The 144,179-nt window shown below is 39.6% G+C and overlaps 9 protein-coding genes and 1 non-coding gene across 12 annotated transcripts; 3 read left to right on the plus strand and 7 right to left on the minus strand.

Moving 5' to 3' along the window:
* Positions 1-7,470: 7,470 nt before the first annotated feature.
* On the plus strand, positions 7,471-10,140 carry LOC122650854 (probable leucine-rich repeat receptor-like protein kinase At1g68400). Its single transcript, XM_043844227.1, has 3 exons — positions 7,471-8,366; positions 8,817-9,194; positions 9,417-10,140. Exons 1-3 carry the CDS (start codon positions 7,526-7,528, stop codon positions 10,007-10,009), a joined length of 1,812 nt encoding a protein of 603 aa, XP_043700162.1. The 5' UTR covers positions 7,471-7,525; the 3' UTR covers positions 10,010-10,140.
* Positions 10,141-12,086: 1,946 nt separating this feature from the next.
* On the plus strand, positions 12,087-13,101 carry LOC122649672 (aquaporin TIP3-1-like). The gene is made up of 3 exons (XM_043842911.1): positions 12,087-12,279; positions 12,378-12,628; positions 12,718-13,101. The coding sequence occupies exons 1-3, from the start codon at positions 12,147-12,149 to the stop codon at positions 13,099-13,101; spliced, it is 768 nt and encodes a 255-aa protein (XP_043698846.1). The 5' UTR covers positions 12,087-12,146.
* A 5,574-nt stretch (positions 13,102-18,675) lies between these two features.
* On the minus strand, positions 18,676-42,243 carry LOC122649671 (acyl-carrier-protein phosphodiesterase PptH-like). Of its 2 annotated transcripts, XM_043842910.1 has the most exons (7): positions 42,105-42,243; positions 41,015-41,416; positions 40,355-40,474; positions 40,187-40,240; positions 38,496-38,659; positions 19,610-19,786; positions 18,676-18,909 (listed from the first exon to the last, which is right to left on the minus strand). In XM_043842910.1, exons 2-7 carry the CDS (start codon positions 41,405-41,407, stop codon positions 18,702-18,704), a joined length of 1,116 nt encoding a protein of 371 aa, XP_043698845.1. In that variant the 5' UTR covers positions 41,408-41,416; positions 42,105-42,243; the 3' UTR covers positions 18,676-18,701. The 2 variants fall into 2 exon arrangements, with proteins under 2 accessions (XP_043698845.1, XP_043698844.1); XM_043842909.1 differs by lacking the exon at positions 42,105-42,243 and having other exon boundaries at positions 41,015-41,448.
* Positions 42,244-45,087: 2,844 nt separating this feature from the next.
* Positions 45,088-47,919, minus strand: LOC122650856 (disease resistance protein RPM1-like). Its single transcript, XM_043844228.1, has one exon. The coding sequence runs from the start codon at positions 47,917-47,919 to the stop codon at positions 45,088-45,090; it is 2,832 nt and encodes a 943-aa protein (XP_043700163.1).
* A 12,596-nt stretch (positions 47,920-60,515) lies between these two features.
* LOC122650857 (disease resistance protein PIK6-NP-like) lies at positions 60,516-61,040 on the minus strand. Its single transcript, XM_043844229.1, has one exon. The coding sequence runs from the start codon at positions 61,038-61,040 to the stop codon at positions 60,516-60,518; it is 525 nt and encodes a 174-aa protein (XP_043700164.1).
* Positions 61,041-62,848: 1,808 nt separating this feature from the next.
* On the minus strand, positions 62,849-64,178 carry LOC122650858 (acyl-carrier-protein phosphodiesterase PptH-like). The gene is made up of 4 exons (XM_043844230.1): positions 63,766-64,178; positions 63,126-63,245; positions 62,958-63,011; positions 62,849-62,860 (listed from the first exon to the last, which is right to left on the minus strand). The coding sequence occupies exons 1-4, from the start codon at positions 64,009-64,011 to the stop codon at positions 62,849-62,851; spliced, it is 432 nt and encodes a 143-aa protein (XP_043700165.1). The 5' UTR covers positions 64,012-64,178.
* Positions 64,179-66,496: 2,318 nt separating this feature from the next.
* Positions 66,497-69,322, minus strand: LOC122650859 (disease resistance protein RPM1-like). The gene has a single exon (XM_043844232.1). It carries the CDS (start codon positions 69,320-69,322, stop codon positions 66,497-66,499), a length of 2,826 nt encoding a protein of 941 aa, XP_043700167.1.
* Positions 69,323-72,385: 3,063 nt separating this feature from the next.
* LOC122650236 (pyruvate kinase, cytosolic isozyme) lies at positions 72,386-104,694 on the minus strand. 2 transcript variants are annotated; one of them, XM_043843585.1, is made up of 6 exons: positions 104,682-104,694; positions 85,596-85,603; positions 81,736-81,743; positions 81,110-81,376; positions 73,829-74,290; positions 72,386-73,248 (listed from the first exon to the last, which is right to left on the minus strand). In XM_043843585.1, the coding sequence occupies exons 4-6, from the start codon at positions 81,365-81,367 to the stop codon at positions 72,436-72,438; spliced, it is 1,533 nt and encodes a 510-aa protein (XP_043699520.1). In that variant the 5' UTR covers positions 81,368-81,376; positions 81,736-81,743; positions 85,596-85,603; positions 104,682-104,694; the 3' UTR covers positions 72,386-72,435. The 2 variants fall into 2 exon arrangements, with proteins under 2 accessions (XP_043699520.1, XP_043699519.1); XM_043843584.1 differs by lacking the exons at positions 85,596-85,603; positions 104,682-104,694 and having other exon boundaries at positions 81,736-81,769.
* TRNAY-GUA lies at positions 97,812-97,904 on the minus strand. The gene is made up of 2 exons: positions 97,868-97,904; positions 97,812-97,847 (listed from the first exon to the last, which is right to left on the minus strand). It is a non-coding gene; the product is annotated as a tRNA-Tyr (tRNA).
* A 23,635-nt stretch (positions 104,695-128,329) lies between the features above and the next one.
* Positions 128,330-130,313, plus strand: LOC122652551 (AUGMIN subunit 3-like). Its single transcript, XM_043846328.1, has one exon. It carries the CDS (start codon positions 128,330-128,332, stop codon positions 130,172-130,174), a length of 1,845 nt encoding a protein of 614 aa, XP_043702263.1. The 3' UTR covers positions 130,175-130,313.
* The last annotated feature ends 13,866 nt before the right edge of the window (positions 130,314-144,179 follow it).

Here is a 144,179-nt window from a genome sequence, read left to right on the forward strand (position 1 = left end):
GAAAACAAGTAAAAAAGACTAAAGAAATTCTGAAAAAGTAGGTAGTTGAATTGTTCAAATTGGTAACATTGTTTCAGAAAAGGTGAATTTGGTGAATTTCTAAGTCCACAAATTTTTTAGAACATTCTTCTGAGGAATGTTGAATAAGTGTGTCTAAAATGCAAGACCAACAAGAGAGTCTTATCCTCTTTAAATGGTCAACCACATACATAATCTGTCAGCTTAAGCAGAGCAGTAAACCAATTTCTTTGCACACATTTCTCTTCATAATCCAAAAGAGCTTCAAAATAAGAAAACTACAATCAACTCTTACAATGACCAATGGTCAACCCCATAACTATTTGAAATCCATACTTTAGTAACCATGTTTACGAAAGAAAATAGGATCATACATTGACATCCAGAAACATGATAGGCGTTAATTTTCTAAAGCAACATTGATTTACAGAATTGACCACAAAAATAGCAAAAGTATAACTTCCATAGATCCTAATGTAAGGTAGATAAGAGGTCATACTTGTCAATAAAGGATATCACCATTGCACGGCGTTCATCTTTTGATGGTCTCTTCCGGTGCCTCTGAGGTTCAGATGCATTAGAAGGATCAGGGGCAGCAAAAAACCTTGCATGATACTGAATATTTGGTTCATGTACAGAATCATATGTCTTGGGGGACACTGCCATTTAACAAGGTCACACAATATTAAATATTAAGAAACTGAGAACACCAATATCAGCAAGAATAAAAGAATTGACAAAATGAAACAACTAAGAAGCAATAGCTTATCCATGAAACTGATAAATCTTAAAAACTACGAAATATGAGACATAAATAAAGGCAGAAAGAGGAACCAATTACAGATAATTCAGGCTGTTGAAACCTGAGGAATCATGAGCATTTGTTATAGAAGTATTTCCACGAAAAGGAATTATAAGAACCAACCTTCATTTTTTGATAAGATATTTTGTATCATTATTAATGATGGAGAAATACCCCAAATAATCCTTTGATTTATTTCTTTTGATTACCAGAACCAAAGACCACATAAATTTTGAAGTTCTAAAGTTGGCACTCTGATTAATACTCATGACTAATCAGTTATTAGTGATTGACATGGAATTATGTTGATTGTTTGGCTCTAAATCTGATTTCTCAAACATTTTGTCATTATTGTTTGTTCTAGTGCTGGCTCAGCTTATTTTAAGAGATACAATTGCTGTTAAACGCAAGAAGATGGGACAAAAGCACAAAAGCTTACACTCTTTATTTCCAGTCTGCTTCTCTCACTCTCAGAAACAAAGAGTTTGCCAAGCACCAAGTGCTTTTGAAGCCACTAGCTGTAAAATTGCATCATTACAAAAATGAGACACTTCCAGGAGGAGGTAGAAGGTATTACTGTGACTCATTCCAATCAGCAGTGATTCACTTTCATCTATTATTCTTTCCTTGAATTACAGTGATTCACTTCCTTTGTATATCTTTCTACCACTGTCATATCTGTACAGCTACCTACCACTCCATTGTACAATCTTGTCTATATAATAGATACTCAATCACACCCCATATTCAAGGGGAATTTATCTACAGAATTTCTATTTCTTCAGAAGGTTCACTCAATCCACCTACTTCTTCAGATAAGCGGATTGATCGTGTTCATTAGATTTTGCGCTCTTCTAGATTTTCTGTGCTTATAAATAGTGGTCCTTTTGGTTTCTTTGGAGCTGAACGTGGCCTCAGACAAAGGGATCAGATTTCCCATCTTCTTTTCATCATTAAGGAAGAGGTTTTATGTTGTGAGATCTCAGCTTTACAACATGACGGGAAGATTCGAGCCATTTCGGGCCCTATGATTGTCTTGGTTCCTACGCACCAAATGTATGCGGATGACATTTTCATATTTATCTGCGGAGATTTGGTGTGTGAAGAGGCAGAAGGAGTTGCTACAGGATTATCAACAGTACTATGGTCAAAAGATCAATGTGGAAAGCAAAGTGTTCCTTGGTAAAATCCCAGTGTCGTATAAAAGGAGAATTTTGGATACTCTTGGCTTTTCTGAGTGTAGCTTCCCTACAAGGTACCTTGGTGTGGAGATTTTCAAAGGGCATGCTAAAAAAGAGTTGATCCTTCCATTAGTGGATAAATTTAAAGCAAGACTTATTGGGTGGAAAGGGAGGTTGCTTTCGATGGCGGGGAGGGTGAAGATTGTCAAATAAGATATGTCCAGTATTGCCATTCACATTTTCTGAGTGTACTTTTGGCCAGCTTCTCTGGTTAAGCTTATGGAGAGATGGATGAAGATTTAGAGCAATCTAAATCTATATCTGCTAAATGGAGCAATTTGTGTAAGCCTAAAAAAGGACGGTTAGGGATTCATTGATTACGAGATGTGAATTTGGCTTTGATTTCTAAGCTCTGTTGGGCAATAAAATATCAAGATTCGGCGTTAGGTGAGTTTATGAGCTGTAGATATCTGACTGTAGACGGGGATCTCAGACTTCAGACTGGCTCTTCTTCCATTTGGCCATGCATGAAGAAAATGTGGCTGTTTGTGTCAAATAATGAAAGGTGGGTAGTGGGAAAAGGATCCAAAATCAGATTTTGGAAAGATAACTGGCTTGGATATTTTTCGATTGCTGATTTTTCTACAGTTGAGAGCTCTTTTCTCACTAATATTTATGCAAAAGTGGCAGATTTTATAGTGCAAGGTATGTGGTTTTTCCCAGTTGTTCATTCTGAAGTGATGAAGGAGGTGTGCAGTATGGCCATGGATGTACCTCTATCTACTTCTTGGTCTGAGGATCACTTAGTATGATCTATTTCTCGGTCAGACCAGATGAAGGAGGTTTGAGTGAAATCCCCTTTGGTTTCTTGGTTTTCTTTAATTGGGAATAAATGTCTCACTCTAGGACAATCTGTTTTTGGGTGGAGATTGGTTAACAACTACCTGCCTTCAGATGACAATGTGATTAGAAGAAAGGTCCCTTTGGTGTCGAGGTGCAATCTTTGTTGCCAGGATGCGGAGAGCGTGCCACATATTGTTTTGTTCTGCCCTTTTTCAATTGGGGTATGGAATTATTTCTTGGGTTTGTTTGATCTTCGCTGGCCAGGATTTCAGACAACCCATGACCTTTTTTCTTGGTGGAAAAGAAAGGCGCCGATGTCCTTCCGAAGTCAATTTGGATGGCTGCTCCGGTCATTATATCTTACCAGCTTTGGTCTGAGAGAAACCTTAGAAGATTTGAAGGTTCGATCAAGAACCAAAATGTGACCTTCAAATCTATTGTTCAATGCTTGCAGGATGCATCCTCTATAGTTCCTTGTGCGTTTTCTTCAGTAAGGGATCTTATTATTTCCAAATCGCTGAGGATCTGTACGGCTGCCCCCAAAGTTTGCTAAAATCATGAAGTGTTTTGGATGAAGCCAGAGGCAGGTTGGATAAAAATCATTATTGATGGCAGTGCTATAGGTAATCCAGGTCACGCTAGAGTGGGGGGAATCCTTCGATCATACTTGGGCATGACAGTTTATTGCTTCTCTATTTATATGGGAATTCCAACGAATTTCTGAGTTCAATGCGTTTTTGGAAGGTTTAAAATTTGCAAAGAATCTTGATCAGTATAAGGCTTGGTTTGAATGTGATTCTTCATCGGTGGTGTCATGCATCCAAGATCAGAATATCCCTTGGTTCTTTATGCAACAATGGCGGAGTCTTCAAGGATTTATGGATCGAGTTTCATGGAAAATCTCCCACTAATTTAGTGAAGTGAACGTGATAGCGGATTCTCTAGCTAAACAAGCATTGGTTACTAAAGCTTCTTTCTCTGGAGTGGCTACTCCAGCTTCCGTTGCTGAAGATCTGAGATGGGATATGCAAGAGAGACCTTAGTATAGGTTTCATTGAGCTATCTAGCGGTTTTGTGGGTGTTTCAATTTGTGTCTTCTAGTCTGCTGATGGCATTGCCGAAGGTGGTTTAGAGGTCCAAATTTCAGCGTTTGTTATTTATTTGTTGTCCAGGGATGCCTGGACGTTAATCCTGTAACATATTATTCTTTTTAATATTGATTCTTTGCTGACGTTTAGCCAAAAAAAAACTCAGAGCAATGACATAAGAATCTCAGTTGAAGGATGTGAAATAGGTCAAGCAAGAGAATTTTTTGCAACAATAGGAAACAATGCTCGAAATTCCTTTAAGATAGAAACCTGAACTGAATGTGGAATCAATCCCCACCTCTCTGACTACAAGAAAAGGTTGGGCTGTATATTTGTGAAAGGCAGAGAAAAAGTAGGGTTGGAGGGAAGGTTCCTAGGGATCAAAACCAAAAAATTAAAGTAGTAAAAGAGAAATGGAATCATATGGATGGGTTGGAAACAATAGCACTGACAGAAAAGAAGATTAATTTAAAAAGAAAATAGAAGAAGAGCTTACCCATTTTTGAATCCGCTAGTCGAACAGTACAATTTCTGGAGGATAAAGTCACGCTTCTTGCGATCTGCATTACGCGAACTCTTGCTGACGAAAATCCCATTTCAATCCATTGATCTTTGCAGTCCGACGTTGCAAGTATGTCTGGTTTGATTAATGGGTTGTAGAGTTGGGTGATCAGGTCACAACTCACAAGCATGCAGCACATTTGCGCCTTCAAAGCTGCCGGAAAGACAAGGAGTCCGGGCAAAGTTACTGGTCAGATCAGCCAGTCGGCGTGAACCAGCAAACTATTTGTGTCGACATTGTTTGGGTAAGCAATTGGGCGAGCATCCATCAGCTGAAAGAAAAGGGTTCCATGTCCAACCGATGATGGTGTTAGTTTGGAACTTTTACTGTTCTCTTGGACCAAGAAGCCCAGACGGGGAAGCAAGCTACTGCTTGTTTCTGGGGATTTTTTAAGCGATGCTAACCATGTTCCCATTCAAGTCACACATCATGAAAGCTTCTTAACACATGGGCCTCAATCAATTACAGCTATTTCAGAATCAAGAAGTGTGAAGATGCGAAGGAATAGACATGATCTGAACAACTGAGAGTTGACTTAAATTGGACAGTTATATTCTTCTATCATTGGAAGAAAAAGAAGCTGAGGAAATCTATTCCCATTTGAATCTTTTAGGTTGAAGGTTTAAAAAAAAAAAAAAAAAAAACATATTCTGGTTAGTGGACAGGAGGGAAATTCTTTGGATTTGCAGCATGGGCTCTTCCTTTGTTTTTTTCAGGAAAAATGTTTTTGGAGGCGGCCATGCTCAGACACAGTGGAGGAGAAATGACTGCCCTACCCCCTTGAAAGGTAGAAATCTCGTCCCCACAAATGCCACAACACGTGTTTGCATTGGTTGCTGCTTGTGCTCCCCCCACAAAGAATGTTCACCTTTTTTCTATTAGTAAATTTTCTCTTGAACCCACTCAGCCTTGAATTGAGATCCTCTCCAATGACATTTAACCACCAGAGTCGATCTCACATAATCCATGGGGTGTGGTCCCCATACTCCAAAGATGGTGCGAGATCGATTCTAGCCTGTCATTGGAGAGGATTTGGCCTCCTCAACCTTATACCAACTCAATGGGGTTGGCTATATGGATCCGAATGACCAAAATTAGAAAAAACAAATATCTACTCAAAAAGGAAAAGAAAAGATGGAAAAAGAGGAATGAGGAAAGAGATGAAAAATGAAAAAGAAAAAAAAACATATGCAAGATGATGAATAAATAGAAAAATGAATGAGGCAAGAGGCACAACCTAGCACATCGAGAGAACAACTACCTAGGATCTACGACATGGATCCTTGCCCTCCAATCGGCTCTGTTCGAGGCCATACTTGGTACAAGACCTAGGCTATGCATGATCCATAATATCTCAAAAAGATTACTCTTTCATACAATTCTGGAAGCATGATTCTAACACTTTTTTTTTTTTTGGTAGATGATTCTAACACTTTGTTTTCCTGAAAACATGATTCTTACAATTGATATTTATTAAATAGATGATTATTATATATCAAAAATATTTATGATACAATAATGTATTAGAATTGTTTCTTGCATCTTCGGTGTGAAGAAGTAAGTTGCGGGAATCTTGGGTGGATCAACTACAAAATATGTATAATTAACTCATCTAAACCTTGTTTCAACGCATCATTCATTTTAATTAATAGATATAACAGCTGTTAATTTATAGCAAGATTATACTGTTCATATATACAAAGAGATATTTATTAGTATTTCCATCAAACATTGAATGTAACAGGGGGTTAAGAGATTGCTACTTGGTCGTGTAGCCCTGCACCAGTGTAGGGGGCCAATGAGAGCATACATGCTTAGAGCATCTATATGGGTGGGAATTTTTATTTCACTTGGGATTGAACAATCATTTCACACGCTCCTAGGCTAAGTCTGTGCACAGAAACCACACTACCAAGCAGGGTTTTTTTTTGCTACAAGAGGTTTGTAATGTTTTTGGAAGTCACAAGACAGATTTGAGCGGTCCATTTTCAAGGGTTTTCCAATCTAAGGCGTATGTACAGATGTACCTGCTCAAAGTTGAGAAACTGCAGAGCAATGACTAGAGTATTACAAACATGGGCATACACAGGATGAATGCTAATACAACAAGGGTATTTGATAAAATCGACTCTAAAATTTTATACATGACTAATCTTGACCATGTCTTCTCAATCCAATGGTTGAAATGGATATTTCATCTATCCACGTGGCATAATAGGTATCTTATGATGTTTGGAAAAGTAACAAATTCTTGTGACAATAATATTTTGTCTCTTTTATATAGATATATAATATATAATAATAAATTATTATATAATCATTAATAACAATCATTAATCATCATTCCCTTGATTGGATTATGTTGGCCATCGGTGGATACACTTATGTGTTTGTCCTGATCAATGATGGGTAATGGTATTCAACACGCCCTCCCCACACCCGAAAAAAAAATAAAAAAAAATGGTCATGGTATTATGGTCAATGACTTGTGGAAAGTCAATTAACCACAATGATGTCTGGGACTGGAAGTCTTTGGGCTTCAATTGGTTCAGAAGTTGGAAAACTTTGTTGCTTCAATCTGTTAATGGTTCCATCTCAGGGGAAACAGAATTCACTTCCTTGAAGATCTGAAAGCATTATAGCAGAGACATCTTCAGACAATGCAACACTGCAACTACAATCATCTTGAGTCCTAACAATTCTTCTGCTTTCCACAAATTCAAAAAATGGGTAGAAAAGGTAATGAAATATCCAAGTTTGTTACTTTGTCATCAATAATTCAAGCAATGAGAAATAATAGCCCCTCAAAACAAATCTAACCTGTCAAAACTTAATCTTTCCTTTCTCTTCCTTACATAACTTTGCAATTTCTTTTGTTCTATCTCTTCTTACAATCTCAAACCTTTCGTAGTTTTCCCTGCCCATTTCATCAAAACTTCCAATACGGAAGTTTGAGTTATCTTGAAGATGCCTGAAATTAACAAAAATAGATGACCCATGTCTGGTCTAATCCAGTCAGAGATTCTGCAACATGAGCAGTACTCAGAAATTCTCCATCTGTTTCATGGTGATTGTGTTTCAATTGGTAAGCTCCATTTCATTTGGTGCTGATGGGTACTACCTAGATGAAAGAGATGCTCTGTTTCAACTGAGGGATTCCCTTAATTCAACAATTGATTTGCATTCAAATTGGACTGGTCTACCATGTTATGGTGATTGGGGTAATTGGGCAGGAATTACCTGTTTGAATTCGCATGTTATCCAAATTTCCCTAGATGGGTTCCAGTTGACAGGTTCCCTTCCCCCAATGTTTCTTCAAAACCTTACTTTCTTGAATAAACTTAGCTTGCAAAACAATTCACTCTTTGGCTTTCTTCCCAATTTCACAAATCTTGAGTTCCTGCAATACATCATCCTCTCCCATAACAACTTCTCAGGTTCAATCCCATCAAAGTTAATCAATTTGCCATTATTAGCTACGCTAGAGCTGCAAGAGAATACTCTTACAGGGAGTATCCCACCTTTTAATCAATCCAGTTTAATAGTCTTCAATGTTTCATATAATCTCCTTGGAGGCTTGATACCTAAAACCCCCATTCTTCAAAGGTTTCCAATGAGTTCCTTTGTCCATAACTCACAACTTTGTGGGAATCCTTTGGGAGGGCAGTGTTCTATTAGTCCTGCTCCAGCATATCAACCGATTCCTTCCCCAAGCCCTTCTAGTCCATTGGCAGGGAGTAGCAAAGTTGTCAAAGTATGGATTGCTGCTTTGGTAGCGGTTGTGGTGGTTGCGCTGCTCACTGTGATCTTGTTTACCATATTGTGGTGTCGTAAGAGGGTGAACAGAGAAATAAATGTTGTGGAATCTCCAGGTATGTCTTTTCTTCTTTGTTCAATTTTTTTTTTTTTGGAATTTGTAAAAACACTTCAAATTTTTTCTTGTCAAAAAGGTTTTTGGAAGAATTGCAAAACATGAAACACACCACAGGTTGCTGTAGAATGACATCATTATTTTCTGTGGTCTGCTCTGTGTTCAATGCAGCATCAGGCCTAGCATCCCTTTAGGTGGATATTTTGGCAACTAAACTCAAATAAGAACTTATACATTTTTTCAGAAAAGAAAACTAACATATGGTTATTAGATGATAGTTAACAGTGCAATGTAACACAGCTTCTGGTTTGAATCCCTCGATGGGAACTCTCGAACTATGTGTCAGCATCATTTCGTATTTGAAAATAGTTGAATTCCCATGAAAGTTTGCTATTAATTCACTGACATGTAGAATTTGGAATCCTGTTTTTCTTTTTGGTGACAGTTGCAGGTATTATAAATCGGGTGGAAAAGAAAAGGCAAATCTTCAGAAACAGGAGAGATCCTGAAAGAACAGTAGAATTGGACAAACACAAACCAATTTTAGATCTGGATTATCTTCTGGGAGCTTCTGCAGAACAATTGGGGATGGGGAAATTAGGCAGTACATATAAAGCAACCCTGGATTGTGGTTTGGTTGTAACAGTAAAAAAGATCCAGGATATGAATGGGTTAATAAGCAACAAGGAATTTGTTCAACAGATGCAATTGGTGGAAAAGATTAAGCATGAAAACCTAGTAGAGATCATATATTTCTTCCATTCCAAGGATGAGAAGCTCATTGTCTATGAATATGTCAATCATGGCAGCTTGTTTGAGCTATTACATGGTAAAATTCTCTTCCTTTCCTTGGTCTAATCAATTCATAACATCATAAACTAAATTCTCATTGCTTAGGTAAAGAATCCTTAACAGAAGTTCATCATAATCTGGTAATGCATATTTTTTAACACCATATATGCTGCTAGATTGACATAAATAATGGGCTTAACCAGTTTGTTAAAATCTCATATGTTTGTAAAAAAAATTCAAACTTTTTTTTGTGTTACAGGAAACAGAATGGAAACAAGAACTCCAGTGAAGTGGAGTACAAGATTGTCAATTATCAGAGGTATAGCTGAGGGCCTGAATTTCCTTCACCAATCTTTGCCTTCTCACAAGGTTCCCCATGCCAACCTCAAATCCTCAAACATTCTAATCCATCTCCATAATAAAAAATACCATCCTAAGCTCACTGATTTTGGATTCCTGCCACTGCTATCATCTCGTAAATCCTCTGAGATGCTTGCCGCTGGACAGACACCGGAATTCTCTCAAGCCAAGAAACTGACCCACAAAACTGATGTCTACTGCTTCGGCATTGTACTTCTAGAGGTCATCACTGGACGAATACCGGAGGCATCTTCACCAGGAAATGACGATAAGCCAAATGATCTCGCAGAATGGGCAAGGGAGGTTGTTAATGTTGACTGGTCAACAGATGTATTGGATATAGAGCTATTAGCAACAGAAGAAGGCCAATGTGAGATGTTTAGGCTCACAGAAATTGCACTTGACTGTACAGCTATTGAACCAGAGAAGCGTCCGAAGATGAGTGAAGTGTTGAGAAGAATCGAAGAGATTGAAGAAAGAAGCTGCAAATGAAGAGAATGAAGTAGAAGATGGAGAGTGATAATTTTATCTTTACCACTCTACCAGTGGCTTCTTGCTTGATGCTCGACTCAGAATTCAATATTGGCTACCATTTGGTGTTGGATAACTGGTTAAACGAAATGGGGAAAGAAGAAAAAGAGTTTGAGTTTTTCACCATAAAAGATTCTTAAGAAGCCCCCCCCCCCCCCTCCTTTCCTGCAAGTATAACCATAAATGCACTGAAACATACAAGTTTCCCTCATTTGTAATTTCATCCTGCCTGTAATCCACTTTATTCAGATCAAGTTTTGAAGTCCCTCTCCATTTCTGTGCTTATTGTTATTAACATTTTCAGATAATTGAGATCTACTGGTTGGTTGGGTAGCAAAGGACCTTGGCTTGACTCTGCCAGAAGTCACTTATGTGAGAGGCCTAAGGTAGTTTCAAAATTTAGTCCCTAGTAGCAGGAATGTTCCATAAGTGACTTCTGCCAGCCTTGTAGCTGGAAAAAAAACTAGTTGACTTCAATTCCTTCTCCCCCACTTCATAAGAAAACTTCATAGTATCAACTTGTGATAATAATTAAGACATCTAATTAACGAGATGATCCTATCAAGAAAACAAAAAATCTAATTAACGTGATGAACCATTCAGTATTTTGATGAGAAATGCCTTGTTCTTAATTAAATGATGAGGACTGATCTGAAGACAAAGAGTTGACCAATTCCCTTTCCATTCCCATCTAAAGTATTGAGTTTGAGTGAGGTTCATGGATGTAAGTATTGGTATTGGTATTGATGATGATACGTATCGGTATTGACAGTGAATGATACCGATATGGCATCGATACATATCGGTTGATGTGGTTAAAAAGTGGCCCACTACAGTCAAAATTTACAAAATAACATCAAATTTCATTAGAGCGAAAGGGTGACTACTAGTCAGGGTGTCAATCGGTTCAGTTTTAGTTATTTGATTCGGTTCAAGATGATACAAAATACAGAAATCAAACTGAATCGAATCGAGCATAGGAACACATTTTTTAAAACCAAAATCGAATCAGTTCAGTTTGATTCGTTTCATTTTTTATTCGGTTTCATATTTAGTTTAGGTTCTATGTTAGATGTTTGGGCTAACTTTTTACATCTTCATCAACAAAAAAAAACCTCTTATTTGTTGTGGTCATAATCCACCAAACTTTTTCCAAATATTAAAAAGAAATAAAATTTATCATCCCATTGATTGAAATATTAGAAAAGAATATATAGAATATAGGACAAGAGCTCACTTCCAGGTTGTGTGGAATTTTTATCCTCTCTAGTATGGTGCATTGCCCAGTGCATCCGACGGTGGCCAAGAACATATTCTTGTATTTTTATCCTCTCAAGTGCAGTGGCCACCTTCGGATGCACTTTAAATGTACATTGGGTAGTGCACCGCACTTGAGAGGATGAAAATCTAATCGTGTGGCCCTTCACCAACATAGGTGGGGCCAATGAGAGTGTGTGCAAGGGCATCAATATGAATGGAGATTTTTTTTTTAAATCACAAGGGTAAGACTGTAATTCCATGCACTCGTATGTTTAGGTGCAGGATTTACACAACCAGACAGCATTCCTTTTTCCCTTTATTAATCATTATGCCTAATGAGATGAGCATAATAAATGCTTCTATTATGTGAATCTACTCAATATCCTTCAAATTTCCCCCGTGAATAGAAGTGATCTGATATTGAGAATGTTATTAACATTCTCAATTAGCATTTAACTCGTTACTAACTAATTTACATTTGAGAATGTTTTGTTTTCCCATTTGTTTTCATTTCTGGGTTGATGGGGGTGAAGGAAACATTTGGAAAGCAGCCGGAGATAAGGACGTAAGGGAATAGACCTTTTTTTGACGTGCCATCACACTTAAACCCTACCTCCCACGTGTCTATAAAAATCCAATTCATCTTTTCTCTGATAAACTACTCCTCCCCCCACCATTTCTCTCCATCGCGCTCTGCATGCAAAGCTCTCAGAGAACAGGAAGAAGAGACAGAAATAATAATAGCACTTTGAGCCTAAGAAGAAGAAAGAAGGAATAGTACCAACAAAGGCAGAGAGAGAGAGAGAGAGAGAGAGGATCCGGACAAGTAGCGGGAGACATGCCTGCGCGCAGATTTACATTTGGGAGGTCAGATGATGCCTCCCACCCTGATTCCATCCGAGCCATGATCTCCGAGTTCATCTCCACCTTCATTTTCGTCTTCGCTGGTGAAGGCTCTGTCCTTGCTCTTGGTATCTCTCTCTCTCTCTCTCTCTCTCTCTCTCTGCCCCCCTGTATTCATACATGCACGCACCCCTTAATTGAATCCCTAACTCTTTTTTGGGTGCAGGTAAGCTCTACAAGGACACAGAGATTACGGCCTCTGGTCAGGTGGCTGTGGCCGTGGCCCATGCGTTGGCTTTATTTGTGGCCGTAGCAGTTGGATTCAACACATCAGGAGGACATGTTAACCCAGCTGTTACATTCGGTGCACTCGTGGGTGGTCGAATCACCTTCATCCGAGCTTTCTTTTACTGGATAGCTCAGCTCTTGGGTTCTATTGTAGCATCTCTCTTGCTCAGGGTTTGCACAAATGGCATGGTAAGAAAGTGAAGAAATTGTTACATTTGCTCACTCAGGCAATTGATCGATCATTTAACTAATGTCAATCTAATGGTGGGTTTTTGCAGAGACCGGTTGGGTTTTCTGTGGCGTATGGGGTTAGCGAATTGAGTGCTTTTTTGCTGGAGATAGTGATGACATTTGGGTTGGTCTATACAGTGTATGCAACTGCTTTGGATCCAAAGAGAGGTAGCCTTGGGACAATCGCACCACTGGCTATAGGGCTTATCGTAGGTGCAAATATCCTTGCCGGAGGACCCTTTGATGGTGCATCGATGAACCCAGCTCGAGCTTTTGGGCCGTCTCTGGTTGGGTGGAGATGGAAGAACCACTGGATCTATTGGGTGGGACCTTTCATTGGGGCAGGAATTGCAGGTCTAATCTATGAGTATTTGGTAATCCCAACAGAAACGCCACATACTCACCAAACCTTAGCCCCAGAAGATTACTAGCTTAAGGATCTCTTCCCTGTGTTTGCATGTCTCTGTTTTTCATCTGCACATTGTGTCTAGAATCTGTATTTGTGTTTCTGTTGTAAGGTTATAATAAATGTCAACCTCCACCTTTTTTTTCTCTTTGTAATTCGTAATTAAAGTTGAAATTTTCTTTGTAATACGTAATTAAGGTTGAAAAGAATCTTATTCTTTTCCTGTTATGTTACCCACTTCCCCTGTTCCTTTAGCTTTGCTCTGCCCATGCACCTACGTACACAAGGAGAGAGAGAGAGAGAGAGAGAGAGAGAGCACGGATACCCTTACAATTGAAAGAGAATTTGGATTGGAAGTCCCAAGACAGAGATGTATACGACCAGCAGCAGGTCAATTGTCGATTTATTTTAAGGATTAATCCTTCATTATCGGATTCTTCCATGATCAATCTTCTAATTCCAATTGCTCAGGCTTGCTAGATCTAATTGGAGAATGTATTGAAGAATCCTCCCATACATTCTCCTTGATTAAATTTACATTCTAATTACACCACTTAATTCAATCAGAACCCGAGTTACCTGTAACTACTCCATCAATGTTCACCGAACACCGACGCTGAGGGGAGATCCACAGATCACCAACATGAGAGACCAAGCAATCTACTTGAGGACCGAGTCTGCGTGAAGTCTATGTGGCTCCTCACGAGTCAACTTTCTAAAACAAATCAGTTAGGGGTGTAAGTTTGGCCCCCGGCGGCCCCGCCCACCTTGAGCGCCGGCCCAAGTTAAAGATTTCTGGCCTAAGGATGAGTGCGGAAATTTTTAGCCCTGAGCCAAGGTAGGATTGGCTTGAGTTGAGGCCATGGGCCCGGCCCAACCCAACCTTGATTTTAACCCTGAGCCTAACCCTGATTTTGACTTTGATTATATAACATTACAGTTAGGGTTTCATCTTTTTCCAATTTCAAGTTACACTTACGGACTTCTCACCTCAACAGGAACAGAGCCTATGTCTTTCGAGAGCCGAGTAGGTACAAGGTAGTGACGTCATGTTGTAGACAATGCACTACCACAATCATCTCCTTCTCATGGACCGTGTAGCGCTACTCCATCTCATTCAGCTTCCAGCTCTCAAAGGCAATGGGATGTCTCTCTTGCATCACTCATTCAACTTCCAACTCTCAAAGGCAATGGTATGTCTCTCTTGCATCAACACCCTTCCAAGCTCCATCGCATTCAGCTTCTGGTTCTCAAAGGTAATGAGATGTCTCTCTTGCATCAACACCCCTCCAAAGTCTGATGCATCTGTGTGCACCTCGAAGGGCTTGCCATAGTCTGGCAAGGTAAGCACCGGTTCCACCATTACCGCATTCTTAAGGTCCTCAAGGGCTTGTTGGCATGCCTCGGACCATTCCCATGCCTTCTTCTGCAATAGTTCAACCGTTCCTCTCTCTCTTGTTGGGATTAGCACACGAACAGAAGCGTATGGATATACCGATTCGATTAAAAATAACGCACACCTCCAAAATCTAATGAAAAGAAAAATGATAGAGATTTGACACAAAGAAATACAACACGTAAGATTTACGTGGTTTGGTAAAAACGAGAGATATTATGTTCTTCACTAAGAGAAAAATACAGTACAAGAATGGTTTAAATTTAATCCCCACAATTCTCTCTCTCTCTCAAACACTCTTCTTCCTCAATACTCAAGAATCGAGACCATAACACACTCGACACTCCTCGTCGATCTTCAACAACATCAATACTCGATGAAGTTCGAAGAACTAGTCTTCTTCTACTAATTGTTGTAATATTTCTTCAGGTAACCAATCTTGTCATTGATCCGTCTTTAATATCGTACAATGTCCTTTCTCTTTAATTTTCCCTTTTCTATTTCATTCTTCTATCTCTCTTTCTCTATATTTCCCGTCCAACAACCCCTCCCTCCATCTCTGACTACGACTCTGTAGCTCTCCCCCTCTTTCCTTTTCCGACTACAAAACCATCATCGATTTCCTTCCCTCTCATCCCTCATTCCCTCTTTGTCTCTCTTACTATCCCTCTCTCCCTCTTAGGGGTGTCAAAAAAATCCGGCCAGCCCAAACCCTCCCTAACCTGCCTTGAGCCCGAGTCGGGCTTAGGATGAGGCCTTAACCCTAGCAAGGCTAGCCCTACCCTATATGATATAATATACATTTTTACAATTTATCAATTTATATAGAGAGGGCCTTGGTGCAATGGTCAAGGTTGCTCCATTCTGACCAAGTGTCACAAGTTTGAGTTCATAAATAGCCTCCTCTTTGCAAAAAATGGCCTTCTTTTTTATAGTCTGGGCTTTGTTAGTTCCACAACTCAATGGGCCAATATATTCAGGGCAAATCACGGTTGGGCCGGGCTTGGGAAACCCCTGCCAAGGTCGGGCTGGGTTGAGGGTATACTTGGACCTGACAGTGTTGGGCTGGGCTTGGGTTTAGGTTAAGGCTCCTAGGATTGGGATAGGGTTTAGGGCAAGCCTGGCTCAGCGCAACCCGTGGACACCCCTACTTGCTCTCTTTATCTCATATGCTGTAGAAAACATTTTTTTTTTATTATTCATCAACCACTAACCAATCTCCCTCTCCCTCATTTGTAGGGTAATTGCTTGAAAATATTACAATCTGAGATCTAGCGGTTGCCAACACCATGTAATTTTAATCATTGACTTCTATCTTGTTCACTTTTGTTTTAGTCCGGTTGGATATGTTAATCTGTTATATTGTAATTCAATAAGAATTTTCCAACTAGTTGACTTCTTTTTAGCAGTTGTGTAACAAGTTCCTTAACAATATATTACCTTGTGTGATTGAAAAAATATGTGGGTTGCAAGCTTGGCCATGACGGTCGAGCCCACCCAAAGCCTGAACAGGGCCTAGGTTGAGATACCATAGCCATGAGGGCGGGTTAGGATTGGGAATTTCTAGCCCTGAGTCAGGCCCAGGCCAGGTTAGGGTTGAGGCCTCGGGTTGAGCCCGATCTTACCCAACCCAACCATGTCTTCTTCTTCCCGTTCTCTCGTTTTCTTTTTTTTCTTTTCTTTTCTTGTTCTTCTTCTTCTTCCCCTAGGTAGCCCATGCATCCCCCTTCTCCCCCTCTCCCTCCCCCCCCCCCCATGGTCAGGGCTAATCAGGGTTAGCCCGGCCCGACCCTGAGGGTGGGTCAGGGTTGGATTTTTCTGGCCTAGGCCCAGCTAAGGGGACTCAGGGTTGGGCTGGGGTTTTAAAAGGCCCGGCCCAACCCGACCCTATTGCAGCCCTAGTTGGGATAGTAGATGATTAATCTCACTTTTGACTTGGTCTTCTACCATAATTTTAATCTCGGAATGTATCTCATCCTTGTTAATCGTCCTTCAAACCATTCTTGGGTTGGGTTGAGTTGAGTGTATGCTTAGCCCTGACAGGGCCGGGCTGTGCTTGGGTTTAGGTGAAGGCTCCTAAGGTTGGGCTAGGGTTTAGGGCAAGCTCAGCCCAACCCTGCCTGTTGACACCCCTATTCCCTCTCTTTATCTCATATCCGTTTGTAAAAGGCAATCTGACAGATTAGGAGTGCAAGTTTGTAGGGTAATTGCTTGAAAATTTTACAATCTGAGATCTTGCAGTTGCCAACACCAGGTAATTGACAGATTAGCATATGCATTTGTGGGTAACTGCTTGAAAATATTACAATCTGAGATCTAGTAGTTGCCAACACCAGGTAATTTTAATAGACTTCTATTTTTTTCACTTTTGTTTTAGTACGGTTGCATATGCTAATCTGTTATATGGTAGTTCAATAAGGCTGTTCCAACTAGTTGACTTCCTTTAGCCATTGTGTAATAGGTTTCTTAACAAATATTACTTCGTGAGATTGAAAGAATATAAGGTGCATACTGATTTATAAGCTAGAATACTTTTAAAGCAGAGAATAGTCTGACGGATGATTAACTGGGATGGAATACATGCTGAGATTAAAATTATGGCAGAAGACCAAGTCAAAGTAGGATTAGGGTTGAAGCTACAAGGAAAATGACTCTCAACAAAGAAGCTTTCCTTTTCTGTCTCTTACTAGGGATCGGATTTCCCCACTGTCCATCCTATAAATAGGAAGGTACCAAGTACGATACATTCAATCATATACTCAGTTGCTCTCACCCTCATGTTCTGTCAATTATCAACTCATACTATTGTTACTTAGAGTTCTAACTTAAGCATCGGAGAGTCCCCTCGGAGTCTTCTCCGATCTGTCTTGCTCAGTTCTTGGCCTATGGTGTGCAAGTCTCCCCCCGGCGTGACGATTCAGATTCTAGCAGCAACAACGGATAAAAGAGAGGAGTAGCAAATAGGGTTGTAAATGGATCAGATTCGGCTCAGATAGTGCTATATTCGCATCCGCATCCAATTAGCTATCGGACGGATTCGGATAGTGCTAAACAGATACGGACACGGATACGAATCGGATATTTTATCCGTTTACATATAAATATGGCTTTTCGGATAGCTATAGCCTATCCGTATCCGCATCCGTTTAGCTTTCGGACGGATTCAGATAGTGCAAAACGGATACGGAAACGGAAACGGATTTCGGCTATTCATTTACACCCCTAGTAGCAGAGGTTCATAATCACTATCATGTACAACTGTTCATGCAGTTGCTCAAGGAAGTGGACGACCACAAGAGTAAAAGATGGGAAATCAATTGAAGTCTGGTTACAGAATCGGTTAAAGCACCTTCTAAAATGGGCTTCGTTCTTGGATGCATTGGAATGCATACCAAACACTATTTTTGTCATCTTAGAATGTATTATCGGCCTTGAATGCATACCAAACATAACCCTAATCAATCGAACAAATGATTGTCAAAGAGAGCTGATTAGTAGAATGCATTTTAACAAATCTTAAATCTGCGAAGGGTACAACAAGGCATGTTTTTTTTTTTTTTTTTTGTTTGGTAAGATACGACAAGGTATGTTCAGACCCATAAGAAATGCATACAAGTTGAACCCCTGCTGTGTTCACAACATGGGCCATACCATACGACCCAAATAAACCATGAATTTGACAAGATCAATATTTAAGAAACTTGAGATACCCCAAACATAATATTAGTCCAAACCTAATATATCAAACGTAAAGCACTAAACATGATTTTTCTAAATGTTAGGTACCCTAGGTGTAAATAACCCTTCCAAAAATCTTATCCTACACATTTCCTTAAAAGCTTAATCCACCCATTAATGGGGCAAGTGCAAGACTCTGAGATGATGATGATAGAGCCAATGGAGATAGAAGAGTCAAGCATATATAATTCATCAGTTCATTGTCAAACCAGGGAGGTGAGCGTCATTGCAATCCCTAGTCCCTACTTCTTCAAGTTAAGCATCTATAGTTCATTAGTCCATTGTACTCCATTATACATCATCTGCAAGAAGGAAGATACCAGGTTGCAAGAGAGAAAGCTAAAATGATTAAATATCATATTTAATTTACTTAAAATTTATTTTATTGTTGTTAGATCTAGCAGCATAAGGTGCAAATTCAAATATACAGAGTTACTAGCAAGTAATAAGGGGAGAGTAAATGTAAAAAAAAGAAAGGAAAATGAGTTTTATTATCTTTTATAAAATCTGGAAACCCAAGGTGCAAGTTCCATGTTTTCAGGATCTCTTTTGTTTCTAGAATAATAATCGGACCAGTAACATGGTGATATTTGATTATTCAATCTTCCATTGCAGTAGATGCAGAAGGGTAACCAATCTTCACCACCATTCATCCTCCTCTTCCTTTCTCTTGGATAAGCTAAGGGTGCCTGTACATATCTGCATGAGAGAGAAGAGACTAGGCTATGAAAATCAACCAGGAAAAAAAAAGTTCTTCTAAAACTAATTATCCAAGAACATAACATGGACTCCATCTGAAAGAACAAGGGGACTGGGTGTGGAACACAAAATCCCTTGGCAAATTACAAATCCAAATGGTGAGCCCAGAGATGATGACAAATCAAGCAAGATGTCTCCCATTTTGAATGGAAACAGTAGGCAAAGTCCTCAAGGTATGTTGTGTCCTCGAAAAAAAAAAAAAAAAAAAAAAAAAAAAAACCCAACTCAAGGAACTTGCATGAGTTTCTGAAGGGCTGTATGGGTAGAGCCCAGATTAATAACATTTACACACTCAAGTGGAAGATGGCATTTCCCATTTGGAGGATGTCACATAAAGCATTTATACAAACAATTGTAGCCGAGAAAGCAAATCCATGTAAGGGATAAACTACTGCAGATGAACTTTTTTTTTTTTTTTTTTTTTTAAATCTAAAGAACTCTAGCTCAGACTTCTCCAGCAATGAAACATACTCCTGATGTGGTTACCCAATGGATGGGCACATTTGTGCCCAGTACCATTACTAGAGAAAGCTGACTGATGAACCCAATCATGGGGGAGGAAATCTACAAGCTAAAATGTGTTCCAACTTCTAAGACCACATGATTTTAAAGAAGAGGTACCCAAGGTGACAAACAGTACCTGAGACCATCAAGCACAGCATCCCAGCAGAAATGTGTATGACCAAATGCGTGGCAACCAGTTGCACTCCCGTTGGCCCCATGTATAGATCTTATGCGGTCTTCAAGATAATCAGAACCAATAATCTTAGGGAGGTTTGGATAGAATAACATCCTCTTCTCTGGACATAGCTCTTGCCTATGACATGGAAACACATAGAGTTCAGTATATATGTTACCTGAAAGAACTGGCTTAGAAACAAGAATATTTGCATGAAAACAGAGACTACATAAACCAATGTGACAGGAACATGAAAAGAAAAATCACATAATGACAAGTAAAACTTAATTTTCAAGAGATCCATAAAGGTAAGCTATGAATAAAATTAAACATTTGAAGCCTAAAACAATGAATTTTTGAATTGAAAATCTACTTGAAATGACTAAGATAATGGCCATCTATCCAGACTCCAGTTTGTCTCACTTCCAAACATTTCATTTCCCCTAAAAATTCCTTAGTTTATCCCATTCTAGCCATCCGGTAAAGGATACCAAATCTCATGCCCATAGGGCCTCCACATGGGCTGAACAAGCAACATCCCCAGTACATGACAAAAGCAGCCCTCTTAATAACTCAAACCCAGAAGACACTGGTACAGCTTGAACTTTTCTTAAGAAATTAGAAGTACCTAAATGTGACTTCCAATATTCACCAAAATGATCAATATTACCACAGCAGGACATGCAATTGCTAGAACGGAGAAGAACCCTATTTTCTGCATTCCAAATCTTTTCAAAGTTCCCCCATCATGGTTTCTTCACAAATAACAACTCTCCAACACCTTATATAATCATAAGGCTCCACAAATGCAAGGCAAGTCAAAACCTTGATCCAGTCATTTTGGCAAGAGTGCTACATCCCAACATCCCATCCTCACATTCTAAACATCAAAGAAAAGATACAGACCCATAAGATCAATCGGTTAACATCTGACTCTTGGCCATGTCCACTTTCAAATTTACACTCACACGACATCCTCAAACCTTCTTGTAGCTGAAGACTGGATAGCTGGGGATGGGAAGAATACACAGGTGCAGGATAAATTAGGTATAGTTGCTTTCAAGAAGTAAAAATTGAAGGTAGCTAGGTTCCAGCATGCCGTATCCAGAATCCCTTCCATCACACCCTTAATAACTGCCACATGGCACAGCTTGGTTGAGACCTGTTAACAGACCAGAATTAGGCTGAATGCTTGGATGATCAATTCATCCCAAGCACCTTCTTATTTATAAGAATAATAAAATAGTAAAATCTGTACATGAGCAATGTGGGACTCAACCAAATATACAAAAACAATAAAATAACAGGGAAAAAGTCCAGAATACCCCCACGGTATTCTGGCCCATATATCTAACACTCCCCCTCAAGTTGGAGCATATATATCATGCATGCCCAACTTGACTAAGATAGGATGAAACAGCTTGCTACTCAGTCCCTTAGTGAACACATCAGCCAATTGATCAGTAGACTTCACAAAGGGAACACAAATGAGGCCGGCTTCAAGCTTCTCCTTGATGAAATGTCGGTCAACCTCCACGTGTTTAGTGCGATCATGCTGGACAGGGTTGTGAACAATGCTAATGGCAGCTTTATTATCACAATAAAGCATCATGGGAAGGTGGACAGCAACACCGATATCCTGCAATAATCCTTTGAGCCATAGAAGTTCACAAATGCCTTGTGCCATTGCACGAAACTCGGCTTCAGCACTGGACCTTGCCACAACATTCTGCTTTTTACTACGCCATGTGACAAGGTTCCCACCCACAAAGGAACAGTAGCCAGAGATAGATTTCCTGTCGGCAGAACCAGCCCAATCGGCATCAGTATAAGCCTTAATCTTAAGATGACCATTGGGAGATGGAAGAATTCCCTTTCTTGGAGCAGACTTCAAATACCTCAAAATACGACGGACTGCATCCATATGAGAGGAATAGGGATCATGCATGAATTGGCTCACCAAATTTAAACAACTGCTATGTCAGGTCGTGTGTGGGAAAGATAGATCAGTTTGCCCACTAACCGCTGATAACCACCCTTGTCAACAGGCTTACCCTCTTTCTCCCTAAGTTTTGTAGTAGCTTCCATAGGAGTATCTGAAGGATGACAACCTAGCAGCCCTGTCTCAGTCAATAGATCAAGGACATATTTTCGTTGAGAAAGAAAGATGCCCTTTGAAGATCGAGCAACTTCTATCCCTAAAAAAGAGGACCAAGATCTTTGACCTCAAACTCAGGGCCAAGGAGAAGCTTCAAATTCCTGATTGCAGCATCATCATTACCAGTGACCACAATATCATCCACATACACTATGAGAAGAGTAACCTTGTCACCAACTCGTCTGATAAACAAGGTGTAATCAGCATTGCTCTACTTGTAACCTACTAAAATCATAGCCTTATGAAATCTGCCAAACCAGGCCCTAGGTGACTGCTTCAACCCATAAAGAGCACGCTTCAACTTACAGACTTTGCCCCTAGTCTTGTCATCAGAGAAGCCGGGTGGAATGTCCATACATACCTCCTCCTCAAGCTCCCCATGAAGGAAGGCATTCTTCACATCTAACTGCTGGAGATCCCACCCAAGATTTGCAGCACAAGATAATAACACCCTGACGATGTTGAGCTTTGCCACTAGTGCAAAGGTCTCCTGATAGTCAATCCCATAAGTCTGAGTGAACCCCTTTGCAACCAGGCGTGCTTTATACCTATCCACCAAACCATCTGCCTTCTGTTTGACCACAAAGACCCATTTACATCCCACTGGTTTTTTCCCTGGAGGAAGAGCCACACATCGTTATCAAGGCGTCGCCTAAGCATCCAGGCGCCTTGGTGGACTTGGGCGCCTTGGCCGCCTTGGCGGGCGCCTTGGACGCCTTGTTCGCTTAGTTGGTGTCGCCTTGAATTTTGACCCTCTCCACCGCCTTGGGTCGCCTAATCGCCGTGACAACTATGGAGCCACAAGATCCCACGTATTATTTTTATGTATTGCCCTCATTTCTTCCAACATTGTTGCCTTCCACTTTCCATCTGTAGATGCTTCCTGCCAATTGTTAGGAATCGAGATAGAGGAAAGAGAAGATACAAACGCACGAAAAGAGGGAGAGAGAGAGCTATAAGAAACAAAACGAGATATGGGATGCAAAGTGCAAATCCTAGTACCTTTGCGATGTGCAATAGGTAGGTCGGAAGAAGAGGGATTACCAGGAGATGTAGGATCCGGGTCTGGAGCCAGCAATTGGATGGGTACTGGTGCTACAGTGGGTTGTAGCTGCCCTTTGTTGGATTTGCCCCTTGTATAGATGATTATGTTAGAGTTGTCGATTCTCTTCTGAATTCACCAATAGTTCTCTGGACTGGAGTCAGCTCCCCCTGGATAGGAACATTAACAACACTATTTTCAATGGTTTCCCCTTGTAAAGGATTCCCATCAGGTGAAGGAGGAACAGCCAGAGGGTGTTGGGCATCAACCAAAGTAGGATGGACAACATCTAAAGGAAGTTGGGCAGCAGCCGTGGGTGGTGGTAAAGAAGGCTGGACAGCAGCCTAAGGAACCTCAGGTAGAGGAATCTCAAAAGACACATCTTCACTAGAACTCTCCCCTTGAAGAGGTGGCGAAGAATAGTAAGAAAGGGACTCATGGAAAACAACATCCATACTAACCATGGTACGGCGGGAAGGGGGATGGTAACACTTATATCCTTTCTGGGTCGGAGAATAACCCAAGAAAATACAACGAAGCCCCCGAGGTTCAAGCTTGCCTGGAGATCTAGTATCTTGAGCATAGCACACACAACCAAACACCTTGGGAGGTACAATAAATGAGGAATTCCCCCTCAAAACATCAGAGGGGCTACGGGAGTCAAGCACCCTGGAAGGTAGCCTATTGATTAGATAGGCCGCAATGAGAACCGCATCCCCCCAATATTGAGAGGGTACATTTCTCGCAAACATCAAAGCCCTGGCCATTTCTAATAAATGGCGATTTTTCCTTCTGCCACACCATTCTCGGCAGGGGTATCAACACAACTAGTTTGATGAAGGATGCCATGAACAGCTAAATATTTTTGAAATTGGGATTTTGTGTACTCTGTTCCATTATTACTTCTCAATACTTTGAGAGTAGCCTGGAACTGAGTTTGTACCATTTTATGAAAATGCTGAAAACGTGAGAAAACCTGATTCTTTGTGTGTAATAGATACACCCAAGTATGCCTAGAATGACAATCAATGAAAGAGACAAACCAACGATGACCAGAAATAGATGCTTTACGACTGGGGCCCCAAACATCAGAATGCACTAATTGAAAACAAGAATAACTCCTTTTATTTGAAATTGGATAAGCTGAACGTGTCTGTTTGGCCAGAACACAAGCCTCACAAAAACAGTCATCCTTAGTACGAAAGGTGACCAAACTAGGAAATAAATGTGCTAAAATTTTAAAGGGGGGTAACCTAACCTAGAGTGCCACTGGTAGAGTTCAGAAGAGACCATGGAGTTCTGGTGTAGCGGAGAAGGCAATGGTGGTGGAGAGAAGCGACCGTCATCAAGCAGGTACAGCCCACCATGCACTTTACGCAATCCAATTGTCTTCCCAGATTCCAGATCCTGAAACACACAATGAGATGGAAAGAAAGTAACTTTGCAGTTAAGATCACGAGTAATACTACTAATAGAAAGAAGGTTAGTAGTAAAGTTAGGAATGTGTAAAATAGAAGACAAGGGAAGAGAAGAAGTGCAGTTGATGAGTCCTTTTCCAGAAATGGAAGAAAGGGAACCATTAGCCACCTTGACCTTGTCTTTCCCAGAAGTGGGGGAATATCTGTGAAACAAGCTAGAAGAACCGGTCAGATGATCTGTAGCTCCAGAATCTATGATCCAAGGATGGGAAGCTACAGAAGCACAACGACCCCCAAATGCAATACCTGACCGGGCAAAATGTGAACCTGAGGGAGCAGACGTACTGGCAGGAGCTGATGTAGTAGAGGCAGCAGCAGCGGAAGACCTGAGCATACGTAGGAATGCCTGTAGATCATCCTGGGATAGACCAGTGTCAGTAGCAGGGGCCACAGTAACAGTTTTAGACTGATGGGCCTTGGTCTTTGTCTTTGTCTTTGTCTTGGCAGCCCTTTTAGCTTCAAAGTCAGTCGGTTTCCCATGAAGTTTCCAGCACTTCTCCTTGGAGTGATAGGGTTTGTGACAGTGCTCACAAATGACAGTCCCTATGGTAGAATCACTAAGAGAAGCAGTGATACTAGGTGCAGGAGTGGCAGGGGCAGCAGCCTTGAGAGCTGATCTGTCAGTAATGGGGGGGTGCAACATGGCAACCCGACGGTTCTCCTCAGAGGACACTAAGGCATAAGATTGTTCAAGCGTGGGAAAAGGCTTATGGCCCAACACTTGAACACGAATCTGATCGTACTCCACATTTAAGCCAGCCAAAAAATCGTAGACCCTAATCTTGTCTACATGCTTCTTATAGGAGGCAATATCAGCAGCGGAACTTGGGTGAAAGTTAGAAAAGTGATCCAACTGCTGGCAAAGGCTACGTAAAGTAGCATAATATTTAGAGACTGTCAATTCTCCTTGAGTAGTGTAAAGGACCTTCTTCCTGAGTTCATAGACCTGGGCATCGTTGCCAAGCTGCCCGTAGGTTTCCTTGCAAGCAGCCCAAATATCCGAGGCTGTGTCAAGAAGAAGAAAATTATGTTGTAGTTCTGTAGTTATAGAGCCGATGAGGTAGAACATGAGAACTCCATTGTTGGCCAGCCACCTGTCTTGAGCAGCTCCAATCTCAGTTGGCATAACACTGGTGCCAGTAATATGACCAGTAAGGTTACGGCCAGCAATGGCAAAGGAAGCTGACCTAGACCAAAGCAAGTAATTAGTGCCATCCAACTTGATTGGATTAGGAGTAAAGTAATGATAATCTGATTTGCTATGTCCATCACCAACAGAAGTAGCAGTCGAATCCACTGAGTCACCCATGAGAGCAGTAGTGAAGCCCAAATCACAGAGAGGTGCTGTTATGAAGAGAACCCCACGAAAGCCTGCAAGTTAAGGGCCGAAAACTGGAGGAGAGCCCTCCGGTAATGATAGAATATTAATCTCCAAATAGCAGCAACAGCAACAAAGTGAATCCCTTGGATCGATTCTTACAGAGTTTAAAAAACCTTGAAAGTTCTGAAATCGATGTAGGGGAGAAGGAGAGCAAAAACACTGCAGATGGAGCTGAAAATAGGATGGAATGGTCCTCTAGCAATGCTGAATCACCCTGCCAAAAATCAGCCGCAACAGAAATCTGCAAACCCTAGATCGATATTGGTCAGGGTTTTGAAAAAACCCTGAAATGCTGAAATTGATAAAGGATGTAAGATGCCAAAAAACTGAGTTGTTGCAGCCCCAACCAAGGTCGAGTGTGTCTGTTTAAGTAGAGAACCAGCCTTCAAAAAATCAGAATCAATAGAAGTCACCAGCCCCTAGATCAATAGTTGTCAGGGTTTTAGAAAAAACCCTGTTTTTTGTGAAAAATCGATCTTAGGGGGTCTTGAACAGATCTGATGAGAGGAACAGATATAAAAGAGAAGGTCTGCTGCAGTTTTTGGTCTTCAAATAGGAGGAGTGGTCCCTTGTAGCAGAGATGGAAACAATCCCCAAAAAACTGAAGAAGCCAAATATCGCCGACAGGTAATAATCCCTATCGAGCAGAAAATCATACCATAGAAAAGAGGTAATGGAGGGCAGCAACTAGATCTTGTAGATCACCTCATTAGTGCTGCCCTAGTGGGAGAATGAAGAGCAAGAGAAGAGAAGGAAGAAACCGAGAAGGAAAAAAAAGGAAAGAAGGAACTGAAATCGAGAATGGAAGAGAGGGGGGGTCCCTAATTCGAGATCTGCTCTGATACCATGTTAACAGCGAAGAATTAGGCTGAATGCTTGGATGATCAATTCATCCCAAGCACCTTCTTATTTATAAGAATAATAAAATAGTAAAATCTGTACATGAGCAATGTGGGACTAAACCACATACAAAAAAACAATAAAATAACAGGGGAAAAGTCAAGAATACACCCCACGGTATTCTGGCCCATATATCTAACAAGACCTAAATTTGGAGGACATGTTGCTCACATCATCTATTCATGTTCAAAATTTCAAACCAATTTGACATCCACATATTCCAGTCTAGAGGTTTAAGAAAAGTCTGAAAGTCGAGGAAGTGAACTCAGCAAGAACTCAAAAGAAATGACATCCCCAGCTCAAAATGAACTCAACAAGAACTGTTAAAAAATCAAGAGGGAAAGGTCATTCATGGTGTCCCATACGGTTGACATAAGTCACCAAATTTGATAGGTGGTCTATGAGGGGCTCCCGAATCTAATTACCAAATCATCAATTCATGTGGCTGGAAATTGGCAAGGGTGATGAACTTTTTCCCCAAAGTTAAAAACAAGGCGCATCTATATAATGTTATATCATTATATTAATTAATAAATGTCCTTATAACTTTGATATTATATATAGACTATCAAAAAGCACATGCTTTATAGGACTTTTTATATTTAGCTATGAATGAATATTTTCAGTATCCTTGGATTCTAGTTGAGATATATATGTTTCTTGAAAATTTTTCATGTACAGGTAATATCTTATGTGTATTCATAGGGGAACAGAAAAAAACTATGGAAGAAGGTGATGATATATTTGGTCAACTAGAGGCCAGTTCTACACACAAAACCTCCATAAAAAAGGAACAGCTAGTAGATTCCCCCGTTAAACCGTGAGTGTTGGGAGTTATATGTACACCACAATAGGGGGAATCCCTCTATCGTGGGATAGTTTCTATTAGATGGATTTTAGTAGTCTATTTGTATTATTAGACTAGGACTCCCAGTTTCTAGATAACTTCTCTTTTATATACGTTCCTATTCTGATTAGGAAAGTCTCTGTTCTCTAGACTATTCTTATGTAATTGGTTTGATCTATATATAGCGGTTCAGAGGGAGGCTAGAGGTATCGGTTGTTAGACTCTCTAGCAGCCTTCTCTCCCTTCTTCTTCTTCTCATCGGTTACTGGTTTTTAATTCTAAGCTTTGTTACTGTCACATGGTTGTTAAGAGTACTTAGTTTCAGGGGTATATTTGTACTTAGACACTTACTTATGTATTTTATGTGCTATTTGTATTAGGCTAAGGGCCTGAGTGTAATTAGATATTCTTCTCAATATAAGGCTGTTTGTCTCAAGTTGAGAGACATAACACATTACACCAAATCGTGTTTGAACTTTGCCTCCCTTGGAGCTTTGCTCCTCTCTTCTCTTTCTCCTCTAAAACCTAACATGGTATCGAGCACTTTCTTCCGGAGTTTGAAGGTTGTGTGGAAGGCTGGAGTGAGCTGCAATCCTGTTGCTTCTTGCTGGTTGCGAAGGAAACCTTGGGGTATCTTCACCAAGCTTCTCCTTCCTTGTTTGACAACCAAATAGGAGCAACCGGATGCTCTAGCATCGTTTGGAAGTCTTCTTCCCTATCATTTGATCCTCTCAAGTCTGCTGGTAGCATCAGAGGAGAGAATCTGAGTTTCGGCCGACAGTTTTTCTCCCGGGCCCGCCGTGATCGAGCTCTTGGAGTGATCCAGCTCTTAGTGTGAGCTTTGTTTGCTGCTTTCTTTGGGCCATACAGCATCGTTTTGGGTAAGGAAGACTTACCCTTGTTGCTCCGCTGCTGTTTGCTGCTTCGTTTGGGTTTTACAAGCCTTTTTTCAGTTTTTCTGGTCTCTTTTTGCTCATTTTTTCGCTTTGTTCAAGGAGCAGGTGGCGTGGTTGAAATCTGTTGTTTGGACTTATTAAGCATTTGATTTGAGTTAAATATGGGTGACAAAAATGAGGAAACAGCCTTGCCTTTGTCAGAGACCCACTTGCGCATCATCCTCTGTCCCTTCATATGAGAACACCAATGTGCAGCTTCCCATTGTCAAGTTGGACAATACCAATTACCTAGATTGGTCTCGATCCATGAAACTGATCCTTAGGTGTAAGGGAAAGATGGGGTACATAAATGGCAGCATCAAGGCACCTCTTCCTACCGAGCAAGGGTATTCCAAATGGGACACGAGAACTCACTGGTGATGGCTTGGCTTCTTTCTCAATGAAGCCTCGAGATTGGACGGAGGTTTATGGGTAAAGAGGCGCCAAAGATATTTGGAACAGTGTAGCCCGTATCTTTGATCGTGTTGGAGACTCTACAAAGGTGTACCAACTTCTCCAACAGATTGTTAGCCTACGCAGCGGTGATAGAAGCATCTCTCGACTACTATTGTCTTGTTGTGGGCTGTGGGAGGAGTATGATCACTATAGAGATCTTCGATTGTGTCCTCGATGATGAAGTCAAGGTACACAGGTTGTTTGAGAAGGAGAGGGTACTATTTCTTCTTGGTGGCCCGAATCCTGAATTTGAGCCTCTAAGGGTACAAATCCTTGGCCGACCTAGTCTTCCCTCACTGGAGGAGGTGTGTGGATATCTACAGAGTGAGGAAACCCGTAGGGAGTGCCATGGAGACTAGTATCAACACCACTATTGAGCGCTCTGCTCTTGTTTCTTCCATCCCTAAGGACTCCACTAAGGGAGGCGATAAGGGGGCTGCTAAGGGGTCTTGAAGAGCCGATTCTTATGTGACCATTGTGGTAAAACTGGACATACGAAGGACTTACGTTGGGATCTCCATGGGAAGCCCCCACTGGTTCCACTGGGGATGAAGGACAGCGGAAAAAGGGGCCTAAGGCTCATGTTGGGGTCATTGAAGCTGATTCATCCTCCCTTTCCCACCATTGTTGCCTTTCGGGGTTGTAGCCCACGGACAGCTTCACACGCAGCCCCTACTTCATCAGACTACAGCCTCTTCCTCCTCCGGCATCACACTGGGTTATTGACTCGGCGCCACGGATCATATGACCGTAGGTCCCCAGTATAATTCCTACTCTGTTTGTTCGGGAAAGATAAAGTAAAAATTGCCGATGGTACATTCTCTTCCATCTCTCGGTAAGGGAGATATCCAGGTTACACCTTGCTTACCCTCAAGTCTGTTTTTCATGTTCCCAACTTTGCTACTAACCTTCTTTCCGTTAGCCAATTGACTAAATCTTTGAATCGCTTTGTCACCTTCTTTCCTACCCATTGTCTTTTTCGGGATTTGGTGACGAGGAAGGTGATTGGCGGTGGTCATGGTGATGGCTTATATGTTTTGGAAACGGTGCTTCCTCGTTGTACAACCTCAATCCTATGTTTGTGGGCTAGAAGGTGGACGTACTCAAGAGGATATTTTGCTTTGGCATCGTCGGTTGGGACACCCTTCTTTTTCTCATTATGAGGAAACAGTTACCTCACTTGTTTACTTCCTTTCCAGTCTCTCATGTTTTTCATTGTGAACCTTGTCTATTTGCCAAAAGTTGTAAACAGTTTATACATCCAATGGTAATAGATCAACTTCACCTTTTCATCTTATACATACCGATGTTTGGGGGCCTTCCCTGTTACCTCTTTGCGTGGCTTCCGCTTACTTTGTCTCTTTTATTGATGATTATTCTCGGGTTACTTGGGTGTACTTGTTGAAACATAAAAGTGATGTACATGTTGCATTTACAAATTTCTATGAGTTAGTGTATACCCAATTTCAAACCCGGATCCAAATTGTTCGTTCGACAAAAGTGGGGAGTATATGTAAAGTGGTTTGGAAACCTTTTTTCTCGACCATGGCATTATTCATCGGTGGCCTGTGTTGATACCCCACAACAAAATGGGGTGGTGAAAGAAAAATCGCCACCTTCTTGAAGTGGCTAGGTCCCTTTGGTTTACCATGCATGTTCCCAAAACTTTTGGTCCGATGCTCTACCCATTCTTGTCTTTCTTATTAATCGCATGCCGTCTAGTGTCTTACAATTTCAAGTTCCTCTTGCTGTCCTACCCTCACGGTCTTCTTCATTCTCTCTCCCTCCAAAGGTGTTTGGTTGTATTTGTTATGTACATGTTAGCAAATCTGCCCGCACTAAATTGGATCCTAAGGCTCAAGTGCATCTTTCTCGGGTATTCCTCCACCTCCAAAGGATATAAATGCTATCATCCTCCCCTCGTCGGTGGCTTCTCTCCGAGAGATGTCCATTTCTTTGAAACCATACCTTTTTTTGATCGCCTCTTAGGGGGAATGTTTATCGCTTGGTAGTGGTATGCGGGTGAAGAGGTTCCCGAGTCTGCATCTCACTTCCTATCTCCTATCCTGTTCCTATTTCACCTTTTCGATTGACAAGGAAAGAGAAGTTACGTTGAGGGGGAGCCTTGATAGAGAATGTAGTTGAGGGGAGCTACTTTGGTGTATACGAAGGAAAGGAGAAATCTGCTTCATGGCTGCCTATAAAGAAGACCGCCTAAAATCCTTCTTCATCACCTCATCCTGAGTCTCCATCCATCGAGACAGTATACCTTCTTCTACCCCTATATCCTCGAGACTTGGACCTTCCTATTGCCCACCGTAAGGAACTCGGGCATGTACTAATCCCATTGCCAAGTTTGTTTCCTATGATTCTATTTCCCTTACGGTATAGCCTTTCTCGTGGCTATCTCCTCCATATCTATTCCCAAGAATGTAGGCGAGGCTATGGCGGATCCAAAATGGAGAGAAGCAATGAACACAGAGATGTTGGCACTTGAGAAGAATCATACTTGGGACCTTGTTGATTCCCTAAAGGGAGAGTCCCCGTTGGGTGCAGATGGGGATTCACGATCAAGTTCAAGTCCGATGGTACCGTGGAGAGATATAAGGCAAGACTTGTCGCTAAGGGTTATACACAGTGTATGGCATTGACTTTCAGAAACCTTTGCTCCAAGTGGCAAGCACAACTCCATCCGGGTACTTCTCTCAATGGCAGCAAATCTTGATTGGCCTTTGTACCAACCGGATGTGAAGAATGCATTCTTACATGGTGACCTAGAAGAAGAAGTGTATATGCATCCTCCTCCTAGGTTCAAGCATCTGGTGCCGGTGGGAAAGTGTGTCGTCTTAGGAAGGCTCTTTATGGACTCAAGCAGTCTCCTAAGGCTTGGTTTGAAAGATTTAGACAAGCTCTCTGCAAAACGGATATACTCAAAGTCAAGCTGATCACACATTGTTTATACAAAGGAAGGACAGCACTATTACGGCTCTCATTGTTTATGTTGATGACATTGTGGTCACGGGAAATAGTGAAGCCGAAATCTCAAAGCTTAAACTTTACTTGTCTCGTGAGTTTGAGATCGAGGACCTCGGTCCATTGAAGTATTTCACGGGGATTGAGGTTTCTAGATCCAAGCAAGGATCAATGTTTGTCAAAGGAAGTTTGTTCTTGATCTCCTTACGAGAGACAGGCTACTTGGGATGTAAACCAGTCTCCTCCCCATTGAGCGAGAATCACGGACTAGGGGAAGATTGTGGTAAACCGCTTGTGGATGCTGAAAAATACCGAGAGATTAGTAGCGAGTTAATCTACCTTTCCCTCACTGAGACTGACATTACCTATCTTTGTGGGAGTGGTGAGTCGGTTTATGCATGCACCAAGGTGGGACATCTTGATGCAGTTGAGGATCCTCGGTACTTGAAGTCATGTCCTGGAAAGGGTCTTCTCTTTTCTAGGAATGGTAACTTGAGAATTGAAGTATATACGAGATGCAGATTGGGCGGGTCTATTTCGATAGAAGGTCCACCTCCGGATCTTGTACATTTGTTGGGGAAACTTAGTCACCTGGAGAAGCGAAGCAACTTTGTGGTAGCTAGGTCAAGTCTTGAACGAGGAATTTAGGGCCATGGCTCATGGTGTGTGTGAAATCTTGTGGTTGAAGAAACTTGTCCAAGAATTGGGGTTTGAGGCAGAGAACCTATGAGTCTATCTTTGTGACAACAAGGCAGCCATAAGTATTGCACATAATCCGGTCCAACATGACCGGACAAAGCATGTTGAGGTTGTGGGCACTTCATCAAGGAGAAAATAGAGTCTAAGACTATTTGTACCCCTTTTGTGAAGACAAGTGAACAAGTGGCAGACATATTCACCAAAGGACTTAGTTCTCATCACTTCAGTTTTATGTTAGACAAGCTGGGTATGTATGACATATACCACCCAGCTTGAGGGGGAGTGTTAAGAGTACTTAGTTTCAGGGGTATATTTGTACTTAGACACTTACTTATGTATTTTATGTGCTATTTGTATTAGGCTAAGGGCCTGAGTGTAATTAGATATTCTTCTCAATATAAGGCTGTTTGTCTCAAGTTGAGAGACATAACACATTACACCAAATCGTGTTTGAACTTTGCCTCCCTTGGAGCTTTGCTCCTCTCTTCTCTTTCTCCTCTAAAACCTAACAATGGTATCAGAGCATATTAACCAGTAATCTCTCTCTTTGAATCAGTGTTTTGATAGTCCATTAAGGATTATTATTGTTCTCTGGTTGCAGCAACCAATGCTGTCTACGTATTTTTTCTTTTTGCCCTAGATAATGATGCTACGAAAGTAAACTAGGGCACTATATAACTTATCCACTGCTGCTCATGAAAATTTATCGATTCAGACTTCAAGTTTTACTCATATGGTGGTTGCAGTTCTGATTTCTGGAGTTTTTCTTCAAGCTACAACTATCGGATATTATTCTCTATTCTGCCATCAGATGTTCCTGAAGTTTTGAGGGTTACTTCTACCCTTATAGAGACTCAATCCATATTTTAAGGGTTTCTTGGGGCTTGATTTTCTGCAATCCAAAATCTACTCTACAGTAGGCGTCTGCTCCTTTTTTTGGTCTATTTTCAGACCCTATATTATTACAATTACTTCTTGGTTCAGGTATTTGATCAGCCTCAATTTCTGGGCATTTATTACCCTATCCTAGGGTCTCCTTCGACTGCACTTTCAAGCCATTCTGACTTGTGGTTCTTGAAATCTTTAAAATCTCTCAAGATCTGAGTTTTTTCAACTCTGTTTTTAGGAATTGTTACTGCCAGCTAGTATCTGTGAAGGTTTTCTTGATGCCGATCTCTTTTAGCAATATATTTGGACTGCCTGAGTGTACTACTAGAGTTTTTGGCTCGTTGATTGATGCTTGGTTTGATTCCTTTATTACCTGTCTGTGTAATGGCTGACCCGAAAGTTCCAGATGATAATGTTCACATTCAGATTACTAGTATTAAACTCAACAGAGTATCTAACTATATGTTATGGGCTCAAGCTGTCCAAGTTTACATTCATGCCAAGAGGAAGATGAAATATCTTACATCTGACCCCCCTCCCCATCTGCTGACTCTAAAGACCCCACTGCCATGACAGCCTATGAAGAGTAGATGAGTGAAGATTCCAAACTCAAGATTTGGTTGTGGAACATTATGGATCCAGTCATTGCCGCTATATTATGTTCCACACTACTGCCAACGGAGTTTAGGATGAAAGGAGAGTTTAGGTGATAAATCATTGATTTGAGTACTTCAGCAGCTACAAGGGCATCATTGAAGAACTCCAGATCCATCAGCCTCTCACTACTGATCTGGAACAACTGAAGATTCAGAGGACCAAATTTCATGTTGCGAAGTTTATGTCTGGTCTACATCCTGACTATCAGTCTGTCAAGAGTCGGCTACTTGCCAAGGAAAAAGTACCATCTCTGAATGAGACTTTTTCACATGCAGCGTATGGTATGTAACCAAGTTTGCAGCGTAGTCCATTACCCATCTTGAGTGTGAAGCCTGCGAATTGGGAAACATCATAGATCATCATTTCCCCTTAGGAGTATTTCTAGGAGTCTGTCTTTATTTCATTTGATTCATTCTGATATTTGGGGTCCATGTTACATTAGTAATAGATTTGGTTTTTATTACTTTGTTACTTTTATGGATGATCACTCCCATTTGACTTAGTTTTATTTATTGAAAGATCATTTCGAATTTCTTATTGCCTTTAAGAATTTTACCATGAAATAAAAACTCAGTTTGATGTGTCTATCAAAATTTTTTGATCTAATAATGTTCTTGAATATACTCAAAATGAGATTTTTCAAATTTTCTTGGATAATGGTATGATTCATCAAACGAGTTGTCCCATACCCCTTAATAAAAAGGGGTGGCTGAATGTAAAAGTCGACACTTATTAGAAGTTTCTCGATCCCTTTTGATTCACATGCAGGTTCCCAAACACTTTTGGTGTGATGCTGTTCTTACTGCTTGTTTTCTTATTAACATGATGCCCTCTTCTGTACTAGATAACCAGTCCCCGTTCTCTGTGCTTTACCCTAATGATTCTCTTTTTCCTCTTCCGCCACGAGTTTTTGGTTGCGTATGTTTTATTCATATTTTACAACTTCATGTCAATAAGTTGTCTCCCCAAGTGGATAAATGCACTTTTCTTGGTTATTCTAGGACTCAGAAGGGCTATAAGTGCTACGATCCTATTTCTCATAGGCAGCATGTTAGTGCTAATGTTATTCCTTCGAGGATACATCATATTACTCTCCTCCACTAACGTTTCTCGCTCCTCCACTAACTTCTCCTGCGGTTCTGACAATCCTCCTATTCATAGTTCGAAAACTCGTTTCATTTCGGTGTTTCGGGCTGACCGAAATATCCGAAAATATTTCGGTCGAAATTTTGCATTTTTCTGTTATGTTTCGGTAGGTCATTTCGATGGGTTTTAGGCCAAATTAAGGCCTGAAACTTCATAGAAACCCTATTTAAGGCTATATAAACACATTTAAATGTTCGCACTGCAAAAATAGTCACCCAAAGTGGTGTTTTGGATTTGCACCATTGATTGGCAATGTACGGTCAAATCCTAATGTATAACTTAATTAATTACACATACACATTGTTTAAGACTTTAAGTACTAGAGGACATAATAAATTAATGATTAATAAGCAATTTAAACAAGTAAATTGACTTAGAAGTTGGAAACATAAAGTGAATGACTCATAAGTAATAACTTAAGTCATAATATTAAGTACAATAAATAAATAACAAGTTAAGAAGATGATATCAATATGACAATATCCCCAATAGTCCAATACAAGTCAAGTAGTCATCTAGTAACTCAAATGTTTACAAATATTCTAATAATAATACTCTGGCGTCCAGGATCGACCCAACTCATAGTCTGATGGAGCCGACATGCATTGTTCTCTGACGTCATAGTATAGGAGAAGAAATGACCGAGACTAACGATGAGAAAAAAACCCAAAAAAACCAGAGCTTGTTAAGTCTTGGTCGAAATTTCGACCGAGACTAACGAGTTTTGGTATTTATAAAGCTACTTTTGAAAAAGGAATCTCGATATCTCGCAAGATTTTGATTTTGTCTCGAGATATCGCGAGATGGTCAAAATTTCGACCGAGTTTTTGCATTTTTTTTATTCGAGCTGCTGTTTCGTTTCGGACAGATCGAGATACTCGAAATATTCGAGATCTCGACCGAGATTTCACGAGATTTAGTACTATGCTCCTATTCCTTCCCTTATTCCATTAGATGCTAAACCACTGCAGGTGTATCAACGGTGACAAAACATTGTGCCTCCTACTTCAAGTCTGGTCCCTGCTCTACCCGCCATACAAGCTGATCCTAGTTCTACAGTCCCTCCTGACCTTCCAGTTGCCCTCCAAAAAGGTCTCGCGTTCCTGCACTCACAAATATCTGACTACCTACCCTATTGAGGGTTATGTGTCAATTTCTCATCTTCCATCTCCATTTCACAATTTTACTTTTTCTTTGTCTACTAACTTTGTTCCTTAAAATCAGGCTGGAATCTGGCTATAGACATAGAAATGGATGCCTTACTATCTCGCCAGACATGGACTCTAGTGGATTTAACTCCAGGTAAAGATCTTATGAAGTGTCGTTGGGTGTACACCATCAAGTACAATCTCGATAGTACTGTTGAACATCTTAAGGCATGGTTGGTTGCGAAAGGGTACACTCAGACATATATAGAGTGGATTATTTTGAGACATTCTCTCCTGTTTCCCGTTTGAATTCAGTTCGTGTTCTCATCTCTGTAGCAGTTAATTTAGACTGCCCCCTTTAGCAGATGCACATCAAGAATGTATTCTTATATGGTGACCTTGGAGTCCCTGTGCGGCACAAGAACTCCAAGATCATAAGTATTTCCTTAGCATTGAGGTCCTACAAAGTAACAAATGGATTAGTCGGTCACAGAGAAAGTATGTATTAACTTATTAAATGAAATAGACATGCTTGCTTCCAAGCTTGTTGACACCCCTATGTACCCCCATCAGAAGTTTGGAACTGATGATGGAGAAGACCTTGTAGCCAAGCACCAATATAGGAGACTAACAGGCAAACTCATTTAACTGTTACTAGGCCTGATATATCATTTGCAGTTGGTGTCATCAGTCAGTTTATGCAATCACCAAAGAAGATTCACTAGGAGGCAGCATGTCGAATCCTAAAGTATCTGAAAGGGGCTCCAGGAAAGCGGCTCATTTATAGACCTCATTAGAGTGTTGATCCAGTAAAGTTCTCTGATGCTGACTAAGCGGGTGCTGATGATGTTAGAAGGTCTACCAACTGTGGCTAGGTCCAGTGTCGAGGCTGAGTATCTAGCTATGACTCATACTGCAGCCGAACTAATGTGGTTGATGTCGTTACTCCAAGAGTTGGGGTTTCCAGTTACCACTCCTATGAAGATGTTTTGTGATAATCAAGCTGCTATCTACATTGCTAGTAAGTCAATGTTCCATGAGATAACTAAGTATGTTGAGATTGACTGTCATTTTATGAGGAATGCTGTCATGAACAAGCTGATTGCCACTCTGTTTGTTGCTTCAGTCGATCAACTTGGTGATGTCTTCACCAAGCCTCTGTTTGGTCCTGCCTTCCGGAAGATCTGTTCCAGGCTGGACATAGTGATCAATATGCTCCAGCTTGAGGGGGAGTGTTAAACCGTGAGTATTGGGTATTACATATACACCATGATAGGGGGAGTCTCTCTATTGTGGGATAGTTTCTATTAGATGGGTTTTAGTAGTCTATTTGTTTTATTAGACTAGGAATCTCATTCTCCAGATAACTTCTCTTTAATCACTTTCCTATTCTGATTAGGAAAGTCTTTGTTCTCTAAACTATTCTTATGTAATTGGTTTGATCTATATATAGCCGTACAGAGGGAGGCTAGAGGTATCAGTTGTTAGACTCTCTAACAGCCTTCTCTCCCTTCTTCCCATCAGTTACTGGTTTCTAAGCTTTGTTACTGTCACACCATTAGGATTACTTGTTGAACACCAATGAACTCTTCTTCCTTGAATCCCTTGATCTTGATGTGAAACTACTCTCTTTTTTTTTACTCTTAGCTTTTAGAAGTTCAATAGTATCAAAGCATGACCCTACTTCCACTCATAGTTGTCAAGGCGTCGCCTAGGCGTCCAGGCCGCCTTGGTCGACTTGGTCGCCTTGGGCACCTAGGCGGCACCTTAGGCACCTTGTTGGTGTTGCCTGGATTTTGGACCCTCTCCACTGCCTTGGTTCGCCTAGGCGCCGTGACAACTATGCTTCCACTACATGTCCTAAATGCCAGTATGCCACTTTGTACCAAGCTCTTACTACTTACAACTCATACCTGACAGGCGCCATATATTTCTTGTACAACGGGAAACTGTAAGTGCAATCAAGTACAAATTCGGGTTCATTAACACATATAAAAACTAACCTCGGAAGAGTCAAGAGAAATTAATGTTGGCCAATTATTGAAAACTTAATAAAAATTATTAAAATTTATGCAACATCTAATGTTGGCCAATTATTGATCATAAATTTAATATTGACTTCAAAAATGAGAAACTAACCTCGGAAGAAAGTGAGAGAATGTGATTATGCTCTCACACAATCTTTGGATGTCCCTGACCAGAATCCTGTTCTTCTCATTCATTGCATCAAAGTATACAGCAAGGGCAAAATCCTTGCTCGAAAGTCTATCAGGCCACTTGCATGCATGGAAGTCCTTACATGCCTGCACATATTCAAATATCATTATGGGCATAGAAGAAAACCACAAGTAGAATGCATGAGAGCTCACAAAAAACCTGAAGTCCCTAAGCTTAAAAACATTATCCAATAGTCACTTTGAATAACACGTATAAATACTGAAAAAAGAAAATCAAACCTTCACTCTATGGCTATAAAATTCTGCATGGCAACCCCGCAAAAAAGAAAAAATGCACCAAAGGGTCTTATCATCTCAAGAGTGAACTAACTATCCCAATAACTAAAGGCAAATAGAAAACAGTTTTCCCACCTTTTGGTAGAAGCTAATTAACTTAGAAACAAAATTTATCACCTACAATAAATGCAAAAACAGTAAGATGCAACATGCTTAAAAGATGTATATCGATTCCTGTTTACCCTGAGTGGAAGAAAGAAAAGTATGCATTTAAATCCAATTTTTACATGTTTAAATCCTAGAAAAAGACTTATTCAGAGTTTGAATCTTAGAGTTGGATTAAATTGTCAGATCTTAAAATTATACGAATCCTAGGTTATTTAGTTTATACCAAGTTAAAGTGACCCTTTAATGGCCAAAGAAACAAGGGCAGTTTTGACAATTTCCCATAAGCGATTCAAACCTAAGAATTCAATTAAAGTATTCTTTAATAGACAACTAATAGGGCAGGTTTGTCTTTTTCTCTTTTTGATGCAGAAGAAATAAATCAGTTTTGACAATCTTTCAGAAAACAATTACCACATACTGGTCTCTACCTTTTATTTTTTCCTTTTTTTAACAAATATTTCTGTACTTGTTTTAGAGGTCCATTTATATCTTTTATCCCATTCACACTGGAGAAGTGCAGTTTAGTTGGGTTGTGGTCTTCTTCACAAGCAGCCTAGAATAAGGATAAGAATAAGAGCTTACATATGCAAGCATAGACTTCAAGGGACTTCAGAAAGCACAGACTGTCTTTCTTTTTGTTCCCTCCCCTACAGTCCTACCTCAAGTAGGAAACCTTTCCCTTTTTTGTTTTCTCCTTTCAAAAGCCCACAGCTTGCTCTTTCATTATCTGTGCTGGACTAGGTTTTTTTTTCTTCTTTATTTCCTTTTTCAATTCGAAAAGATGTCTAGGCAACTTATAGACATAACTTGAGAGCTTCACAAGAGGAATAAGGGGATGTTTGATGTCAAAGTTTCAGATGTATTAAAATCTATTTGGATATTGGCTTGAAATTATTCGATAGGGCTTATTTTCACTATGAATTTAGCAGGTTGCCAGGTTGTAAGAACATTTTTTGGAGTAACTGGAGGAATATTGTATTGGAGGGTGAGAAGCAGGTTTTATGTGAATCTTATGTCAATTTATTTAGAGTTCCATACATTGTAGAGTCAAAATTACACATATGAGACACTATACTTGAACAGTTTCGACATCATCTATATCACTTCAGGTTCTGTTGCCAATTACCAAAAAAAATAAATATATAAATAAAATTATGTCATCACAATCAATGCCTTTGAACCCTTACTAGGAGAAAGAAAGTGATTCACCATCTCCAAAGAGGGAATGTAGATCCCCTGAATGTCCTTCTCTCTATCAAAGCTCTGCCAAATGAATTAGTCAATTTAGAGAGGTAAAAGCAGCATGTTACTTCAACTGAACGATCTTTACTCTATATTACCAAAAAAGTTCAATTAATGTAATCAGCATCTAATCACCTCATGGTACCAAGAAAACAAAGGAATGAACCCCAGACCATCCACGATCTTAGGACCGGTTTCAACTCCAATTCTTCTACATGCATCAAGTAATGCGTTCAACTTTTCAATTGAATCAACCTGAAAAGTACAAAGTCAGACTAAATATTGAGAAGATATTTCATATGTAGAAATATAAAGCATCATTCTCAGAAGAAATTGGAAATATGAGGTTCAACAGATATTTTTTAATGAAATAACCAGCCCTGAAACCGACATGTATGATCTGATCCTTCACACAAGATATAGATGATACCGTGGGAAAAATGTTTCTAGTCAATGAAAATTCATTAAAATTTAAAAACATGCAATTTATACAAGAGAATTGGAATACAATTACAGGGAAGAACTAACTGAAAAACACAATATTTATGTTTAAAATTTTTATTATTTTATGAATGAAACATGTCTACCTTGCAAGAATGTGGAACTCTTATCATTACACTATAGTAACAAGCATTTTTTTTTTCCCAATTGATATATGAACAGAAAATTGAAAGTGCAATCAGGTGATTCGTTAAAATGTTGTTTCTGGAAAGATCTAATGTGTAAGATGGAAGTCCATTCCATCCTTTATGATGCTACTACAGAAGATTAATGAGTAGATCGTAAGTTGCTTACATAATCCTCTCCTCGACACCAGAGGTCATGGTTTCCAGGTACATAGAAGACATGCATGAATCTTTCTCTCAATAGAGACATTGTCAACACAAAGGTCTTGTACATCTCGGCCACATCACCCGCAACAAGAAGAATATCCTTCTTGTATCCCACAGCTGATAAGCATTTCACCCAAGCCATGTTTTCTGAGTAATCAGTGTGCAAATCAGAAAGCACAAAAACCCGAGGCCCAGTTGCCTCTCCATGATCAGAAGGCAATATTTCAGGTCTTCTAATGTAATTTCTTCTTATTTCTTTCTTGTCTCTTTTGGGGATGAAACGATCCGAAATGTACTTGGGCCAGTTGCACTCTTGAGGTAAACTCACACAGGATGGGAAGAACCCCACCACCATGTGTATGATCTGGCAAAAGGTTCTTGTATCACAGTCATTACAGATATACAATCTTCAAGACTAAAGTTATTAATCCCACAAGTACAATAAGTTGATAGGTACATTCACCCAAAAAAAAAAAGTTGATAGGTATGATTCAAATTTAGGCAAAAAATAAAATTCGTAGTATATAAAAATCTGATTCCAACAAAGCAGGTCAAAAAAAGAGAACCTCGAAACGAAGATTCAGCAGAGTTTAGACTAATCCAGTTCCGAAAGAGCAGACGAACCGCGTAGCCTGAGAAATGAAAAGTTTAAGGGAAAAAAAACTTCAATTCTCCAAAACACATAAGACCCATTGAAATTAAGAGCTAAAAATCAGAAATTTGACAAGATGAAAGATAAAGATCTCAGGAATCCACGAAAGACAGCTAAAAGTGAAAAAGACGAAATTCTCAGAAAAATCAATGCGGAGCAACAGCTGCAATTTCCAGAAACAACTGAGTGATTGAGGAAGACGGGTTAAAAGATGAAACTTAGCAGCTGAAAACGGAAACAAACTGCATAGAAATTCGTAGATGATAACCTGAATAAAATGTCATTGGCATGATCAAGATGAACCCGAATAATGACTTTAATCCATTTCCCGCGAGGGAAAAAAAATTTCTCAGGTAGTCTAGTTATAAAGAGGAGGATTTGCAAGAGTCAACAAAAGTACCTTTAACACAAGGCCATCGGAGACGCTTGGCAGACGAGGATAGAAGACAAATGAAATCGTGGGAGACGTTCGAATTTCGAAATTGAATGGAAAAGCGAATTGTGATTTGTGAAGCGAGCACCATGCACCTCACTTGCAGCCTCCCCGATCTAGTTGACTTCGACCTCAGCCAATTTTAGAATCGGGATCCGGAACCGGAACCGGAACCGGTCTGTTAGAATCGAATAGAATTTATTTTTTTTTCCCTCTTTCATTGGGTTTTGATTTTGAAAAGTGAAATTCTTGTCTCCATGTATCTTTGAGGAGTTGTATGAAATTACCAATAATGGGTTTATTTGTTGAGTTGTATAAAAACGATTGAAGGGTACCAAATTTCGTATTGTAGGACTATACCTTCATGAGATTATAATTTTCTTCCCAACTTTAGTTGTTTCAGCCATGGTTCGTAATTTTGGATTGGATCGACTAATATCATTTGGATCGGATCAGTATGGTATCGGTCGAGACTAATCTGATATCAATTCAATGGTACAACCAAAAGGTAAAAAGGTAATCAAAAACAATGTTTATTAAAAAGCAAGGGTAAATCTATCCATTCAAGACCGATCCAGATCGATTTTGGCCTTGACCGATCTGTAGATTAAGAACCATGGTTTCAACAGATTATTCCACTTGAATCGAATTTGAACTAAATCACGACGATCGTATATGAATTGAATAAAATCAAATATAGGAACCAAATCGGGGTTCGATTACAACTTGAGGTATTGAAAATTATTCGCATTTGATTTCGTACAACTAAAACGGAAAATCAAAATCGACCAATTGACACCCTTGCCTCAAGGTATGTTTGGACTTTGGATCCATCTATTGTATGGACTATGGAGAGTCATTTTCTTCATTTTTTTTTCTCTATTTTTATTTAGGGGAAAGTTTTAAGATCCAGATCCTCTATGGCGCGCTACCTGTAGCGGCCTGAGCGTCGCAGACTGAACCACGCACGCAAAGACCACCTTACCCCTGCCCAAACGCCTAGCCCGAGCAGGGGTAAGGCGATCATTGCACGTGCGGCCCAGTCTGTGCTGCACAGGTCGCTACGGACAGCTGTGCCATAGACAATTTGAATTGAAAGTTTTATCACTGGCTTATACTTGCCTTATATCTACTCGTATTTTTATCTGCTCCATTTCTTGTCCTCTCACATAGATTTTTTTTATTATTTTCCTTCTTCTATCTTGAGATGTGAACCCCATGTAGATGATACTACTCTTCACCGCCATTAATTTGACATGATCATCTTGAAGATGGACGTCCCAAAGTTATACCAATGACTAAAACTCAAATGTTATCCATGCCAAGTCTGGTAAGCTTTGGCAGAACACTCACTGATGATCGTCGCAATCAGTGCCTAAGGAGTGTCAACAACACTGTTAGGATCAACACAGGTAGGCTGAATGGATGGACACAGTTAGTTTGGTGACAACAGACTTATTGACAAGCTTGCATTGCATTTTAAGACCATTGCCATTCCAAGATTTCACATGAACTACCATGTGTGAATCCGTCTTATATTGAATCCCACTCATCAAAATAGACCACTGCATTAAGGGTTTCCACCTTCAAAATTCAAACAATCAAATTAAATGAGTCAGTTAAGAGTACAAAACTAAACGATCAAAAAGGATTCCTACATAGAGGAACCATTATCAGTATGGCACATGAGCTCAAAAAGGAACCAGGTCAACCAATAGTGTAGAGGTTTCTTTTGAAATTGAATACATTAATCTGTACTTACCATAACCCAGTTGCACTGACTGAACTGAGCTTTTTGGGGTGACTGTCACAGTTAGGAACCTGACCCAGACAGGGTAAGAAGATATCGCTTTAAGCGTCCCTCCTCTGACTTGACAAGATAGACCAACAGGAAGTGCGCAACATTCCAATCATATTCGCAAGCAACATGAGGATGCATGCCAGTACGGGGAAGGAAGTATTATTGAATTTGAATCTAAGAATTTGACATGTGGCCTATCTAGACCGTTCCCATCTATCCAACCGCTTGGAATTATCACATCATCCTGTCTGTCATGTGGCAGAATTAAAGTCCAGTGGAGAGAAGCCTCCCAAGACTTTGACCTTGTAAATGCATAAACACCAGAAGAAGAAGAAAAAAATAGTTCTTTTGGCTTAAAAAGAGGGGGGGAAACAAATAAAGAGAGGAAGAAGGACCTGCATAGAGCACCTATTGCTTTTGCAAGTCATACACCCAAAACAGAAAAACTGATTGTATGTAAATTGTAGAACTTTATATTATTCATTCGATACAAATCTGAAGAAGTAACAAACCATTGAACATATACCAAGAATAACATGATTCTCCGACATAAGAAAGAAATGAGAATGACCCAATCATCTCTTAAAGATGGTCCCACTGTTGGAGCAATGACTCAATCTCGAATGATATCCATGCCATGTCTGGTTAGCTTTGGCAGCACACTCACCAATGAGCGACGCAATCAGTGCCTTTAAGGATAGTGTCAGCAACAATATTAGGCTCAACACTGATAAGCCAAATGGACTTGATTATGGATTCAAACATCTTGGTGGTGGTTAGTTTGGTGACAATAGACTTACTGACAAGGTTGCATTTCATTTGAAAATCATTCCACTACTGCATTTCAACAACGATTGTCATTGCAAATTTCCCATGAGCTATTATTCATCAAAAAAAAAATATTCCCATGAGCTACCATGTGTGAATCCATCACATATCGAATCTTATCAAAATAGATCACCGCATCCGGGTTATCCACCTTCAAAATTCAAACAAATCAAATTAAACGAGTCAGTTAGACTACAAACTAAACATTCATAAAAGATTTCTACATAGAGGAACTATGAGCTTAAAAAGGAACCAGGTCAACCAGTAGTGTAGAGGTTTCTTTCGAAATTGAATATATTAATCTGCACTTACCATAATTCACTAGCACTGACTATGGCTTTCTGGGGTGACTGTCTCAGAGGAACCTAACCCCAACCTGGTAAGAGGATAACGTTTTGAGCGTCCCTCCACTGACTTGACAAGATAGACCAACGGAATGTGCGCAAACTTCCAATTATCTTCACCTTGAAGTGTGCACTGTACCTTTGCCACAAAATCTGTAGGCATATTAGAAAATTTGAGCTCTTTGAGATTGGTGAGGTGCTCAATGCCACATGGAACCTCCAGCAAATAATCACATCGCTGAATATATAGCTTTTCGACTTGAGGCACCGCTCCCTTCTCCAGTTCCACCCATTTTAGTCGTCTTAATTTATCAAGCTTCAAGATTTTAATTTTCTGAAAACCTTGTTCCTTAAAACATAAGGTTTCTCCACTATACGCCTGAATAAGGTTAAGTTCCAGTAGATTAGGCAAAGCTTGAAGGGCTTCCAATGGATCATCGATTAACATAGAACCCCTTAAATCCATACTAACCAAATTATGAAGTGCGGAAATCCAGTGTGGCAACGCTTCTAAACAACCTCTCAAGTACAACCGTTGAAGAAATAGAGGTGGAGAAGATAGGGATTGTAAGCTAAGACACTCACCTGTCATGGCACTTAGGTTTAAAGAACGAAGGTTATTCATCTTCTCAATGGCAGAGCAAAGATCAAACCCATCTCCTCTTCGCATTTCTATAATCCCCAACCTTCTCAACTGGCTCAATCTTCCCAGCTCTCTAATTACACTGGTCCCTTGTTCTGCTCTAATAAAACAAAATTTTTGGAGGGATACCAAACATCCTATCCCATTTGGCACCTTAAACCCTGAAATATGAAATGGTTGATCAGGTTCTCTCCTATAACGATACGCTAGAAGATGGCGTAATCTCTGAAGCTTGAGGATCCCAATGGGCAACTCAGATACACAGGTATCTTTAAGATCCAAGGTCTCCAAGTTTTTGAGTTTCTTTATGCAGTTTGGAAGCATTTTGACATTAGTCCCTCTCAAGCTTAGGTACCTGAGATGGAACAGATCAACTAATTCATTGGGAAATACCACAAATCGAGAGCCTCTCAAATCTAACACCTTGAGCAGCCTTAAACCACAAAATAATGTACGAGTTGATGAATGTGACAATTTAGACGCTCCAACCATGAAGAGGGAATGAAGGCAGGGGAAACTCTTATTTAGCCACATAATGTCATTACCACAAATTGAAAGGTGTCGGATTTTCTCATGAGGCTTTTTATCCGATGCATTAGAGACAATTGCCCCAAAGTTCTCATCCCTTATCTTGGATAGAATGATTTCACGCATGAGATCATGGACTCTACACAATTTTACTCTTCCATCAATAGTTTTTTCTGCTATTTGGATTAAACTCCTATTAATGAGCTCAATGAGGTAGCTCTCAGCTACCTCTTCAATTGTCTTGCCTCGTTTTTCTTCAATAAATCCTTCAGCCATCCATAATCGGATCAGTCTCATGCACTCAATCGGCTCATCCCCAGGGAAAATGCCCAGATACAGGAAGCAAGTTTTTAGGTAGTATGGAAGGTAATCATAACTAAGAGACAATACTCTCTCCATACTCTTAAGCTTATCACTGCTTTCTAGCTCAGAACCAAGGCTCTGATACACCATTTGCCATTCCATCATAGAATTGTCTTTTATAGACAAAAGACCACCGATTGCCACAATTGCAAGTGGCAACCCTTCGCATCTTCTCAAGAGATTCTGAGAAAGCTGTTCTAAATGTGCAGGACAACTATTCTCATCGTTTGATATGAATGCCTTCTTGCAAAACAGAGTCCAGGATTCTTTTGGGGACAGGGGCTGGAGGTTATAGACATAACCACAATTCTCAATACAAGATGAAGCTAAATTAGCAAAGCGGGTAGTGATAATTATTCGGCTACCACAGGGGTTACGAGGGAAGGCATATTTAACAGCTTCCCATGTGGGCATACTCCATAGATCATCAAAAACAAACACATACCTACTGTTCTGCAAGAAGTTTTTGACCATCAACTGGAGAATGGTTCCTGTCTTTGCCTCAAATCCAGAAAGAATTGGTTCTGCCCTTTCCTCATTGAGTTGCTTTATTATCTCTCTCATCAGCTCGTCAACCCTCTTGAAATTTTGCGAGGCTGTGAGCCATACATGGTTATCAAAATGTTTCTTCACCCTTGGATTATCGTAAACTTTCTTGAGCAAGGTAGTCTTGCCCAGACCAGCCATGCCAACCACTGAAGCTACTCCAAACATTGATCCACTCCCCATAAGCCAGGAAATTAGTTCTTCTCTGGGCTTCTCAATGCCTATAAGTTCAGTCTCCTCGAGCAGAAGAGCATCCCCACGAAGATCATGCCATGCGTTACGCGTAGAATTTGAATATGAAGCTTGTGTTTGGGCGCTGCCGAAGTCATACCTTTGTCGTCTTTCCGAGATGTCACGAACTGTGGTTTTAATCTCAAGAATCCTAGTGACAATTCCTCGGCGCGCTCTCAAGTGCTTAATGAAATGTGTTATTTTACGAAGAAAGCGGAAGGGACCATGCCACCCTTTTTGTTCTTCGACGCGGAGCACAAACTCGTCGACAACATCTTCTGCGTCATGAACGACACTCTTCACTTGTTTAATCCAAGCTTTAGTTGTTTCATCAGCCTCTGCCCATGCGTTGGCATCTCTCAAGACGGCTTGCATAGTCTCCAATTCATCTTTGATGTACCTGAAATCACTGTGTAACTCTTGTCCCAGGAGTCTCAGCTCATCCTGCAACAAACGATCAAGTTTGCCAAGAAGAAACCCTACAGCACTATCTGCCATTCCTCTATTGTAAAAGAAGGCTTTTGAATTTGAGATGCCACAAAAAGTGAGTTCACGTATCCTCTGTTTATAGTTCAAAATCTAAATCCCTCACTGATGAAGTTGCTCAGTAGCTTCCCATTCATATTCATATTTCAATTTCTTAGGGACTTTGTTGGATGGTTCGTGGAATTGGGGAAAATGTCAACACATTTTGACACGGTTCGTCGTGTTCTAGAATCTCACTCGTGGTGCAGCTTTCCAGGAAGAAAAGAAAATCTCTGCTCTGTTTTGACGTTTTCCTGAGGTCATACTCACTCATGAACATGATGAAAGTGTTCCGAAATTTCTAAACTTGCATAAAAGCCAGATTCGTTGAACATTTTACCTGGAACAGACTGTGACGGTATTCTCTCTTCCGGTCTTCCCTTCCCCAGCTTTCCATCTCTACCCATACCTCTTCTGTAGGTGAAACTACGGTCCAGGGATAAAAACATGATTCCCTAAGAAAATCAATTAACTGAAAATTAGAGTATTGCACTCCCTGGATTATCCAATGATATCCCATGGGTGTCCCATTTTAATTTTAGGGTTTTCCATGGTCTCTCATTGGAACCGTGGTGCATCTCTAATAGGGTTTTTCCTTCCTTCATATGTCCCACGCAATTAAAGAACACATTAGGGACAGAAAAAATACATCTCTAGTCATCATATGGAAAGAGGGATCCATCCCATACTCGAGTGCGCAGGGAAAATAAATCGATTCGAATTTTTTTCGCATCCCATAAATATTAATAATCAATAAACTGAAAGAATTAATAAAAAACTGCTAACCTGGTGAGCCTCAAGTGTTGCTCCTCCAATAGACAGTGGTTCTTCCTCCAGTGAGCGCTCCAAGCAAACAAATCTGAACCTCCAATGGTGCTACCAACGTTCTTCAAGCCAATCCCAGATGTTCTCGAACTCTTCAGCACAGATCTAGGGTTTCACAAACCCTAACTCTCAAACACAGGTGAGAGAAGCAAGAAGAAGAAAAGAGATCACAAGAGGGAGAGAGAAAAATCAAAAACATAGGAAAGAAAGTGTCTGCTCCAAAAACGTGGATAGCTTCTCTCTTCTACGTTTTATGGTCCCCTATTTATAATATTTTGTTTTAATTAAATCCTAGTAGGATTTAATAGAACCCATGTGAGAGTCTGACTCTCTCTCTCTTTGTTTGATAGTTCTGTTTAAACTCAAAGTGCTACACAGGTGAAGAAACAGAATCTAATAGGGAAAGTATTAATTAGATTCTTTATTTAATTATTAATGGATAATTACAGTTAGCACCAAATCCATTAATTAAATTAAGAGCCAATTAAATTAGCAAATTCCAAACAACTCCCTATATGATAACAATTTATCATATACAACCCCCCCCCACTAATCAATACCATCATTATGGAATCTAGGGCATGCACACATGTACTGCCAAACCCCAATCCATAGTGCATGTCCATATATGAGAGTCTGTGCATCTAATTGGGTGCCGCAAAACTCGATAAAATACTTTGTTCAAATAATTATAAATAATGTATCATTTTATGTAAAATAGATTTTTGCAAAATCATTTCCAAAACGGTACTGGATCCAGATTTTGAACTGACCATGCACAGACAGTCTCTATCTTAGTGTTCCCCAATCGGGTAGTGGCGACCGTGTTGGATAACTCCTTCACTCACAAAGTGTTCACGCATTCCCAGAACACCGACTTTGACTCGCTTGAGTCTCACTCATTGATGAACCAAAGAATGCGATCACACTTTGCAGTGACAGGGTTCCCTCAGGTACAGGGTATCGGTGACACATGTCTATCCCTTCCTACATCTAGCAGTAATACATGAGGGAATCGACAAAGTAGATTCTTCGCCAATGCACACATCAACCATGTGAGCACTCGCATTCATACCCTGACATCACATGTCTAGGCATACCCAATGCGACGACCACATGATAAGGGTGCCCAACCCATACCCTAGTCATGACTACCATTTTAAGTAAAGCTTAGGGACACATAATGCTCAAAAATTTTATATCGCATGTGATAATATTAAACTAAAATGTATAAAAGTTCAATACAAAGGTAAACCGGGTTGAACAGGACCAAACCGGGTTTGATGGACACACACTTGTCCAACAATCTTCCACTTGTACACCAAAACCAATTCCCCATACATTTTAAACCCATGCCCTCCATGTCTTTCTCAAACACACCTGGTGACAAACCCTTTGTCATGGCATCAGACACATTTTCAGTTGTGTCCACTTTGGAGATACTCACATCACCCTGTTGGATAATCTCTCTGATGAGGTGATACTTTCGCTGGACGTACTTGTTCCTCTGATGAGCCCTAGGCTCCGTAGCTTGTGCAATGGCCCTTTTGTTGTTACATAACAGGGGAATAGGGCCCTTGACAAGATCAAGGACTACCTCCAAATCTGATAGGAATTTCCTCAGCCAAACACCTTTTTTTGCTGCATCACAAGCTGCAAGGTATTCTGCTTCGGTAGTAGAATCGGCTGTAGACTTTTGTTTCGCACTCTGTTATACAATGGCACATTCACTCATTAAACTCGTAACGACTCACAATACCTACTGCATAGCAAATGGCCAGCCTCGTATACGACATGACGCACATAAGACTCCCTGTTGGAAAGGGACACTTCCCCATTTAGAGTTCTCCATGCTAAATTTGGCCAGGACTTTGTCTATATAGGTAGCCTGTCACAAGCCTAGCATCCTTTTTTGGCAATCTCTTACGAGTTTAATCCCAAGGATATAACTAGCTTCACCAAGGTCTTTCATCGAAAATGTTGTGGATAACCACTATTTTACTGATGAAAGGAATCCTACATCGTTACCTATCAGCAATATGTCATCTACGTAGAAAACAAGAAAACATACTGCCCACCCACTGATCTTCTTGTAAACGCATGGTTCATCCATGTTTTGATCAAAACTAAATGATTTGATTGATTGATCAAACCTGATGTTCTAGCTTCTGGAAGCCTGCTTCAGTCCATAAATGGACCTTTGCAATTTGCACACCTTTCTTTCTTCCTCCAAGGAAGAGAACCCCTCTGGCTGTTACATGTAGATTTTCTCTTGGAGAAATCCATTTAGAAATGCAGTCTGCACATCCATCTGCCAGATCTCAAAATCAAAGTGTGCGGCGATTGCCTATAAAATCCGGATGGATTTCATTATCGTCACCAGTGAAAAGGTTTTCTCATAGTCTATACCCTCTTTCTAGGTATAGCCCTTTGCCACCAGTCTCGCTTTGAACCTTTTGACTTTTCCATCGGCGCCCTTCTTCCTCTTCAAGATCCATTTACATCCAATTGGCTTGACGCCAGCTGGTGGATCAATTAGAGTCCAGACCTTGTTGGAATGCATCGAATTGATCTTAGAGCACATTGCCTCCAACCACCTAGTGGCATCAACATCCTTAAGAGCCTCAGAGTATGTCATCAAATCATCATCCGATTCAACCAATACCATGTGGAACTCTTCCATAGTTTCCTTTTCGGTTAGAAGAGTTAGCCTGGTGGGTGGTCTAAGAGTCCTCCCACTGCGTCAAGGTTCTTCAGGTGTTGGTATTTCAGCGGGTATGTCAATTGGTCTCACTTCAAGAAGTGACGTTTCTAAGCCATCTGATAGCTCCTTAATGACTACTGGTTCGGACCTCTGGGTCATCATTTCTTCCTCCAAAAATGTGACGTGTTTGCTTACGATGATCTTTTGGTCAACCGGGTCATAGAAATAATAGTCTATCGTGCCTTTGGGGTAGCCTAAGAAATAGCATCTCGAAGTCCTGGATTCCAACTTGTCTATCTGTTGCTTTTGCACATATGCTATGCAACCCCATACCCTAAGGTGTTGAATACTGGGCTTTCGCCCTTTCCACAACTCAAAGGGTGTCTTGGCTACAGACTTAGATGGAACCCTATTCAAGATATATATCGCCATCTCTAAAGCATACCCCTCGAAAGAAAGAGGCAACTCACTATAAGTGAGCATCGTCCGGATCATATCCAATAGCGTCCTATTGCGTCGTTCAGATACACCATTTTGTTGTGGTGTGCCTAGATTAGTTAGCTGACTAACTATCCTTTGGGATATGAGATGATCTTTAAACTCATCCGATAGATACTCCCTTCCACGATCTGATCGTAAGGACTTGATGCGTTTATCGAGCTGTCTTTTGACCTCGGCTTGAAATTCTTTGAATTTATCAAACGCTTTCGATGTCCTACGCATCAAGTATATATAACTATATCTAGAGTAATCATCTGTGAATGTGATAACGTACTCATACCCATATCTCATTTGTATGTTTATGGGTCCACACACATCAGTGTGTATTAACTCTAATAGATCTATGGCTCTAGTACCTTTATTGCTAAAGGGTTTCTTGGTCATTTTGCCCTGAAGGCATAACTCACAGGTTGGGAATGGTTCCACCCTCAGACTCTCTAAGGGTCCATCCCTCACCAATCTACTGATTCGGTCCACATTAATGTGACCTAATCTTAGATGCCATAGATATATTGAGTTTACTGGAGCTGCTTTTTGTTTCAAATCAACATTTGAAACAACATTCGTTCTAATAGGGCAATCTAGAAAATATAAACCACTTTGCATATATCCGGATGCCCCAAAGGAATTATTAAAACGAATAATTAACTTAGAATTAAAGGAAAAACTATATCCGTCCAAAACAAGTAACTGAAATTATCTTCCTCTTGAAAGAGGGTACATAATAACAATCCTTTAAAACTAAACTAGCAGAACTAAATTTCAAAATAAAAGTTCCCACAGCCATCGCCATGGTCTCAGCTCCAGTGCCCATCCAAAGACGCACCTCATTTCTTTTCAGGTTCCTTATCTCCTTGAACCCCTACAAATCATTGTAAATGTGAACAGTGGATCCACTATCCACCAATCAAGAATTGGTCGGTTCAAAAGACAAATTAGATTCATAAAGAACGTGAACATCACATGTACCTTCTTTAGCAGCCTCTGTTTCATCCGACTTCTTGTCTTTTAAAGTTGCCAGGTAAGCACAATAGTTTTTTTTTCAGTGACCCTCCTTCTTGCAATAGAAGCACTTGCCTTTGCCTTTATTGCCAGACTTCCCACCCTTGGCTTTCAGGGTCTTACCCTTACTTCCCTTTTTCTTCTTCTTCCCGTTTGAAGAAGGCTTTGCCTCAGTTGCATTGATCTCAACCTTGTCCTTTTTCAAAGACGCTTCAGCCTCTACCAGTGCATTAGCAAGCTCGGTGAGCTCCATCTCCTTCTCGGACATCTTGTAGGACATCCTAAAAGGTGCGTAGACAGAAGTGAGTGACGCTAAGATCACATCAGTCTTGTATCGCAGGCTGAAATCAGTCCCCATGGATTCCAATTTTTCAAACAGATTGATCATTTTCATTACATGATCCATCAATGGAATCCCCTGGGACATCAATTATTGAACAACCACATCACATGTGATAACATGTATCCAAGCCCGTAAAATTAAAATCACAATTTTAATTACAAGTGGGTGGAAGGAAAAATCCCTTCACCCATCTTCTTCCTCAAAAAACAAAACATATTAAAAAATTTTGTTTTGAAAAAATCTGTTTTTTTTTTTTTCAAAGTTAAACTGGAGGGAAAACAAGGGGGTGCATGCAGCCCACATGCGCAGGCTGCAGGCACTCCCTGCGCAGCCTTTAGGCCCAAGGCTCACGGGCTACAGGCCATAGGCTTGTTGCCCGCAGGCTAAAGCCCACAGACAGCAGCCTGCAGGCCCGCAGCCCGCAAGCTTGCTGTCCGCAGGCAACAACCCATTAAGGCATGCGCACAAGGGTAAGGAACAAGAGGAGGGCGTGCGCAGTGGCTTGGCAACGTGCGCTCCCCCCCACCCACCCTATAAAACATGAGTAAAAAATTTAAATTAAGAAAATTAATAATCACTCCTTAATTGGATACATGCTTCAATAATTGGAATAAATAAAACAAACCAAATCCATCATCACATGAGTAGGTTGTTATACTAACAACCTTATAACTACCCATATGCACAGGGGAAGCTTGTTACAACAACTATATTCTAACCACCCATGTGCCAACTTGCATCACATTCATGATAATCATATTAACCATTAATTATTCAATATTCATGGGTGGGAAAGGTGGCTCTGATACCATACTGTAGGTGAAACTACGGTCCAGGGATAAAAACATGGTTTCCCAAGGAAACCAATTAACTGAAAATTAGGGTATTGCACGCCCTGGGTTATCCCATGGGTGCCCCATGGGTGCCTCATTTTAATTTTAGGGTTTTTCATGGTCTCCCATGGGAACCCTGGTGCATCTCTAATAGGGTTTCTCCTTCGCTCATGTGTCCCACGCAATTATAGAACACATTAAGGATAGAGAAAATACATCTCTAGTCATCACATGGCAAGAGGGATCCATACCATACTCGAATGCACAGCAAAAATAAATCGATTCGAGTTTCTTTCGTATCCCATAAATATTAATAATCAATAAACTGAAAGAATTAATAAAGAACTGCTAACCTGGTGAGCCTCAAGTGTTGCTCCTTCAATAGACAGTGGTTCTTCCTCCAGTGAGCGCTCCAAGCAAACAAATCTGAACCTCCAATGGTGCTACCAAGGTTCTTCAAGCCAATCCCAGATGCTCTCGAACTCTTCAGCACAGATCTAGGGTTTCACAAACCCTAACTTTCAAACACAGGTGAGAGAAGCAAGAAAAAGAAGAGAGATCACAAGAGGGAGAGAGAAAAACCAAAAACGTAGGAGAGAGAGTGTCTGCTCCAAAAACATGAAGAGCTTCTCTCTATTACGTTTTATGGTCCCCTATTTATAATATTTTGTTTTAATTAAATCCTAGTAGGATTTAATAGAACCCCTGTGAGAGTCTGACTCTCTCTCTCTTTGTTTGACAGTTCTGTTTAAACTCAAAGTGCTACACAGGTGAAGAAGCAGAATCTAATAGGAAAAGTATTAATTAGATTTTTTATTTAATTATTAATGGATAATTACAGTTAGCACCAAATCCATTAATTAAATAAAGAACCAATTAAATTAACAAATTTCAAAAAACTCCCTATATGATAACAATTTATCATATACAACCCCCCCCACTAATCAACACCATCATTATGGAATCTAGGGCATGTACACATGTACTGCCAAACCCCAATCCATAGTACATGTCCATATACTAGCGTCTGTGCATCTGATCGGGTGCCGCAAAACTCGATAAAATACTTTGTTAAAATAATTATAAATAATGTATCATTTTATGTAAAATAGATTTTTGCAAAATCATTTCCAAAACGGTACTGGATCCAGATTTTGAACCGACCATGCACAGACAGTCTCTATCTTAGTGTTCCCCAATCAGACAGTGGCGACCGTGTTGGATAATTCCTTCACTCACAAAGTGTTCACGCATTCCCAGAACACCGGCTTTGACTCGCTTGAGTCTCAGTTATTGATGAACCAAAGAATGCGGTCACACTTTGCAATGACAGGGTTCCCTCAGGTACAGGGTGTCGGTGACACATGTCTATCCCTTCCTACATCTGGCAATAATACATGAGGGAATCAACAAAGTAGATTCTTCGCCAATGCACACATCAACCATGTGAGCACTCGCATTCGTACCCTGACATCACATGTCTAGGCATACCCAATGCGACGACCATATGATAAGGGTGCCCAGCCCATACCCTAGTCGTGACTACCATTTTAAGTAAAACTTAGAGACACATAATGCTCAAAAAGTTTATATCGCATGTGATAATATTAAACTAAAATGTATAAAAGTTCAATACAAAGGTAAACCGGGTTGAACCGGACCAAACCGGGTTTGATGGACACACACTTGTCCAACATCTCCTCCTCTCTGCCTCCTGACATCTTCTCCCCCACCTCTTGGCATCTCTCTTTCGCCCCACCCTCTCTCCTCTGCCTGGCTTCTGCATTTCCCTCCACTACCCTCTCTCTCTCTCCTTAATTTTTATATAATGGCATATTCGGCAGTTTTGTTTCTAGAACTTCATGAGAGACATAGACAGCCTGCTATTGCAGAGTGACTCTCAAACGGAACAGTTTCCTCAAAGAATTTTCAGAGTCCTTAGGTTTCATTTCTGTTTGGCTCTTTTTCCGGATCACTCAAATAATCAGTCAACCATAGGATTGGTCTATCGTAACAAACAATATTAGTGAAGAATGCGAATGTGTCGGAATCTTAATGACTCAATGTGAGAGAAGTTTACACTTCTGACTTCTATCAGGCTATGTGAATCACCCTCTTGCCTCGATTGCTTCAAAGACTTTATAAACAAAGGCAACTTTCACGGACACCCCCTATAACTATTCGAAAAGGCAAGTACACCCTAAATTTTGCAAAAATGTCAAAGACTACCCTTATTTTATGATTATATTTCAACTAAATCCAGTCCGTTAGTCTTTTGCAGTTAAATTGCTGTTAATAATTTTATAATGGCAAAATTACCCTTTCAACAGAGTGAACTCCCCATAATACCCTTAAGAAAAGTCGTCGTCCCAAGCCCAAAAACCCTAAATCTCATTATCTCTATTCATCGTTTTCACCGGGTGGCGTAAGAAACAAGAGCAGCGTCGTCGTCCCAAGCCCAAAACCATGGCCGATAACCTGGTGGAGGTGGAGGGTGGAGGTGGAGGGTATGGGTACGCCCCTTGGGTAGGATGCCGTAGAGAATCACGACCCATTTGGAATGCAAAAACTCAACCCATTTGCAGGCTTCATGGTCTTTTTGATTCAGTTAGTCAGAAAGTTTATAGTGGCTTAGAGCCATACTGGAATGCCATTGTTGAAGCTCTGTTTCGTTATTATTTGAAATTGGGGAGAATGGATTATATAGATCTTTTTTCCCCTCCCTCTTTTTATGTGTGTGAAGGAGCTAACCTGGCAAATCCCATCGATCATGCTTGCAGATATTGACCTTAGGGATGATTGAAGCGGGCAATGGGGAAGAAAACACCTTGCGCTTCAAATCCTGGTGTGCTGAAATTGGTTCACTTGGGTGGGTATGTTGAGCTGTATTGGGAACCCATTACTGCCCATGAAGTCATGGAGAAGTATCCAAATCACAGTGTCACTCGTCCAGATTTTTGGAGGTATCCGTGGATCGTCATCCAGCCTGATTCTGTTCTGAAACCAGGAAGAGTCTTCTACATCATCCCAAACCATGTAATATTTGATTTGGTCAAAGCTTATAGACTTCGAAATTAGCTTTCTTCATTGAAACATCGATATCAGTCTCCTAGATCTCCTAAATCTCCTAAACAATCTCCTCAACAATCTTCACCGATTGGATCAGGGGCTAAGGTGAATCAAATTTACAGGGATTATGGTCACTATAAGGCTTCTTCTCCGGCTAGAATGACTACCACCAAACAGGTTGCAGATCGACGTGTTGAGACGAATGTAGAGCAACAACCCCCAATTAGATAAAATCAAATACTCTCTAAATTAAAGATTGCAGACTCACTCACCCACCCTAGAGAACTGGACCTCTCAATTCAACTCAGTTTGGGGCGGTGGAGTCAGTTGATTTCTTACAATCTTAACATAATCAGATTCAGAGAAACACAGAAGCAGCGAGACACACAGAGAGAAGAATAATAAATGATAAGAACAAGAAGATGGGGAAAAGGGGAGAGACAGAGAGTGAGAAAAAGAAAGGAGAGGTTGGGTTTAGACGGAAAAGGGTTGATTAACACCGAATCCATGCTTTTAGGTTCAGTTCGTTTGCTCTCCCCAGATTCTTCAAAACCCGCTTCGTCTCTCACATCACCACAACCCAAATCGTTTTTCCTGGAAACCAATTGTTCACTGCTCGAATCCGACCTCCCGAATTCTTATGCGCGAGAGAGAGAAAGAAATCCACGAAAGTTCGCTTGTGAGCTGCCATGGATTCTTCGCTGATGTCCATTTTTGTCTTTTTCCTGCTTCACAGAGAGAGAGAAAGAAACCCACAGAGACAGCAGAGAGACGACGAGCCGAGGAGGGCTGGAAGGGGTGGCGGGATTGCAGGGGAGCAAGAGAAGGAGGGCTGGAGGGGGTGGCGGTGGTGGTGGTGCAGCGACGGAAGATACAGCAGCAGGGGAGCAAGAGGAGGAGGGTTGGAGGTGGTGGCGGTGGTGGTGGCGGCGGCAGAAGAAACAGCAGCAGGGGAGCAAGAGAAGGAGGGATTTAAATTACTAAGAGGGTAAAATTGACATTTTAATTTTTGGGATAACTTTACTTAACGTCAGGGGGAAGGTTGACATTTTTGCAAAATTTAGGGTGTATTTGTCTTTTCAAATAGGTATAGGGGGTGTCCATGAAATTTGCCCTAAAAACAAAGACCAAATTACAATATTTGAAGAAAATGATAAACACAAAACAATTGACAGTAAGATGAAAAATTAAGAACTTCAAGTGATTCCTGATGTGAGTATATATAGAAAGGACATACCATTGTTACAAGAAATTAAATAAGCACTTGATACATTGAGAGAAAGAGAGTGAATGATCGCAAGGAGCAGAGGGAGAAGAAGACTACACTAAGAAAACGTAAAATGCAGAAAGAAAGTAAAAGATAATTTAAATTGCAGGCTTGTGAATTGATCAAGAGATCCTTCTTCTTCTAAAATTCTGACTTTTATAAACATTCTTGGTATTTTATGGTGGTTCCTGACAGTTTCAGCAACTTCCACTCATCATTTTGAATTTAAATTTGAACATGCCAAGTGGTTAAGTAACTACCTACAACCTCCTACCTTATGTAACCACCTTCCCACTTTGTTGTTCAAAATCAAAAGGGACCCTTGCATGACAAGTGCGCTGCACGGTCTTAAAATATACATAATATAGTCATGGTGTAAATTAGGGTGTAAACAATTTTCCTCCCCACCTTTGCATCCTAAGATGGGTGCTTGAGGTTCCCGTCTGTGAGAGAGAAAGAGAGTTGCAAAGTCACGGCGAAGTGGGGGGAGATAGGATGGGAAGGACGCAGAGGGAGTGACCGAATATCTCGTAAAAGTTTGAATTCGGTGTCCAATGACTAAGGGAAAGCCAACTGATGGCACAGATCTATAATTATAATTTAAGAACGTACAAATAAGTTGGTAGAATGTACATACTGCCGCCCTATATTTTTTTAAGGAGAAAGAACGCTAACCCAAACACAACCCGACGCAAAAGACCGTCGCACTCCTGGAAAGGTGGAAAGGTCCTAGGGTGCGGCGGTCTTTTTGCGCAGGACTGGGTATGGGCGTTAGGGGTGTCAAACAGTCAATTCGGCCCAGTTTCAGTCGGGCTGAATCGGTTTCAGTCTTGGAATGAGAGAAATCCGAACTGAAACCAAAACCAAATCGTTAAGAAACTTCGGTTTTTGATCGGTTTCAGTTTATTTTGGTTGTTTAATATTGGGTTAACACCGGTTTAGATTGGTTTGTTTTCAGATTTTAACTACAATGAAATCTTACATTAATAACTTGTAGTGAGGAGAAAAGATTCCATAAAAACACTTCCATTCACCTTCCCCAAGTCAAACAAATAAACAAGCATGAATATGAATATTAATTTGACGGGTTCATGTTGTAATCCAAACAAAGAGGAATAAATGGTAAGGGAAAAATACCCACTATTGAAATCAATGGATAAATAGAGTTCCAAAATCATTGTTACAAATCATATAATTATTTATCATTAATTATAAGAGAAAAAAAACTAATAATGAAATCGATGAAAACTAGTCACTGAGAAGATAACTAATATTGAAATCACAAAATGAACCCGACTTTCAATCATTCATTTGACTATCCGACTAATTTTATATAGTGAACAAAGAGATCTATGGAAGCATTGTTACAAATTAATTTTCATATTCATAACCGCATAGTCATTGTTTTGTAACAATTCCCTTTAAGATCAAAAATTTTCTCACTAATATTGAAATCAATGGATAATCAATTCACCTATTCATAACCTTATGCTCAATGATTTTTTATCGGTTTCATTCGGTTCGGTGTGGTCAGGTTTTCAATCGGTCCCATCATACCCCATCCCAAAATCAATCCAATAAGGATTGGTTCGATTTGGTCTGGGTTTTTTCGATCGTTTTCAATTGGTTTTATCTGTTCGGGCGAGGTTTTGACACCCTTACTGGGCCCTTTTACACACCCACAAATAGCATCGGTTAGCATTCCTTTTCCCAATTTTTTTTGAGAAAGAGAACGCTACTTGGTCTTGATCACGTGTACTGTGTGGCCCTTGTGCCCAATATAGGGCCGCGTGAAATGATAGTCGCAGCCTTTAGAGATTACCATCTTTTCATTGGGGTACGATGGCCATTTCACGCGACTCTATGTCTGGACACAGGGGCCACGCGTTGCACAATACCAGGTAGCGATATTTATCCTTTATTTTTTTTGATAGAAAGGGTGAATCAGTGTACTATAAAAACTTTTTCTCACCATTATGATCTCAAACAATCCCCTGACTGTTGCTCAACGACTCTGATCTAATATCACCACACACACTGTACAGCCTTTGGTATCACTGTAATGCATACTCCTGTTAATAACACCGGCTGGAGCAATGTGTCATCATGCTCACAAGTAGAATTTGAACATGGGGCCTGTGTTTGAGCGCTCCCCAATTTATACCTTTTTCGTCTTTTTGAGATATCACGAACCGTGGTTTTAATCTCAAGAATCGTAGTGGCAATTCGGCGGCGCGTTCTCAGGTGCTTGATGAAATGGGTGATTTTATGAAGGCGACGGAAGTGACCATGTAATCCTTCTTGTTCTGCAACACGGACCACAAACTTGTCGACAACATCTTCTGTGTCATGGACGACACTCTCCAAGCTTTTATCTGTTTTATGGGTTTCTTCCCATGCATTGGCATCTCTTAAGACAGCTTGCATAGTCTCCAATTCATCTTTGATGTACCTGAAATCACTCTGGAACTCCTGTCCCAAGAGTTTCAGCTCTTCCTGAAGCAAACGATCGAGTTTGCCAAGAAGAAACCTTACAGCACTCTCTGCCATTCCGCTTTTGTGAAAACAGACTTTTTTGAATTTGAAACGCCACAAAACGTGGGTTCACCACATATTTCCTGTTTGTACAATGGAGTAATTCATGGTTGGACTACTGTGGATATTGTTGCCTTTTTTCTGGTACTAGTGAGTACGGGGCTCATTGGAAAAAAACTTTGCTGCTACAAATTTTGCTATTATGGTTGTAGCAAGGATGTTCCTGCTACAAGGCCAGCAGCCAAGGAAATGAAATAATTCACTTCTCCTTTGGGTTCATAAATACCCTCCTAGATTATAGTATTTTTTTAAAATACCTTTTAATATCTCATTTCCTTGACTGCCAGCTTTGTAGCAAGATACAAGTGTAGCAACAAAATTTCTTCGTGCTCATTAACTACTTAGGTTGCAACTTGCATTGTCATGGTTGTCATTTCAACTTTCGGTGACTAAAATGGAAGTCTCTATAATCGCATGCATCTATTTTTGGTAAAAATTGTACGCATCTTATAGAGGAAAATGGCGTATGCTTTTTTCGATTTAGTCCTCCCCCTGAGGTCATTCTCATGCACAGGATTGAGAGCAAATTCTCCCACTGACAGCTTTCTAAAAGTTTGAACTTCGATACAGAAGAGAATGATTGGGTGGGGGGTGGGGGTTAAGGTAGGGATGTAAACAGATAGTTAAAAATACGAATTTGATTTGCATCCATATCAATTTAGGTGTATTAATTCACATCTGGGCATAGAATATCCAGATCAAATATCATTATGGGCATAGAAGAAAACCACAAGTAGAATGCATGAGAGCTCATAAAAAACCTGAAGTCCCTAAGCTTAAAAACACGTATCCAATAGTCACTTTGACTAACACGTATAAAGACTGAAAAAACAAAATCAAACCTTCACTCCATGGCTATAAAATTCTGCATGGCTACCCCCACAAAAAAGAGAAAATGCATCAAAGGGTCTTATCATCTCGAGAGTGAACTAACTATCCCAATAACTAAAGGCAAATAGAAAACAGTTTTCCCACCTTTTGGTAGAAGCTAATTAACTTAGAAACAAAATTTATCACCTACAATAAATGCAAAAACAGTAAGATGCAACATGCTTAATAGATGTATATCGATTCCTGTTTACCCCAAGTGGAAGAAAGAAAAGTATGCATTTAAATCCAATTTTTACATGTTTAAACCCTAGAAAAAAACTTATTCAGAGTTTGAATCTTAGAGTTGGATTAAATTGTCAGATCTTAAAATTATACGAATCCTAGGTTATTTAGTTTATACCAAGTTAAAGTGACCCTTTAATGGCCAAAGAAACAAGGGCAGTTTTGACAATTTCCCATAAGCGATTCAAACCTAGGAATTCAATTAAAGTATTCTTTAATAAACAATTAATAGGGCTGGTTTGTCTTTTTCTTTTTTTGATGAAGAAGAAATAAATCAGTTTTGACAATCTTTCTGAAAACAATTACCACATACTGGTCTCAACCTTTTCTTTTTTCCTTTTTTTTAACACATATTTCAGTACTTGTTTTAGAGGTCCCTTTATATCTTTTATCCCATTCACACTGGAGAAATGCAGTTTAATTGGGTTGTGATCTTCAGCCTAGAATAAGGATAAGAAGAAGAGCTTACATATGCAAGCATAGACTTCTTGTAAGAACATTTTTTGGAGTAACTGGAGGAATATTGTATTGGAGGGTGAGAAACAGGTTTTATGTGAATCTTATGTCAATTTATTCAGAGTTCCATACATTGTAGAGTCAAAATTACACATATGAGACACTATACTTGAACAGTTTCGACATCATCTATATCACTTCAGGTTCTGTTGCCAATTACCAAAAAAAATAAATATATAAATAAAATTATGTCATCACAATCAATGCCTATGAACACTTACTAGGAGAAAGAAAGTGATTCACCATCTCCAAAGAGGGAATGTAGATCCCCTGAATGTCCTTCTCTCTATCAGAGCTCTGCCAAATGAATTAGTCAATTTAGAGAGGTAAAAGCAGCATGTTACTTCAACTGAACGATCTTTACTCTATATTACCAAAAAAGTTCAATTAATGTAATCAGCGTCTAATCACCTCATGGTACCAAGAAAACATAGGAATGAACCCCAGACCATCCACGATCTTAGGACCGGTTTCTACTCCAATTCTTCTACATGCATCAAGTAATGTGTTCAACTTTTCAATTGAATCAACCTGAAAAGTACAAAGTCAGACTAAATATTGAGACGATATTTCATACGTAGAAATATAAAGTATCATTCTCAGAAGAAATTGGAAATATGAGGTTTAACACCAGCCCTGAAACCGACATGAATGATCTGATCCTTCACACAAGATATAGATGATACCGTGGGAAAAATGTTTCTAGTCAATGAAAATTCATTAAAATTTAAAAACATGCAATTTATACATGAGAATTGGAATACAATTACAGGGAAGAACTAACTGCAAAACACAATATTTATGTTTAATTTTTTCATTATTTTATGAATGAAAACCAGGTCTACATTGCAAGAATTTGGAACTCTTATCATTACACTATAGTAACAAGCATTTTTTTTCCCGATTGATATATGAACAGAAAATTGAAAGTGCAATCAGGTGATTCGTTAAAATGTTGTTTCTGGAAAGATCTACTGTGTAAGATGGAAGTCCATTCCATCCTTTATGATGCTACTACAGAAGATTAATGAGTAGATTGTAAGTTGCTTACATAATCCTCTCCTCGACACCAGAGGCCATGGTTTCCAGGTACATAGAAGACATACATGAATCTTTCCTTCAATAGAGACATTGTCAACACAAAGGTCTTGTACATCTCAGCCACATCACCTGCAACAAGAAGAATATCCTTCTTGTATCTCACAGCTGATAAGCATTTCACCCAAGCCATGTTTTCTGAGTAGTCAGTGTGCAAATCAGAAAGCACAAAAAACCCGAGGCCCAGTTGTCTCTCCATGATCAGAAGGCAATATTTCAGGCCTTCTAATGTAATTTTTTCTTATTTCTTTCCTGTCTCTTTTGGGGATGAAACGATCCGAAATGTACTTGGGCCAGTTGCGCTCTCAAGGTAAGCTCACACAGGATGGGAAGAACCCCACCACCATGTGTATGATGTGGCAAAAGGTTCTTGTATCACAGTAGATATACAATCTTCAAAAAATCGACTAAAGTTATTAATCCCACAAATACAATAAGTTGATATCTATGCTTCTAGCAAAAAATCAAATTCATAGTATCTAGAAATCTGATTCCAACAAAGCAGGTCAAAAGAAGAGAACCTCGATATGAAGATTCAGCAGAGCTCAGACTAATCCAGTTCCGAAAGAGCAGACGAACCGCGTAGCCTGAGAAATGAAAAGTTTAAGGGTAAAAAAAAACTTCAATTCTCAAAAACACATAAGACCCATTGATATTAACAGTTAAAAATCAGAAATTTGACAAGATGGAAGATAAAGATCTCAGGAATCCGTGAAAGACAGCTAAAAGTGAAAAAGACAAAAATCTCAGAAAAATCAATACGGAGCAACAGCTGCAATTTTCAGAAACAACTGAGTGATTGAGGTAGACGGGTTAAAAGATGAAACTTAGCAGCTGAAATTCGTAGATGATACCCCGAATAAAATGTCATTGGCATGGTCAAGATGAACCCGAATAATGACTTTAATCCATTTCCCGCGAGGGAAAAAATAAAACCTCCGGTATTCTAGTTATTAATGGTTCCTCTATGTGCCTAAGAGGTGTCAACAACACTGTTAGGCTCAACACAGGTAGGCTGAATGGACACAGTTAGTTTGGTGACAACAGACTTATTGACAAGCTTGCATTGCATTTGAAGACCATTGTAACAAGGATTGTCATTCCAAGATTTCGCATGAACGGTAACCATGTGTGAATCCGTCTTATATTGAATCTCACTCATCAAAATAGACCACTGCATTAAGGTTTTCCACCTTCAAAATTCAAACAATCAAATTAAATGAGTCAGTTAAGAGTACAAACTAAACGATCAAAAAGGATTCCTACATAGAGGAACCATTATCAGTATGGCACATGAGCTCAAAAAGGAACCAGGTCAACCACTAGTGTAGAGAATTCTTTTGAAATTGAATACATTAATTTGTACTTACCATATCCCACTTGCACTGACTGAACTAAGCTTTTTGGGGTGACTGTCACAGAGGAACCTGACCCAGACAGGGTAAGAAGATATCGTTTTGAGCGTCCCTCCTCTGACTTGACAAGATAGACCAACAGGAAGTGCGCAACATTCCAATCATATTCGCAAGCAACATGAGGATGCATGCCAGTATGGGGAAAGAAGTATGATTGAATTTGAATCAAAGAATTTGACATGTGGCCTATCTAGACCGTCCCCTATCTATCCAACCGCTTGGAATTATCACATCATCCTGTCTGTCATGTGGCAGAATTAAAGTCCAGTGGTGAGTAGCCTCCCAAGACATTGACCTTGTAAAGGCATAAACACCAGAAGAAGAAAAAAATAGTTCCTTTGGCTTAAAAAGAGGGAGAAAATAAATAAAGAGAGCAAGAAAGACCTGCTCATGTCACCTATTGCTTTTGCAAGTCATACACCCAAAACAGAAAAACTGATTGTATGTAAATTGTAGAGCTTCATATTATTCATTCAATAAAAATCTGAAGAAATAATATCAACCCATTGGACATATACCAAGAATAGCATGATTCTCTAACACAAGAAAGAAATGAGAATGACCCAATCATCTCTTGAAGATGGTCCCACAGTTGGAGCAATGACTCAATCTCGAATGATATCCATGGTTCTAATGGATGTCAAACTTATACTTCGGTAAATCAGAAATCCTTTTCTAGAATGCTCACTATCTTTTTTAGATCTTCTAGGCCAAGATCTTACATTTCCATAAGATCTTCTTCACTCTAATTCAAAAGCCATGTCTGGTTGGTTAGCTTTGGCAGCACCCTCACCAATGAGCAATGTAATCAGTGCCTTTAACGATAGTGTGAGCAACAATGTTAGGCTCAACACAGGAAAGCCAAATGGACTTGATCATGGATTCAAACATCTTGGTGGTGGTTAGTTTGGTCATAACAGACTTACTGACAAGGTTACATTGCATTTGAAGAACATTCCTCTACTGCATTTCAACGAGGATTGTCATTCCAAATTTCCCATGAGCTACAATGTGTGAATCTGTCTCTGTCAAACCTCATCAAAATAGACCACTGCATCAAGGTTATCCACCTTCAAAATTCAAACAATCAAATTAAACGTGTCAGCAAGACTACAAACTAAACGTTTAGAAAAGATTCCTACATAGAGAAACCATCATCAGCATGGAACATTAGCTCCACAAGGAACCAAGTCAACCAATAGTATGGAGGATATTCTGAAATTGAATTACATTAATGTGTTGTGTAATTACCATAATCCACTGCACTGGCTAAACTGAGTTTTCAGTGGTGGCTGTCACAGAGGAACCTGAACCCGACTGGGAAAGATGAAAACGTTTTGAACGTCCCTCCACTAACTTGACAAAATAGACCAATGGGATGTGCGCAACCTTCCAATCATCTTCATCTTGAAGTGCCTTCTGTACCTTTACCACAAATTCTGTAGGCATATTAGAAAATTTGAGCTCTTTGAGACAGGTGAGGTGCTCAATGCCAAAAGGAACCTCGTCCAAATCTTCACAACGCTGAATATATAGCTTCTGCAGTTGAGGCAGTGCCCCATTCTCCAGTTCCACCCTTCTTAGTCCTCTTAATTTATCAAGCCTCAAGATTTTAATTCTTTGAAAACCTCGTTCCTTAAAACGTAAGATTTCTCCACTATAAGCCTGATCAAGGGTAAGTTCCAGTAGATTGGGCAAAGCTTGAAGGGCTTCTAATGGATCATCAATTAATCTAGAACCCCTTAAATGCAAGCTAACCAAATTATGAAGAGTGGAAATCCAGTGAGGCAACTCTTCTAAACAACCTCTCAAGTAGAACCGTTGAAGAAATAGAGGAGGAGAAGATAGAGATTGTAAGCTAAGACGCTCATCTGTCATGGCACTTAGGTTTAAAGAACGAAGGTTTTTCATCTTCTCAAGGGCAGAGCAAAGATCAAACCCATCTCCTCTTCTCATTTCTATAATCCCCAACCTTCTCAACTGGCTCAATCTTCCTAGCCCTCTAATTACATTCTTCCCTTCCTCTGCCCTAATAAAACAAAAATTTTGGAGGGAGACCAAACATCCTATCCCATTTGGCACCTTAAACCCTGAAATATGAAATGGTTGATCAGGTTCTCTCCTATAACGATACGCTAGAAGATGGCGTAATCTCTGAAGCTTGAGGATCCCAATGGGCAACTCAGATACACAGGTATCTTTAAGATCCAAGGTCTCCAAGTTTTTGAGTTTCCTTATGCAGTTTGGAAGCATTTTGACATTTGTCCCTCTCAAGCTTAGGTACCTGAGATGGAACAGATCAACTAATTCATTGGGAAATACCACAAGTCGAGAGCCTCTCAAATCTAACACCTTGAGCAGCCTTAAACCACAAAATAATGTACGAGTTGATGAATGTGACAATTTAGACGCTCCAACCATGAAGAGGGAATGAAGGCAGGGGAAACTCTTATTTAGCCACATAATGTCATTACCACAAATTGAAAGGTGTCGGATTTTCTCATGAGGCTTTTTATCCGATGCATTAGTGACAATTGCCCCAAAGTTCTCATCCCTTATCTTAATTAGAATGATTTCACACATGAGATCATGGACTCTACACAATTTTACTCTTCCATCAATAGTTTTTTCTGCTATTTGGATTAAACTCCTATTAATGAGCTCAATGAGGTAGCTCTCAGCTACCTCTTCAATTGTCTTGCCTCGTTTTTCTTCAATAAATCCTTCAGCCATCCATAATCGGATCAGTCTCATGCACTCAATCGGCTCATCCCCAGGGAAAATGCCCAGATAAAGGAAGCAAGTTTTTAGGTAGTATGGAAGGTAATCATAACTAAGAGACAATACTCTCTCCATACTCTTAAGCTTATCACAGTTTTCTAGCTCAGAACCAAGGCTCTGATACACCATTTGCCATTCCATCATTGAATTGTCTTTTATAGACAAAACACCACCGATTGCCACAATTGCAAGTGGCAACCCTTCGCATCTTCTCAAGAGATTCTGAGAAAGCTGTTCTAAATGTGCAGGGCAACTATTCTCATCGTTTGATATGAATGCCTTCTTGCAAAACAGAGTCCAGGATTCTTTTGGGGACAGGGGCTGGAGGTTGTAGACATAACCACAATTCTCAATACAAGATGAAGCTAAATTAGCAAAGCGGGTAGTGATAATTATTCGGCTCCCACAGGGGTTACGAGGGAAGGCATATTTAACAGCTTCCCATGTGTGCATACTCCATAGATCATCAAAAACAAACACATACCTACTGTTCTGCAAGAACTTTTTGATCACCAACTGGAGAATGGTTCCTGACTTAGCCTCAAATCCAGAAAGAATTGGTTCTGCCCTTTCCTCATTGAATTGCTTTATTATCTCTCTCATCAGCTCGTCAACCCTCTTGAAATTTTGAGAGGCAGTGAGCCATACATGGTTATCAAAATGTTTCTTCACTCTTGGATTGTCGTACACTTTCTTGAGCAAGGTAGTCTTGCCCAGACCAGCCATGCCAACCACTGAAGCTACTCCAAACATTGATCCACTCCCCATAAGCCAGGAAATTAGTTCTTCTCTGGGCTTCTCAATGCCTATAAGTTCAGTCTCCTCGAGCAGAAGAGCATCCCCACGAAGATCATGCCATGCGTTACGCGTAGAATTTGAACATAAAGCTTGTGTTTGGGCACTGCCGAAGTCATACCTTTGTCGTCTCTCCGAGATGTCACGAACCGTGGTTTTAATCTCAAGAATCCTAGTGGCAATTCCGCGGCGCGCTCTTAAGTGTTTGATGAAATGGGTTATTTTACGAAGAAAGCGGAAGGGACCACGCCACCCATTTTGTTCTTCGACGTGGAGCACAAACTCGTCGACAACATCTTCTGTGTCATGAACGACGCTCTTCACTTGTTTAATCCAAGCTTTAGTTGTTTCATCAGCCTCTGCCCATGCGTTGGCATCTCTCAAGACGGCTTGCATAGTCTCCAATTCATCTTTGATGTACCTGAATTCACTGTGTAACTCCTGTCCCAGGAGTCTCAGCTCATCCTGTAGCAAACGATCAAATTTGCCCAGAAGAAACCCTACAGCACTATCTGCCATTCCGCTTTCGTCAAAGAAGTCTTTTTTTTTTTTTTTTTTTTTTTTTGATGAATTGGAAATGCCACAAAACCTGAGTTCATAATTCACATATCCCCTGTTTATAGTTCACAATCTCAATCCCTCACTGGTGAAGTTGCTCAGTATCTTCCTCCATTCAAATTTCAATTTCATAGGTACTTTGCTGTGGAACTTTCGTGGATAGAACAACAAATTTTATTTTTTGGTAAGAGAACAACAATTCATAATTGTGAAGTCGTGCTGCCTAACTTTCAAGTCTAAAGCAACGTTTCTTTCTATTGCGGCATGGAATTTTTATCCTCCCCTGTTATTGTTGATCTCCGACGACCCACCTGCCCGTAGCAGCCTGTGCCACGTGACAGGACCACGTGCACAATGATCGCCTTACCCCCACTCGGGCAAGGCGCTGGGCAAGGGGTAAGGCGGTCATTGCGCACGGTGCCCAGTCTGTGCTGCATTGGCTGCTACGGGCAGCTGGGCCGTAGACGATCTGCATTGTGTTATTGCACGGTGTAGTACTGAATCGTGCGGTGTTGCAGAGGCCATGTGACACAGCAGGTCCCACATGGTGCACATGGCCTCTGTAGCCACCGCACGATGCATTACTACACCGTGCAGTAACAGGAGAGGATAACGATTCATTGCCGCATGCGTCTTACAGAGGAAAATGCGTAGGCAACTTTGTGCTTGAGGACTTTACCGTCTCCTGTTCCCTGCCCGGTATAGTGGTCCAGTTCTCTCATAGGGGTGGAAAATGACAATATAACACCCTGCCCGAACAGACTACCCGAGGGAGGTTAAAATGTCATTTCCATCTCCCTGTGAGAGGAACTCGACCACTGTACCACAGAGAACAGAAGAGGAATAAAATTCGGACTTTACCCTCATTAACTAGGAGAGCAATTTCTCCACTGTAGTTTTCTAAAAGGGCTGTGTTCACACCAGTACACTAGTGTAACACCACCCTCTTTTAAAATATCCCCAGTCACAGTTTTAGTAATAGGTATCGGGTCGTATCGGTCAGGATTACCCCAGTTATCTTCAAAAAAAAAAAATCTTTGAAACATTTTCACTCTTGTTCGTACCGATCCATTGATATGGGATCGGCTATCGGTCTCCACTGATACCGATATGAATCAGCCGATCCGATACCAATTCCTCAAACCATGCCACTAACATCACCCTCTTCTATGTAGGTGTACATTGACTTTTTATGCAATGTTGTAGATTAAATATCCAGGACGGTGTTAGGCATCCAGTCCGCCCAATCAGGTCCGGCCAGGTCGGCGGGATCCTCTCTAGCCACCCCCATCACCCGGGTAGTGCCTAATGAGCATCCAACGGCTGGGCTGACTAGGCCCATGCTGGAATGTGGGCCCATGCGCATCCCCAACTGTTGTATACCTCACTGGGCACTCCCTGGGCGATGGACTCCCTAGAGAGGAGCCGGATACAGTCTCCTTCTATTTATACCATTCCATAAAGCTATACCTAATAACTAATCCTAATCTAAGTCATTAAGTTAAAAACTCTAAACTAAGTAGTTAGTAAATAAAGACAAATGTGTTACCCTAAACCAAGTATGTAAGTTGTATTAAACAAGGTTATGGTACGTTAACCTAATTAAATGGTTAAGGATTAAGCTTGATTAACAAATTATTAAATCCTAAATTAAGCTAATTACATTCCAACTAATAATAAAAAAATTAAAAAGCTAATGATCTTAGAGATTCATGAAGATTCAACAAGTTCTATAGAATGAGAAAAAGAACTATTAAGACAACCGAGAGACATGGATTGAAAGCAAATCGTATCTACCTGATGAGGAAAGCTAGTGATACAAAAGTTAAGAATTCAGGCTAGATTATCCGGTCAGGAGATATCCAGATTTACATCTCTAAAGGCAAGGCGAGGAACTGGAGGCGAACCGGAAGCTGGGAATCAAGTGTTCCACCGCATGAGGCTCAATACAACAGCAATTGCAGTTGTTCTTAAGATTTGGATAAGTTTTTCCCACTAATGATGTAGCCCTGTGATTTGAAACTCCTATATCATCATTCACTCCCAATACCCCTGTTGTTGTTCAAGATTGAAACTATCCTTCCAATGCTAACCAAAGAGTCATATCTCCATGCTGAGGAGATTCTCTCTTCACCATGGGTATGAGAAACTGGGTCCCAAGGATTAAGGTTTGACAGCCAGCCTTCCCACCCAAGACATTCACAAGTATCTTCTTTTAAAAACACCCACAAGAAAATTGTCCCACTATTATATCACTAATCGTTTGCACATTACTAACTTCCCCGCCAACTCAACAGGATAAATTCTTAAACATAGATACAGCAATGAATCAACTTCTCGTTGGTTGTAAAGTAAACTGTAAAGTGAAGTGATAAACCTCTTCTGAATTCTGAGTGCGGACCTTTGGCACTAAATATCTGGAAAGGATCTCCCTACCGACTCAAAAAGTTCTAAATCGAAGTACCTTCGACCATAAAACCGATGCACTCCAAGTGTTTTTTTAAAGCGTTTATGGCATTTCTAAGACTTCTCACATCCATCTTCTAATCTAAAATTACAAGCATAAGTACTTGGTAACTCCTGTTAAATCTGGGAAACTCAATTACAGATATGGAAATATGGCCCAGCATCACACAGCTAAGTTGTCACTGCAAAATGGAAATCAGATACTAAAAAGAGATGCTCAGATGCAAGTCAGGCCCTGAAGCTTAAAGAACCATTGTTCCTTCCTGATCGCATTACACCTAGTACATAGATCATCATTATTCAGCCACCAGTAAAATGCATTTTTCAAAGACCCACGAAGAATGCTGGCGAATGTGAAATTTCATCAAATCTGCTAGATGTCACAAAAAACATGCAACCATGGGTGGATAAATAGATGAGGATATTCCAAATCCAAACTGATTTACCAAAATAACAGTAGAAGCTACAGAACAAAAATAAATACCCAGCAATCCAGCTTGGGTCAAACGATGGATTGTCAATATGTCTATGATTCTTCATGGTAACATACGAGAAATCGAAATAAAACTTAGCCTCTAAAGCTAATAGTACCATCCTTCACATTCCATTTACTTCACCAGACAGATCTTTATGACCGAGGCTGCGCCTATACGATGCAGTGCCACAACAGCATCACCAGGCTTACAAAGCCCCTTCTGTGTTGCAGCTTTAAGGGCAGCTTCCAGAATCACCTCAGTTGATTCTGCATCCGTGGCCTTGGCAGACCCTTCAGCTAGTAGTGGGATAAGGCCCCTGTAGATCAGACTGTGTCTTGCTGGAGACTCGTCGCTAACAGACCAGTCAAATGAATCAGTTGTAAGAACAGGGACCACCACCGAGAGGATTGGGACTGCTGGTCTGTATTTCGCTACTAGCTTGGCTGTCGTCCCACCACGTGTCATCACGACAATAAGGGTAGCTTTAGCCTTGTTGGCAGTTCGGACAGCAGAAGAGGCAAGACTCTCCAACGGGCTCATGGGGAGTGGTGTTGACTTGATCATCTCCTTGAAGATGGCTCCATAGTCAAGGGAGGACTCAGCTTCAATACATATCCGGGCCATGGTCTTCACTGCAATCTCCGGGTAAGCTCCAGCAGCACTCTCACCACTTAGCATGACACAATCAGTGCCATCAAGTACAGCATTGGCTACATCAGTAGCCTCAGCACGGGTGGGCCGAGGTGACTTGATCATAGATTCAAGCATCTGGGTGGCGGTGACCACAGGCTTACCCACCAAGTTGCATTTGTAGATCATCATCTTCTGGGCAAGGAAGATCTTCTCAACTGGGATTTCCATTCCAAGATCCCCACGGGCAACCATGAATGCATCAGTCTCACGGAGGATCTCGTCAAAGTTTATTACTCCCTCCTGATTCTCTACCTTCAAACAACAAAAACCACAAGGATGTCAAACAGGACCAGATTGAAAATAAATAAGACTGAAAAAGAAATCCAGCATGAAGGAAACCCAAGAAACCAGCATCAACCTGTTCATAGTATTGGATCACAGGTTGAACAGTCAATGAACTACTCAAGGTGCCTTCAACAGACAACAGGTTGGCCAAACCAGGTGATTGGAATCCTTCAGGCAAACACAGTAGGTATCAACCCATGCATTTGGGCCTGGTGACAGTCAAATGGTTCGACTGTATGAGCCAAGCTTGAGGACACTACCATTCAGGAAAGTCCATTGGAGATTGTGGGACCCACCAATGGGCAACTGGGCAAATAATTTTTCTTCCGGCAAAAAATACAAGGTAAAAGAACATCATCTGATCATTTTTCCCCCTATCTCCATCAGAGGTCAAATTAAATGGTGGGCTGTACAGCACTATTCATGCGTAATAGACAATGCTTTCAGCCCTATTAGGCCCTATTATGCATGAAAATCCTTATATTTTCCCCTTCAGAAAAAATCCATTAGACTATCAAACATTTACAGGTTTTAACTTTTGACATACCTTCGACATCAACTGAATACGCTTGGCATGAGGTCCAAGAACTTGTCGGACATTGACAAGATCTGAACCTTTGCGAACAAATGATAAAGCAATCATATCTATGTTGTTGGGAACACCCCATTCCAATATGTCTTCCTTATCCTTCTCTGTAAGCGTTGGAAGATCCACCACTACACCAGGGAGATTGACATTTTTCCTCTCGCCTAGGGTAGCAGTGTTCTCGCAGCGGCATTTCACAGTCCCAGCACCCGGATCACAAGACAAGACAGTGAGTGTGATAGTGCCATCTGCACATAAAACGGTATTCCCAGGCTCCAAGTCTACTGGAAGCTTTTTGTAACTCATAGAGATCATCTCCTGGTCACCCTTGATGCTGTAATCAGTAGTCACAGTGATTTCCTGACCCTCTGTAAGTTTGATAGGATTACCATCCTTGAGAAAGCCAGTTCGAATTTCGGGTCCCTACACCAAAAAGGAAGAGGAAGTGATGCACATGGAAAAAGTTCTTAGAAGTATTCTGTTTTCCAGTTGAAGCTCTTAACCACAAACAAGGACTTCCATCTCTGAGACTGATAAGCTAGCTATTGACAAAAACAGAAATCAGGTCTAAATTGTTGGTGGTGGTTGTCATTTGAATCAGTACAAAAATGGAAGCCTAGCATGCAATTTTAAGTGAAAATTGTCTATTTGGGCACAAACATCATGTAAACAAATGAAATATATATTAAAATTCCATGGACTGTTAAAGAACCATGGATAACAAAGAAATTGAGGATCATATTACTACATTCACAGAATGTGGAGAAACAAGCTGAATATGGAAAAGTATTGTCTGCAACAGATAAAACCTTTGACCTGGATAGATATATTAGGATTTGGTCCTTGGTGATTCAGATCCGGATCATTCAGGAGCATTATCAAAATAAAAGATCAGCCAGTCCACTGCATATCTTACACTGGGTGGACAGAGAGAAAAGGATCTCTCTCTTCTACTCACACACATCACTCCATACACAAACTTATAACATCCATACACAAGAAGAATTGACCCATAAATTAAGGACAATCTAGTTCTGAAATTTCGCAGTCCGACATTACACCAGATACTCCTATTAGAGACATGCCAAAACAAGGAGAAGACTAACAATTATGTTTTTTTTTAACTAGTATTTATCTATCACGTATACTTTTTTTTTTGCTGGCTCGCTGCTTCTGTTTGACCTTATGTTTCTTAGTTTCTTATCTCGTGCTGTTGATTTCATTTTGTATCAGAATCTCTTTCAGGTCAATATTGAAAGACCACTTTTGGAAGCTTGAGTTGTAAGACTTCTTTTTCAGGTGTCCTGGTAATGCTTTCTATTTTAAGTGTTGAGATTGACTGTTTAATGTACTAGGGGTTTGATCCTTTATTTTATTATATTGCATCATATCTTATTGTATATATATTTATTTAATTATTATTTTTGGTGCATCAGGTAGGCAGCTGGCACTGTAATATTTTCATCCAATCACCTTTTGCATGGATCCTATATTACGAATGTAATAATTTTATTAATTAGGTTCTAGGTCTTATCAACCTTAGCTAGGGCGTACCCTGTAAGCGATGTGCCGCGTTGACGTCCGGATACGGTGACAAGTAGGCAAGGGTTCTCGCACGGTGGACGAGAGCCAATAAAGAAGCTAATCCAAAAGCGTACGATTAGATTAGCATCCCCCAGCATTGGATATTTAACGGGTAAGAGCCTAGAATTGATAGATATCACGAGGAGAAGAAGGATTAATGTAGTTCAAGAGAACAAGAAGGGCAGCAGTAAACCAGGCCATCAAACTGGACCAAGAATGGATTAACATATTATTCTGAGCGTCCAATGGGTTGTATGGGCCATGGGCTTTATATTTTGGGTTTACTATAGTAATGGGCCAATTCTACAAGCCCGAATATTAGGGATTTAAGTCATATATGGGATGTAGTAATTTTTTGTTACTTAGTCGTTAAGAATATTAGGTTTCTATATTTTGAGTTTCTATTTTCAGTTTTAGAAAGTAGACTTTCCATTTTATGTAATAGCAATATTTGAGTTTTAGTTCCTAATTTGTAATGTTTCTAGAAGAGAGATCATAGAATAGGAGTAGTTTCTATTTTTGAAGTTTCCAAACTTGTAATGATTGCTTTGTTATTTAATAAAGAAAATTGCTGGACAAAGGAGAGGATTTTAAGATTGAAAAAAAAAAATACTTGGTTTTGTAACCATGGCTGTGAGAAGGAGTAGAGTAAGGTGAGAGTCTGAGAGCATAGTTCAAAATCTCGCATTTCGGAAATCTCGGATATTTCGGCCCGGCCAAAACAAAATGCTATGCCAAAATGAAAAATTGAAATATTTCGAAACTCGTTTCGAAAATTTCTGTAATTTCAGTCTAAAAAATGCACCATTTTGTCAAAATTTCGGTTATTCTAGTTATTTCTTTTCGGTATTTCGGTCATTTTGGCATTTTAAACCCAAAAATGGCCAAGCAAAACTCAGAAAAAAAATATGAAATTTCGGTGTCTCGTAAATTTGGTATGGCCGAAATGGCCTTCCGAAACGAGATTTAATACTATGGGTGAGAGGCTAATGCAAAAGTCGACCTCGAACCAGGGAAACCAGCGAGAGATCGATTGCAGAAGGATCAATACAATAAAAAGAACAAATTAAAACTGCAACTCTTTTTTTTTTTTTTATTGCTACCTTTCTAATACATATGAAGAACATAAAAAGGATAAGAAGAAGAAAGGGATATAGTGTAGATAGAAGAGAAGGGGGGTAGGAGAATGGCTCTCTCAGCCTAGGTTTCTCACCCACAACTATTCTAGCTGTTGAAACATGGAATTTCTCCCATATTCGATGGCAAGCTTGGCCACAAATTCTATTCTCTAATTCTGCTCCTTCCTTACAATAGGGAGCCTATTAATAGTTTAAGCAAGCTTACAAAAATAGAAAGTAGAAAATAGAAACTTCCTAAAACCAAAATAGAAGGAAAATAGCAACTCATGAAAAATAGAAAGTAGCTGAAAATAGAAACTACTAAGGCTTTATAGATCCAGCCTTCTAAACAAGCAAGGAAACAAAAATAGAAACAAACTGAAATTAGAAGCTACCTAATACTCTCTCTAAAACTGCAAATAGAAATTAAAGTAAGGCAGCATTAGGAGAGAATCTTTCTCCACTTGATGGCCCCACTAAATCTTCTAAAAAAATATCTCCATACAAGAAAAATATGGGTTGTGACACTGTTCACGTGAACAGTGCCATGAACCGTGTTTTGGTCTTTTAACTTCTTCATGCTTCACTCTGGGCTGAGGCTGTCTTAGGTGATGCAACATCGAACCAACAAAAACTTTCCATATCATCAAACCAGGCTGTCTCTCAAAGCAGTAGAATCCACAACCTTGCTGGGCTGGTTTTGGGACTTGTTCCTGCGGGTACATATGGACTTGTGATCTACATCAAAAGCCTTGGGGTGAGATGCCCTGGGGTAGATAGGAGAGATACCTTCTCTACAATAGGTGGGATACTCAGATTCCTACATATCCATCTTCTCTAATTTCTGTTTTCTTCTTTATTTCTATTTTATTGTTCTGTGGTTTAACCTACACCTGAGAGACATTTAAAGTTCCTATTAGTACCATAGTTGTCACGGCACCTAGGCGACCAAGGAGTTGGAGAGGATCCAAAATCAAGGTGACACCAATAAGGCGCCTGGACGCCTAGTCGACTATGCCCATTACCAGTGCTGGAGTTGTGGAGATCAGTCCATCGAGTCCAGTTGAAATAAGACTTGAAGATCCCAGTTTTACCCTTGTGGATCCCTGTTATTGAAAAATTCTGCAAAGTTTTTTGAGTGGTTGTAACTCTTGATCCAGCCAGTCAATACAAGCCAGGTTTTGTCAAAACAATACCTCATTGAACCTTTCCTTCGGTGGTAAATTGAATCCAATCCATTGGTCAGGTTCGATTATATCTGTAAGTTTCTAAATCTGAACTTAACCTTCTAATTCTGAAACCTATTGATATCCGAGTATTCAATCATTGATTTTGGCAGAAATTTTGGAGTGTTCAAACCATAAGCCCCTACCTTTGACTGGAACAACAGTTCCATCCAACTATCCAAGCAACCTAGTTGCTATTTCTGGTGACTCTTTAATTTCTGGCTATTTGGCTTGTTTCAACCCTGTGATAGACCTTAAATTGTTAAGTTTTTGCTGTAAACTGTTGGTATTGTCAGTATATCGAACCTCCTGTAGAGTTGGTTCTTAGTTAAACTGGTTCTTCATTAGCTATTAATATAACATGTATTCAAGAGACTAGATAAAAGGGTGAAAAAGATGTGGAGTTGGACGACTTGAAACTTTGGTATATAGAGGATAGAAGTAATAGAAATAGAGTGGACATAATAGTGGATAAAGTTTTAAAGAATGATGTGGTGGATGTTAAAAGACTTAGAGATAGGATAATATCCATCAAACTTGTGTTGGAGAAAGAGATTCCCAATATAATTAGTGCTTACACACCCCAAGTAGGATTGGATGAAAGTATTAAGTTACAATTTTGGGATCATATGGTTTAGTGCAAGGTTTTAGTCAAGGAGAATATATTATTATAGGGGTGATCTGAATGGACACGTTGGTACAGACCGTAGAGGCTATAAAGGTGTACATGGCGGTTATGGTCTTGGAGAGAGGAATGAGAAGGGGATTTTAGTTTAAGATTTTTTTTATGGCTTATGATTTATCCATTGCAAACAATTACTTTGAAAATAGAGAGAAGCATTTAGTTACCTACAAAAGTGGGCATCATAGTAGCCAAATAGATTTCTTCCTAACTAGAAGGGCCGATAGATGGTTATGTAATGACTGTAAGGTTATACCAGGAGAGATCCTAACCACTCAACATAGATTAGTAGTCATGGACATGTGTCTAATTTTGCAGAATCGTAAGAAAGGGGAGCTTATTTGCCCTAGAACAAGATGGTGGAGCTTAAAAGGAGAAACAATGAATTCATTTACTGAAAAAGTGGTCAAACAAGGAAAGTAAGACTTTGAGGGAGACATTAATACAATATGGAATGAGATGCCGACTTGAATTAAGAAGGTTGCAAAGGATGTCCTAGGGGAATTGAAAGGAAAATGTCATTCTACTAGAGAGACTTGGTGGTGGGATGACAAGAATAAGATACAAGAAAGTCGTTTGAGGTGGCATGGCCATGTTCAACGGAAGCCTTGGGATGCTCCAAATAGAAGTGATTTTATTCAAATTGAAGGAACTAAAAGAGCTCAGTGCTGGCCTAAGATGACCCTAGGAGAAGTGGTGAAGAAAGACAAGCATAGCTTAGGCCTTGTATCAAGTATGACCTTGAATAGATCTGATTGAGGGCAAGGATCCATGTAGCCAACCCCATTTAGTTGGGACAAGGCTGAGTTGTTGATGTTGTTGCCCTGAAACTTTTTCCTTTCTCTCTTTTTATTCTCCTTTCTGAATCAGATCAAAGATGTTAGTCACCACCGAGGTTTTACACCCACCAGCTAACCTAGTTAACATACACACATACATGAGTAAGAAACTAAGACACATATCTCACAAGTACAAAGACAAACCCTATGAGGAACGATCATAATATATTCTATAACATACACCTTATAAATGTGAGCATTTTGGATTGCCGAAATTTCCATGCTAAATGCCTACTAAAAGTGTAAAGTACCAACAAATTTCGAGTACTTGCTACATAAAACTTAGCAGGTAGGCCAATGAGAAGCATATCTAATTTCAGCAAACCCCAAATTCCTTGGAAAAGAAATACAGAAATAAATTCTACTATTACTTAGCTTAAATCTTGTCCATAACAGAGGCAGAAAAGAAGAAACTAAAGTTAGAAAAATTAACTTTAGGCCCACATGTTTCTCAGATTCATATACCGAGACATTCAGCAATGTATGAAAGCCAATCACTCCAACATGCTTATTGCGTAGCATACTCATCTAAAACAAAACGACAAAAAAAATACCCCAAACAAGATGCAGCATGGTATCATAGAATACAAGTTTCCTGGTTGCCGTTACATTAGTACAATCTATTATTAACTACTAAAACTCACCTTAATCATTCTACAAGAGAAACTAGAGAGAAGTAAATCCTATTATAAAAACTTAGCAAAACTAGATGTAGGCTATAAGTAGCAGGAAAAGAATAATTAGCAAGAAATCTTGTTAGCATGTTGGATGGAATCATCACACGAATATTCATATCAAGGACTATCTTAGTTCTTTGTTTCATTTCCTTTTAGGTGGAATAACTAAATGCATCTAGCAAAATCCTTGTATAAGAAAAATGGAAAGGAAGATCCATCAAAGGCATTCATCAAAACCTAAAATTTGGAAAAACAACAAAAAGGATAGAATAGTATCCAAAAGAAAGAGAAAGAGAGTAAAATCATCAAAAAGAAGTAGAGGAAACCAGACTAAAGTGAGACATTAGCAGTGCAGTTAGGCTAGAGACAAGAGGCAAAGGGCGTACCCAGTTCAGGACGCTCCCTCCACTGCGGGGTCTGGGGAGGGTCATAATGTACACAGCCTTACCTCTGCGAAAGCTTTTGCAGAGAGGTTGTTTCCAGACTCGAACCCAAGACCTCTTGGTCACAATGGAGCAACCTTAACCGTTGCACCGAGGCCCGCCCTCAGGCTAGAGACAAGAGGCCTTTGATGAAATTCAGAATGACAGAACATTTGGAATTTGGATACAAGAGCACACAAAGAACACAAAGGTTAAAATAAAGTTCTTACAATATTAAAAGGGTTTTTTGACTCCAGACCTCAAAGCTCATCCAACTTTCCCTTGAACAGATCATCTACACAGTTTCAATATTCTAATCTTCCAATTTTCCCTTTCAAGTCATCAGAGAATTTGCAACTAATTTTTCTTTCCCCACAAGCTAAAAAGTTTTAACTATTGAATAGTATTACCATCATCCACCATTAGTTCACTCCTCAAACAGTATATCATCAGTATATATTCCACATGTTTTTCCGGGTTGCAGTTTTCAGTCTTCAAGACCATCCCAACTTTCCATCGAACAGATCGTCTCCACAGTTCTAAACATGGAGGACACACAAATACACACAAGACACACAGAAACAAAAAAACAAGGGGGTAGGGAATACGATTCATTCTATTAAAATCACTTCTTTTGTTTACGAAAATTAAATGAAAAAGAACATATTCTGAACACAAAACATAAAAAACTAACCTTGGTATCAAGCATCACAGCACATAAGATCTGGGTGTTCTGCATGGCAGTTTTCAGATTGTCCAAGGTCTCTTGATGATATTCATGCGAACCATGAGAGAAATTGAACCTGGCCACGTTCATTCCCGCTCTCAAAAGTTTCTCGATCATAGGCACAGATCGAGAAGCCGGACCAAGCGTACATACGATCTTCGTCTTCGGGACACGGCCATCGTTTGGAAGATCCTTCAAAATCCCCTCGATGTCAATGTTCGCCATGATACAACTCTGTTCTCAATCAAAAGAAAAGAAAATCTAAATCAGTGAGAACTGCAAAATGAAAGTTGGCATCAAATACTCTGTTCTACATAAAACCCATATCCCTTTAAAACCTTTAAAGTAACAAAGTTAAAAACTATTGCAAGAAATTAACCTAAAATCAAAGATCCCTTCAAAATGATGGAAAATACAAAAAAGAATCAAAGGAATCAACAACACAAACTTTAGAGCTCCGACCGACTGGAAATCAATAGAAATAAGAAGAACATGAAGAGAGAAAAACACAGAGATTTAGAAAGCAATGTTCCGCTTCAAGTTAAAAACCATCGGCTACGAACTAACCAGGGGCGCGGAAACCTGCTTCTCACCTTTCCTTCTTCACACCTTCCCCTCTTTTTCTCTTTTTCTCTTTTTCTCGTTTTCTCTTTTTCTCGGATACAAATTTACTAGCCGCCAAGACTGTGCAAGACTTGGACGAAGGACAAGTGATTCAGAGATGGTTAAAGAGTGAGTATGTTAAAGCCACGTGGAGGGACTGCAAGGTTAATTTGCGGGGGAGAGATGCGAGTTATTTAAACGATTTTGAGGGTAAGAATGACAATTTGGTAATCATGCGGTTCACGGGGAGAATATTCCCCCCGATAACCACCGCCTCCAACCCTCCATTCGGCTCCTCAACCAGTTTTTTTTCCATATGGTTTTTTTGGAAAGCAGTTTTCTATACGAAGTGTGGCCTACACTAGCACTTTCATATGTCTATTTCTTCTCCTTCAAATAAAAGGTAGAGGTGTCTTTTTACATGGGGAGGAGAGATATAGACTCATGTGAGTGCTGGCATAGGCCACACTCCGATACAGAGATCTTTTTTCCTTTGTACTTTTTAACTCTAGAGTCAAGAATAGGGTTTTGGTATCAGTATCGATCGAGATCAATACTGATACCGATCCAAATCAATTTGTATACAAATTTACCTTTTCTCTAATTTCCATACAAAAAATTGAATTTTTTTTTTACATCTTTTACCCTTGATCGTACTTATCCACCGATAGGAGATTGGCAAGAATCGATGTCGGTCATCGATACCAAATCCTCAAATCATGGTCAGGAGCGTGGCGTGTATCTATCTCTCTCCTATGTGTGTGAAAAGACACCTCTGTCCTTTGTTTTGGGGAGGTAAGGAGAGAAGAGAGACATAAGCCACGTTCTTTGACAAAAAACCATTTTTCCTTTTTATTTTTTTTGGGAAAAGATTCTCATAACAGTAGTATGTGGATCACTTTTGTACACCCCCCCCCCCACATTTCACAGTTGCAAATCAGTAAGATGGCTAAAATAGCCATCATATTCAGGGTTTTAAAACACAGAATCAATCATTGGCGATTCCGATCTAGATTGGATGGGAATTGGTCCGAATCGGTGCTCAAGAACCTTGAAATCAGTCCTCAATCCAATAACATGAAATTTCTAGAGTTTTTTTTGTGTGGATCAGCCGGATTGGTGGAAATCGAGATCGGTCATGGCCGATTTCGACCTGAATTAGCTGATTCACTCATCCGATTCCCAATTCTTAAAACCAAGATCCTATTGGAAGATTTGAAAAGGGGAACCCTCAAACGCATTTGAAAACGTGCATTGGAGTGAACCCTCTCTTTTGTTTTGCTAACCTTTCCCTTTTTTTTGGAAAAAGATTGCTACATAGCCATTATAGAGATTCTTTTGTATCTTTCTCACATAATAAATAGTGAGGCCCACACTAACATTCTCTCTCATATTTTGACCATGTAGATATCATATAGACCATACCATTTTCGAACCCTTCATTGGTGTAATGTGCAGATTCCTTCTTATAATGCGCATTTAAGACATCCTCTCCCTTTTTAATGAAAACAAAATAAACATTACCAAGGGAAAAAGAACTATGTCTAGGAGTGTTGGCGTAGGCCACACTCCCATGTGTCTAACTCTCTCATCCCCATATGAAAAGACATCTCTACCCTCTTGATTTGAGGAGGAGAGAGATACACACATGGGAGTGCTGGTGTAGGCCACACTCCTGGACAGAAAATGACTTGCCAAACATTAATTAATTAGAAATAGAGCATATAAAGTTATTAACATTGTCATGCATTGAACACCTCCACTTTTCTACCTTGGATTGCTGAGATAAGTGGCGAGTAAACCCCACAGCTGAATTGTTACCACATTTTTAACCTTACCAAAAGAAAAAATAAAAAATTGTGTTAAATAGGTACTACGGGTTGAATGAAATAAAAGTATAAGCAACAATATAATAATGTAAATGTATATAACCAAATGCACATACTTACTTGTAACCGGCAGTTTGTATGTAAAATAAACAGAGCTTGGATCAAGTCGTATCGAAATGACACTCTTCTTAAGGTCTTCAATCGCCCCTTAATAGTGCAGATTGAGTTGCTTGCGACTATACCTCCAAGATGAAATGATCCACTAATTACTTAAGGTAGCACTCCTAAAGCAATTACAGAAGGGGTCCAAAAGTTATACTTAACACTCCTCTTGTTGGATACAAAGAAGACAAACAGAAGCAGAGAAGTAACACTCTCTGATTAATATAAAGAAGGAAAGTATTCTCTTGCAGGGGGAAACAAAATATGGGATAAGTAAACATTCTCCTTAAGTTGAAATAAAACAGGCAGAAGAGAAATATCCAATCTTTTGGTTGTTCCACCAAATTCACTTCTGTTATCATTGCGGTGAAAATATCTTCCTCTAGTAAATTAACCTCATCTTCTCAGATTTCATGGACTTCTTGTTCCGATAGTTTTTCTTGAGATGACCATGCTTACCACATGTGAAGCACTTCACCTTTGATTTCTTGAAATTCTTTTCTTTCTTTACTTGAAGACCCTTTTTGAAATAACCTTGTTTATTTGATTCGACAAGGTGACCTTTGAGCCTAGTATACCCAAGAGGCTTTCCACCATTGTCCTTGTTCTTGTTCCTTTAATTTCTTTGATCTTGATTCTGATCACAACCTGTTCAATGGTCCGTTCTTTTCTCTTGTGTTTCATATTATTTTTTAAATCATTACAAGAGGAAGGGAGTTTCTCAAGAAGGGAACTTGTAACGAAAACATTAGGAAGAACAACATTTTCCTTAGATAACCTCCCCACTAAGATTTGGAACTTTTAATTTGGGAAGATATGCTTTCGTCATCTGTCATTTCAAAATTCAAGAAATTTGTGACCACATATTTCTTGCTTTTTGCATCATCAAGAGTATACTTGTTGCATAAGGCGTTTCAGATCATACATGCATACTCGTAAAAGTTATACACATTGTATAGATCAAGGGCAAGTGCATTCAATATCCGATTTTTACATTGAAAATCGATTTGAATCCATGCAGCACGTTTGGCATCTTCAACTATATCCTCACTTTGTGGTGGTTTGGGATCCGTCAGTGCAAAAGCAACCCTTATTTGGGTTAATGCAAACAGAAGCATTTTGCTCCATCTCTTGAAATTCTAGCCATTGAACTATTCGATTTTGTCAAACTCTCCAACAATACTCATTTTCTCTAATGCTAGTTGGAGAGTGGTGACGATAGGAACCACGTTTGTTGGACTAGGAAGAACAGTAGTGTCCTTTTCAACAAGTGTATCCTTTTCGGCCATAGTCTTATATCTGAATTAATAGTATTGAATAACCACTGTTAGAAACAATCAATACTAGATTAAAGACCTTAAGATTGTTATTTTGATACGACTCGATCCAAGCTCTGTTTCTTTTACATACAAACTGCCGGTTACAAGTAAATATGCTTGTTTGGTTATATACATTTATATTGCTATACTGTTGCTTATACTTTTATTTCATTCAGCCCGTTGTACTTATTTAACAAATTGTTACATTTTTAAGAAACAAAGTTTTGAAATATAGTACAATACAAGTGAATCTTAATCAGAACTTTGAAAACAATATTCCTTCGGCCAATAAACATCCTTAGTCTTAGGAATAAATTTAATCAACCTCTTAGAGTCTGTATCAAGTATGACCTTGATTAGAGTTGACCGAAAGCAATGATCCATGTAACCAACCCCGTTTAATTGGTATAAGACTGATGAGTTGTTGTTGTTGTAACCTCTAAGAGTCCCATCCATGCCTCTCTATTAATAGGTGTCTCAATTGCAAGTTTGCAACCCTGCTTCGATCCCTTGAGGAAGATCCATGCCTTCTGTCTCTACCTCACCTCCTGTTACAGCATTGTGAAAACCTACAAAGATAAATCGATTTTGATACAAGACTCAACTTCTTTCTATTATTAATAAGTTAAAAAACTAAATTTTTACCATTACACAAGGATTTCTCCTTTAATGTTACCATGACTCTATGATTGGAATCATCCTTACACTTCCGCCACCCACCTCTATTTACAAATTGGAAATTACCTTTTCCTAATGTGATCCGAGGGTACTAATGGCCATGGTAAAGAAATTCTTCCTTCAGGTGGAAGAAAACTTGATTTGTAAATTAAAGGGAGAAAGATCACAACACCAATGTGGTCATGTTTTCCCAGATCCAGATCCTCCATTGTCGAGCTGCCCGACAAGACCGTGCTGCCCAGACACGGTGCTACATGTAATGATCGCCTTACCCCCACTTGAGCAAGACGTTTGGGCAGGGATAAGGTGAATATTGCGCGCAACACTGTGTCTGGGCAGCACGATCCTGCCGAACAGCACGGTCCTGTCGGGCAGCTCGGCAATAGAGGATCCAAATTGTGTTTTCCCATGCTCTCCTATATCCTTACACTCTCTTTCCTAGATTATGTGAATCTTTTATTTACAAAATCAATTCGTGCACCCCAATTGGTGTAGTGTGGGAGATTTCTCTATACTCTAAACATAAAACCCCTTTTTTCTGATTTAAATCTAAGGGAAAGGGTTCTTTGAACCTACCCTTTATCATAAAGTAGTTTTTAATTCATTTTTTAAGAGAGAAAAAATAATAAACAATTCATATGTGAAAGGGAGTAGAAAATACCTTAGGCTCAGAGACACTTTTCGTAAAACTTATCATTGGTTTCTTTCATCTCAACAAAACTTCAAATGTGTTTATTTGACAAGAAATAAAAAAAAATAAAAAATGACATACCCAATGTACGAGGTTCTCATCACTGTGGGGTTTGGGGAGGGTCATAATGTACGTAGTTTTACCCCTATTTTTATAGAAGGAAAAAAAATCTTAAACAAAATTTAATTGAAAAGAAATTTATAAAAAGAAAGAAAATAAATTTCATCATCTTCAAAGTGTTTTAAGTTTTAAGAAAAAAAAGTTTTCACTTTATATACTGAAAATTTAAATATTTCTATTAATCTTTTTTTTTCTATTCAATTGTTACCCAAAAAAAAACATGCTCTTAATTTTTTGAGAGAAGGTTTTCTGAGCAAATAGCATAGAGAAAGGTACCAATAAGGTGTGATCAAAAGGTTTCGCACATAGGAGGTAACACAATATGAGAGAAAGAGAGAGCTAACGTAACCTTTATGGCGGCTCAAAAACCTTTTCCTTATTTTTTTTTTGAGAGGTAGTTTTCTATCTAGAAATGTGACTTACGTCAATACTTCCATGTGCCTATCTTTCTCCTCCACAAAATAAGGGATAGAAATGTCTTTTCATACGTTGAAGGTCATATTCTCGGACAAAGATCTTTTTTCTTTTTCTTTTGTAAGGATCGAATTGTTTGTTCCATCGAGAGCATTACGTACGCTAATGCTGCCGTGGCCTATCTGCCACCTACCACAAAGGGGCACATGTATTAATTATTAAAGGGTAAGAGACAGATAGAAGAGACAGATAGACAGAACATTATGATCCCGTTCATTTATATTGTACGTAGTCACGTGATTCTGTGGATGTTACCAAAAAAAAAGGTGATTCTGTGGCATTAAGTTTTCTTTGGTAGGCTTAAGCTGGTAGGTGAACGGGAAATTAGGTCTGAAACCTTGTGAGGTGGGGCCCACTCCAGTATTTTTTTTTTTATTGAAGGATCGGGGTGGCAAGAACAGTATATATTGATAAAGTAAAGAGGTTAAATCCGAAGGTAATTGTGACCTCTCGATCTGGTCCTGCTGTTCCAAAACTTGAAGACCAGTATGGGTGTTTGTTATTAATTACAAATTAAAACTCCATTCAATCTTGTGTCTCCACAGTTCTTTGAGACTATAAGGCCACTAGACTCACTAGTAAATTGTAGCTTTATTAGAAAAATTCTCTTTTGCAGCTTAGTAATAGAGTTTTGTTGTTTTTGAGTATATATAGGTTACTGGCTGTTGCGGGTGAAAACTGAAGGAATGACACACACTATCAGATGCGTCACTCTGCAAAAGAGAAATAAGACACTAGAGGTGAACCAGAGTTGGCCCCGTTGTGATCCTCCATTGCGTAAGTCAGTTTCCAAGGTAATCAGTTAAGATGGAGAGATAGGTTCGAGAAGAAACATTGAAACAGATTAAGGTTCCTCAATCTTGGTTGAGTTACGTCAATAATTGAATGGTGGATTGAGTTCAATCTCTCTTACTTGGAGTCTTTAGCTGACCTTTATAGTCAATTTGGAGAAGATGCCATGATGTGACATGATGGGGCTTTGAGTTCATATGCGACTCAAGATTGGTCAGCTTACATACACATGCTTTAAATGAGAGGAGGCTTGTCAGAAAATAATTTACTCTTTCGGTGGGTATCTTATCTCTTTAAGCACGTCATCATAAAATGCAACCGATTTGTAGCATGATTTGATACGTTGAGTCAGGATGTAACGAGGATGTAGACGATGGAGGTTCATTTTTCGTTTCCCAATGTTGAATAATTGACGGCCTGCGTCGTCCTGAAGTATGTGTCAGGTGTAGGCTTCATTTGTCACAAAATAGTGGTCTGACCACTCCTGATTCCAAAGACTTCCATGGATCAATATCGAACCCTGCTCCTATATGGACCCGATTCCAGACTTGTTATCTGTCATCCATCCATGGCGCTAACTTTTAGTGACACATCACTGGCCATGCATACATTCCAAAAGTAAAACCCTAAATCTGATCCTCAACATTTAATATAGAAGTTCTTTAACCTACTTGACAAGAAATCTGGTAGCCTTTGCTTTGGTTTCTCTTTTTATAATCACCAGTATAGTGAGAATATATTTAAGGGTTTTTTATAATTATCACCCAAAAATCTTTACTATTTACTATTACCCTACCAAAAACTTTCAAACAACTGTTACCCCCCCCCCCCACTGATGCATACTAACCACTAACTGACCCCCACCGTTATATTTTCGTAACGGTGGGGGTTAGTCGTGACAGTGTGCCCTTGTCACGGATTTTTTAGGACCAAAATGCCCTTTTGGGGGTGGTAATTGTAAAAAAAAAAAAAACCACCCCATCACCATCCCTCCTTCTTCTCCTGCTTCTTCTTCCTCCACTGCAACCCCAAACCTTTTGAGGAAAGTTTTATCCCTTGGGAAAGACAATTTTTCTGTCGCTGACGAGGTTAATGGCAATATTCTCTTCGAACTCAAGGTTAAGCACTTGAGTTTTCGTGGCCGTCGTGTTCTTCTTGACTCCAATGGCAATCCCCTGCTCTCTATACGAAAAAAGGTTCAGCTCAAGTAAGGTTTGGGGTTGCAGAGGAAGAAGAAGGAGGAGGAGGGGTGGCGCAATGACCACCCAAAATTGTAGGGGAAGATTATGCACTAAAAAATCTTTTAGGAACAATCAACAACAGCCAACAGATCAGAAAAATAGAAAAAGAAAATTTCTATAACTAAACCTGGCGGAAGTTACAGGTAAGGCTTCAATTGAAGATCAGTAACTCCGTAGAGGAGAAATTTGAGAATAAAAATACCAGGGCATGAATCACCCAAAAGCGTACAATCTTCGCTCCAAATTTCGGGAAGAACAGAAAAGGATTGTTAAAGTTTGGTTTAGATCTGGTTAGTTGCGGTACCACCGACGAATGTCGACAGTAACAAACAAGGAAAATAGAAAAATGAAGAGCAATTAAGATGAATGGAAGAAAAAATTATTAAAGGTGAGATTAACCGGCGCTCATCTTTCTTCAACCAGTTCAGCCTTGCTCCCTATTTTTTTATTCCCGACTTCATCTGGAAGCTTTCTCTTGTGCCCTAGCTTTTCAAGGCAAGGAAAAATCACCAATGCTTCCATTCAGGGCAAGGAAAAATCGCCAGAGCTTGATGACGATTTAAAGGTGTAGGACACAAAACCATTCAAAATAGATGACGACAGAAAAGCAAAAACCCCAATAAGATTAAAAAGTGCGAGGAATTGCAAATAGAAGGTGAAAACAAACAAGAAAGCTTCCATCAGAAATTGAGGGCAAATGGGGAAAGGGATTTTTGTGTTTCTTTCCAAGTGAAAAACTTAAGAGAAATAAGTTTCAGAAACAAAGTAAGGGATTTTTGGGTTTCTTTCCACCTCGGGATGACGAAGGTGGTGGTGGTGGTGGTGGTGGAGGTGGTGGTGGAGGCGGGTGGAAGGGAAGATTTTTCATTTTGGCTTTCTTGCATTTCTGGGCTTCTTGAAGGATCAAGAAATGAAGGGCAAAATAAAAAAGCAAAAGGGGTTGGCGAGAAAAAACAGAGGATGGGGTTGTGGCAATGGTGTGAATTGATGGGGTGGGGTTTTTTTACAATTACCACCCCTAAAGGGCATTTTAATCCTAAAAAATCCGTGACATGGGCACACTGTCACAACTAACCCCCACCGTTACGGAAATGTAACGGTGGGGGTTAGTTAGTGGTTAGTATGCATCAGTGAGGGGGGTAACAGTTGTTTGAAAGTTTTTGGGGAGGTAATAGTAGATAGTAAAGATTTTGGGGTGGTAATTGTAAAAAACCCTATATTTAAAATCAAGAAAAAAATTAAAAAAAACAAGGCTTAGAATGGTGTCTAGCTCAGTTACCCAATTAAGCTCTTAGACTATATTTGTATGCAAAGAAAAAAAAGAGAGAAAATTTTGGAAAAAATATTTATGCCACTTTTTTTTAACCGTTCTTCAGATGATGAACAAATGTTATAAGTAGCAAAGGCGGAATAGAGGAACCTAGTTGTTTAAACAATGTCCACTTTCATTCACAGGTCAATCAATATATGTAAAATGTAAGCTATAAAAGATACAAGCTAAAGAAAGCTTAAGAAGTGCATCATCTATAATTTGAAGCTCCTACTAAGGGTGTTAAACAGGACCGTTCGTAACCGGTTTCAGTCTCAAGGAGGTCAATTCCAGAACCATCCTATTTACTAAACGGTCCCAAAACTAAGATTCAATCTCATTTAATAATGGGACAGTCTCGTCTCGGTTCCGTAATGGTTCTAAGCACTCAAAATCTAAATAGTCAAATATATACAGAATTCCTATATATACAAATAAATATCTCAAGCACACAAATAATTGAATATATTCCTAAGAATAAAATAATCAAGGGGAAGAAAACTTATCGTTGGTATCTTTCATCTCAATGAAACTTCAAATGTGTTTGTTTCAAGAAATAAAAAGAAGGAAAAAAAATAAAAAAGGGCGTACTCAATGCACGAGACTCCCACCCTTGTGGGGTCTGGAGAGGGTTATAATGTATGCAATTTTACCTCTGCTTTCACATAAGGAAAAAATAAATCTTAAACAAAATTTTAATTTAAATGAAATTTATGAGAAAAAAAAAGTTTCATCATCCTCAAAGTGATTTTAAAATATAAAAAAAAAACTGCTTTTCACTTTATGTACTAAAAATTTAAATATTTCTATTAATCTTTTCTTTTCTATTCAATTGTTACACAAAAAAAACATGCTCTTAATTTTTTGAAAGAAGGTTTTCTAAGCAAGTAGCATAGAGGAAGGTACCAATAAAGTGTGATGAAAAGGTTCCGTACATAGGAGGTAAGTAGGTAATACAGTAAGAGAAAGAGAAAGAGAGAACATAACCTTTATGGATACTCAAAAACCTTTTTCTTATTTTTTTTTTAGAGGTAGTTTTCTGTTCGGGAGTGTGAGCTACACTAACACTCCCATGTGCCTATCTCTTTCCTCCTCAAGATAAGGAGGTAGAAGCACATTTCATTTGGAGAAGAGAGAGAGAAAGATTCCTAGGAGTGCCGGTGTAAGCTACACTGCCCGACAAAAATCTTTTTCTTTTTCTTTTTTAAGGATTGAATTATTTGTTTTTTGTTTTTTGTTTGAAACATTGCGTGGAGTATTGTGCTCCCTGTCTCTATCTCCCTCGTCGTACAAAGGGGCACATGTATTATGAGAGAAGAAGACAGATAGACACATAAAGAACATTATGATCCATTTCTTTTATATTGCAGTCACGTGAATCTGTGGCATTAAGGTTTTTTTCGTAGGCTTAGGCTGGTTTTTTTTTGATAATGGTAGGCTTAGGCTGGTAGCTGAACGGGAAATTGGTTATGTGACCTTATGAGATGGGGTCCACTCTTTTTTTTTTTTTTTAACTGAGGGTCAGGGTGGCAAGAACAGTATATATTGATACAGTAAAGAGGGTACATCATAAGGTAATAGTGACCACTCTGGTCCTGATGTTCCAAAACTTGAAGACCAGTATGGGTTGTTTGTTACTAATTAGAAATTAAGACTCCATTCGATCTTGTGTCTCCACAGTTCTCTGAGTGAGTATTGGAATGAGTCATGAGAATTTTCCAGAGCTGAACAGCTGCTTTCTCTTTTAGCTCGAAAATTGTGACTGTATAAGGCCACTAGACTCACTAGTAAATTGTAACTTTACAAGAAAAATTCTCTGTAAATAGAGTTTTGCTGTTTTTAAGTATAGTAGGTTACTGGCAGTTGCAGGTGAAAATTGAAGGAATGACACACGCCTCAGTTGTGTCACCCTGCAAAAGAGAAATAAGACAAGAGAGGTGAACCGGAGATGGCCCCGGAGTAATCCTTTGATGCCTAAGTCAGTTTCTAGGGTAATCAGTCAAGATGAAGATATAAGTTTGAGAAGAAACGTAGAACCAAATCAGGTTTCCTCAACCTTGGCTGAGTTACGTCAAGAATTCGTTCTAAAATGTTAGATTGAGTTCAATCTCTCTTACTGGGAGTCTTCAGCTTACCTTTATAGGCGATTTGGAGGAAATGCCATGATGTGACATGATGAGTCTTTGAGTTCATATGCGACCCAATTTGGCCGGCTTACGTAAGCAGGCTTTAAATGAGCGGAGGCTTGTCAAAAGATAATTAACCATTTTGATGGGCACTGTATCTCTTTAAGCACGCCTTCATTAAATGCAATCAATTTTGTAGCATGACTTGATACGTTGAGATGGGATGTAACGAGGATGTAAACGATGGAGGTATGTTCCATGTTTCCCAATGCTAAATGATTGACGCCATGCGTTGTCCTGAAGAAGTGTGTGTTAGGTGTAAGCTTCATTCGTCATCAAATAGTGGGCTGGCCACTCCGGGTTCCAAAGACTTCCATAGATCAATATCAAACCCGGCCTGTGCCTATATGAACCGGCTTCCAAACTTGTTATTTGTCATTCATCTGTGGAGCTATCTTTTAGTGACACATCACTGGCCATGCTAACATTCCAAGATCTGAGTGAAGTAAAACCCTAAATCTGATCCTCAGCATTTAATATAGAAGTTCTTTAACGTGCATGACATGAAATCAAGTAGCCTTTGCTCTGGCTTCTTTTTTTTAATAATTACCAGTATAGTGAGAATATATTTAAAAACAAGAAAAAGACCTAGATTGGTGTCCTGGGTTTGGCTCAGTTACCCAATTAAGCTCTTAGGCTATGTTTGTATGCAAAGAAAAGAAAAAAAAAATTAAGGAGAGAGCGAAACATATAAATCAATCATTGCATCATCATAATTTTTGTCTTATTATATATATATATATATATTTTTTTTTATTTTTATTTCTTCTCTTCTTTTTATAGCCAAACATAGCCTTAACTCTTTCCATTTCCCTCATTCCTCAGATGAGTTGGGCTTTTAGGTTACAAATGCATGCTTATACTTTGCAAAGAATCCCCACCCAAACCAAAAGGCAGGTCGTAAATGGGTTTCATTGCGAACCCTAATTCTGTTTATTACTATTTTTTGGTTCATCACATCAAATGCAGGTGATCGATGAAATTTTTTTTATATCATCATCAATCGGTGCAAGTTATTCATTTGATTTCATCTCATTAAGTTTAGGGGGGGTGGGGGGACCTTTATCCCTTGAGGTTTGCTAATCGGTATGGTTGTGCGGTTCCTCTCATAGGGGTTGAAATGACCATTCCACCCCCTGATCGAATACATTGCCCTGATGGGGTCCACCCCCTTTTATTAGAGGTACTAGGGAACCGCAGGTGATAAAAAATTCGGTGGGAGGAGGGGGAGGGAGTTTTCCTTTTTTTTTTTTTTTTTTTGGGTAATAGAGGAAGTTTTCCTTCGCCATGTCGTGAAGGGAAAAAAAGACAACCATTGGGTCTGCCCCTCTATGGTACAACGTCGATAATAACCTTGTACTATGGGGGATCCCCTATAGAGGGTATTCCACGCCCTCTATTTCTGTTTTGACAATAATAGACAAGCTAGGGACAACTATTTTGAACTTTGCAGAAGTACAAAAAAATACATAGGCCATGTGTGAGGTATATAGGTAACTATTGTGTTGTGAAAAATGGAACAGAACTTAAATCACCATCAAAGCTTCATGACGATTCACTTCAAGCACCATTCTCATATTTACATTGATCAACAAAAGGAGTATCCAGTGCACGAGGCTTCCGTCACTGTGGGGTCTGGGGAGGGTCAATGTACGCAGTCTTACCCCTGCTTTCGCGAAAAAGCTGTTTCAAAACTCGAACCCGTGACCACTTGATCACAATGGAGCAACGTTACCATTGCACCAAGGCCCGCCCTCATACTACACAAACACAATGGGAGATAAAATGACCTCTCCACCCTCTATGAAAGGCGAGTGACAAAACCAAGGATCTGTGTAACCAGTGCTTGCAATTAGTGGGAGAAAATAGAGAAGAGAGAAAGAATGGAAGAGAAGAATGAGTATGCAAGGAGAATAGCAGTCGAAAGATTTGCTACCTCCCTCCATCATTGTGTGTAAATATTCAACTAATTACAAAAGAGTTTTACCAAAAAAAAAAACAAAAAAAAAACTAATTACAAAAGAGCAAGGACAAGAAGCCTCGTGGAAATAGGAAAAAGAAAGACTCCAAGCTAAAGTAGGAAAATAAAGATCTAATTTAACTAGGAAAGTAATAAAGTAAATCTAGCCTAAGCAATACTTAACCACGATGATAGAGACACTCCCCATATCATGGTACACATTTTAACAAGACGAAAATATCGCCCCACATGATATTTCTGTGCACGCTCTCATTGCCCCCCAGTACACGTGCAGGGGCCATGATCTCCATGATTAGAAATTTGTATAGTAGTACACAGATGTCGGCATAATGAAAGCAAAGACTGATATCAAATATCATTCTTGAAGCCGAATTAGGAGTGGTTAAAGTACAAATTTGTGGAGAAAAACGGGTGGCACATGAAAAATATTTGAACCTTCATTTCCATCTTGTGTAATTTACAGCGTCAAGATAAACCACGGCGCCCAAGGCAAGTACCATATGGCCTTATTTTCTTGGTATTTTCTAATTTTATATGTTTTTCATGTTTCGATGTGATCGACGCAATAGTTCCAACAGATCTATAGATGAAACAAAAGGAGTATCAATCAACTTTTTTATTACTGTATTTCTCATAAAATGACAGTCAATTTCAATGTGTTTGGTCCTCTCATAAAACATGAGGTTACTAACAATGTAGATAGCTGTTTGATTATTACAAAGTATCTCCATCGGTTTAGCAATCGAAAACCCCAACTCTTCAAGCACTGACTTTAACCACATCAATTCGATTGCAGTATGACCCATAGCCTTATACTCAGCCCCAACACTAGATCTAGATCAACCACTTATTTCTTGCTTCTCCATGCGACAAAATTGCCGCCAATAAATGTACAATAACCTGTGGTAGACTTCCTATCACCGTCAGCACCAGCTCAGTTTGTATCGAAATATCCAATCAAATCAATATGCTAACAAGGTTATTAAATGAACACCTTTCCTAGAGACCTCTTAAAATACCTTAAGATTCGACGTGCTACTTCCCATGAGCCTTCTTAGGTGACTCCATGAAATGACTGATAACTCCAACAATAAAAGATATTTCAAATATAGCACTGGTAAAGTAAATGAGTTTCTCTACTAATCTCTCGTACCTGTGCGTGTCATCAAATTCCTTGCCCTCTTTTGCTCCAAAATTCTAATATGGATCCATAGGAGTATTGACTGGTTTAGAAGCAAACATATTAGTCTAAAAAAAAAAAGGACTAACACATATTTTCTCTATGACAGACTAATTTCTTTTTTTACTTTGAAACACTTCAATACCAAAACAAATACCTGAGGGCACCCAAGTCTTCCATTTAAAAATGTTGGTGTATATTAACTTTCACCTTTGTAATCTCAAATGCATCATTCCCAGACAATAATATCATCTACATACACCACCAATACAATCACCCTAGAATCCCAATGACGAACAAATATAGAATGATTAGAATAGCACTGTGAGAATCCGGACTGAGTAACTATCGAACTTAACTTATCAAACCAGGCTATATGAGACTATTTTAAAATATAATTGCCTTGTGTAAGTTACAAACTTTGTGAGCATTCTTCCCCTGAGCAACATATCCTGGAGGTTGCTTCATATACCCCTCCTCATGTAGATCACCATATAAGAAGGCATTCTTGATATCCGACTGATAGAGAAATTAGTCTAAATTCATAGATAATGAGATAGTACATGAATCAAATTAAAGACAAGCAACAGGAGAGAGGTCTCGAGAAATATTCCACACCATGAGTCTGAGTATAACCATGTGCAATCAAACGGGCCTTAAATTATTCAACTGAGCCATCTGGATTATACTTTATGGTGTATACTCAACGATACCACCCAAGATCCTTTCCTGGAGGTAAATCCACTAGGGTCCATGTTTAATTTGACGTGAAATCAAGGCATCCATTTCGGTTTCCTTAGGCACTTTCCACTCAGGATGGGATCAATCTCATGATGAGTTTTAGGAATGAAGTGACTGGATAATGAGAAGCAAAATTATGTCAGTGAGATGAATGGTGAGATATAGAAACAAAGTTTTCTATAACATAAATATTTATGGATTTCTGAGAACGGGTAATTTGCGAAGATCGAACAACTAGTAAATCAATAGTAGACAAGGATGAAGTGGGAGCTTCAGCTGGAGGATTAGATCGTGTTGTGAGTTGTGAAGCAGGTAGACCTGTAGCAGCTAAAGGAGCAAAGTTTTTGCCACTCTTTTTTTTAACCATTCTTCAGTTGATGAACGAATTTGTTCGCTTTTGTTCATAGGTCAATCAGTATATGTAAAATATAAGCTATAAAAAGCTATAGGCTAAAGAAAAGTTAAAACGTGCATCATCTACAATTTGAAGCTCCTACTAAGGGTGTCAAACAGGACAATTCTGGTCCCGAGGATGTCAATCCCAGAATTGTCCTGTTTATTAAACGGTCCCAAACTAGGATCCAGTCCCATTTAATAATGGGACAGTCTGGTTCCAATTCCTTAACAGTTTTAAGCACTCAAAATCTCAAACAGTCTTCTACCAAAAAAAACCTCAAATAATTAAATATGTACAAATTTCCTAAGTATACAAATAAATTTTCCAAACATACAAATAATTGAATATATTTCTAAACATAAAATAATCAAAGGAAAGAGAACACCACCCGATTATAACTATTAAGTATTAACTAATCATAAATAAGTGTGTTCTTCTCTTCTTGTAATGACTGCTTACAGAAAATGAGTTGCTCTACACTCTATTTTGGACAGATTAGTTTTCATCTTTTCTCTATATGATTCGACTGTTTCTTTCCCCGAGTCTAAACTTTGTCTATATATGTTAAACTACATTACCCTTTTGTTTGGCCTTTGATATGATTACCCATAACATGACACGGGGACGAGTTCCGGCGAACCCATCTCAGATAAAACCAAAATCAACCAAAAAAAAGATAAAACCAAAATCATCAGATCTTTCAACCCATCAAATCCGTCACTGTAAATGGTTGCAGAAACTATTGGTTTCACCTTGAAAAAAATCAAAGCTCTTAGATAATTTAAGCCACCGAAAGAGATGGGCAATGGATCCAACAGCCGGTCAATCAGTTTTTCTCGTAAGAGAGAGAAAAAAAAAGAAAAAAGAAGATAAAACCCAAAATCATCAGATCTTTCAACCCATCAAATCCGTCACTGTAAATGGTTGCAGAAACTATTGGTTTCACCTTGAAAAAATTTAAAAAATTCCGACCTGCCGGATTCGAACCAGCGACCTAAGGATTATCTGTTAGGTTGAACCCACTACAGTCCTCCGCTCTACCAACTGAGCTAAGGTCGGAGATATGAAGTTTTAATAAAACTTTTTACAGAAAGCTAAATGATTTTTTGTTTTGTCTTCCATTCTTTATGTCTCCTGTCTGCATGAGACAAGCCAATTGAAAATCATCTCCGATATAAATAAAAGGAGAGGATTGCCCCACACTGCACTGTGGAAGGAATCTTACATGCCACATTAATGGCAGCGTAGGAAATGGTATCATTTAACCAAAAAATGAAAGGATCTTTGATGCTTGAACTAAGGGTGTCAAAATCAAATCGACACTAATGCGATCCACTTATATCGGAATTGTGAAATTGTTTAATAAATGGTTTGGTGTTGGTTTAAAAAATGAGACCGTTTAATTAGGGCTGTAAATGGATAACTTAAAATTCGAATTCGATTCGCATCCGTATCCGTTTAGGGGCATCCGTATTCAATTAGAGATATCCGAAAAAAAATCCAAATACTCCGATAAAAATCCAAATCCGAATACTTAATTTTAAAAAATTAAGTAAATAACGATCTTGAGGGTTTTTGAAGATTCAATAGGTTCTAGAATATGAGGAGAAGAGAATCATGATCTAAAACTACGGATTGAGAGTGAATTGTATCCACTAGGGGGAGGAAGGTTCGGGTTACACAAGGCAGAGGTGCAAACGGATGGTTGAAAATTCGAATTCGATCCGCATTCGAATCCGTTTAGAGGTATCCATATTCGACCAGGAAATATCTGAATCCGATTACATCCAATCTGTATCCGAGCCGAATCCGATCCGATTACAGGCCTACATTTAATAGATGGATTTTGGTTTTAACCATTTAAATCGGTTAAGTTGAGATTTATATATTAAATGGGCACAAGCATGGGGGCCAATCAGTGCACATGGAGGGGCATCAGTTTGGATGAGATTTTTTATTTAACCAAAAACTGAATGTTCATTTCATGTGATCTATGTCTGGTTTGGGCGTAGAACCACGCAACCATATAGCTTTCTTTTTTCCATATTAGATAAATAACATCCTCACGGCTTCATCACACACATGGATGAAATTGTCTATGTTTTTTAGAAAGCAATTATTTAAAATTTAAAAAGATGAAGTAGATTCATATTAAATAATTGTTTGTCTTTTACATGAGAGTAGATTTATATTAAATAAGTACTTATGTTTTTTTTTAATGAGAATAGGTTTTTGGGTGTGACATTTTCTATGAAACTGTTTAGAAACCATATAACCATTTAATTGGTTTTGGTTTTATTGTGTGAAACCGTTTAATAAATAGTTTAATTTTGGTTTCTACCTCTGACATCGTGAACTAGAGATGCCAAAAGTTGGCCTAAATCGATGGAATCGGCCTGGACTAAAACTGATATGAGCTTATTGAATCATATTTTGAATTGGGGCCTTGCGACACCAAACCCAAATTGGACCGCACCAAAATGATAAGTCATCGAATTGATATTAGCAAAATGGACCAAAATCAAACTCAAACCGATATAACCCAATAAGAAACTGATACTAGCTTGAAAGTCATAAAAATACATATGATTTCCATACTTATGAATATATTTACATGGTAAATCGAACCTGGATTGAGAATAAATTATTAAGGAAACAAAAATTGAATTTTTTCATTTTTTTTTTCTATCCATTTCTTGCCAATCAAACATAGCCTTATTGAATCATGTTTTGGACTCACTCATTCTCACATTGAAAACTGATGAAATTGAACCAAAACAGATCCAAAACAACCGATTGATCCCCTACTATGAACCAAATCAAACCATACAATTTAAACAAACCATAAAAAATTGAAATATTTTTTTTGTTTTTGGAGACAGGAGGGGTATCCGACTTTAGGCCGACTAAATCCCCCTTGGGCTTGTACATGACCCCCACGCCACGCACGAACCGGGATCTTCTGGGCCCTAGTGAGCCTCAGGAGGGTGGCCCCAAGAAATTATGCAGCGGCGAAGGTTTGATCACGAGACCTCGCTTCCTAAGGCGGAGTCTCATGTCCCCTCCAAGCCAGTTGCGCTAACCCCTTGAGGTTACATGGTAAAATTGAAATATTCAAGACAAGCTAGGCTATACATGATTCGTGATCTCGGTATCGATTGGATTGGATTGGATCAGATCGGGATTAGATCGACCAATACGAATCGGGATCACCTAAACTTGGGCAAATATGACACTTTTATCCCTTTTTTCTTATTAAGAAAATAATTCTTTTTACATTTGTACCCCTATCTGTACAACTGGATCAGATTGCTATCGGGATCAATCTTAGTCGATACCGATCTGATCCGGTTAAAATTGGCCGATCTGATCCGATACCTCAAACCATGGATTGGACACATGCTAAAGCGAAATTTTGTAACGCATTAAGGCATCCCATTAGTAAATCTGTCCGTATTGCTTCAACAGATTTTGATATTTTTCATCGATTTGGATGGATATGTAAAATTATTATTATTCTTTTTTTTTAGTAAGGATATGTAAAATTATTTCCCATTATCTAAGGGGATTCTATGCTTCAACTTTCATATGCTAGAAGCCTAGAACCTTGGCTCGTGAACACTAAAGTATCGTGTGCGCTTTTTTTAAAAGATTGGATTCGGAATTGAATTATTAGAAGAATTATATTCATAATCTTTTTGACAAAGACGCGAACCTCTCCAACGTTTCCGACAATTACTCAAACCTCACCTACTTTTTAAATTTAATTGCATTTAACTCCAGTCTGTTAGTATTTTAAGATTAGTTAGCACGATTCTTTATTGACCCTTGGAAAATACTTGCATTTAGAAAATTACCCTTTTACCCTTAATGAATTGCTAACTCAATCCCAATCCCATCGTCATCTTCTACAGTTCTACTTCCCAAAACTTCTCAACTTAGCCGTAACCTGCAAATCTGATCGATTCGCCCACTCCCATCATGGGCAGAGAAAGGAATGGGTTAATCCTTGCCTGCAAAAAACCCTAAGGAAGCCCTTGTTTTTCTCTTCTCATCCTCTTCGGTGGTGGCATCCTTATATTCTCTGATTGAAAATTCCGACAAAGGTCTGGTTTGCGGTGACACTCAACCCTTAGGTAGCTCTCGGTTTGCTCTCTGGCGGAAAACCCCAAGGTTAACATTCATGGCTGCTGCTAATTCCTGATAAATCTCGCTGCAAATATTGAAACAGTCAAACACTCACCTCCCCCCTCCCCAAAAAAAAAAAGAGTGAAATTTTAGTGCGTCAATAGGTAAGAATGGAATTCACTTTTGAAGATCTACTTTGGGCAGTGCTATGGGCCTTGTTGTTAGATTCTTATTTGTTTCCTTCTTTGATAACAAATTTCTCCCCCTATTATTCACCGGATGGAGACCTGGATCAGGTAGCTGTTAAAGTAGAATTTTGAGTTGAAAATCCTAAAAAATGAAGGATGGAATAGGTTTCCAATGAAAATTCGTCTGTGTAGGATCCGTTCTTCGGCACTTTGTCTCAAGTTCTCAAACCTATGATGCATTTGCAGAAGCTTCTGAGCTCTACATCATATGTTGTGCCATTTATAAAAGTTTGAAAACTAAATTAGAATCCCGCAAGATGATATTGTTGGAGTCATGGGATCAAACCCATCCCATAAGGATTGAAAAGATTGAAATTGAATTTTCTTGAACCACCTCCATGGTTGTCCTGGAAACCAATAAAAAGAATTCTGGGGTTTAGTCCAATTTTTTTGACAAAACCTTCAGTTTTCTTGTCCCATAAAGTTTAGGATAATACAAGAAAAAAAAAAAATCTCTTTTTTTCATTCCATGGAAAGAGGAAACCATATCATACCCGAATACGCAGCGAAAAAAGATCAATTCGGATTTCTCTCACATCCATGGTTACGAAATAATTAAAACCTTAATGCATAAAATAAACATCAAGACCTGCTAATCTGTAGAGACTCAAGTGTTGCCCTTCCTTCAGATAATGGTTCTTCCCATAACAAGCACTTCAGAAAAACACTAACTTGAATATCTTTGATGAAGTAGAAAATGCACTAGTCAAAATAGAACTTCTTCTCCAAGAATAAAATCCAATAAAAAAAACCTAGGGTTTCCAAAACCCTAACTAGCCTCACCACTCAAGAGAACAATAGAGCAAGGGAGAAGAGAAAGGAGAGAGAGAGAGAGACAATTTTCCAAGGGGAAAATTCGGCCAAGCTGTGCTAGCCGTCCCCCCTATCAGACTCTCTTGTATTCCCAATGAGAGTCTGATACTCTTTCTCTTGTTTTGACTTAAACCCTATTGGGTTTCCTTGATGGGTTAATAATTAGTGAAGAAGCAGAATCTAAAAGAAAATAAAAATAATTAAAATTTTAATCTTTAATGGGCCGTAAATTATAATTTGCATCAACCCATTTAAAATTAAACAAATTAATTATTAATTAACAAATCTCAAAAATACCCTTGCATAACTATTATGCACCAACTCTCTACTAAACAATATCATCATCATCGAATCTAGGGCATGTACACTAGTACTGTCAAACCCCATTCCATAGTACATATCCATATCCGAGTGTCGGTGTACGTGATTGAAATCCACAAAACACGAGTAAATTCTTTAATAAAAAACATAGATATAATATATCATTTTATATGAAAAATGTTTTGCAAAACCATTTACAAAACAGTACAAGATCCTGATTCTGATTCGACCATCCACAAACTAACTCCTCTTATTGTTCATCAATCTAGCAGTGGAGACCATGTACTCTTTCATTCACATAATATTTACGTATTTCTAGAACACCGACTTTAGTTCTATTGAACTTCAGTCATTGGTGAGCCAAAGAATACGTTCACATTATGCAATGACAAGACACTCTCAGGTACTGGGTCTCGGTGACACATGTCTAGCCAAACCTACATCTGACAATAATATATGAGAGAATCAACAAAATAAGATTCTTCGCCAATATACACCCATATGTGTACTCGCATTCGTACCTCGACATCAACATGTCTAGACATATCCAATGCGACGATAATATGATAAGGGTGTCCAACCCAAACCCCAGTCGTGACTACCAATTTAAAGTATAACTTATGGACATACATTACTCAAAAAGTTTATATTGCATGTGATCAAATTAAACCAAAATGTATGAAATATTTAATACAAAGTAAACTGGGTCGAAACAGTATGTACCAAGTTTGATGGACACACATATCCAACAGATATTTGAAGCCTTTTTTATTTTTTGGTAGATATTTGGAGCCCTTTCATTTATACAAGTTTGGACACAAATATCCACCAGATATTTAGAGTCCTTTCATTTATACAAGTTTGAAAACTTCTCAGCTTCAGTGTAATTTCTTGTTTTGGGTAACGAAAACTAGGGGAAAAATTAAAAACCTTAATACATCAAAAGTCTACAAAAAAATTGAAAAAGGAATCACTGTCTATCTCCCACCTAATCAGCTTGGCTTCTCTAGGATTTGGAGAAGATCTCTGCTTGAACATACTTATAAATCGTACCAGCAAGCTCCTGTTCCAACCCATTTAATTACCTTGCTCTGTTCGGGTCACTGCTTTTCCTTTATCCTATTGCACCTCCAAAGAGTCGAGAGAAATCCCTGAGATTTCAGCCACAGTGAAGCCCCTCTTAGACCACCACTCGACTGAAGTTTCAGCTCCATCCAAGCCCTTAGTTCCAATTTCTCAGAATTTCCTTGTTTTCGTCCTATCTCTGACTATTCAGTTTATATTCATTGATTATCTTCAGTTCGAGATTTTCAGTACTGTAGAACTAAACTCTAATCAGCTACAAGGACCTTGGTTCCCCTTTTCTTTGTGTGAGCAGTTAGGTTTTTTCAATCTTTGATTTTGTTAGCAGATTTAGCTGTTTTCTGATTTCAATTTTGATTTCAAGCCCTTTTTCTCACTGGGTACAACAGTCCCTTTGTTTTGCTACATGATGAGGTGGGTGTCTTCATGTGTTGGTTAGGGTTTAGATTACGGGGTTGCAGAGGGGTGAGGGCGGTTGAGGATGCAGGAAAAAGAAAGAAGAAAAATAAGAGGAGAGTGGAAGTTGCGGCCTGCATGGATTGATGGGGTTGCAGAGGGGTGGGGGCAGGTGGGTTTGCAGGAAGAAGAAGAAGGAGAAGAAGAAGGAGAAAAAAGGGAAAGGATACGTTGATGTTGGCCCTTTATAAGTAACAGGTTTTTTACTTACACTGTTAACGGACTGGGATTAAGTGCAGTGAAGTTTGAAAAGTAGGGGGAGGTACTTCGTGACAGGCCTTGGTATCAAACCCCACCTTCAAACCAATTAACTATATCTACTCCCTCTATTTAAAAGTTTTTCTTACCATTTATTCCTTTCTTTTTATGATTTCATTTTGCTATTGCAGAGTAAGCATTCTAGTTTTGGTAGGACTAGAGACATTCTCTAGACTGATGCAAATATTTTGATACATTGCAAATTGGATAGATCTGAATTGTGTGTTCATGTGTAAAATAAAGTTGATCAAGTGCCAAAATAAAGTTATAAAAAAATTAATAAAAATAAGTTTTAAAAAAATAAATGAATTGCAAAAAAAAAATAAATGAATGAATTGCTAAAAACGGGCTTAAAAAAATGCAAAAATTATTAATCCACGATATAAACTTGACAAGAACCCGATTCCAGCCTTAAACTCATTAAAAAAGTATTTTTTTATTCATGATTTTTTTTTCTGCACTGCCTCTCCCTCTGAGACGGCCTTTCTTTCCTTTTCCTCGGTTTAATCGGTTTTAGGTTCTGCAATACTCTCTCTCTCTCTAATGGATCGGTGCAGGGTTTGTAAGGAGAAGAAAAGACAAAAGGGTTTTACCAAAAGGAAAAAACAGAAAAGACAAAAAGGAAGATTGCGTGTGCTCTTTTGTGAGAGAGGAATCCGGTGCAGGGTAAGAAAAGACAAAAGGGAAGAGATGGTGCGTGCTCGCTCTTTTGTGAGAGGAATCCCTAAAGTTTTTTGTTTTGGAGTTAAAGGCTCAGAACCTATTGAGCCACTTCATGTTCTCCACTCTCCACCGCACTTAGTCACACCTGCAACTCCACTGATTCTGACCGATTTCAATTGATCCTAGTCAAAATTTTTTGTGTGGATTCTACTCCATTTATGACTGATTTCAATCTAATATCCCAAGTTCAGAAGCCACATTCTCTATCAAAGCTGGAAGCCTAATGCATCTAGTAGAAAGAATTACACCGAGAAACTGAAAGTAGCCATTGCCGCCATCATAAGGAAAGTGAATTTGGGAAAACAGAATAGGATTTAGGGCAAAATTAAGGAGTGATTTAGTTAGGGGAAAGGGTACCTTGATTATGAGTGAGATTTCCTGGTTCTTCCTCACGGTGGGCATCTCCAAATCTTAATTCTAAGGTTGGAGATGAAATAAGGATACAATTGTAATTTTCACTTTGGCAATTTTCATTAAAGATGTACAAGGGCATTTTTGGCATTTACATAACCTTTAATCTGCTGACATCATCACTTAACCTGTTGACTATAACGGAACGAATATTCCGTCCATTATATGGGTACATAAGTAAGGTTTTAATAAATTAGGGGCTACAAGATAGGTGAACAAACCTCAAGGGGTCTACTAGATGTTTACTCTTTTAAAAAAAATGAATGGCTAAAAAATACAAAAAAATTATTAATCCACCAATAGATAGATGGGAGTAGGGGTGTCGAAACCTAGCCTAAATTGCTAAAAGCGGTCCAAACCAACTGATATAACCTGAACTTAAACCATCCTTATTAGATCGGCTTTGGGCTAGGGTATTGCACACTTGAAATCAATCCTAAATTGACTTAACCCGAACATGGTGAAAAAATCGATATAAACTTGACAAGAACCCGATTCTAGGGGGCAATTAAAAGTGTGCATTTTACGACTGAGTGGCGTTCTTTCTCCTTTAATAATTAAAATTGTCATATTATTTTACTGAACCCAAACATGGAAGGATTTCATTTGCCCAATAGATACGCATTTTTGGCTGAGGCATGAAGTTGGGAAATGAATTTCCTTGGATTTCCTCTAGCCGTGGCGGGAGCTGGAGGGTCCAGCCTGCTAAACAACATAAAAAAGAGGGGTGGGCTGATCATTTCACAGGTGTACCCAGATCCATGAAGTTGCATTTTTCCTTTTTCTATTTTCACTCAATTGGAGCGCACTGCTTTTTATTTTTTTGGGAATGGCGCGCACTGAATTTCAAAACCTTGAATGACATTCCAATTCAACAGTATTCCCACACGGTCCACGAAGGCAATTATAAACCTTGGGTCTTCACCATCCCAAAAGTTCAAATTTTCTTGCCAAGAGAAAAAAAAAGGGAAAAGAAAGTTCAAGTTTCAAAGGAAAAGAAATCAACTACCCCAACAAGAGAAAAATGGATTCTGAAATCTGAATCTACGATGAGTGACGACGACGACGACGACAGGGTTTTGACGAGAATGCGGGTATTTTCTTGTTTGTGCGTCTTCTCGTATGCATCCGAGTCCATCTCTTATTGCTTCTCCATCCTTCTCTCTCTATTGGTTAGTTTTAAGAAAAATGGATAAGTATCATTGTTATTCAAATATACTGCTTCGGTTTTCTTTGTGCTTTATTTATTTATTTTTTCCTGCTTTCCTTTCCCTGTTAAATAATAGATTTATGGGATTAACACATATGACGTGTTTATTGGGATTGATCCTCCCTACTCCCCGGGTTTCTGGCATTGGATTAATCAGATTCCTAATCTGTTTTGCAGTTGGAGGAAAATATAAATCTTCACGGATTTCTCCCTAATTTTACCAGTAAGTTACTGTTGTTCTAGACTAATTTAGAGGGTTTTGTGCAGTACTTGTTTTGTTCTTATCTCTTTCTTCATGGAAAAACACTATTTGTCTATTCCTTCTTCAGGAGATTTGTTGTATTTATGAGTTTTATTTAAGTTTCAAAATGTATTTAAAAACATTCCCCTATTGCATGTTTTTTGCTTCTAGGTTTGAAACCTCACTCCATGTTTTCCTTTAATAAAGAAAAAGGTTAACAGCTTTTAGTCACCACATTAATGAAAGAGTGAAAGGATTTGCTGATATATATTTATGGGAATATAAGGATATGGTTTTTAGAATGTAATTTTTAGCTTCTTTTTTGCGGGGTGGACTTTCTTATAGTTATGTGTGAGAGAGTGATCTGTTCCTTTGGGCAGGGGTAAGGTGGGTTAAGTCTCCCCCTTTGTACTTCAGTTTTCTATTGAATTTGCAATAAAATTCTAGGGGCTGCCCCGGGTCCCAAATAATATTTGGGTTAAAAAAAAAGGATATGGTTCCTTGAAGAGAGATATCTCTCCTCTTCCATGTCTGGGGTTAGTCCGGGGTGCTTTTCACGCATGTGTGCCCGTCAAGCCGGGACTGTGCGGTGTGGTGTATACGTGTGCCTGAGTCCAATAACTTATATTTTTGGACACAGGCTTAAGTGCTCTTGAGCCTAGTAATGACTTATATTTTTAAGTTGTGGTCTTTTGGTTTTGGGCTTGGTTTAAGCCTAAATCCGAATAGACATATTCTTTTGTGAATGCATCTTTTCACCTTTACAATGGGCTGTCTCTTTATAGAGACACAGCCATACATGTGAGAGGCTTAGAGGCATAGATTCTGAATCTCCATGGGACATTGAATTATAGAGCCACACGTTATTCGGACACGTGATGGCACAAGAAAGCCCAAGGTCTTTTTCACAACTAAATACCCTATTCCTCAATCCCTTTTAACCGAGTCTACAGCTCATGCATTGGAACCGACATGCTACACTAATGCCTCCAAGTATCCTCAATGGCGCAAGGCCATGGACGCCGAATTTAATGCTCTAATCAGAAATTGTACTTGGACTTTGGTTCCACATCATCCAAAGATGAATGTAGTTGGATGTAAATGGGTATACAGAATAAAACGCCTAGCTGATGGCTTACTTGAGCGATACAAAGCTCGCTTGGTGGCCAAGGGGTTCCCCCAACAAGAAGGGCTAGATTACAAGAAACCTTCAGCCCAGTAGTAAAGCCCACAACAATTAGGCTGGTTCTATCATTGGCTGTCTCTAATGGATGGGTTATTCGGCAAGTAGATGTTCAGAATGCGTTTCTCCATGGAATCCTTAAGGAAGAGGTCTACATGACTCAACCACCGGGGTTCATTGATTTGCAATATCCACATCATGTTTGTCGCCTTCATAAGTCCCTATATGGGCTTAAACAGGCTCCACGGGCCTGGTTTGACCGACTAAGTGAATTTCTCACAGAGTTTGGATTTGTTGGGTCGAAGACCGATACATCACTATTTATTTACAACACTATGCCCAACACCATATTTCTCCTGGTCTATGTTGACGACATAGTAATTACTGGCAACAATGACTCTTTTATATCAAGCTTTCTTGATCGTCTTGCAAAGACCTTTGCAATCAAGGACCTTGGCAATCTGCATTATTTTTTGGGAATCAATGTAACTATGGATTCAAATGGTCTTATGCTCTCTCAACGGCAGTACATCTTAGACCTGCTTGATCGTACTCAAATGAGTGGTTGTAAACCAATTTCAACCCCTCTCTCACCATCACAATCCTTATCGAAGCTCAGTGGTACACCCATGGATGATCCGACTCTTTATCGCAGTGTGGTTGGAGGGCTCCAATATGCCACCCTAACACGGCCTGACATTGCATTTGCCGTCAATAAAGTGTGTCAATTTATGCACCGGCCTACCACTGATCATTGGGCCGCAGTGAAACGGATTTTGAGGTACTTGAAGTCCACCATTGATCATGGGCTATCCCTATGACGACAGCATACTCTACAGCTCTCCGCCTACTTTGATGCGGCCTGGGCTGGTTGCCCTGATGACAGAAAATCAACCGGTGGCTTTGCAATGTATCATGGCAGTAATCTTATCTCTTGGAGCTCCCGCAAACAGGCTACGGTAGCCCGATCCAGTACAGAGTCTAAATATAGAGCCATCGCCAATGTGGCAGCTGAACTCACCTGGCTTCAATCTCTTATTCAGGAACTCGGCTTATACATGGCCCATGCTCCAGTTCTTTGGTGCGACAATGTTGGGGCCACCTATTTGACTGCAAATCTGGTTTTTCACGCCCGCACAAAGCATGTGGAAATTGACTTCCACTTTGTGCGTGATAAAGTTGCAAAGGGAGATCTTGACGTTCGCTTTATATCCACAAAGGATCAGCTTGCAGACATCTTTACCAAGGCCTTATCAAGCCAACGGTTCACATATCTCATGTCCAAGCTCAAGGTTCAGCCCACCTTGCACTTGTGGGGGAATGTTAACGATAAGGATCCAGCCTTATCTCATCTCTCCAATCTGTTAGAGACCAAGTCTCTCTCTACATGTGATAACACTACTTGTGCAAACACGACTCTTATCTCAACCCGACTACACCAGGCAACAAGAGTGGTTGAGTCACTATCCAACACTGCCGAGCTCAAGGATCACGATCAGGATAGTATAAGATCAACATCTCCAAAACAAACTTGTACTTATCCATGTAGAATCACATCGGCTAAACCTCTATATAATAAGAGGATTAGTAGAAGCTAAATCAATCAAGGAAATCATTGTTGTGTGGACGTAAGTTTCAAGGAAACCGAACCATGTTAAACACCTGTGTCATTATCTCTTGCCTTTCCTCTCTTCCTCTTCTCTCCCAATTTCAAATCCTAACACACTCTTTCGTAGAGATACCTTGAAGGCACACTACACTACTATAAATAGAGGGTGGGATGGCCATTCATTTTCATTTTTGCATCAACGAATTCAAGCTTTCTTCTCTCTTGTTTTCTTTTCTCTAGTTTTGTTGAATGTTGAGCACAACTCTTGGTATCCTTGGGTGACTTAGTGAGTGAGTGCATCACCACTAGATAGCCTCACAATGGGGATGTTTTTATCTTGGGGTTGATGGGCAAGTAAATTCGATTGCACCATAGAGGCCTCTATAACCTTAAGGAGAGTGACCATTTGGCATGACTTAACCCATTCAAATGTTGCAGAATCCGAACAAGTTCAAGCGTTGCAGAATCCAAATCAAGCAAAGTTGGTACACTCTTCTTCAATTGGTGGAAGTTGTTAGTTGCTTCGTAGGAGATAAGTTATAGTCTTTGGTTTTGCATATTATTATAGTTCTTAAGGTTGTAGATCTGTTTATAAGACTATGGCTTCTACTACCACGCCTACTCCTATCGCAGTCAATTCCTCTCTTGGCCTCGCCATGGACAAGTTGAGGATTGTTTCCGACTTTGATAATATTGAGCCGTTCAACGACTAAAATTTAAATGGTGGAAATAAATGATACTATTTGCATTGCCTCAATTGAGGGTTTCTTTTGCTTTCTCTAAACCTAAGCCTAATGAAAGTGATGACCCTACTCTCAAGGTTAAGAGGGAGGCTTGGATTCAAGCAGACTATCAATTCAAGAACCAGATATTGAATGCTCTTTCTATTGAATTATCCAATGTTTATTCATTCTATGAGAACGCATATATTTTATTGAAAGTGTTAGAGAAGAAGTATGAATTTGAAGATATGCGAAATAGAAAGTATATTGTTTCAAAATTTTTGAGTTTTGTGCTGAATAATGAATTTAAAATCTCTGCTCAAATTGAGTGTTGGTCTCTAAGTTGGCTAAGGAGTGACCAAGTGCCTAGCGCACTTGGTAGCTTGTGGTGCGTAAAAGCCCATTGCTACCAAGAGGTCTTGGGTTCAAGCCTCCTGGTTCATACCTTCCCTCCCCCTTAAAATAGAATAGAGTAGGACCTATCAAAAAAGAAAGCTGGCTAAGGAGGGCATGGTTCTTCCAGATGATTTTTTTTGTCTGGTTCTCTTTTAGAGAAATTACCAGTTTACGACAGTCCTGGAACAATTTCAAGTTAAAAATAAAATGTTAATAGAACCGAGAATGAGAGAATTAGAGAATAGCTTAGCTTAATCATTGATAAGTAAGCCCTCTATTTATAATAGAGGGAAAATTACAAAGAAGACAGAACTGCCCCTAAAGTAGCCGACTCTCATAGAGAGCAGACTTTACATAATGAAAGTAAAGTCCAGAATACCCCCACGGTATGCTGGCCCATACTCTCCAACACTCCCCCTCAAGCTGGAGTATACATATTCTAAAAGAAGCTCCAGTTTGAACTAATTAAGAAAAATTAAATGCTAACACTGCATTCTAACACTCCCCTCAAGTTGGCGCATATAAGGCACTAATGCCCAACTTGAACAAAATAGGAAGAAACAGAGTTGCAACAAATTCCAGCTTGACACACTGATAGATGAATGAAGCTCCCAAATAATCATGATAAATCTTCAAGAACTTGAAACAATTGATCTTTAAAACCTGGGCAGACTTGATTAGCAAAGCTCTCAACAATCTTTAATAGCTGTCCAGTGATGAATCTCAAAATGGTAATCTTGAAGATAAACAACTAGGGCAAGCAAGCAGCGGAAACAACTGAATCAGGCAGCGGAAATAATCAACCCAACTGTAAATCCTCAAATAGGCAGGCAACAACCAAATATCTTCACTATGCTTCAATACTTCAATCTCCCTCTTATGGCAAGTTCAAAAGATACCCAATGGCGATGGTGGAAAAAACTGTTCTTCTATGTGTTTTGCCACAAATGTTCTTGCAAGTTCTGCTTCTGCAATGTCTGCAAGTGTACCGTACATTATCTCCCCCTCACGTGTAGTAGTACACGTGGACATAACAGAGATGATGTAAGAGATAATGGCAAAAGTATAATGTTCCAGAATTTTCCAACGGTGCTATGGGAATGGAAAAGGAAGGAATGACAAATTAGAGTATACCATAAACTTCCAAAGTGGTTATAGGTAAATGCTAAAGGTATGCTATGGGATATGTGTAATTGAAGAAGCAGTGGGATAAAGAGTCATGGAGAAAAAAAATAATGCACCATATCAATTTTCAACCTTCTTCAATCGATCAAACAAACTTCTTAGATGGAAACTCCTGCAGGGGAGAAACATCAAACTCCAATTTACAGATCTGATCTAAATAAGAAAACAGATCTGATTTGAAGCAAGGAAAGGCTCCAATCTTCAAGGCTTGATCAATCTTCAAACAAGGAAAAACCAGTGTGCAAAACTCTAATCTATAAACTCTCATATGCTGAATAGAACTGATGAAGATATCTGGGAAGAATTGATGTAATAAACTTCTAGAAAACTTTGATCAAATCTGAATTAGAGAACAATAATGCTTGGAACAATCTCCCAGAGTAAGTTGAATATAAATCTGTAGAAAAGCTTCACACAACTGAATAGATTCGTAGTCGCAACCAATAACCATGGAACAACTGTTGTAATCTCAAATAGAAACTGATCTCCAAGGTAGTAGATTTGATTCTTCAATAAGGTGAAAGAATTTCGATCTCTAATATTAGGCAGACACTGTCTCAAGAATAGGGCAGCAGTAGTCCTTATGAAGGCAGCATTAACATGTTAACCAGTCATGCTTATAGAAGCCAGTCAACAGAACCAACAAGTAGAAGACATTAACTCAGCAGATCCAATAGGAATTGATGCAGCCATCCACATAGGAAGCAGAAAAATATAGGTCGATAGTTGGAGAAATTGACCATAAGGAAGAAACCTGAGTTTTAAAAAAAAAAAAAAAACTCCATGAATGATGCTGAAACTAGGGTCGAGTATTCCTCTAATGTTGATAAAACTCCCCTAAAAAAATAGCAAAAGAGGACATCCCTAACCCTAAGATTGATTATAGTCAGGGTTTGTACAAAACCCTGAAAGGTGAGATTGATTGTAGGGAAGGGGGCTTCAAAAAATTGATGATGACTTGTCAAAGGTTGATGATGTCCTCAGCTGCTTGAATGGATCTCCAATACGAATAACCAATCTCTTTTTGTGATTGAGACTTGATCTTCAAGAGGGAGAAACACCAAAAAAGTGTAGAAAAAAATGGGGCAGCAGCTATCACATGAAATAGAACTTTTTAAAGCCATGTATTGATGAAGTAAATTGTCCCTCTTGATGGTAGAAACACCTCCAAAAAACTCCAGCAGTAGCAAGTAACCCTAACCCAAAAATTGATTTGTGTCAGGGTTTCGTAAAGCCCTGAAAATAAGGATCGATTGGGGTAGGGGTCTTCAAACACTCGGAAAGAGGCTAATATTGAGGTCGAGTGGTCCTTATAGTAGTGGAGAATCACCCCTAAAAAATCAGTAGCAACTGAAAGGAGGAACCCTAAAAATCGATTGGAGCCAGGGTTTTGAAAAAACCCTGATAAAGGAGATTGATTAGGGTAAATCAAGGCTGGAGAAGAAAAAGGGGAAAGAGAAGATGAAAAAAAGGTAGATAGATGCTAGGAATTATTGCAGAGGGAGCTCCAACAATGGAAGATCAACCTTCAATAGTGATAGGGATCAGTTCTTCAAAGAATTCTGGAAACCAATATCGCAGTGTTGTGCCAGCAACTATTGATTAAAAAAAATAATGAAAAAGAGGTAGGTAGGATGGAGGAGGGTAGCAACTAACTCATTGGTTTAGGTTTACCTCATTAGTGCTGCCCTCTTACAAGGATGAGAGACAAAAAAACCAGAAGAAGTAGAAGCCCGAGAGAGAGAGAAAGGAGAGAGACGTTGATAGAAAAAAAGATTTTTTTTTCTTTCTTTCCTGTAACCCTAGATCAGATTAGGAGGCTCTGATACCATGTTAACAGAACCGAGAATGAGAGAATTAGAGAATAGCTTAGCTTAATCATTGATAAGTAAGCCCTCTATTTATAATAGAGGGAAAATTACAAAGAGGACAGAACTGCCCCTAAAGTAGCCGACTCTCATAGAGAGCATTCTTTACATAATGAATGTAATAATTAAACAAAGGTAGAAAGTCCAGAATACCCCCACAGTATTCTGGCCCATACTCTCCAACATAAAACATAAGAGGAAGAATTGGACATTAGATCAAATCATCGTCCGAGTAAAAAAGGAAGAAAAGAATCTTGAGAAGGATAAGTTGGACAAGGCCAAGGAGTACAAGTCTAAGGCTAATTTGGTTGAGTCTGGGAACATTAAAGGTTCAAGAAATACCTTCATATCAAGAAGAAAGGGAACTGTTTTGTGTGTGGTAAGCCAGGGCACTTCAAACGGGACAATCATCAATTCAAGAAGAAGAACGGCAACAAGGTTAAAGTCAGTCTCATGGAGCGACATAATTTCAGCCATGGTAACAGAGGCCAATTTGGTTGAAAGACCAAAGGAATGGTTGTTGATACAGGTGCTACCGAGCACATCTGTGGAGACTGAAATTTATTTAATCAATTCTAGACCTATGGTCTATATGGGAAATTCCCAAATCTCAATTGTCATTGGCAAGGGACAAATCATCTTGAAGCTTACTTCAAGGAAGACCCTTGTTTTGAAGGTTGTGTTGCGTGTACTAGATATGTGCCAAAATCTTGTGTCGAGACCCCTTCTTAACAAGGCTGGACTAAGACTGTCATATGAGGCCGGCAAACTTGTAATGACCAAATATGTTGTTTATGTTGGGAAGGGATATTTGAATGATGGATTATTTATATTATGTATTTCTGAAATAATAAATGATAACCCTAGTGCTTCTTTCGTTTATATGGTTGATTCTTTTGATTTATGGCATGATAAGTTAGGTTATTGTAATGCATCATATATTAAGAATATATGCAATTTAGGCTTCAAACAAAAGGGTGTACCCAGTGCAAGAGGCTCCCGCCACTGCGGGGTCTGGGGAGGGTCATAATGTACGCAGCCTTACCGCTTCTTTCGCAGAGAGGCTGTTTCCAGACTCGAACCTGTGACCACTTGGTCACAATGGAGCAACCTTACTGAACAAGTTAGGCTTGATATAAAGTAATATAAAGCCACCACTGGACAAGTGCCCTATTGGTGTTGAGGCCAAGTTGACTAAAATCCCTCATAAAACAGTGAAAAGGAAAAGTGACCTACTTGGCTTAATTGTTAGTGATTTAGGTGATTTTAAATCACATTAATCTAGAGGTGGTAAGAGATATTTTATAACTTTTATTGATGACCAGTCATGTATGTGCATGGTGATTACATGTAGAAGTGGTAGTAATGTAGGTAATTTGTTAGTTATTGACAGTTCTTACTTTCTTAGTTAAAGGGAGTAGTGTAATGTGTTATGGGAGTTATTCTGGACGTGGGGGTGATGAGTTGTAACAGGGAGCTAATATCTATGCGTATTTAATAGTTGTACACGTAATAAAGAGCAAAATGTTAATCCCTATCAACTACCGTGTGCAGAGAGGCCAAGCTTCCTCTATTAATCTACCTATCTGTCCCAACCGTGATCCTTATCTCCTCTCCACTATTTTCTCTCTTCATTCGCTCACACGATAGGTAAGAAAGGCTCATCTACCTCGTACATATCAGCTTAGTACCAGAGCCGAGGGATGGATGAACGAGTGGGAAGATTAAAATGAGAAGTAAGGATGATTAAAGGTCAACAACAGATTTTGTCCAAACTCGATGGGCGATAAAAATTCCTATCTAAGCTCAACGACTTGTTCGAAAGGCTGAGCTTGGCAGCTCGTAGCCACCACCCAGTGTGGATTTTGAAATTGGCAAACATTCCAGAGCCTCTACACATAACCCTGGGATCGTTCAACCCTCCATTGCTAAATCTCGTTTCGTTTCGGTGTTCCGGTCTGACCGAAATTTCCAAGATACCGAAATTTCCGAGATGTCAAAATTTCGTCGAAATATAGTATTTTTTCTATCGGTGTAAAACGCAAAAAATGACCGAGATTTTCAAAATTTCCGAAACGAGATGACCAAAATTACCGAGATTTCCGAAACGAGATGACCAAAATTTCCGAAATATTTGAAATATTGCATTTTTCAATTCGATGTTGCATTTCGTTTCGACTTGATCGAGATACTTGAAATGCTCTAAATCTCGACCGAGACGAAACGAGTTTTAGTACTATGTTCCTAGTCAACCCATCCGCCTCAATTCATCACAACAATTCTATGCATCAAAGTTCATTTAACTGGACTTTCCCCATTATAATGGAGATGAGGATACCACAAGTTGGACATGTCGAGTTGAGCAATTCTTTAACTTTCATCAAATGCCTGAGGAGGAGTGGGTGGCCCTAACATCGTTCCATTTGGAAGGTGACGCTCAATTATGGTATCAATTCTTCAAGCAAGACGTCGCCAGGTTTGGACCAACCCAGTTCCAAGATTTTTTGGCGAGTTGGCGAAGCTACAACAACTAGGCACAGTTCTTGATTGCAAGGCAAAATTTGAATTTTTTTTTTCCAAGGCGGGTCATCGCTCACCCGACTAGCAAGTCAGTTGCTTTGTTAGTAGGCTTAGAGACAATATTAAGGCCGATGACCTAGCCAGCCGACCCCCTACATTATCGGCAGCTGTAGGATTGGCTAGATTGTACGAAGCCTAAAATCTCTCCCAAAGGTGCACCTATGCCCCTTATGAGGCTCGCAAGGCAGTCCAGGTTAGTGAGGACTGAGGAATCTTCCAGCGGAGGTAGTACCTCACCCGTGTGACTGGTTACAACCACAAAAATGCAAGAACGGCAGGCCAAAGGTCTCTGCTACAACTGTAACAAGAGGTTTGTACACGACCATGTAAGCAACAAATTATTCTTGATTGAGGGCTGTTATGAAGAGGAGGGCATCAATGCTAAAGATGAAGGAGATGACGTGGCCAAGGAAGTAGGAGAGATTCCTGAGATTTCTCTCCACGTAATTTCAGGAGGTTAAGCCCTTGAAATGAGGAGAGTAGTTGGAAGTATGGGGCACGTGGCTATCACAATCCTTATCGACTCAGGAAGCACTCTCAATCTACAACTTTAACGAGAGGTTTGTACCCAGCCATCGAAGCAACACATTATTCTTGATCGAGGGCTGCTATGAAGAGGAAGGCATCGATGCTAAAGATGAAGTGGCCGAGGAAGTAGGAGATATTCCCGATATTTCTCTCCACGCAATCTCTGGAGTTTAAGCCTAGAAACGATGAGAGTAGCTTGACGTATGGGACATGTGGCCATCACTATCCTTATCAACTTAGGAAGCACTCCCAATTTCCTTAGCTTGAAGTTAGCGCAAAAGGTGCGACTCTCTTCTATTGACCAACCACTATTCAGGTGATGGTTGCTTCAGGAGAGAAAATAGCCAGCTCTAGGTTGTGTACCAACGTGAAGTTGGTCATGCAAGGAGTTCCATTCATGACAGACTTGTTATCATTGGAGGGTTATGAAGTGGTGTTGGACGCTCATTGGCTGCGAAAATTGGGCCCCCATTATGTGAGACTTTTCAAAACTCAAAATGAAGTTCGAAACACAAGGGAAGGAGGTTGTTCTTAATGGAATAACAACAAGAGAGAATAAAGTGGAGATCGATCCAAACAAATTGGCTAGGAGAAGTAAACAAGGACTCTCAACTTTGCTCCATTTTTGCATCTACGCAACACATGGAAAGGGGGCCATACCTATGCGGTTGTAACAACTACTGGATACATATGGAGATGTGGTTGTAGAGCCAACTGGTTTGCCACCAAAGAGGACGCATGATCATCAGATACCCTTGAAGGAGGACAACTTACCAGTCTGTGCCAAGTCATACCGCTATCCACAATTCTAAAAAAGGGAAATAGAGTGGTTGGTAAACATAATGCTCTTCTGGCATTATCCGGCCCAATAAAAACCCGTTTTCTTCGCTTGTTATATGGTGAAAAAACATGATGGCTCCTGGTGAATGTGTGTAAACTACTGGGCCCTCAACAAAATCATTGTCAAAGATTAGTTCCCGTACCATTGATTGATGAATTGCCTGATGAACTCCACGGTGCTCGCTTCTTCTCCAAATTAGATCTGTGGTTAGGTACCATCAGATCAAAGTTGTACCTGAAGATACTCCAAAGATGGTGTTTAAGACCATAGTTCGAAAACTGATCTCGTTTCGGTGTCTTGACCAGGTCGAGACAATTGAAACCTCGAAATTTTGGCGAAATTTTGATATTGTATTTTTTTCTTCCGAGTTTTGCTTGGCCATTTTGGGGTGCAAAAGGCTGAAATGATCGAAATACCGAAACGAAATGACCAAAATAACCTAAATTTTGACAAAATGGTGCATTTTTTAGACTGAAATGAGTGAGATTCTGAAATGAAATGACTGAAACGAGTTTTGTGGATTGCTTGGGCTGAGTTTTGTTACAATACAAGATAGCACTCGGCTATTAAGACAACACCATTTGAAGTTGTGTATGGCCGCGCACCTCCCACACTGCTCACATACGTGCCAGGATCAGCCAAGGCCGAAGCTGTGGAGATTCAATTGAAGGATAGAGATCAGAAATTGAAGGAGCTGCGTACCACCCTCGCCGAAGCACAAAATCGAATGACGAAGGTTTATGACCGTTGGCATCAAGAGCGGGAGTTTGAGGTGGGCTATCGGGTCTATCTGAAGTTGCAACCATATAGGCAAACAACACTGTTAGTCAGGAAGACTCAGAAGCTATCTCCATGTTATTATGGCTCAATATCAAGTAATGGACTGCATTGATAAGGTTGCGTACAAGCTAGCTTTACCCCAAGGCTCTCATATCTACCCTATATTTCATGAGTCGTTTCTGAAGAAATTAATCGAGAACAAGCACCAAGTTCAAAGGGACCTTCCGATTATAAGTAGTGCTGATGAAACACTCAATCCCTTAGCTCAAGCAGTTCTTGACAGGATGATTCACAAGCGTCGGGCCCAAGGTCTCATACACTGGTAGGGCCTCTCACCGGCTGAGGCAACTTCGGAGGACCTAGACATGATTAAAATCTATTCCAGAAATAGGGCTTGAGGACACGTCCACTCCTTAAGGGGAATGGACTGTTATATACGTGCATGGTCATTGCACGTGGAAGGGGTAGTAATGTTGGTAGTTATCTTTGTTAGTTGTTGACAGTTCTTACTTTCTTAGTTAGAGGGAGTAGTGTATCAGGAGTTATTCTTGACGTGGGGGTGATGAGTTGTAATAGGGAGTTTATATTTGTGTCTATTTAATAGTTGTACACATAATGAAGAGCAGAATGTTAATCCCTATCAACTACCTTGTGTAGAGAGGCCAACCTTCCTCTCACAAGCTACTTATCTGTCCTAACTGTGATCCTTATCTTCTCTCCACTATTTTCTCTCTTTACTCGCTTGCAGGATAGGTAAAAAAGGCTCATCTACCTCGTATGTACCATGACCACTCTAGGTATACCATGTTTTATCTCTTAAGGACTAAGGGTGAGGTAGAACATACCTTTTATGTCCTACAAGGTGGACATAGAGAACCAACTAGGAAGGAAGATAAAAAGGCTAAGTACTAATAGAGGGACTGAATATGGAACCTCTAGTCTCACTAAGTTTTGTGAGGAAACTCGAATCATCCATTAGACTATCAACCCGAGTCAAATGGGGTGGATGGAAGGAAAATTAGGATCCTGAAAGAAATGATGAACTCTATGCTCTCAAGTTCAGAGTTGCCACTTAGTTTGTGGGGGAAGCCATTTTACCAGCTTGATACGTACTTAATAGAATACACCACAAGAAGATCGGGTTGCTTCCATTTGAGTTATGGCATGGCAGGAAACCAAGTTTAAAACACTTGAAGGTGTAGGGGTGTTTGGCTAAGGTAGCATTACCTGAATCCAAGAAAAGAAAATTAAGTCCTAAAACTTGTGACTCTGTGTTTATTGGGTATGCACAACATAGTGCTGCATTTAGATTTTTAATGGTTAAATCTATGGAAAATGTGTTTGTTTCAAACACTATAATAGCATCCTGAGATGCTGAATTTGTTAAAATATATTTCCTAATTGAGCGGACTTACTTACTCGTAAGGTGGATAGTGACAAGATAACTATAGAGAATAGGTGTCAAAAGGAAGTTACCCTAAACCTAGTGGTAAGGGACAGCCAAAAAGAAGTAAAAGGCAAAGAAAAGCTACAAACCTAGTAGATGATATGCTTGTCTACTTAGTTGACAAGGATCCTCTAACATATAAAGAGTTTATTACATCTCCGATTGCTATCCTTTCGAAAGAGGCTATAAAGAGTGAATTAGTCTTAGTAATAGCCAATCATACATGGGAATTGGTTGACCTTCTACCCGCTATTAAAGAATTTAATACTGAGTGGATATTTCAAAAAAAATAAAAATCGAATGGGTCATTTGATAAGTATAAATCAAGACTAGTAGTCAAGGGCTTTAAACAAGAGAAAAATAAAGACTATTTTGACACATTTTGTCTAATAGTGAGAATAGCCACTTAAGGGTCAAAACAACATTCTTAAACGGTGATCTAGAAGAGGAAATATACATTAAATAATCGGAAGGTTGTACCATAATTGGACTTGAATACAAGGTATGCAAACTTGTGAAGTTTTTGTATGACCTAAAAGAAGCACCTAAACAATGGCATGAGAAATTTGATTTGGTATTAATATCTGTTAACAGCCCTATGAACTGAATGCTTGAATGATCAAAATCGATCACCCAGGCCCTTTATTTATATTGAATTGAATTACAACTAATCAAAGTAAAAATAGGAATGCTGCCTCAGTCCTAATCCTATTAGGAATTCCTAATACAACTGGGAATACCAAAATAGGACTCGGCTGAGGAAAAAACAATAAAAAAGAGAAAAACAAAAGAAAGAGAAACATAATCTGACTATGACTAATCATAATCTGGCTAGGACTAATTACCCCAATTGGGTAAGTAGCCTATTTCAACACTCCCCCTCAAGTTGGAGCGAAGATGTCGATCATGTCCAACTTGACTAGATTGGGATGAAACAATTTCCTAGACAATCCCTTGGTGAAGATATTAGCAAGTTGATCAACAGATGTCACAAAGGGAATACAAATCAGCCCATCTTCTAACTTTTCTTTGATGAAATGCCTATCCACCTCAACATGCTTGGTACGATCATGCTGTACTGGGTTGTGTGCTATGCTGATCGCAGCCTTATTGTCGCAGTACAACGTCATAGGAAGACGAATAGGAACACCAAGATCTTGTAGCAAACCTTTAAGCCAGAGTAACTCACAAATACCTTGTGCCATAGCCCGAAACTCAGCCTCAGCACTAGAACGAGCAACCACATTTTGCTTCTTGCTATGCCATGTAACAAGATTTCCACCTACAAAGGAGCAATACCCAGAAATAGACTTGCGATCCGCAGAACCAGCCCAATCAGCATCAGTGTATGCTTCTATCCGTAGGTAACCATGTGCAGACAGAAGAATTCCTTTTCCAAGAGAGGACTTCAAATAGTGCAAGATACGAAGGACAACCTCCATATGAGAAGAGTAGGGATCATGCATAAACCGGCTCACAGTACTCACGGCGACAGCAATGTCAGGACGAGTGTGTGAGAGATAAATCAGCTTCCCCACAAGTCTTTGGTACCGGCCTTTATCAACAGGCTCACCCTCTTTTTCCTTGAGTCGAACAGTAGGGTCCATAGGAGTATTTGAAGGATGGCAGCCTAACAACCCGGTTTCAGCCAATAAGTCTAGGACATACTTCCTGTGGGAGAGAAAAATGCCTTTAGCAGATCTGGCCACTTCAATCCCAAGAAAGTACCGTAGTTTCCCTAGATCTTTAATCTCAAATTCTTGTCCAAGGAAGGTCTTCAACCGTCTGATCTCATCACCATCATTGCCAGTAACCACTATGTCATCAACGTAGACAATAAGAACAGTGAGTTTTTCACCAGTCCTCTTTATAAAGAGTGTGTGATCAGCATTACTTTGCTTATAGCCCACAGAAATCATGGCCTTGTGGAACCGGCCAAACCATGCTCGCAGTGACTGCTTCAGCCCATATAGTGCACGCCTCAGCCTACACACTTTTCCTTGGTTTTTGTAGAAAGAGAACCCTGGTGGAATGTCCATTTACACCTCCTCATCCAGTGCTCCATTTAGGAAGACATTTTTTACATCTAGCTGCTGCAAATCCCATCCAAGGTTGATTGCACAAGATAATAACACATGAACAGTATTTAACTTTGCAATAGGTGCAAAAGTTTCTTGGTAATCAATGCCGTATGTTTGAGTGAACCCCTTGGCCACGAGTCGTGCCTTATACCTATCCACAGTGCCATCTACCTTCTGTTTTACCACAAACACCCATTTACATCCAACGGTTTTCTTCCCAGGTGGAAGAACCACAAGCTCCCATGTGTTATTTTTCTTCAAGGCTTCCATTTCTTCCATCATAGTTGCTTTCCACTTTCCATCTGATAGAGCTTCCTGCCAATTGTTAGGAATACAAACAGAAGAAAGAGGGGAAACAAACACACGGAAGGATGGGGAAAGGGAGTCATAAGAAACAACATGAGATATAGGATGCTGAGTGCAAGTCTTGACACCTTTGCGAAGAGCAATAGGTAATTCAAGAGAGGGAGCATTACCAGATGGAGAGGCAGGTTCTGGATCCGGGTTTGGCAATTGGATGGGTACTGGAGCAACAGTTGATTGGACCTGCTTATGTTTCCTTGCATAGGTCTTCACAGTACTGTCAACAATCCTCCGTTGAAATTCACTAATAGTCCTTTGGATAGGAGTCTGGACCGGGGTAGATTGCTCCCCCTGAATAGAGATAGTCTCCCCCTGTATAGGAACCTCTCCCCTGACTCAGGGGAAGTAATAGGGGCAGGCCGAACTGGTTCAGACTCGCGGTAAGTAGACTGTAGTGGAGGTGGAGAGTCAATAGTCGCACATCTTCACTAACACTCTCCCTCTAAAGAGATGGGGGCACATAATATGGAACACTTTCATAAAAGACAACATCCATGCTGACAAATGTCCTGCGGGATGGAGGATAATAACATTTGTACCCTTTCTATGTAGCAGAGTAACCCAAGAAAATGCAACTGAGACTACGGGGTTCAAGTTTACTGGGGGACCTTGTATCCCTGGCATAAGAAACGCAGCCAAAGACTTTAGGTGGGACTATAAAGGAAGAAGAGCCAAGTACTAGCTCAATAGGGGCTTTAGAATTAAGAGCCCGACTGGGTAGCCTATTAATTAAATAGGCGGCAGTAAGGACAGCATCCCCCCAATACAGGGAAGGGACATTGGGAGCAAATAGAAGAGCTCTAGCCACCTCCAAGAGGTGGCGATTTTTTCTCTCAGCCACACCATTTTGGGTTGGAGTGTCGACACAGCTGGTCTGATGGAGGATCCATGGGTCGCAAGGTATTTTTGGAACTGACCTTCTATATACTTTGTCCCATTGTCACTCCGCAAAATTTGAAGAGTGGCATTAAATTGGGTCTTAACCAACTGATGAAAGTGCTGAAAACATGAAAAAACTTCATTTTTTGTGTGCATAAGGTAGACCCAAGTGAACCTAGAATAACAGTCAATAAAAGTGACATACCACCGATGACCAGAAAGGGAAGCTTTCCTAATAGGACCACATACATCAGTATGAACAACATGAAATAAGGAAGATGATCTTTTATTAGAAATAGGGTAATTTGAGCGTGTCTGTTTAGCCAAGACACAAGGCTCACAAAAAAGTTCTTCCTTAGTACAATCTTTAACTAATGCTGGAAATAAAGTTGATAAAGTACCTAAAGGGGGATGGCCTAGCCTAGAGTGCCATTTGTGTAATTCAAAAGAGAAAGATGCAGAAGGTAAAGCCTGGGTAAGTGTAGGATCTCCATCAAGCAGGTACAATCCGCCATGCATTTTACCCGATCCAATCGTCTTCCCCGAGTCCAGTTCTTGAAAAACACTGTGAGTGGGAAAAAAAGTCACTTTACAATTCAGGGATTTGGTGATACTGCTAATGGAAAGGAGGTTAGTTGTAAATTTCGGAATATGCAACACAGATGACAGTGTAAGGGAAGGAGAACAACCAATGGATCCTTTCCCTGAGATAGAGGAGAGGGACCCATTAGTAACTTTGACTTTATCCTTACCAGAAGCAGGAGAATATGCATAAAAAAGGCTGGAAGAACCTGTCATGTGATCAGGAGCCCTGGAGTCTATGATCCATGGAGTGGAAATTATTGATGCACAATGACCAGCAAAGGAAATACCTATATGGGCAAAGAAGGAACCTGAATTGGCAGCAGACGTAGTGGAGGCAGCGGATGTTTTCAACATATGACGTAGAGCCTGGAGTTCTTCCTGGGAGAAACCGATGTCAGCAGTGGGAGTTGGAGCTACACTTTCAGTGTAATTGGCTTTGTTTTTAGACTTAGCACGACCACGTTTGGCCTTAAAATCAGCAGGCTTCCCATGTAATTTCCAACACTAAGCCTTAGTGTGATATGGTTTGTGACAATGCTCACACTTCATAGGCTCTTTGGTAGTAGTAGTAGCAGCAACACTGTCAGAAGAAGTAATAGGGGTGGAGCCAGCTGTCTGTAAGGCTGATCTCTCAACTTTGGGAGTAATCATCATGGCAGCCCTTCGTGTCTCTTCACTGTGAACATGAAAAAGTCTCCTCTAAAGTGGGAAAAGGAACCCTACCAAGGATTTGCACCCGAATAGGGTCATAATCTTCATTAAGGCCAGCCAGGAAATCATAAACCCGAAACTGATCAATATAAGAATGATAAGCAGTAATGTTAGTAGTAGTAGTAGGTTGAAACCGAGCATAATGATCGAATTGCTGCCATAAACACTTGAGAGCAGCATAGTATTTAGTGACAGACATCTCCTTCTGAGTAGTATTTTGGAGTGTCTTCCTGATTTCATAAACTTGAGCACCACTTCCTGATCGACCATAAGTTTCCTGTACAGCAGTCCATATTTGAGTAGCAGTGTCAAGGAGGAGATATTGACTGGAAAGGTCAGTGGTTATAGAATTCAAAACAAACGACATCACCATAGCATCATTGGCAGCCCATTTAGTATGGGCAGCACCATCTTCAGTAGATTGTTTGGTGGTGCCAGTAAGTCCCCTACTAGCCACGGTCAAGGATAATGATCTGGCCCAAATTAAGTAATTCGTACCATCAAGTTTAATGGCAGCAGCATAGGGAAGAAAGTCATTCCTAATATGACCATCTCCTCCAGAAGTAGCAGTAGTCATCTCTGAGTCACCCATAATTCAGCCAGGCAGAAAAAAACCAGTTCTTCAAAAAACTTGAATCGAGTGTGAAAGATGGGTTTTGAGATTGCAGAATTTTTAACCGTCAGAATGGGCTGAAACTTAGGTCGAGTTTCCCTCTAATAGTAGGGAAGCTATCCTCCAAAAATTAGCTCCTTCTGATGAGCCAATAAAAAGCCCTAAATTTGTCAAAATTTAGGAAAAAACTAATTGCAGAAAAAATTGCAGGTTTGAATCAGAATTTGGTTTTGATCCAGATCTGCAGTCTTCAAACAAGGAATGGTGTAGACCAATAAGAGCAGGAACCAATCTCCACAAAAGCATAAATCAAACTTCAGTTGAAAGGATAGCTCGATCTCCAAGGATGGAGGAAACCTGCTGGCCGATTTAGGTCACACCACTATTTCTTCGATCTTTAATGAGGTGACATTGAGGGTAGCAGCTAAACTTGCATTAGATCACCTCATAGTTGCTGCCCTGATGGAGAGAAAGAGGCCGAGAGTGGTGGAGAAGAAAAAAAACTGAAACCGAGAGAGGGAATAACCAGAAAACCTGAGAAAAGAGAGAGGGGGAAGAACCAGAAAACCAGAAAACTGAGAAAGGCTGCTCTTAGATCAGAGTTGGCTCTGATACCATGTTAACAGCCCTATGAACTGAATGCTTGAATGATCAAAATCGATCACCCAGGCCCTTTATTTATATTGAATTGAATTACAACTAATCAAAGTAAAAATAGGAATGCTGCCTCAGTCCTAATCCTATTAGGAATTCCTAATACAACTAGGAATACGAAAATAGGAATCGGCTGAGGGAAAAACAATAAAAAAGAGAAAAACAAAAGAAAGAGAAACATAATCTGACTAAGACTAATTACCCCAATCGGGTAAGTAGCCTATTTCAACAATATCAAATGGTTTCCTTATAAACGATACCGATAGGTGTGTATAGTAAGTTCAATATTGTTAAAGGTGTATTCATCATACTATGTAGAAGATATGTTAATAATGGGAACTATTCTAGACATTGGTGAAATCCACTAAAGTTGCCTGATGTCGAACTTTGATACAAAGGAAATGGGAGAGGCTGGTGTAATTCTTGGCATCAAGATCATCAGGAAAGGAAATGAAATTATGCTCTCTCAGGTTCACTATGTTGAAAACTTCCTTAAATAGTATGGTTACTTTGACTACCCAATGATTAAAACACTTTTGGAGGTTGGTTGGAGGCTATTTACAAAGGACCATGGTGAACCTATCTCCCAAAATGAGTATTATTGGTGCACGACCATAGTTTCCGCATCATATCGGGGGTGTCACGTGATATATCGACACGCGAGCAACCATGTTTTATTTTTTTTTTCTATTTTAATGTTTTAATAGATGTATCAAGCCATGTTTTATCTATTATTTCTCAAGTTTTGAAGAAAATTCAGAAATCAAGAGGGAAAGAAGAAATCGAAAGAAATCAAGAGGGAAAGAAGAAATCAAGAGGGAAGAAGAAATCAAGACAAGAAGAAGAAATCGAAGAGGAAAGACGAAGAAGAAATCAGAAGAAGAAATCAAAGAGACTAATACCTTCTCGCGGGCCGGCACGCCAGACAACTATGCACGACCTAATATAGCACTTGCTAGTTGGAAAATTAAGCCAACACACATTATTCTAGTAGAGATCATTGGCAAGCTTTGGTAAGTTTGTGTAGATATTTGAAGGACATTATGAATTATGCTTTGCATCATAGTGGAAACCCGACTGCACTAGAAGGCTGCTGCGATGCAAATTTTATTTTGGACACTAATGAATCATTGGCCACTAGTGGGTATGTATTCACATTAGGGGGTGGAGCCATTTCTTGGAAATCAATTAAACAAAGATGTGGAACAGGATCCACCATGGACGCAGAATTTTTGGCTCTAGAAAAAGCCGATACTGAAACTGAATGGCTAAGAAACTTGATGTGTGATATTTCATTGTGGCCAAAGTCTGTGGTTTCCAAATCGCTACATTGTGATAGTCAGGATGCTACTACTAAAGAAAAAAAAAGAAGCAAAGTATGCAATGGGAAAAGGAGACACATCTGTCTAAGGCATAATCTTGCAAGGCAGTATATAAGTGAAGGAATAATAACTATTGACTTTTTGAGGTCAGAAAGAAATTTGGCGGATATGCTCACAGAGCCTTTGCCTACAAAGATTATTCATGAATCATCTAAAGGTATAAGCTTAAGGCATGTGACATAAGTCATGTGATGGGCATCTAACCTATGCGATAGGAAAACCCTGGAATTAGGTTCAAGGGTAAAAATGAAGTCACTGGATGGCTTGTTTAAGTACTACTATAACTTGCTCGTTCTGGTTAGATAGGGAAGTAGTACCGCCACAATGAAAGGTGGGTGAGTTATAAACTCTTAATCAGCCAAATAATCATGACATGTGGGGGTGTGTTAACTATGGTGCACACTATGGCTAACCTAAGTAGGTGTAGGAGGTGAGGCTACTTATTGGTGAAAGTTTTAAGGGCGAACTTTCTAAACATCCATGAAATTGAGATGGGGACAAGGCCAGTGAGAAAATGTCCATACATAAAAAAGGATGTTGCGAGGGTTGACTAGTAGGATGTGGCTGGTGGGCTAGGTCGGTTACATTGATGAGGAAAGGTTGAGGAAGTATGACTTTACCCGTACTTTGTAGCATAGTCAATCACACCTAGTGTAGATTCAAGTCCAAAATACATATGCAACGATGCGTCCTACTAGCTCTTATGTGCTAACATATCGCTCAGGGTTTTACCAACATTTTGAAACTTGTGGGGGAATTGTTGTATTTATGAGTTCTATTTAAGTTTCAAAGTGTATTTAAACATCCCCTATTGCTTGTTCTTTGGCTTCAATCTGCCAACATGGGAAATCTGAATATTTGACTTAGTTTTTAAATGTTTAACATCAAATTTTAATTGTTCAAAGCAGCTTAAATGTCTATGTTTTAATCGCAAATATTGTACCTTTTGTTTGAGGAAAAGAAAGAACCTCTCTTTTTCATGTTGAAGAAGAGCTTCAAAAAAAGGGAAAAGCTTTACCATATGTCGTTTTGTTCTCTAATTGCAGGAAATAGGTAGCTGAATGATGAAAAGTGCATTGCAGCAGCAGTAGAAAATGCTAAACTCTTGAATATAAAACATGTTACAATTCAGGTTCTATTTGAGCTTTTCTCTTCCTTCCTTCTAAAGCTAAAACCTCAGCAACAATGAACGGATCAAGACTGTGTAGTCTTTTGGGTGAACTGGGCTACGAAGGGCGTGAGGTGTCAGATCCTGACAGCTTTGAATGGCCTTTCCAGTATGAGGAGGCTCATCCCCTCCTTGAGTGGATCTGCTCTAGTCTTCGTCCCACAAATGTTCTCTCTGGTACTGATGTCTCTCAGTATGAACAGTTTCTAAAAGAAGGGAAGTTATTAGAGGGGGATGACTTGGATTGTGCTTATGATAGCATTTTACCCTTTTCAAGTAGGAGGGATGACCAGGACACAGTTTTTGGTGCTGAAGAAGGATTGAAAGATATCCAAGATGCAACTTTGGCATACAAAACTGAGGCTCTAGATTTGCAGAAACAGCTAAAGAACCTACAATGCCAATATGATTTGCTTACTGGCCATGCTTCACCTTTGATCCAAGGAAGAAGATCACGGGTGACCGCAACATCCACAGTCAATGGAAAACTTGCTGTAATTGATGATGGGCTTTCAGCAAGAAATTTAGAGATGAATGCGTTGCTTGGAATGATTATTTCTACTGCACAGGAGTTGTCTCACTATCTTTCAGGGGACGAGGATAGCATTTACTTGGCTTATTCAGATTTTAGTTCATTCTTGCTGCAAGATTCTTCATGTTCAAAGGAGCTGAACCAATGGTTTGTGAAGCAGTTTGAAACTGGTCCTTTCCAATTAGTGGCCAAAGATGGCAAAGCAAAATCTTCATGGTTGAGTCTTGAGGAATTTTCAGATAGTGGAGTACAAAATTCAGAAAAATCTTGTCATCAACATGGAGCTGAGTTGCAAAGGCTTCGTACCGTATTTGGAACAAGTGAAAGACATTGGGTAGAAGCTCAAGTTGAGAATGCTAAACAGCAAGCTATTCTTGCAGTAATTAAATCCCAAATAGCACTGGATGAAGCGCACATTCATGTTGATCTTCATTCTCTTAGGAGACGACATTCTGATTTGACAAGGGAGCTCTCGAATCTATACCAGAAACTGAATTTATTGTCTGAGACTATTCCAGATCGATGTTGGGAGCTTGCTCGACTTCAAGAAGCATATATTTCGCAAGGTGATTATGAGTTAAAGGTTATCCACCAGGAAGCCTATACTGGTCGGCAAAAGGTTTTCATACAACATTTAATTAATCAGCTTGCTGGGAACCAGTTTCTAAAAATAGCTTGCCAACTGCAGCAGAAGACCATGCTGAGTGCATATTCATTACTTAAAGTTATTGAATCAGAACTGCATGGGTACCTGTCAGCAACCAACAGCCGAACCAGCTGTTGCCAATTACTGATTCAAGCTGCATCTGAAGAACATGAACGGGGAGCTGTCAATGATCAGGATACTTTTTTGCATGGTGTGAGAGATCTTGTAAGTATTCTTTCAAGGGCTCAAGGTGGTTTATCAACATATGTATCTGCGCCAGGTATTGTTCAGCAGATATCTAGTCTTCATTCAGACTTGGTGACCCTCCAGTCTGAGCTTGAAAATTCCCTTCCAGAGGACAGAAATAAATGTATCATTGACCTGTGCACTCATATTCAAAGTTTGCAGCAGCTAGTTTTTGCATTCTCAACTACTGCACAGCCAATTTTGACAGCTTGGCCGTTAATGAGAGAACTTGTAGAAATGGAAAATATTAACACACAACTATCTGCGGCTGTTGAAGAAGTGACACGTGAGCATCGTGAAAAAGCTGAGATAATAAAACATCATCCGCATGAGGTGGGGCGGGAGAGGCAGGTCTTTGTTGACTTTGTCTGCAACCCAGAGCGTCTCAGGAACCAAGTGAGGGAATTGAGTTCAAAGGTTAATGCTCGGCAAGTTTAGATATCATCTTTCACACCCTTGAAAGTGTGGAGATGCTTTAATTTTGATCACCTGAGGCTATCATTGTGAGTAGATACCAATTCCATTCCGATTTCTTTTGATAGTCATGTAAAAAGCACTTAATTATTCTATCAGCGGCTTTCCAACACTCTCTTTACACTCTAGGCACTTTAAGCTTGTATCATTGAGTCCTCTCTCAGGACAACACATACAAAGAGACCTGCCAACCAGTCAAATAATTAGTGAACCTCTGGGAGATATTTAGTTCTTTTCTTTCCTATCTCCTCTCTGCGAATCTAATCTATTTGCGATCCCGGTAGGATGGGAACATAGATCACAATAATTTAACTCAAAGAAAAGAAAATCGGATGGGTGATTCTGTCTATGCCTGTCTCGCTCATATTGAAGTTATTTACTTAGAGAAACTTTACATCCCATATCTATTTGATCAACTTTATGTACGATTATGTTTTTACAAAATATAAATCTAAATAGGGAATTTTTTTTTTAAAATGAAATTGAGTAACTGAAATCTTCGTAGGAATTTTCTGTACTATGTACAAATAGACAATAACACTTCAGAAGCCTGTAATGAAACTTCTCTTTCTTTCTTTGGTCAAGAAGGTGTGGGTGCTTGATTTTATTTATTTTCTTCAAATTAAGGGGATATCATCTGTTCCCCGCTTACTATAGTATTGTACTACTTTTTTTTCCTGGAGGGATTATTTTATCTATGTAGAGCAAATCTTCTTTTAGGATTACTTAATGGATATGAGGTGTTAAGGGATATTTGTCATTGATGTGTTGGAGAAACTTGCAATTTGATGAGGAGGTTCAACTTGGTTGCTTGTTTTTTTGCTTCACTTGGTTAGCTAGCTGATCAGAGTGGGGCTCCGCCGAAGTTTGTTCTTACTATTACGGTTTGGAGTAAGAGATCCAAGTAGCCTATGATGACTGCCTTTACATGGGATATCTGATGACATATGTATTAATCTGTCGTGCACCTCTGCATCTAGCAATTACTAGACATTATAACACAATTGTCTTTAGATCTGCCGTATCTTTTGTTTCATTTCTTTTAGAGTGAGCCGAAATTTTTCGTTATGGATCTACTACTACATATTCAATACTTAATTGATTCAACACAAGTATAATAAGAAACCCTCGGGGTAATTCGTTGCTGTAAAAGTAAGGAGAGGTCTTCAGGTTTCTGTCACTATTGTTGATGGTCAAGCATTGAGATATGGAATTCTCTCAGGCACATGGTCTTGAGGATATCTCTGCTAGATATCCAGGTAAATTCTGTCTCCTCCATTTTCTTACTTTTCTGTTTAACCCCAGAATCATTAATATACACTCTGGCACAGTTTCTTTCAATTTCTCATCTTTCTAGATTTCCTCATCTGTCTAGGTTTCCACCACTTCCCAGGAATTCTTATTTCTACTCTCTTTTCTAATCCTTGGAGGTGCCACTTGAACCTTTGTCGCTTGTTGATTCTGTTCCAAATGCAATCTATTTCCATTCCTATAAAAGCACTAGAAGTTTGAGGGATGGAGTAAGATGTAATCTGGTTTTTTATCTGATTGGGAGACCATTGGGCATTGTATCTCTAGTGGTTTGTATTGGTTGGATCTACAATCTACAGATATAGGCCATGCTTGGATGTCATCCACATGGCTATTTAAACCCAAAGAGGCTCGTAGACAGCAGGTTTTAAAACTTGAGGAATGTAGACCAGTTGAACTGCCACTCAAGACTGTTGATTAGTGTTTCTTATGGTAGGCCTCTAAGTTGTAATCCTTTCTGGGGAGGGGCCCTTTCCTCTTGGATGATGAACTCTGTTTCTAGTTAGACTGGTCAGTGGTTTTAATGAATCTCTCTACTTGAGGTGCTTGGGGTGGGTGGGGAACTGCCTATTGTCAGTTGCTTGGCAGTTGATCAAAAGCACTTTAAAACTTGGACAGAATTGTTTGAAGTTTGTAGGAACTGTTTAATCTTGTTCTTTTTGTTTTTTCTAAAGAAATATTATATTAGTTACAACTTGATTAATGATCACATTACATAGCTCCCCACTGCACTGTTTTGTTGGATGTGTAGGTTGTTGTAATGCTGTATTCGGGAGATCCTTTTGTATAGAGAAATTTGCTGTATAGTGAATTTGGCGCAGTGGTCAAACTCCAGCTTTGGCTAGCTCTGTTTGATCAGTTGAGTCCTTTTTCTTTTATTTTTAAATTTATTAGGTAAGGTTTTAGGTTCTTTTTGAGACTTTAGCAATTACTTAGGGTCTAATTTTGTTCCAATATCTTATCAATTTTGCTCCTCGGGATGCCGGTCTTTCTTCTTCCAGACTCTTCCGCTTTATAAGGAAGTTTTATCCTCTCTCCTTTTCCATCTGATTCTTTACTTCTGCTCCTGAATCTTCTCCTTCATTCCATCCTTCTGTTGTTTCTGACTGGGGTTTCTCCTACTCTTTGGCCCTAGCTCGTTGGAGAAGTTGTTAATATATGATAATCCTCAATTGTGGTTGGGATTGTGATGATCTGGTTGCCCTGTGACTTGTTATTTCTTTATCTTGGTTTGTTGGCTGTTCTTTATGCTGTTGATTACTCCATTGTGCTTGCGGATAATTTCTAGTCTTCCGTTGTTCTCTTCTGGAGCTTTTGGATTCATTCTTCCATTTGTTACCTCAGCTGGTCCATATTTTTTGCTAGGGTTTGGTATTTTGCCTTGCTTGGTTCCATCCGTGGTTGCAGGGTTGAGCTCAGTGGGATTGATAGTGTTGGGCACATGAGCAGGTGTTGTTGTCATTGTTGTCAACACATTGAGTCAGCAATGTCTGTGAGATGGTGGTGTGGAGTATACAGTGCAGTGGACAATAGTAGACCATGTTAGAGCAGTGGCAATAGACAGTGTCAGTGAGATGGCTTGAGGATTGGTGAGCAGGGCTGAATATTGCAGAAGCTATGGAGACTTTGTAATCATCATGGATGGTGTTGCTGGAGAGTTTGGATTGGAGAAGAGGCAAGTGCAGTGTGTTTTTTTAGGAGATTTACACTATGCAACAACTTCATGGAAGTCTTGAGTAGTCTTCCTCTCAGATTCCATTGAAGTCATAAACAAGAGAGTTGGAGTATTTGCCAGGATCTTTCAAATGGCACTGGAGTTAAGTCATTTGGACTTATACAGAGAGAGTTACAGGTATGACAACGTGCATGGTTCACACTGTTTTCATAGAACTGGCAGTGCATGTACATTTGACTTTGGGTTGATTTTTCGGCACTGTACTGTGCTCCTGCGCAAATATGTAAAACTAAAAGACTCTGACTCATTGAATGGAGATTCAAGTGCCTCAAGTCTCGCTTCAATTGGAGTTCGGACGAGGGAGAAATCGTTTCGAATGTCTGTCCAGAGCTGTGACAAGAATACTCTATTTGCACATACAACAACTTGCAATGTGTTTTTTGAGGTCTTCCTCACTACATTGGTTGAAGCTCAAAACATGAAAGTTGTAGAACTTCAAGTCTTCTTTTCAATGCTGTCAGAATCAAGTTGATCCGACACCAGATGAGTGCGATATGGTCATTTTGCTAACAGCATGCAGATGAGGTCGAACCACAGGCGTTTCAACTTAGTCTGATTTTATTTGCAATTTTTGGGATCTTTATAATCGAATTTTGAGGGTTTTAAACACAAACTCTCAATAGAAAAGATGAAAAACCCCCAGAGAAGAAAAGAAAAAAGATAGAGAGAGACCATTCCAAGCCAAGACTTTGATCCATCCATGCCTATGGTCTTCTAGGAAGATTGGGAGAAGACGGTGAGATTGAAGGGGAGAACATTGTCTACAGTTCTTCCTATTGGAGTTACTCGGGTTTAGGTAACTCGTTCAACAAATCCCTATTTTTATGATTCTAGGTTTAGTTCAGTGTTAAATAGACCTACAATCTTGTATGTAAGGGTTGGGATTTGGTATTAATTCTTTTTAAAAAAAAAAAATCATTGTAAGGGCTATCAGGTTGGGTTCTTCCTATTGGAGTTACTTGGGTTTAGGTAACTTGTTCAACAAATCCCTATTTTATGATTCTAGGTTTAGTTCAATGTTAAATAGACCTACAATCTTGTGTGTAAGGGTTGGGATTTGGTATTAATTTTTTTTTTTAAAAAAAAAAATCATTGTAAAGGCTATCAAGTTGGGGCCTGATAGAGCTAGGGTTGTGGCCCTAGATATCTTTGTTGGAGTAAAGGTGTATGATAGGGGTAGAGGCTCCTTGGTCGTTGTAGCGATCAAAACTGTGTAGTTTATTGAGATTTGAGAAAAATACAAACCCCTATTAGGGCATTGCTCTGTGGATGTAGGCACATTGCTGAACCACGTAAAACTGTGTCGCTGTGGTTTGCTCTTTATTTTTGGATATTGGAGTGTGTATTTTGCAGAGTGGGTGTGGACTACTTGATAGGCTTAGCCACATTGTGGTAGTGAGGTGGGTGTGCATACAAATTGTATGTAATTGGAAAAATTTGTCAATGCCAGCCAATCATCGCTACAGGTTGCTTTATGGTCTTTGTTCCAAGTTGGAGCCCTTGATATGTATACTCCAGCTTGAGGGGGGAGTGTTAAGATATGTTTCACGATGAGGGGGTTTGTCCCCATCGTGATTAGTTGTTATCTTTATCTTTGGTTTTATTCTTTCCTAGTAGACTAGTGTTTACTTGCCTAAATTAGAGTTAGACTAGGATTGGACTTTCCTTTGTAATTGGTTTTGATTCTACAAATATACGATGAGGGGGACTGCCAAGCCATCAGTTGTTATTCATACAGTCCCTTCTATTCTTCTCTCAATCTCTTTCTTTCTCTCCTCTCTGTACCACTTGCAGGTACTGGAGCCAGAATCTGGGTTTTTCACATACATTTTATAGGTTCTTGGTCCAATAAACAGGAACCACCTCACTTAGTTAGAGAAGTTTTGGACCGTGCAAAGGCTATTCCTGATTGGTTTTCCATCTTCCCCTCTGCTGTTGTTAAAGTTGCAGCTTCTTTGGGATCGGATCACTGTCCGCTGTTACTTGAGACAGTTCCTTATAAGCGTCATTTAAACTGATAGTCCATTTTCAAGTTTATGGTTTAAAACTGTTACTTGGAATCTCAAGCTCCCTCTTCTCAAGTCTTAGGGGCCTTACCAACAATAGGGAAAAACCTCTCTTGGGTTCTGGAAGCTGAGGACATGTTTTGGTTTAAGAATTCTCAACAATTGTATATCTATACTGGAGAACGAAATACCAGATATTATCATATGATGACTAAACAACACCTTCAAGGTCTTGTATCCCTTCTTTATTAGATGATGAGAATAATCAGATAACTGATCTCCCCTCAGTTGCTAAACTTTTTGTGACTCACATGCATGATATTTTTACCACATCTAACTCTTTGGACCCTGTTTTTATTTAGTATTTTTGAGACTGTTATTACTGACTTGGAAAATTTGAGTTTAATAGCTCTCCCCCCTGAGTCTGAAATTAGAGATGCTGTGTTTAGTATTGGAGCTTTTAAGGCTCCTGGGCATAATGGTATCCTGTTGTATTTTTCCTCCAATGTTGGTATAAGGTTAAGAATGATGTTATTAGATATGTTTATGATTTTTTCGCTTCCAACACTTTACCCTTGGGTACAAATCATACTTTGCTCTCTATGATTCCAAAAAAAAAAAAGAGATGGCAATTAAGTAGTGGACTTTAGATCCATTAGTTTAAGTACAGTTTCTTATAAGATTATCTCAAAATTATTAGCTAATAGACTTAAGTTAGTTTTGAATAAATTCATTTCTCCATTTCAAGCTGCTTTTATTAATGACAAACAAATTGTGGATAATGTGATCATTGCTTATGTCTTGTTTTCTTTTCCCCAACAAAATATTTAAGCAAACTAGTGCGGTCCATAATCAGTCGTTAATTCTTAAGTTGATTTGGTGTTTAATTAGCTTCCTGACTCTTTGTGGGCACAACATTCTTTATAATTCTCTTCTTCCCAACCTAAGAATGACTCCTTGTTCCCAACTAATGTAGGTAATGCTATTCTCGAGGTTGATCTTCCAATTCCATTCTCTTCTGATTGTGTTTATTATCGTACCTCTAAGAATGAGACTCTTACTACTAAATTGGTGGCAACGTTTTTTAAATAAACCACAATCTCATTCTGCATTTTCCTCTCATTTTGGGAAAGTTTGAAAGGTTCTTCGGAAATTAAAAATACATCTTAAGTTGTAAAATTTTCCTTTGGAAGGTTCTAACTGTGTGGTGTCAACAAAAAAAATAAAATTATCCTCTTTTCTTCTTCATATTGATGCTATTTGTGTATTATGTAATGTTGAGGTGGAATCGGATTGGTGTATTTTTCTCTCGTCGTTTCTCTAAATATGTTTGATTTGCAGGGCCTTTGGGTGCGAGGATGGAAGCTCTCTGTGCCCCTTCCATTCTGTATCTCTTTCACTCTTTCATTTCTGATATACAGAAGACTAGGTGTGTTATGTCTAATACTTTTGTTGTGGCATGCTCGTAATTTGTATATTTTCAAGCATATCATTCCAAACCCTTGTATTGTCTACTATTTGAACACGAATTGGGGATTTAAATCTCCAAAGCTCTCAGTCCTCTACATCTCTTTCTTTGGGTGAGCCATTTTCTTTACCCTTAGTCATACCTGATCTATCATCCATGGATCATCTCATTTTAATTTTGCATGTTTTTTTATTTTTTTGTTTTGACCCATTGACGGCTAAGTTTGGCTGGGCTGCTGTGATATTGTTTCAGAGTAACTTTGTTTGGGCATACATGGATTTTGGTAATACATGATGCAAGCAGGAAGCACAAATCAAAGGAGAAATGATTTTGTCAATAGAGAATCACATGGGTAGAGAAGAGAAAAGTGTGTCAGTGATGTGAGAGGGCGTGGGAAAACATCTCATATTGATGGTGTGGGAATCAATTAAGGTGATGCGATCCTATGATTGGACTCTAAATATGAATTCAGATAAGTTTGATCCACATCCAATCCAAAAACCCCTAAAATCCCATTAGTTTTTTCCTTAATTCACCTGGATGTAGGTGAGTTATTTGATCTGAAACTCTTCAATTTTGTGAATATGAGAACATAAGAGAGGACCACAAGTTGAGCATCGATGTTAGATCTTTGTGGGTCAATAATGGTTTGATATTGATTGAGGACCACTAAAGGAAGAAGCAAGTGTGGGATGACTGGATGAGCAACTCACTCTCTCCCTCTCTCTCTTGCCATGAAATTAAACCTTCACGAAGGAGCGTGCCTGAATAACTTTTCTTATGTCGGTATCAACAACTGCTTAGTGTAGTTGTTGAGCCGGGTGTGTTTCATGCCCATGCTCAAGAGGAGGTTTCGAGTTCGAGTCTCTTGGCTGGTACCTTTCCCCCCTCCCCCCCAACTAAAAAAAAAAGAAAAAAATACTTTTCTTGTGTCGGTAGATTTGTATGGACAATAGAGATATATTTTTTTTCTTTGGAGTCTGACTTCTCTGTATGAAAGATTTTCATCTTCTCAAGTGTGGTATACTGCCCAGTGCACCACATTTAACAATCGAATCATAAAAACAACATTTAACCATCGAATCATAAAAACATAGGCAGTGGTATCTTTTCATGTTTTGAAATGTTTGGTGAATGGTTGGATTCTTGAGTGTGCGCTTGAGAGGACAAAATAATGGAATGATCATACCAACAACTGTCTAGTATAGTTGGTGAGTTATGGTGCGCTTCATGCCCATGTTCACCAGGAGGTCTCGAGAGTCTCCTGACTGGTACCTTTCCCCTCCTTATTCTTCCCACCCTAAAAAAAAACGTAAGATATATATAAAAGTTCCCAATTCCAAAAAAAATTCCGTATGAACATGTAGCTTTCTCCTCCTAGTAGCTTCTACAAATCTACCGAGTTTTTTTGAAAGCATATAGTGTTAGGTACAAGTATATTACCTTCCCACCCCCACCATGATCATCTTCTTTTGGAATCTCTATATATAAATGAATCGGATCCTCAATGATGCTAGGTTTGTCTGGTGCTTAATAAATCCTACTAAAAGAAGAAAAAATAAAAGAGATAAAATGAACTTTTTCTTCCTGAGGACAGTGTCCGGCTCCGGAGGCTCTCAACCTTAGGGCCCAACTAGTCTCCCAACATGGCACACGTATAGGCCCTTACACACGTGCACCAGGTCATCAGAGAGATAACTCCAAGTTAGGTGGGTCCAGCTCTGACAGACTGCCCAATTTCTTCATCTTCCTTGAAATGGGACGCAGTCAGGGGCAGTGGCGCCGTCAGTATTCCATTGTCGTCGGAGGATAGACACTATTGCATATGGCGCGACCGGAGTGTGGCAGCTGAGGCTTGAGAGGCATGGATGGTTGTTGGCTCTGAGGGAGGTGGCGGCAAGTGGTTGTAGGTAGGTGCCATCGGAAGAACTGGAACTTAGTGGCAACGACAGAAGTGGGCACGTGGAGCCAGATGAGAATGGTAGTAGTTGGGATGGCGGCAAAGGCGATAGGAGTGGTTGGGGAGAGGGATTTGTGTTGCAATCATGGAAGAAAAACTCGATCGAAACCTGTCGAAATCATAATTAATAAAAACAGGAATGACAAAAAAAATAGTCTTATGGTATGGGTTTTAAATAGTAAAAAATAGTAAAAAGATGGTCAAATAATACGGTAAAAAAACTGAGAAAAATAGAAAATGGACGGTACGGGTTTTAAACGTTTATATTTAAAAAAAACGATACTATTCTCATAGAAATTGAAGAATTTTTATTTAAAATACATGCTTCTATTTCCAGTATCTATGTATTGACCTTGAGTTGAAGGTGATACCATGAAAAATGAAGCCATTCGAGTCATCTTTACGTCGGTGAAAGAATCAGGCCAATCAGAGTTGAGGAGAGCCAGATATGATCAATTAAGTCCAAGGTCTAAAAAAAGGCCAAAAAAAGGGAACGTGTTTAAAATGGGAATGCTTGCCGTTTGCCTTTTTTTACCGTATGTTTGGAAAGCATACGGTAAAACGTGTTTAAAACGGTAATAACAAGAACGTGTTTTTGCTAACAATGGTTGAAACCGCCGAGTTAACTCGATTGCACAGATTTTCGATACGAGTTGAAGGGGAATTTTATAAAATCCTTGGATTCGACCGGGTTTCAATGGTTTCGATTGGTTTTAACCATATTTCGGTGGTTTTGACATATATGCCCATCAAAATTAGGGAAAACTTGACTCGAAATTAGGACAGACAGGGATTTATGCCAGAAACTAAGTCAGAAATCACGACAGACACTTAGTTATGTCTAGTATCATTTAAGTAAATGTCTTACTTAAGATATTATTCATAAATAAGCAAATACCCCCTATTTGAATCCAATAAAAATATTCAAAAAATCAAATTTCAAAAAGAAAAAAATCAACCCCTGAATTCCAGAACAAAAACTAGATTTTCGACAATAGGTGCAAGTTTCAACTTTCTAATGCTGAGGCTTTTTTCAAATCTAAAAATTCCATAAATCTTAATATGATAAAATTTTTCTAAAAACTAAAAGTGCAGTAGAATATTCATTTGTTTTAATGTCCAAAAAAATATTTTTATTCAGAACGAATTGACAACATTTGCGCACACCAAATTAAGTTTGACCGGTACATAACTCCTTCAATATAAATCAGATTTAAGCAATTTTGGATTTGTTGGAAAGCTATAAAAAACAAAGCTTTCTAACAAATCCAAGATTGCTTAAATCTCATTTATATTGAAGGAGTTATTTTGCAGTCAAACCTTATTAGATATCATATCCAAGAACAATATACAGAATCAAACTTGGATCAAAACCACTAGTAATATTTTTAGTGTTCCCTATGTGAAACAAATGCATGGGTTGGGATTAAAATGTAAAAAATAGGCAGCACAACAAGTATCAGGGCCAAAAAAAAAAAAAAACAACTTTTAAGCCTCGAAATCAAGGTTCAAGTTAGCCTGAAAACAATCCCATGTTTCGACCGAGATATGGTTGAAATCGAGACGAACTCAGTTTTTGGCTGGTCGAAACCTAGTCGAAACCCGAATTTTAGAACCTTGGTTGCAACAAGGGTGTCAATATGTACTGAGTACAGAATATTGAAACCATAGTTTTCGTATTGAATTATCGATATCGAACCATACCATATTTGATACGGTATCAATATGAGCCTTAATACTGAAAATACATTATGCCGAATCATGCTGTATTGAAATACCAGTTTTAATTTGTACCAAATACTATCAAATTAATTCAATAGAATATCAATATGAAATACTTGTACCGAATTGATACGATATTGATATGTGCCATGTATCGGACCGAAACCGTACCAATTGACATCCTTTATCGATAGGTTGCAATGATTGTCACAAGTGGAGCACATTGTCCACACAAATGAAGGGTCCTCAACATCAAAAGTATCCTCGCTGCTAGCACCAATGTAAAATGGGGTTTAATTTGTACTTTGTCTACTACAAGTCCTTATTTCATATAGAATGATGCTCAATTATACGCATAGAGGTTAGGTTAGTCAAATGAGCCCTTACTAACAATGTCGGTTAGGTTCAACCTTTTATTGTATATTTTGATTCATAATTTGACTCTATCAAATAAGTTGCATACAAACTGCATCTTTTTTAAGGTGTAAAACCTGCGGATCCGGCTCTTCTCCAGGTAGGGCATCGTCTAGGGAGCATCCAACGGCTGAGCTTGTTAGCATGCGTCACATCTCAAAACACACCTAATCCACTCAGCCGTCAGATGTCTCCCTGGGTGCTCGGCCTCCCTGGAGAAGAACCCAATGCAAAACCTGCATTGTTATTGGATGGTTTGGTAATTACATACTTTATTGAATGGTTTTGCTTAATCAAGCAAAGATTTCAAAACATATCTATATTTTAAGATAATTAAACCCGATAATGGACAATGACTTAAGCTAAAGGTTTTCACTAATAAGAAATTGAGATAGCTGCACTCAAGGGAGTTCCAATGATTGTGTGTGTGTGTGAGAGAGACGCATTGTGGGCCCACACCATAACACTCGTTCCATGGTTTTTAGTACAACTATAGGATTGGATACTGGTCACCTGCAAAACCGATATGATACTGATACAGACTCAGCATATCATATATTGTTTTGATACTTTAAACCATGCCCTCAACGGGAGGATTCGGCTCCTCTCCTTGGAGGACACTAAAAGATGACAAGTGTTTTTTACCAAAAAATAAAATAAAATGACAAGTGTAATGGTTAGATTAAAAACCAATATTCCAGATGAACCAAAACCAATCTCTTCACAGAACCCGATTATACCTCTGCCCAAGCACCGTTGAAGTATCCAGTCTTCAAGTAACAAATTTGAGGAGCTGGCTCACGTTGCATACGATTGTTTATTCAATTGAGTTCGTCTCCAGGGAGCCCAGCATGCCTAGGGAGCATCCAATTGTTGGACAGTGCTGCACACATCCCTAAGCATGCCCCGAGATGTGTGCAGCATAGCCCCACCCTTTGTCACACCCCTATCCCGACAAGGGATAAATTACAATATCAGGGTATGATTGGGGTGACACGCGTCATCCCACCTCACCGCCAGGATCTCGATGCAGTGGCCAACTCACAGTCATAAACCAATATTACAATACAATAATATCAGAGTGCGAAAGACAAAGGAATATTACATTTTTAACGATCATAAAATAAGCGGAAGCGTTTGCAGTAGTTACCTCATGTTCACATGGCTAAGTGATACATAAATAGTTTGGATGGATATCCTGAATGACCATAGCATAACTACCCCAAAACAAGTATAACAATAAATATTTATACAAGGCACGTGGCCCCAAAAAAAAACAAAAGAAGGGAACAAGTCCCAAGTATCAATACAGCCCGTATGCACAATCATCATGGGCAACCATCGCCATGATCCTCGCCACGGTCCGGCTCCACAAGTAATCATCTCGCATCGAAATCTAAAAGAATGTGTACACGGGGTTAGCTCCACCGAGCTAGTGAGAGAGAAAAGGGGATGCACAATCACACAATCACAAATAGTCCATGGTGCATGCTATTATTAATTCATTTACCACCTAACACACAATGCTAAGTCAATGGGTATATGCTCTTGCAATAACTCGGGAAGACATTGTGGATCCTTCCATTCTCACCACAATGCAACCTCAATTATTACTATGGAGCCCGCGCCGGTCGTAGTCATCACCACCCGAGTCGACCCCGATAACCATTACTACCCCTGGCCTGGCCTCTCTAACTCTCCACAGCGAGGTGCTCGGCTACCCAACACCTAAACCCCTGTTGGTAAGGGTCGTAGCATAGGAACCGAGCCTAACCACGAGATATACTACATGAATCCTATCGTGTTGAGAGGTACATCCGGGTGTGTCAACGTCCCATTCCATCTAACACCGGTACCAAGACAACACGGCGCATATAGGCAAGAATGAGATGCAATATACAATTCCACGTGACACGGGGTTCGGTGCGATTCCTGACACGTAACCCAACACAAATCCATATCATCCAAATCATCATCATCGAATAAGAATAAATGCAAATATGCAATCATGCTTGAATGATAATGTCACAATATAATTCATAAATGCATGAATAAGCAATAGTAAACAAGCTCAAATCACCCAAACCCACTCACCAATTACTTCAAATGGAATTTGTATAAGCGCAACGATTCCGCTCAAAATCACTCCATTGCACATATGTTGGCGCCTATGGAAGTGAATAAGAGTGTGAGAGAGTGTAGGGGAGGCCTCATAGAGAAACCCCACCGTTTACATAAGTTATAAGCCTTAAAACACGCATCGGAGGCAACGTCGGACTCAAGAGCTGCCTCCGACCTTGCCTCCGACCTTCCCTGCGAGCTCAGGACACATCGGAGGCAAACATCGGACTCACGATCTTGCCTCCGATGCAACCCAAGTGTGATTTCAAGGTCTTTAAAAGCCCGGGTTGTCCCATTTGGTTCTCTAAGCCTCAAGGGACAAGGGAGGGGTGTCTTGGAGTCTATTTGGGTCTTAGAAACACCCAACATTCAAAGATTTAAGGGGTTTAAAGGATCAAAAGCTCAAAAATCCAGATTTGGGGTTTTCTTTGGTGGTTGAAGCTTTAGAATCAAATAGATTCAAGAAGAGGTCAAAATAGAGTTCTTTATAGGATTGTAATGAAAATGGGAAAGCATCCTACAAGGGGAAACTACACATGACTCGAGCTAACCCTTTGGGTTTCAAAAAGAAATCCCCATCTTGGGGCTGTAACCAACGAACCACCCAAGCTCAAACGAGCAAGGGGGAAGAGAGAGAAAATGGGGGAAAAGGGCACTTGGCTTACCTGGTTTGAGGTACACACGATGTGCCCTCTTTAAAGCTCCAAACCCGGCAAGCTTCCTTCTTCTTCTTCCCTTCCTTCTCCTCCTTCTCCTCCTCTCTTCAAAGCTCTCCTCTCCTTTCACGATTAGGTTAGGAAAGAGAAAGAAAAAGAAAGACTAAGGAATAGTCTTACCCCTCTCTCTCATATAGACTTCACATTTATTGGCCTATTTGGATAAGGCCTCATAAGTGTAACCTAGGGTCTATTTGGGTAGGGTCAAACATGGCGGGCACCAATAGCACCTTAGCCACGTGGTCTCACCCACAAGGGTCCTTGTTAGCATTGGATGCGGGGTCGGAGGCAGCCGAGTAACCTTGCCTCCGATGCGAGTAGGAAGGTGGTTCCCACCATAAGAGGTCGTGGCCTTTGGACCACACTTCGAGGGCTTTGAGAGGGCAGAAGCACACAATAAAATTTGGTCAACTACTTACCCCGACACGTCAAGGGGCAACCTCCATGGTCCCGACTAGTTTCCATAGGCAACCTCGTACTATGGTCAATATAGTGGTTTGACCACCAAGTGAGAAC

The sequence above is a fragment of the Telopea speciosissima genome, chromosome 2 (genome assembly GCF_018873765.1).
Source record: "Telopea speciosissima isolate NSW1024214 ecotype Mountain lineage chromosome 2, Tspe_v1, whole genome shotgun sequence".
NCBI classification, from domain to species: Eukaryota; Viridiplantae; Streptophyta; class Magnoliopsida; order Proteales; family Proteaceae; genus Telopea; species Telopea speciosissima.

Bases quoted from the DNA above. Each gene is read 5' to 3' on its own strand.
- LOC122650859 (XM_043844232.1), bottom strand. From the start codon at position 69,322: ATGGCAGATAGTGCTGTAGGGTTTCTTCTGGGCAAATTTGATCGTTTG.
- LOC122650857 (XM_043844229.1), bottom strand. From the start codon at position 61,040: ATGGCAGAGAGTGCTGTAAGGTTTCTTCTTGGCAAACTCGATCGTTTG.
- LOC122652551 (XM_043846328.1), top strand. From the start codon at position 128,330: ATGAACGGATCAAGACTGTGTAGTCTTTTGGGTGAACTGGGCTACGAA.
- LOC122649671 (XM_043842910.1), bottom strand. From the start codon at position 41,407: ATGGTGGTGGGGTTCTTCCCATCCTGTGTGAGTTTACCTCAAGAGTGC. The intron at 40,475-41,014 runs GTAAGCAACTTA...TGTACTTTTCAG, and splicing joins GGTGTCGAGGAGAGGATTAT to GTTGATTCAATTGAAAAGTT. The intron at 18,910-19,609 runs GTACTGTTTGTC...TCTCTCATGCAG, and splicing joins GCTGTGCTTGATGGTCTCAG to ATATGTACAGGCACCCTTAG.
- LOC122650856 (XM_043844228.1), bottom strand. From the start codon at position 47,919: ATGGCAGATAGTGCTGTAGGGTTTCTTCTTGGCAAACTTGATCGTTTG.
- LOC122650236 (XM_043843585.1), bottom strand. From the start codon at position 81,367: ATGGCGAACATTGACATCGAGGGGATTTTGAAGGATCTTCCAAACGAT. The intron at 74,291-81,109 runs GTTAGTTTTTTA...TTTTTGGTGTAG, and splicing joins CTGTGATGCTTGATACCAAG to GGACCCGAAATTCGAACTGG. The intron at 73,249-73,828 runs GTATGTCAAAAG...TGTTGTTTGAAG, and splicing joins GTATTCAGTTGATGTCGAAG to GTAGAGAATCAGGAGGGAGT.
- LOC122650854 (XM_043844227.1), top strand. From the start codon at position 7,526: ATGAGCAGTACTCAGAAATTCTCCATCTGTTTCATGGTGATTGTGTTT. The intron at 8,367-8,816 runs GTATGTCTTTTC...TGACAGTTGCAG, and splicing joins AAATGTTGTGGAATCTCCAG to GTATTATAAATCGGGTGGAA. The intron at 9,195-9,416 runs GTAAAATTCTCT...TTTGTGTTACAG, and splicing joins CTTGTTTGAGCTATTACATG to GAAACAGAATGGAAACAAGA.
- LOC122650858 (XM_043844230.1), bottom strand. From the start codon at position 64,011: ATGGAGAGACAACTGGGCCTCGGGTTTTTTGTGCTTTCTGATTTGCAC. The intron at 63,246-63,765 runs GTAAGCAACTTA...TGTACTTTTCAG, and splicing joins GGTGTCGAGGAGAGGATTAT to GTTGATTCAATTGAAAAGTT. The intron at 63,012-63,125 runs GTGATTAGACGC...TTCATTTGGCAG, and splicing joins TGTTTTCTTGGTACCATGAG to AGCTCTGATAGAGAGAAGGA.
- LOC122649672 (XM_043842911.1), top strand. From the start codon at position 12,147: ATGCCTGCGCGCAGATTTACATTTGGGAGGTCAGATGATGCCTCCCAC. The intron at 12,280-12,377 runs GTATCTCTCTCT...TTTTGGGTGCAG, and splicing joins AGGCTCTGTCCTTGCTCTTG to GTAAGCTCTACAAGGACACA. The intron at 12,629-12,717 runs GTAAGAAAGTGA...GGGTTTTTGCAG, and splicing joins GGGTTTGCACAAATGGCATG to AGACCGGTTGGGTTTTCTGT.